Source organism: Gymnogyps californianus, chromosome 1, assembly GCF_018139145.2.
Source record: "Gymnogyps californianus isolate 813 chromosome 1, ASM1813914v2, whole genome shotgun sequence".
Lineage (NCBI taxonomy): Eukaryota > Metazoa > Chordata > Aves > Accipitriformes > Cathartidae > Gymnogyps > Gymnogyps californianus.
The window spans coordinates 176,569,707-176,713,885 of record NC_059471.1 but is presented as its reverse complement, the minus strand read 5'-3'; the positions used below and the strand labels follow the sequence as shown (position 1 = coordinate 176,713,885).

The 144,179-nt window shown below is 43.4% G+C and overlaps 2 protein-coding genes across 5 annotated transcripts; both read right to left on the bottom strand.

Annotated features, from left to right (window-relative positions):
• Positions 1-65,692: 65,692 nt before the first annotated feature.
• Positions 65,693-70,159, bottom strand: PHLDA1 (pleckstrin homology like domain family A member 1). Its single transcript, XM_050914042.1, has 2 exons — positions 69,565-70,159; positions 65,693-69,372 (listed from the first exon to the last, which is right to left on the bottom strand). Exon 1 carries the CDS (start codon positions 70,035-70,037, stop codon positions 69,570-69,572), a length of 468 nt encoding a protein of 155 aa, XP_050769999.1. The 5' UTR covers positions 70,038-70,159; the 3' UTR covers positions 65,693-69,372; positions 69,565-69,569.
• Positions 70,160-78,119: 7,960 nt separating this feature from the next.
• On the bottom strand, positions 78,120-110,181 carry NAP1L1 (nucleosome assembly protein 1 like 1). 4 transcript variants are annotated; one of them, XM_050915811.1, is made up of 15 exons: positions 110,139-110,181; positions 95,924-95,958; positions 95,125-95,213; positions 92,412-92,514; positions 89,030-89,171; positions 88,484-88,564; positions 88,127-88,255; positions 87,554-87,625; positions 86,751-86,890; positions 84,826-84,971; positions 84,720-84,739; positions 82,759-82,881; positions 81,698-81,730; positions 81,226-81,276; positions 78,120-78,844 (listed from the first exon to the last, which is right to left on the bottom strand). In XM_050915811.1, the coding sequence occupies exons 2-15, from the start codon at positions 95,938-95,940 to the stop codon at positions 78,812-78,814; spliced, it is 1,179 nt and encodes a 392-aa protein (XP_050771768.1). In that variant the 5' UTR covers positions 95,941-95,958; positions 110,139-110,181; the 3' UTR covers positions 78,120-78,811. The 4 variants fall into 4 exon arrangements, with proteins under 4 accessions (XP_050771768.1, XP_050771749.1, XP_050771778.1 ...); XM_050915792.1 differs by having other exon boundaries at positions 78,120-78,847; positions 110,139-110,180; XM_050915821.1 differs by having other exon boundaries at positions 78,120-78,847; positions 81,226-81,273; positions 110,139-110,180.
• Positions 110,182-144,179: the final 33,998 nt, after the last annotated feature.

The following is a 144,179-nucleotide window of genomic DNA, read 5'->3' as shown; positions in this document are numbered from 1 at the left end:
TGCTGATGTTACAGCATCAAATCAGTTTCTGCTATCTTTCTTTCACTTCCTTTCGCTCGTGTCGCCAGAGCCTGATTTTGCTCTGATTTACACTCAGAAATTATTGCTCATAAATGATTTGCAATAGTGGAAAAGACAGAAAAGGATTGTAGTAGCAGGGCAAGGAAGCAAAACAAATGGAAAAGCCCAAACCCACCCTGTGCTGACTGGTCAGCTTTAATACACGGAGGAGGTTTGCAAGGGCTGTGACCCATGGGCAGCTACAGCTGCCGGGCTCCCGGTGCCGGCTGTCTGTGCGAGCCCCGGCACGGCCGCCCGAGCTGCTCGCCCGGCACCTGCCCGACTGCCACGGCTTAGAGAGCGGCACTTCGCAGTCAGTAATACCTCAGCAGCTCGCGGGCAGCTCAAGTCCAGCTGTCCATACGCCAGGAGCAGGGCAGACAGCTGAGCCGGCGGCGCTGTCAGCCCCCCGAGCTCCTGTGTCATGGCCCATACCCCTGCGGTGGGTTACCCAGAGCAGCCTCTGGCTTGGCTCCTCCTGCCAGCAGGGCAGGGTAGCAAGCCAAAGGTCCCAGTTTGCCATGGAAATCAGTAGTAGAGGGAGGGCAGGATCATAACCGGAAGCTTCTCTGTACATAGGTGTCTACTACAGGCAGAAATAAAACCTGCTGTAAATTGATCCCCAGCAACATTGTCTTGAGCAGCAATGGCCATGCGCCGTACTGGAGGAGACCCAGGCACATATGTCATGCATATGTCAAAATAAACCCGTGCTCAAGGGTCAACAGGATGAGAAAACTCATTAGCAAGAGAGAAGATGCTGGCATTTATAATAATATTTGCTACAAGGCTTACATTAACATATGTTCAAGAACAGCATCAGTGACCTGTTTTACCATCATCATATTTTAAAGAGAAGACTTCTTTTCCCCCAGTGTGCTTCTGCAATGTACAAGCATATTGGAGCTCGCAGCAATCTGCAGATTTAACTGAAAATGGTCTGGATGCGGCAGGTCCTGCGTGCACCCAGGTCCATGGGCAAAGGGGGTGAGGGGACAGGGAGGGACAGCCAGCCAACGAGGGGGACAGCACCCATCTGTGTGTCCAGCTGTGCCGAGGGGTGCTCAGTGGGACACCTCGCAGCTTTCTGTCCTTCCGCTCTTAACGGGATGAGAAGAGCCCTGAAGGTGAGATTTCAGCTGCACAGCAATTTGAATTCAAGTTAGGCCAAATACAAGACATCTGCAGCTTTCACCCTGAAGGCATCTATGGTCCAAAAAGACCTTGTGCTGGCTTTCAGCACAGGGTGAACTTCAACCCTTTAGGAAAGAAAAACTTTCAATAGAGGTAAACACACTCTTACTGGCGTTAAGCTTCCAAGAGTTAGACTCACAAATATGCCTCATTTTCTCATTTTTTTCTGACTGAACCCACAAAGTCCAACACTTACTTTGGAGGAAGGAGAGCTGTGCATTGCTCTTTCACCACCCACCCCAGCACTAACGATGCCATGCTGCCCATAACGTCGCAGTACTGCTCATGCCCACTCAGCAGGGCTACTGCTGCCATATTATATATTAAATCATGTGTTTAACATTTATAGGTCATTTTGTCCTCATCTGCATTATAATTTTGTTGCGCATCATAAATGCAAAATGAGTTTCATTTCTTCTCCCTACGCCTTTGGTTTATTGCATTTACATAAAGCTGTCGAACATTTATGAGGATTTTTATAACTTTATTAAATGAATTTCTTCAACCACCAAGGAGATGACATTTCCGCAGTAATACTGTTATTTCCCAAACCCTATTTTCTGGTATCTTTGGCCTCACTGAAGTGGCACATTTTTCATTAAACTTAGCAGTACATAAAGTCATTAAGGTGACAGTAGTGTGCCATTATAGCTGTTGTAGCAATGCTGGTAGTGACTTCACCCTTGGGTCATCTGAAGCAATTATTAAGTAAGGTGTCAAGAGATATTGAATGACTTAGAAAACTTAGAATTGCCTTGCTGTAAGTACCTCTTCTACGCAGACAGCACAGAAAGCTGACCTTCGTAGCTCAACTCATCTGGAAAAAGAGAGTGAGCTATTGAACACTGCAACCAACACAGCCAAAAATATTAAGGCATCCTTTCCTTCCTCTCTAGTATTCTTCGTAAACGAAATATTTTTTCACTCCCAGCAACATGTTTTCATTCTGATTTTCATCTGCTTTAGTGATTAAACTTGCCTGCTAACCCTGAGGGCTGTGCTGATCTTCCTGCGTGTCACAACCTGTCATCAGAATCACAGTCGCTCTCGTCCGGCGTGGTAAAACTGGATGCAGAAGCAACAAATAACCTTAAGAAGTGGGAAGCAGCCTGCTAACAATATAAAGCCCGCCTATTTCCTTCCCTGTACAGCATTTCAAACTTATTGGGTGATTGAAAACCTTCTAAAGAGATATGAGTCTTATCCCTGAACCAGTGAGCTGTGGATCTGGGGTTTTTTCAGACAAAGGTCCAAAACCACTTTGCAAGTGAGGGAGAAATAATTTTAAATTCACTTCCCAAAGTCTCTGAACAAGCCTGGAGCAATACAGAGCTACTGATGTCTCTTAATACTGTCTGAACTGGCCACATAAATTACAGGCCAAACTTTCTAGCAATGTGCCTCAAGGCGAACGTTTCACCTTGGCTTAACAGGATGCTAATTTTTATCATACTGGGAAAATAACATTTTGCAGCCACTTTGTACAAGTGGCCCAAGCATAACTAACACATGGCAACCCAGCATCATCAACACTGTAAAATTTACATAACATAAGCCTGTAGTTTTGGTTACAATGACCTTTTAAAAATTGTTACAGTCAACATAACTTAGGATTTTCAGGGTCCAGTCTTAAAATTTACAAGGGTTCATTACAGAGATTTTTTTATAGTGGCATTCCTGAATCATTTGTTATTTCTTACATTTTGGGATTGCTGATGAACTCCATTTTTGGATATCACTTATATGCTAAGAAGTCCCGAGCACTTCACTGTGACAAGTGCAAAATGCAGCTGAGACTGTAAACTTTGCAGGGCAGGAATTGTGCGTGCTGTACAATAAGTAAATGAGTTTAGGCAGGATCTTCTAATTCGTCACTTTAGGTAGGGCTGATGGCAGGCTTCTGTATCCTATTATACAGACTTAAAATAAAAAAACCCAAATCCTTACCAGTCTGTAACAGTAAGGGTAGAAATCTTTTACTCTGGAAGAGAAGGGGGTGGTACTACCTCCAGCTGAAATTCAGTGGAAAATTGCAGCCAAATGGTTCAGCCATTTCCAAAGAGCAGCATTAGGATGGGCACGTTCTCCTCTTGCCTGCTTGTGTTAGCATTTCCAGAAATGGTTTGTTTGAACAGCTGCAGCATCTCCCTGCTGTGCCGCAGGGACTCAAAATATGACTGGTGATAGAGGGGGGAGGCGATAGCCTTGGTTTTTCGGGGCAAAAGCTGTGAAAAAGCATTCAAGTTTGGCAGGTGATTTAAGTGTGTGTGTGAGTGGGGGAACAGGAAAAATATGCTTTGCTGATGTTCAGCACTATTACACCTGTGCCAGCTCAATCACCCAATCACCTCTCCACCCACTCTGAACTAAATGGGGCAATGGCCTGTATTACATCTGTGGGCCACTCCTGACTTTGCTGCGGCCAGGCTAGAGTAGCTGCACGTAGGCATGCACTCAGATTTGGGAGAGGAAGGGCTACTGAGGGAAACAGCCATCTGAGTGCAAAGCGTCCGGAGAAAGAAAGAAAAAAACCCATGTTCTGCCTATTGGCTTGCATCTGCTTGGCCAGAGAGAAGAAAGGCGCGGGAAGGAGGCACCTTGCCAGGTGATCCAGTGTTGGCAGCAGTAAAACATCCACAGTTACCTGCCACGACTGGCAGCGCGATGAAACAGTATGTGTCCCGTGAAGATGTGCATCCAGCCAAGGAGGTGCATCCATCCACGGAAACCTGCTCCAGAGCTCCTGTGAAGGTGGGGCACGTTGAGTCATGCCAGAAGAGTCAAATACAACCTCCCCCATGTCCATTCTCTCAGGAGAAGAGTGCTGAGAGCCTTATGGACAGCTGATGTCACCTTCTGCGCCGTGCAGGTGTCACCTCCCATGTAAGTCAACAGCACTGGTTGCACCTTTGCCTCTTTCCCCCATCACTTGGTGCTGCCTTTGAGGTGCAGGAAGCCACGTGCTGCTGCCACAGGGAGCCGCAATGCCACGGTTTTGTGACCGTGGTGAGTCATGGATCTGCAGTGCTGCTTTGCACAAACAAAGACTTGGGTTTCATGTTTATGGCTTTTAACAGTGACCAGACACAGCAGTCACGGCTCGAGAATGGCTGTCCTCGAAGGGTCCGGTGATGTACCTTCTGTGACTAACGTAAGAGCTGGCTCTTCCTGGAAGAAAAAACAAGGAGACTGGAAGGGGCTGTGTGTCCCACAAGACAAAACAGATTTCCCCAAGTATCTCTTCTGCTCTCCTCCAATCTCAGAAGTGCCAAAGTGCCAGGGGTCTCTCTAGATGGCTTCATGTACAGGATTAGGCTGCAGTGGCGTGGATGTCTAGAGAGGTGGGCTTCTCCAGGGGTGCTGCCAGGTCGTGGGGGCAAATGTGGTACCTGATGGTGATACAGTTAACGTGGGGAAGACCTGGACTGTTCCAGAGGGCCACCAAAGAAGCAGGCACACAACTGTGCTTAGGATGCTTAGGGTACAAGTGAGCCAGTACATTTCACTTAAACTGGTTTTCTTTTTAACCGTAATTTTACAGCCAGCAAAAATTTCACTCAAAGCATTGGAGAACATTCAAAACTTGTGAAGATGGGAGTTGTTAACATAGTTGTCACTACAGATGTAAAATAGATCTTTCAGTTCCGTGCTTAAAAAAAATGGTGGTTCCCTTTCTCTGCTGTGAGCCGTCTTCTCCATTGCTTCTTCCCCTTCCATTGAAGCTCTTGCCCTCGCTGCCTCACAGCGTGACTATGCTGTTCTTCAGGCTATTTTATCCCATACATGCACAGCTATATGTGTGCACATCTTTATATGCTGTATATGCACCTATATATAGCACACAGCTATATGCGTGCATATCTATAGATAGAGGAGGCAAAGACACAGACTTTTGTCTTCTACAGAGCTGGCAATGTTTATGGTGATTCCTGTGCTGCCTATCTGTTTGGACATCTTATATGTCCTTCGCGTAAGCTGGGTTGCCATCATAACTGCTCCCTTCAGCTGGCTCAAGCACTGGACATGTTGCTAGCACTTGTAGTTTTTAATCAGAAGCTTCACATTTTTTTATGACTTTCCTGCAGCCTCAGCTCTGGAGACCAGGGTTTACAGGAGAAACTTTGCTTTCTCCCTTTTCCCTTTCCCTTTCCCTTCCTTCTTTCCTTCTCTAAAGTAAGCTTGAAGCCTTTTGGCTACAAAAACATGGACTATACAAAAGTATCCACCAAATTCATCATTTTTCAATGCTTCAGATGAACAAAAATAGAAGTGTGTTATTCTATTGGCAGTTCTCTGTTTAGAGAACCTTGTTTACTATCTACCAATTACTTGGTAACTTCTTCTGCATTCTTCATTAGCGATAATAAAAGGCCCATTACTCTGCCTGTTCAGCTAGGCTGGTTTAACTCATTTCTTTGGGCCATTACTTTTACTAGTAACAACTTGTCTGGCTTTGTATATTTTTTAATTCAAGCTTTTTATTTGGTATATCATTATTAGTGTGGTCAGAAATGAGTAGTTTTTAAAGGTGTTAATTAATCTGAGAGCCTCTGTCACTGTTTACTTCACCTCAATCTTTTGCCTTGCATATTTCCTGCCTTTACCAATTTTCTGTGCACATTTTAAGTGGAAGTACATAGCCTCTTCCATGGGCATCAGGCCTTTTTTATTTTTTTAATAATGTGTCCATTCTTTCAGAGAGCAGTCACATATAAGAGCAAGACTTATTCCAATTGATAGAGTGTAATGTCTCCTATTGCTGAAATCAGTCCAGCTAATTTATTGCTTCTTGTTTACAGTCTGAAAGAGAACAAGATCTTTTCTCATCAATCTTCCCAGCAGTCTCTAAAATGCAGTATTTATTGCTCTTAAATTTCTGGTTAAATAATATTCGGTCATCTCTGAAGCAATTTCAAATGGAGAATGTTCCTGAGGACAGTTAAGAGTCAGCAATGCCTTTTCATTGTATGGGATGACATAAATGACAAATGACGAGTGAAGACACCATTAAGCTTTATAATTTCTTTAGATGAGTTTGCCTGGCACCTGTTTAAATTGAACACCGGCATTTGCCAAGTGAATACCAATTCTCCCCACAAGCCTTCATATGGATTTTACAGGGAGAAGAGTATTTTGATTGCACAATTAAAAAACTCCAGAAGAAAAAGCGAGTTAGTATTATGCATAAACTGTGAGCAGTCATTGCATGAAACCAGCCTTAAATGCTCTGCAAATACACAATCAGAGTAACCGAGGCAGCGTAAAAGCAGCTCCGGGGGATTTCAGTGTACCCTGGACACGACCTGCGGGTCTTGGTGCACCACACAGTGAACAGCAAGATATTTCAGGTCAAAGCCACACTGACCTCATCTGTTCACAAACAAGCTGGCTCCCCTCTCAGATTAAGAGGTCTTTAATGACAGCACTCTAATTACCTCTAGCTCGTTAGTGTGCAGCAGAAGTGCTAGTTCGGTTACCGGACAGATGTCCTTTCCCAGGTCCAGCTGTGCCAGTGGAAGAGGTTGCCTTTCCCAGCCTGGCCCAGATGGTCACTGCTGCCCTCTTGCCCAAGGTCCACCATTCCATCAGTGTTACCAGTGCAAGGGCTCCCAACCCAATTCAATCAAAACAAGACGGGCTCAGAGAAACCAGCAGTTTAAACTGTCCACTTGAAGAATATTTGAAATTAGCCAGAGAAGCAAGAAAATATAACTTCACATATACTTTACAGCTGTAAACCTGCCCACGATTTTTGGCACTCCAGGCTTCATACGAGGCCACAAACAGCCACACAGCCAAATTGGACTTCCACCCAAAGGTCAAGGTCATCTGACAGATTGCTATTACAATTGAATTGGGTCTGATGTCTCAAATATTTATGCTAATTTTAGACACCCCTCACATTGCTCAGATGGGCACGTACTTTTAGAGAACTCCCTGATTCAACAGCCCATCTCACTTAAGTTTCAGTGTCCTCAATGGCAGTATGGTTACAGGGATGTACACGTGAGCATAATTTGGCCTCCAAAATCCTTATTGGTAAGAACACGTGAGAAAAGGAGAAAAAGAGCAAAACCAGAGGCTGAATTTTCAGAGCGGACTTCAAAGAAAAACTTGACTCTTCCAACTCCATCATGAGTTAGCAGAATATTATAGATAAAATCCACACACGCTGCCCCACGCTGTCCCTTGTGATCAATGCAATTAGTTAAAATATTTTCTAAAGATGTGCAGCTGGATAAGTGAATACGGGTTGCCTGTGCAGAGCATATAACAACACAAATCTCACATGCCTGCCATGTACACAACTCCCACCCTCGGCAGAAGCTCCTTGCCCGAAGGACAGTGGGCTTAAAGATGTGACATAAAACCCTCAAATCTAGTGGTACCTGTCACACCTGTGATCAGTGCCATCCTTAGGAGTCCTGTTGGATCTTGGTCTTCATGCTTACTTAAAATATACAAGTGACTTGCTTCTGTAATGAAAGCCGATTGAAGGGGGTCAATTTGTTTAAAGTATTTTCTATTTTCAAAAGTCCTAGAAGGTGAAATGTGTGTCACTGCTAGGACAACCCTTTCCCTACTCATTTACCCATATGTGGCTTTGTTCAAACTGCATTTACATGCAAAGGGATCTCCTTGAAGACATTTCTGGTCTCTGTTGCTCCAGTGAAGCCAGCAAATTTCTCCCTGCTGGATTTCCCTGCTGCAAACGTGTTCCAGATCTGTCTCTCAGGAGCCAAGATTCAACAAAAATGAGTTGCCAGATACATGAAAATTTTACATGTGTAGCAAGAAGAGTAATGGAATGAGGGTAACAGTTTATTTGTAGAAGTAGAAGCAAGCAGTCTAAATAAATGAAGCAACTGATAATTGTTTAGACATTCGGAGGTTTTGTAAACATTTCATTAAATTGATGGGATCTAATGCATCCTTCCAACTTTTTACGACATAAAAATTTATGTGGATAGGCCATTTAGCACATCTCTCTTCAGCATTTTGTTTCCAGGCTAGTTATGGCACTGAGACATCTAGTTCTCAATTAGCCAACAGGTCCATGACCTCTGTAAACATCAGTTTTGAAATTCCTAACCAGGGAATTCAGACCATCTCACAGCTATGCCTGAACAATTTACATGTTTGTAAAACTTCTGCTGCGTAGAACTGTAATAATTTATTGTTCTTGAGTGGAGAGCCTAACCTAGAGGAAACCTATAAGGATCACAAGTCATTGTCAAATATTTTTTATTTTTCTAAGGAAAAAAATGAACCTCAACATTGTAAGCTAGTACCTACTTAGAAATAGGAGTGTCTAGATCCAAAGCAAACCAAAGCTAAGGGTTGGAGACCCACTGCCTTCAACTGTGTTTGCATTAAAGTGCCTGGTAATCCCAAACACAACATCTATCATCACCGTCATTCAGGGGAAGATCAGATCAAATGAAGTCAGACCATCTACAGCAATGCAAAGCCCACATAAACTCAGACATTCCCCTTCCATCTCCACTTTTCTCTGATGACAACTTTTGGGGTGATTTCTTAAGACCTCTGCCCGCAATGTTGGCAAAAGTTAGACTATGTTGGTGGCACTGAACAGCCAGCAGAAAACAGCAAATAATTCTCTTTAGCAAAGAAAATTGATCCTGAGTAGAGCTGTTTGGTTTATCCAGCAAACCTGGAAAAAAGAGAAAAATGCATCCTCTAATCATCTGGCTGGAGTTGCTAGCACAAGCTCAGGTGATCAAGGCCAGTAAAGTGAGTTTCTGTGAAAATAAAGCCAATCCTTAGAAAAGGATCTGTATGTTCTTCTGCCTCTGCCTTGGTTACGTTCACGTCCTGTGTCCTTGTTGTTTGTGCTTGCTCCAGAAATGCACACAATTCAGAAGTGAAGCAAGTGCTGACTGGGTATGTCCCAATATCTGTATAGTGCTGGATGGTTCTTTGTTTCCCTTACGTTTGGTTTTCAGCTGGGGAACAAATTCCTTTGCTCTAAATTCAGGGAAAGGAGCTAGATGAGCAAGACCTCACTATCCTCTTCATATTCAACCCACGGTTCAAACTTTGATTTCTTTATTTTGTTCCTTTTTTTTTTTTTTCTGGTTGGTTTATTAGAAAACCATGGAAGAGATCAAGAATCCCTTATAAAGACCATAGTTTCTGTTAAAATGTGAAGTCACTGGAAGATAAAAAGATGTTTTATTTTCACATTTTTAAGATAGTGCAAACAGTAAGTTGGATTGTGGAAAAAAATCATGAAACAAACCTGAAAGGGTACCTTTTCCCTCACCTGTTCAATTTAATTGCCTTGTTTTTAAGTTAGTGAACTCAGAGCAATATTTTTCCAGAAAGACCAGTCTGCCAATACTAATCAGTTCACATCCCAGAAGGTTCCTCTTTTGGTCACATGACAAAAAAAATGACATCATTATGATAAAGCTTCCCTGTAAGTCAAGAATGTTTAAAAGTGCACTGACTGCATACTGCTATAGAGTGTAACAAAAGCAGGCATAGAGGTGACACATGCATTACTACCAAATGCTGAAGACAAGGCGGAAAAGGTGGCAGGGCATGTTTGTTGTGCTTTTCTGGAGAGGTAAAATGAAGATAACACAGGATAAAAGAGGATTCTCAGACTATAAGAGTCATACTTCTGTTAAGCAACACTATCAAATGTCTAATTATTGAAATATGTGAGGAACAAAGTGCAGTATCAAAACGGCCATTACCAGCCTGCTGTATCAGCAGACTCGTAAATCTAAAAACAAGCAAGGAAACTGTTCTGAGAAGCTGAGGTCAATATCAGAGCTCCATCATTTGTTTAAAGATGCACCTACAAAGTAGTATGAGGAAATTACTAACACTAACTTGATCCATTCACTAATAAGAGACAGCAGTATTGAAAGGAAGTGAGGATTGCACAGGGGACGGGGGAGTTTTATCATTTCCCAGTATGGGCTATACCTTAATGTCATATAATGTGGTGGTAGCAGCTCATCCTTGCACTAGATAAGGGTTATACCTGCCTCTCTACTGCCCAGCCAGAAAACCATATTCTAAATGCATGCTAAAATAACCATTTCCAGCCTCTTTATGGCCAGGGCCAACAAATTCCCAGCAGTTACACAATATGTGCAAAGCCTCCAAAGCAATATTTCTGTAGCAATATTTCTGTAGCCCTGTTAGCTCTGTAGTACACACAGCACAAAACACAGGAGATTAGACTTTTAACACACAATTTCTAATAGCTGACAAATAATAATCTTTGGCTTTCAAAGCTTTGGCAGGGAGCCATTCAAGAATTATAGGCTGAGCTGCGAAAGAAAAATGTGTTTTGAAATCCCATCTTTATTAGTTAAGCTATCATTATTACTATTCAATTATAGTACAAATGTGCAGCTTTCATAATGCAAAATACCATTTCAAAGTCTTTCGACAGGATTAGATGCAATGTGCCTCTCTCTATTCAGGCCCAGTTCTTTAAGATACCAACATAGCCCCAAATCCCCCTGAAACCTACTGACAAGGCAAAATGGAGGGGATGAGACATCTAAGAACAGCACAAAGGATCAGACTTCCTTCTAATTGACAGCGGCAATAATTAATAATATTCAAAAATGTCATCTCTGCTGGGTTGTTGCTTGGAGAAAGACAAGCCAACAGGACAGACTCACCCTTTTACAGGAATAAGAAAGAACAACAGTTAGAAAAGAGTAATCCCTGATCAAAAATGCTGAGGAGGAGAAGAGGTGGGATGAGAAATGAGGAGCCCTCTGTTTCAGTAATACTGCCTTGTTGATCTTCCCTCCCTCCACCATGTGGTTTCTATTTTCTTGTATTAATCCGTGCTTCCCCTCCCAACATTTTTTCATGTGGTTGCCAGTTTGAGGTCAACGAGTACTAAGAATGGACTGAAAAGAATTTCCAGGATGTTTTTTAAGACTATTAATAACTTTAGCAGCTATTCAAGCAAACAGCGCTCCATGTTCATCGTACTCCAGGGCGTAAGCTCATCACTTGAGGAGGCTGATTCAGAGTTTCCTCACATTACAGATTGTACAGACAGTCTGGTACAGTATGGGGCTTTGGAGACAAGATGTCACTTCCAGTGGGACACTGAAAAAGAAGGAGCCAATACTGTACCCATCAACGGGAACGTTTTTCAAAGGCAATAAAATTCCAGAGACAGGTCTCACAGGGGATTTTTAAGTGTTGCCACTTACTTACAGTACTGCACTTTCTAATTTCAAGGCACCCCACTGCACGGCAGGCATCCTCAAAGCCCTAAGATGTGAGGTATTCCTCAAAAACATGCAGCAAGACTGAAGTACCTATAAGTGAGATCTGCAGAAGACAGCCAAGCCGGGCAGGCTGCCAGAGGCTACGGGGAGAGATGGCACTTCTCAAAATAGGTGATTAAGCTCCGTCCGTGCTGTGCGGTGAAAGCCCTGAGCAGCATCTCTCACCACAGTGATGCGGGGAGACTCAGCTGGGACTTGAAGGAGAAAGGCAGCGTCAAGCCCACGATGCAGTGAATCATTCAAAGTAAAAGAGATCTGATCAGCAATGTTCAGGACAACGCACCTCAAAATTACACCGAAGCCTTGTGTAGGCAGGCTGCCAACAGGATGATGACCTGTGCTTCAAACAGGGCTGAATACCTCAGCTTCACATGTCCCAGTACACTGCTTTAACCGATAAAATGGGCAAAGTGGGAAGACACAGCCAGTCTCATTCCTAGCTGTCTTCTGTGTGAGGCCTGACTGGGCAGATATGCTCCGAGAATGCCTTTAAAAAAAAAAAAATTAGAAAAAAATCAGGCCTGGAACATGAGAGAGGCCATGGAGGAGATGATCTGAGAACCCCATGGAGGCCCGGGCATGAGGCAGCCTGAAGACGCCAGGTGTGGCTGCTCACACATGAACAGATGTCTCCGTTCATGTGTAATCCCCTCTGCTTCCAAGGGGATTAAACATCTGACCTTGAAATGCCTAAAAACAGGGCCCAAAGACTATTTTAAAGCTGATTTTTATAAATCAGAAGACGATGTTTATAAAAGAAGAGACTAAAACTTGCACAGGAGGAAAAGAAGCACTATGCCAAATTTCAGAGTGATGTACGAGGGCATAAATCACATGTCAGAAGGGGAATATCAGGGAGTTAAGTGGTGAATTCAAACCCAGAAGAGTATGTGCTTGATAAAATGCGCTATCTTGGTCTCCTCCTACAGACAGCAGCTTTTTGGCATCCAAGGCTTTCCAGCATCCTAAGAAATGATGCAAATTATTTAATTTTTTTCCCAAAGGCTTTGCCTCGTGTTTTGCTTATTGATTTTGTATTTCAGAGAGTAAATGAAAAAAAGCAAAGGAATACTTAGAAGGGATATTCATTTTCTATCTTGCCTCCCCCCAAAATGACACAGGTTAGCAGAATAAAGATTACAGACATTTATGGATTTATTTTTGAGTTGCAAAGTTAGTTCTGATTTTTAGATAAGCACCAACATACCCGATCTGAGTTTCAGAAGTTTCCAACGCTCATTCACAAAGGTAACCGGTGACCCAAACCTTCAGCTGATGTGGCTAGAGCTGAATGGTGGTGAAGTGTGGGTCCCGCAGAGAGAAGAACAATGCTTCAACAAATTATGTGTCTAAAGATACAGCTGAATAGTTCCTCCTCTATAGGAACTGCAGCCCTTTCTCTTTTCCAGTTTTCCTGCCAGCTGTGGCTCTGAAGAAGCATTTCAGGCCTGTATACATTACACCAATGTGCCCCAGCTAAGAGCCTGACCCAAGCAAAGAGAAAACAATGGAGCAATTTGTCTGGTTGATGGCTGTAGAAGAGAAGATGGCCATACCACAACATACTGCAATGCCATGGGGAAGCTGCTTACTCTTTTTGTATTGAGCATTACAGCTAAGTTTACTGCCCATTTCCTCAACAACTCACAATTGCCGGATACTGTTAATCTCAAGAGTAATTTCCGAGTTAAATGAGTGCTAAACACATACAATAAACAAACCTGGTTCACTCCTTTACCCGCTCCCTCTCCAGCATCAGAACTGCCTGTGCTCATTGACCTTCCAGGGCAGAGCGCACGGGGAGCAGCAGCGGCTGAGGGACCATGGCCTGGCAGGGGCACAGAGCACGCACGTCCTAGCAGAACAAGAAGAGCTACGGTGCTGAAGCTGGGCTGTGCATTTCGGTTGCCGGGCTTTCCTCCAGGCTTATTTGTTACCTTGGGCAAGTTATTTAACCTGTGTCCCAGGGGCCCAACCTAAAAGCAAAGTGGTGGTAAACCTTCTCAGCAACTGTGTTTCTCCTGGCTTTTCTAAATGTCCCTCAGGCCAGGGACTTTTTCTCACTAGACCTTGTTCTAGCCATGATCCAAATGGGGAGCCGAACGCCTCTGTGGCTCTTCTCTACCGTACTGGGCAGCACGCTCCCACACAGAGGAGTGCCCATTCCCCTCTCCTGGTTAACTCCCCCTTATTTCCCTCTGCACCTATGCAATGGCTGCTCCAATGCGTTTGCCTTTCAGCTGGTCTGACAGTCCCAATGTTATTTACTCGTGTCATTGGAAATCTAATGGCATTTTTTCTAGTGCACAGACAAGTTTTCATTAACTGTGGTTAAATTCCAGCTAACGCCATTACACGATCCCTACCTTCACTGGCAATTGCAGGGGAGTTAACATTGCATTTTCACTTCCTGCCTTTAAAAAGGAGACAACTGTATTGTTTCAAATTGCTCTGTGCATAGCACATTCCCTTCATAGTTTTGCAAAACCCGGGAAAGCTTGTGAGATATGTTAAAGGTCAACAGAAATATATTCCCCATGGGATATCCCTAGAACAGTGTCTCCATTGAAATGTTTGTGGTGAAGCTTTGGGCTCTGGTGTGTACGTGAGTGTGCGTGTTCAGAGGAAGGCTGGCAAAAGCCATCATGTTTTGAGAGGAGGAAAGGGACAAAGCGGCACTGGTGCTCTTGAAAGTGAATCTGGAATAGGTAGAGAGGAAGAGATTTTGTGTACTCTGAGCTAAAACAGTAAGGGGAGGCTTGGGAGACACTGCACACGAAGTTTGCTCACCTCTAAAAAGCCAAACATTATTGCAGAGCTGGATGTAGCTGTAAGCCTGGACACAGGCATGGTATGCTGTTCTGATAGCTGTAGAGAGACAACAGCCTCTATACCTACCCCTTAGCACAAAGGGGCTACACCTCTACACCTACCCCTCAGCAGCATCACACTCCCCTTGGAGGCACCCCCTGCCCCGTGCCTCTTTCCAGGCTGGATCTCTCCAAAAGCTCAGCCCCCGCAGCCTCCGCTTGCCTTCAGGAGGCAGAGTAGTGATGAAGGCCCTTCTTTGGGAGTCCTGGGGAGAAGAAAGGCCGAAGTGCGGAGTCCTCCTCCAGCAGCCCTTTACACAGCCCGTCCCTCCCCACACGAGCCCAAATCACACTCAGTATACAGGGAGCATGGGGTACAATCCCCCATCCTCCCTCCAGTAAATCCACTCCTGGTTATCACAGATGAATTTTGTGGGAGGTCATAAAGAGTGGAACAAACTTTGGTCAAGGGCATCACATTTTCAGATCAAAAGCATGCACTTGTATCCTGAGCAGATTAGATTAGGATTCAATTGGACGTGGCTCTGCAGTTCAGGATGCCTTTTCCTGTTGATTTTTTTCCCAACAGTTTCCAGGGCAGAAGTTGGATACATGCGGTAGATGGTGGGCTTCCTGAAGGCACGCTATAGTCTTTCCCATATAGACGATGGAGTCAAGATGCCTAACATCAGAGCCAGAATGGTGCTTCATTTCTGTCATCTATGATGGCTAATCACTTCTGACGCTCGTGGACTCAGCTAGGTACCATTCACTGAGCTGTTCTGATTTACAGCTGCAGTTCATTTTATTTTAGGCAGGTGATTGCTCATTCTGTTTCACTGACTTCCCATTCCCAGATTTTGGAAGACCACAATGGCTTTTTATGCTAATTGGACTCTGCTTCCTCAGATTCTCACACAAACATTTAGCACAAAGCACAGACTGCTCTTTCCTCAGCCATCTGGCAGAGAAGCTGAAACCAACAATTTTCCAAGTCAAAAATCAGACATCTGAAAATAATGTTAATGTATTCTAACCCCTTTATGTATACTGAACAAGTCAACAGGCAAGTCGGAATATGGAGAACGGGCTGTAGGAAGGACACACCGTTCATCTTGTCCTTCAGCATCCCCAAACAATCAGACTAAGGCTGCAAGGTTAGGAACTCAAATCCACCCTCCCCTAGAAAGGCAATACTGCCTGCAGCTCAGCATCTGGTACACCAAAGATCAGGCGAGGGAACTGGGTTTTATTTTAATGGATTTATACTGACAAGCAGAAATGAACACGTATACTTAAATATACACATGCATACGCACACTTCTATGCCTGGGATGTGGATCGTTGTTTGCTGTCACCACATGACATTCTACTTGCCTTCGTAACAAAGTCTTTCTAGCTAAAATCATTTGTAAGTCCCATAGTCTACACCTTTATCAGCCAGGGCTGGAGAGCCTGTCTTGCTAGTGTAACAGACTCCAGTTTCCTGGAAGACAGAGGGCTTAGATAAAGCTGGCAGGAAGGAGAATGATAAGACAAATTACTGACTTGTGAAATGATTGCTTCTTCCGTGTGACACAGCTAACAGAGGAAACAGAGAACCTGATTTCAGCTTCCTGGAGCCCCCAGCCATCCCAATGCACAGCGACAACGGGAGGAGGAAGCCACCGCTGTGTTTAAACGCCAGTGATGCTGCAAGAGGTAAACAAAACTGCACTCTGCATTCAAGGCACACGACTCAAAAGGATGTATACAATATGCACGCGATAAGCCTGCACTGTATACATATTTGTGCTTTTCATATTTACCTGCATAGCGCAATATAGTCCCCATATAGTCCACGGATGTCAACTGTGTGTCCATCAGGAATTCTGCTTTTGCAGGACTTTTCCAAAGAGGAATAGCCATATAAAACAGTTAATGGGACAATCACAGTAATATTGAATGATGAGGATTAAGAAACTGCCCAGAAGCAAGAGAATTAAAATTTGGCAGAATCTTTTTCATCCCAGACCAGTCGCTAAATGAAAGACCATCTTCACACAGAGGATTACTGGAGTGGAAGAATGTGTAAAATCCATCTGATCATCTCTCCAGCAAAGAGATTTTTTTTCTTTTTTAAATTTAAACAAACACTTTTCAAAAAAGTTTTCCTAGCTCAGCTTTTCTAAAACATCTACTGCAAGATCGGTGCTTGATACTGTCATTCACAATATGAGGCACTTTTACCCATGCATCCCACTTGCCAGCAAAAAAAACTTATGCAGAGCAGCAAGTAGTTTACGGCAGGAAGAAACCCAGTTTATTCCACAATACCTATATGTTTATCCCACAGTTTCTGTATGTGGCCATCCAAAAGGCTCATGAACAAACAATTGCAGACAGTAGCTTCTGCATTTCCAACTTCCATTCCCCGTGCTCTGTGAATGTGGCAAACCAACACCACAGCATGCTGGCAGGAGTACGCAATCTCCCAAGTAAATCCGAAGGGTTAAATTCCCACTGAAGATGGTGGGCGTTTCAGTGTGCTGGGGACCTACTGGTACCTCTCCATTATCATTGTACCCCTTCTTCAGTAACAATAAGACAACTATTGAAAGGAAACAACACCCTCTTTGTCAACATGACTTTGCTGTTAGAACGGTTTTCATAGCTTAAAAAACGCTGGGCAAAATTGATCTCAGAGGAGGATATCATCCCTGTCCAGCCGGCGAGGATAGATTACCATCAGCTTTCAAAAGCAGCAGTGTATCTTTTCCAGCCCTGTGAGCCAAGCAGATGGATGCCTGGATGGACAGTGTAGGGGTAGCCATAGTAACCATCATCCCGTGAAGCTCCTGCTCACATCTCTCTTTCTATCACAGCTGGGGAGAAAAGCCAACAGCTCGCTGCCGGGGTGCAGATATCCGGTCAGACCTTCGCCTCTCAGGTCCAGCTGGGGTTTCCATTCCTCTTCAGCAATTTTCTAATCTCACCTTGCTTATCTACGCTTTATGGATCGTGAGTAAAATTCAGTCCCGGGGAAGATCCCACGAGCGAGCGGCTTCCCAGCTGCTGCAGCCCATGTCATGGGTGGATCCGCGCTGGTGGCTTTCTCCCCCCGCCAGAGGAAGACCCTCAGCCTCCCCGAAGCCAGGCCAACACCTCCATCTCTCTTGAACTCACCTAGAGTACTGCATGGCATGTGAAGAGAGATCAGGGTTGACCCAGTTCCCAGCCTGCGTGCAGCCCATCAGCCAGCAGCCATCGAGAAGCACAGGGCTACGAGCAGCTTTGTGCTGTACCCGTCCCCATGGGAGGTGGCTGGAGGGCGCTCCCATGCAGACACCACCCTGGCTTTTCAGAGGGGATAACGGCCCAGGGTGCTGCAGCCTGAAAGGCAGCTGCTGGGCTTGGGTGCGGGAGAAGGCTGCTCTGCCAATGACTGATGGTGTTATCCACCCTCATCTTTCACTTAAGGTTTTGGCATTGTTTCCATCAAGGGCAAAAGTCTCAAAGCAAAGTTTAGTGGCACCTGAGGCAACTCATCTAACTAGCCTGGATGCACTCAGAAAGATATTTTAGATTTTAAAACGTGCCTGTTGAAAAGCAAATATAATCACTTGTATTAAGATGGGCGACCAAAGCCTGCACCTGTTTCAGAACCACAGAATAGTTGAGGCTGGAACTGGCCTCTGGAGACCGTCTAGTCCCATCCCCTCATCACTGTCCTTTTATGTAGCCTGTACTTCATCAATTTTTCTGTGAGGATATTATGGGAGACAGTGATGAAAGCCTTGCTAATGTCAAGATAAACAACATACTGCTCTCTGCTCATGCACCGAACCAGTGAATTCACTGTAGAAGGCTACTGGGATGGTCAGGCATGATCTTCTCTTCATAAATCCATGCTCAATACTCCCAGTCACCTTCTTGTCCTCCATACATTTGGAAATGATTCCCAGAACGTTTTGTTCCATCACCTTCCCAGGGATCAAGGTGAGGCTGACTGGCCTGTAATTCCCCGCATCTTCCTTCTTGCCCTTCTTGAAGAAGGCAGGACATGTACTTTCTTCCAGTCCTCAGTAACTTCACCCAATTGCTGTGACCCTTCAATGATGATTGAGAGTGGCCTTATAATGACATTGAGAGCTTTCTCAGCACTCATGGCTTCATCTGTCGGGTCCCATAGGCTTCTGTGTGTCCAGTTGGTTTAAATGTTTTCTAACCTGATCCTCCTCCACCAAGGGTAAATCTTTCTTGCTCTAGACTTTTCCCCTGGTTTCAGGGACCTGGAATTCCTAAAGTCAAACCATATCTGTGAAGACCAAGTGAGTGAATGCATGAAGACCTGTGAGTGTCTGCAGCCTCATACTGCAAACTTGCTTGAATCGACATGTGTTTGCTTTGTTTGAAGAAACTCTGAAAACTAGACCTAAGTCACAATCATATTAAGCGACTGCCAGCTACTCCTGGTGACCCGATCTACCTTCAGGAGCTTAATTTGCACAGCAGTCACCTGGAGTCAGTCAGTATTGCTCTCTGCAACTCCACCCTTCAAACAGTTCTTGGACCTCAGCCAAAACACAATTAAAACGTTTCCAATTCAGTTTTGTGAACTGCGAGAACTTGTTAATTTTAAAGCTCAATGACAATGAGTAGATTAGGTTAAACAGCCTGTTTTGAACAGCCTAATCCAAGTGTTCCCAGCACACAACTTCAAATACCCTTGACTTTATTAGCATGCACTGCAAGAGCAGCCATAAATTACTGAATGTATTATTATGGTAGTCACCTCCTTCCTTCTCACCCTTGTGAAGATCTGGAACTGGCTAAAATGTGCCAGGCTTATGAGTGGGAAGAGAGCAGGTAAAGGGAGTTGGAAGCCACCCATCATCACCTCGCAGAGCAGCAGGCGCCCCATCCAAGGGGAAGGGCAGGGGCTGCACAGCCCCGCTCACCCGTCAATGCCGCGGTCGCATGCAGCCCTCCTGCTGCCGGCATGTGCACCCTGGTGCTTGCTGTCCCCCACAGACTTACAATTAGATAAACAGCGAAATGTTTAGATTTATTTGTATATTTACTCTGCAAGGCACACATCTGAAATCAAGTCTCCTCACATTAGTGGAATGGCTTTTTTTTTTTTTCCCCCTAATTCTTTGTTTCTCTTCTCCCCCCTTCACCTGAGTCTTGCAAAATTACATTTGTGAAGCACAGAGGTATTAAGCAAGGAGCACTGCGAAAAGAAAAGCTTACAAAGAAATGAGTAATTCTGTATTCATAGCAGGGCTTGAATAATGTCCCTAGAACCACATGCTGCGAAAGGAGGAGAAAACCAAATATTGAACAGCTGCTCATTAGAAAAGCACTGGCCATCCTGAGCCCTGAAAGACACAGGAGTCCTGTGGGGGGAAAACACTGCATGACCATGTAATTAAAGGCTCTATCAGAGTGTCCCAGGGGGCTGCAGCAAGGCTACCCAAGCTTTGCAAACCTGGCACTCTTCAAACGCAACTGCTTGTCATTTTCTGGGGTCAAAACCCAGAAATCCAGCCCCCCCGGCCACAAATTGTGCTGTGCGTGGTTCCAGGGACACCTTCCAGGGGGGAGTCGAGAGCTCAAATGAAGGGACCTCTGCCACTTGAGCTGAGAGGAGAGCTGGCAGCAGCGTGTTTGACATCCTCTTGCTCGTATGCAGAGCCGGGGTGAGACACTTTGTGCTGGCACATAATCTGGGTTCCTCCAGCGTTTGCCAGCAGTAAAAGGACCCTGAAGTGCCAGACACTGGTGTGGCTCCCTGGGTATGTTGGTGAGGCCAGTGATGAGTCTCCGTGTGCCTTACCTGCATGAGTATACAATTCTGCCAGGATGTTTTAACACAGGCTAAATAATACATTCCTCTCTGGCTCCATTCTTGAAAACAGTGGAACTACTTTGGCAGCAATTTAAAAATGAAAAATCGGCTTCAGACAGATGCTGAACATGAAAAATTTCATGTCTGATGGGTATATCTGGCACAGCCATCAGCAGTTTACAACAGAGGTTCGTAATAGAAGCATTGAGCAAATACATTACCAGCCCTGCCCTAAAATACTAATGTTCAGATTGAGAAGCCATGATTTTACCGTTGTTTTTGTGGAATACAGGTGCTTAGAGGGCATGACTGATCTCCAGATGTGTTGGAGAAGGAAGAGCAATTGCTGTTGGATTGTAATCATTCCCACAGCTTTCTGCAGAGAAACACCAGAAAAGAAGGCATTTTTGTAATCTACTGAGATATAAGAATACCACAAACATGGACCAGCAGAACTGACTTTCCGACCCTGTAGTTATCCTGCAACAATTTTGACTCAGGTTAACAGAAAATTAGCTTTAAAAGCTAATGAAGCCAAAATGCAAAAGGATCCACTGGAAAATTGCCAGGAATTTAAAAACCCATGAAGCTTCTGCTGTTATTTTCCGTGTTTAGTTTTACTCCTTGAAGCTCTGCGCTGCACTTTTCAGGCTATACAAACCATTGACACCTCTGTCATACCTAATCCTGTCTTCTGTGGCTTCAGCGGTAGCTTTTAGCCTACGGCCCGAGCTGGGGAAGGTGCAAAGCCACCTTTCAGCAGGGGTGAGTAAGAGGAAAACCATTCTTTGGAAATTTCCCCTTTCCAACATGTGAGATTTATTTCCTGCTTCCCCAGGCCCCCCGAAGAGGCACCCCCATGGCCCCTGATGGCTCCAGGGGAGTCAATTCTTGCCATAGTGCTGCATTCATCTTGCCTCCGGACATTTCCAGTCCGCTCCTGCCTGTCTCAGCTTGGTTATCCATTCTGAGCCAAAGCCTTGTCTACTGCGGCTCTCCTCTGAGTCACCCTCGCAGCTCTGGCGCCTTTTGTTGAAGGCAACAAATTTCATGCAGAAATTTCTGGGGTTTTTTTTCTTCCTTTTGCCTTCTCCCTTCCCCTTTGTTTCATTTATCAGCGTGAGTTATGAACTTGCAGAGATGTTCTGCACCTACGGATTTCCTATGTGACTAGCTTTAATGTAAGGGAGTAAATACTACAGGTTTGTCTATTAGTATGAATAAGTAGAAGTGTCTATATATGTCTCTATACACCAGTATAATCCTGTGTGTATATACAGAGAGAGAGAGCAATATAAGCACACATAATTGCAAGTATGTAAATATAATGGAACAGCGTGAATCTAGTGGAAAATTTCTTTTTTAAAAAATATTAAGCTTCTAGATTTCACTAATGCATCGAGCATCTGGAAAAACAGCCAAAATGCTCATTTTAATACCAAAGTAAAAAACCACAGACTTCCTGTTTGGTTCAAATAGCTGTGCAAAACAGAGCTTCCCCAAGATAAGGTTATTTGCTTTTGGAAACAAAAGCCTGTGTTTGCCTTGAACACGAGTGCCGACGCTGCCTCCTGGGCAGCTGATGCCGCAGCCCCGGCGGAAGCAGATGGCAGCCGGCGCTCCCTGGCACAGCTTTGATCTGCACCGACTGGTCCCTCTGAAATCGCTCTGCACCGGAGGCCTTCGCTTCTGTGTGGAGTGAGGATATTCTCAGATCCCACTGGAGACCAGGGTGCATTCACAACCCCACCCACACCCCCTGAGAGCCAGGCGTCTGTCTTCACCGGCATGCAGGGGGATACATTAGCAGACCGAAGCGGTGGGGGGATGCGCTGCCAGGGTGAGAGCCTTCCAGAGAGACAAGTTATTTCAGAGGCACCTTGCAAATACTGGGTGCTGCCACACATTTATCTTCTGCATCAAAGCATGGTTTACCTTAGCCGTGCAAGATACAGGTGGGATCCAGCCCCAGTACAGCTAGCTAACTAATGCAACACAAACCATGCTAAAGAGACAGTGCATATCTCAGGAACAGACTCCAGTGAGCCAGAGTGCCCACTAGTTTGCATCAGTTCAGCTCTAGGAGTCACCAGGCTGCTGTATTCACACTAGGTGAGAATCAGATGCAATAATTAGCGGTAAACCTCCAATGTACCATGAAAAAGAAAAAAATTATCTGAGTCCAGGTCTTGAATAAATTACTTCTCAGTATATATACCTGTGGGAAATAAATATGCTTTGGAGTTTTTTCTAGAGTCCTCAAGAAAGTGAGTGAATATCCATGTTACGGTACAAAAATCCACCACCACCACCACAAGTCCCATTATTACCAAACTCTAAACTTTCGGGACCCAAAATTCAATCCCTTTTGAAAGTGCAAGAGAACTTGAGCTGCCCACTGCCTCAGAGGAACTGATGCCTGGATTTTTCTTCGCCTTAAAAGAGATGCATAAGGAATACACCAAGAAAAGGAATATACAAAGATATTTCTCCTTCAAACTACACGCTACGCTCAGAATTGCAGGTGGTGCTGGCCTCATTTTGTTGTTATTGCTGCTTTGCACCACCAAGGCAGCTGGATGCGGAGTTAGGTTGGGGTATTAATTACCCTTTAAATAAAAAGCACACGCACATTTGACTGGAACATCTTGCTCCAATCTCATGTTTGGGTCCCTTTGAGGTGTAAGCTGGCTTCCAGGGAGTTGCATCTACTCATATCAGGGCTCCATTTTGCCCTTTAGAGAATGAGAATGTGCAATTATGAACTGTGAGTACTGAGAGGATGGAGACATTGCCAGCCTTCTGCCCCAGGAAGGGGCGAGGAAGGAAAATCCAGCCAAGTAGCAGTTGCTGACATGCCGTCCCCTCAACCCCTGTACGTATACTGATTCCTTGTGAGCACAAGTAAGGTAATATTTAAGAGACTATTACCATCTCACCTCCACCTTACCATGCTTGCACTCCCCTCATACACTGGATAAAATGGCAAGTCCAGGGTGGGGAAGACTCTATGGCCACCCATGTCACCATCTTCACGTCTTCTTGGGAGAAAGAGAGGTTTTCTGAGAATTGCAGCTGTATTTCACTGTTTGTAACTTAAATACAATAACCTCCCTCAATTTCCCCTTTCCTGCCATCACAAAAAAAAAAAAAAAAAAGCACCATTTTCAACCCAGCTGCAAATACGAATGCAGCCTATTTGTATCACCTGTTTCTCAGGTGAGAAAGCAAATTCAGGTTATATCTGCCTGATCCCAGCCTTGCTGAAGTTGATTGCAGTGCTTGCTAGCCCAAAGCCTGGCCCTGTTGCACTCCCCAGCATAATTCCCACTGACTTCAAACGGGTCCCAGGTCTGGCGCAGTGACTCCCGCGAGCTTGGCACTAGGCTTTAAATCCCTGTACAAAGTCACTTGAGAAGCTGTCGGCAGTCAGAAATGAGTCATTAGTATGCTGCCAACACAGTATTCAGTGACAAAACCCAGCTGCCACTGTAGTCAAGAATGCAGTTTCTTTAGCAATACTGTAAGTCTTATTAGCATAGAAATCAAGTGTATGTATGTAATTGAATTTCTTTGTCGCATCCTAGTATGAGATTTTCCATCAATCCTGATTGTTACTAAATTTGAACTAACAGCCCATATTTGCACTTAAGCAACATCTGAAAGAGGACTACACAAAGAAAGACTTTCCTAAGTCAACACATCCTAGAAAACAGCAGCTGCGCAAAGGCAGAGGCAAGCAATATTTCATTTTCCTCCCCATAGCACCCTATCTTTTGGCAGCTCTGCTTTAAAACTGGGTTCCGCTGGCAGTCTCACACTTTCTCTCTGAAGAAGAGAGCTGCGACGCAGCCCGTGCGAGAGCAGGGGCTGTCCCCAGCAGGAGAGTCTGTCTGTCAGGATGTTGCAGTGCCGGTTACTGTTGATTAGGATGTGAGGTAATACCATAGGTACAGTTCATTTTGGGCCACTGATTAAACTCAACTCCTGGAAAAGAAAGAAGTAATAAAGCCAAGAGGGGAATACCAGAAATGTTTAGGAGCATCATTTCAGAATTAACTTCACTGACATAGGAATGACTGTTCAGAAGCAAAATGAGTCTCAGAAACAGAGATACAGGGGTTGTCTCTGTGGGTTTGGGATGTGCTGGCAGTGGGTGAGGACTGACTAACCTAGCCTGGACTGAGAAGGCAGCCACGATCGCTGTGGCTGCCTTTTCAGATGTAATTTCTCCAGGGACTATATTAATCCAGATGAACCACATAGCCATATTTTCCTATATTTTCCAAGCATAACTGTAGTCAAAACCACAGACACCTGACGGGGTGGAAAAAGATGGTGAGCAAGGAAATTAAATGTCCCCTCCCTGTACAGATGGTCATTGCAGACCTTGATTGGGTTGTGTTGCTAACGACTGTGCTGTGAATACGTCCCTCCAGCTTTGCTACTAAAACAATGCTTCACCAAGGTCACTGTCCAAGCAATCTACAAAGCCGTCAGCCTTTACCCACGAAGTCAAGGAACAAAGTCTCGTAACCCCCAGGCAGCCTAGCACCAGAGAGGGGCAGGAGCCAGGGTACAAGACGGATCCAAGGATCCAAGGTAGAGTCACTCTGCAAAATTTCACAGTTCAATCTATCACAAGATCCTGACATGAACCAGTTTCCCCCCAGATGGCCACAGAGTTTCAGGAAACATGGCTGTTACTCCTACAGCTCTCAGGACTTTTGCAAAGCAGGATTTTGCTTCTAGATTTTTTTTTTTATAGTGATAGCTGCAACTAAATAGAGGCAATGGGGGCAGAATAACTGCTAATGTTGGATGCTCTGTAAGTGGCAGATCATAGTCAGATTTTTCCCAGTACATCGCAATGCCATGTAATGCCGTTATTATGAAACAGATATCATCATCCACTGCTGGGAGTGGGCAGACACTGAGTTCACTTCAGGGTCCAAAAGTTCACACTGAATGTTTTCTTCCTCAAGCAATAAGACCTAAGATCAGGACTCTTCTGAATCAGTCAGAAGGAAGGAGTGAGCTCCTTCCTCCCCTGCCACAATGCAACAGTACAACAGAAACCAAGAAACATCCAGGAGCAGCTAATTCCCACCATGAGCCATGGCGCCTAGCCTCAGCTTCCACTGTGCAACTCTGGGATGAGGGCAGGCTGGACTTTCCCTTTGGGGAATCACGGGGAAGTGAGGGAGTGGGTAGGCTGTGTGTGGGTAGCATTAGCTTTTCACTGGAGTTTCCGTCCATGCTGCTGATTAACTGCACCACCTTGGTCAAGTCGTGAAACTGTGTCTCCCTTTGGACGGCTATAAAACTGACTTTTGTTCCAGGCTTGATTTATCATTATTTCATTTTTCACTTCTCCTGGGCCTTTCTTTTGCTACCTTGATTTCAGTTATTGTGAGCTCAGTCCGTTTTCAATTTTGCACAAAATCTCATGTGTATAAGGTAATAAGTTAGGAAAATGTAAGGATTTCAGAGAAAGGAAACCCTGCTCTGTTGGTTACTGGAGGGCACTATCAGCCAGGGCTGGGAGACCTCCTGTACCACCCAGTGGCTTCCTTTGCCTTCCTGGCTCAACAACACCAAGCAGCTACCAGCCTACCCTCTGCAAAGTAGGGTGAATCAAGCAATGCTTTTTGGAGGCATGAACTAACTTCAGTTAGCATTTGTAGAGTGCTCTACAACTACTCTGCAACAAGGCCTTACCAGGCGTTTCTGCAGGAGCGTCATCCTAGCTCTGTCCCTGAGTTTTTGGCAGTAAGTAAGTGATATAAACTGGGGTACCTCTGATGTCAGTATTGCATTTGTCAGATCCTGTTGCAGATACTAATTGTCCCCAAAGACATGTGAGTGCATTTGCTCCAGCAAAACACTTAGCATTAGCTGATATCACTGCCAGCCTGTCTCTCTTGGGGACTTTTTTCTTTTTTGGCTAGTTTGCTAATTTAGTAAATATTTAGAAATCCATGTTCTTATAAAACTGCAACACTGGATACCATTCCCTTTTGTTCAAAATTGTTTATAGAAATAGGCACAGTTATATTATGATTCCTAGTTAATAGTCACTGGGTTAAAGGCAAGAGTTCCTAAGTGAAAAGGGGGCGGGGGGAAAAGCGGGAATTTGTTACAGCAAAGTTCAACAGTGCCTTGAAGCCCTCGTAGCTCAAGCTCTGACAGAAAACCTGTTTCTAAACAGAAAACGGAAAGAGCTCAAAAACAAGGCAGTGAAAATGAATGCCCAAGACAGAATATCAAATGCTAACCTTCAAAAGGCGACAGATAGATGGGAAGAGGTTGCCTCTAGCACATGGCACAGAAAGCCAGGTCGTACACGGAAAACATCTGCAGGGGCACATCTCCCAGGGAGAGGATGCCTTGTGCCCAGAGAAGTCCTTCTGCTGAGCCCAGGCCTCCGGGCTGCCTACCCACCGCTGCTCCTTCTGCTGCACCCCCAGCATGTGCTTGTGCCCTCCGGTCTTTCCCCTACCCGCAAGGGGCCAATGCCTCTGCCCGAAGTGTTTGTATCCGAGGGAGTCAGCAAACCGCAAGAGCAGTCACCCAGCGGGGAGGAGGTCTCCAAACCAGAACAAATACGGCTGTTGACACCAGACAGCCCGGTTGTGAAGTCCAGGCTTTTTTAGGAGGAAACTCCCAGTTCCCACAAATCTTTAGCAGGCCTGAAGATTAAAGAGAGGCCAGAATACAACCCAAAATGTCAGCAAGGAACCGTGGTGCCCTCGAGGAAACAAAAGGCTCCTTTTGACAACAGGCATGCTGGACTTTTAGCTTCCGACTACCTAGCCCAGGGAATTCCTGGTGGCCGCAGTTGCATGGCTTTTTCTCCTCTCTCCCAGGAAGGCTTCCCAATCCCTGCTGCTGTGGCCATGCTGTGAGTAGCACCCATGGTAGATGGTTAAAAATTGGTTCAGCTGTGTCCATAGGAGTTGCAGACATCTCTAGCTGCTTGGTGAATGATCCTGGAGCCGCTACACTTTCACCAGCGGCAGCTTGCACCACCTTTCTTTCTTTATTAAAGAAATACATTGCTATTTAGCCAACCTCTGGAGCTAGCTGAAGCAAAAGGGGTAGGGGATGATACAGAAACAGCCCTACTTGGCAGGATCCAGTTAGGAAGGTCTGCCCAGTGCAGACATAATGTGGTGGGACAGCGCGAATTTGTGCTGCCTTAGACAGCAGACGGGTTTGCATGCTCCAGCACGGAGAGGCAGCTCCAATTATTCAGCCAGCCCGCAGGCAGGCAGTTCCACCCTCAAGTGTCCAGGCAGAGGTCAGTAACTGTACACCCTGAAATTACTTTAATTATGGGACAATCACTTTCCAGTGTATTGAATAACCACCTATTTTAGACGGGACCAGCCCCAGGGACTCAGCTCCACTTTAAAAGGAAAGCTAATCAGCGTGGTTTACAAAGCACACACATGGCTTCTTTGAGCCAGCTTATCAAGATGGTTCTTTATGGGAACATAATTTACCTTTTCACAATGCGGGTCAAAGCATGAGGCTCTCAATGGAGAGACTTCCTCCCGGATGACGGGCTGGGGAGGCAATATTCTTGCTGACTTTGATAAGGAGGCAAAGCAGAGAGTTAGGAATTCACATTACAGTGTATTAAGTCCCCCTTTCACCTGCCACTGCAACCAGCCAGGGCAGAACAAAGAGCCGGTTTCAAAGGGCTGGAGGCACAGGGCTGGAGGCACAGCGCTTCTGCGCAGTGTAACACCGCATCCTCAACACGAGTGCTCCCAGGGAACCCCCAGTACAAATCCACTGCAGCTCTCTGAAGGAGTAAGAAATAATTATCCTCTCTTCTGTCAAGAGACATGAGACAATCCATGAGATCTGGCTCTCTGCGGATGCATTTGTGGATGCTGAAGTTAGTCCTGAACACTACTGAGGAGGCTGCTCTTCTCTTATGGTGCAAAAATCTCCAAATATGAAAGGCGCTCTCCTGGCTAACAACATCCCCTCGTATGCTTCTGCCCCTTAACATTTCCCATCTGGTTTCAAATCTTTGCATTCCTTCTCTCTTGAAAAATATAGTTTAGTAGGATTCAAACTCTTCCACCCCGGCAGGCTAGGTGTCTCCTTTGCAGGGGGCTGGAGGGGACAGAGAAAGGGTGCTCTGGGAGGCACTACATGTCTTCAGCTCCTCTGACATGTGAAAATAAAGCCTGACAGACCCCTGGCACACGACACCAGACTCCTGACCCCACACTCTATATCTGAAGGAAGCACCAGGTATCCTGTGATCAACAGTGTAATTTATGTGAGCCCTGGTACACCATCTCAATGCGCACTACCATGTGTGCATCAAAATAACATGGAGAGTTGAAATGCATTAGGACAGCGTCTGTACCTGAATCTGCTGATTCAACTCTCAAAGCTGCATTAAGCAGCTGTACTCTTCAAGCCCTGCAGATGTCTATTTTAATCATCTGTCTTAAAATATCAGCTGGTTTTATTCTGCCCTATTCTGAAGCTTACCATCCCTCACAGAGGCTGAGTTGTTTTCTCTAAGCACTGCCATCCAATCAAAATTGCAAACAGGCAGGAAAGAGAGAAAATAAGAACAAGTTACTTTCGTTCGTACTTATTCCCACACATCTTGCACAGCTTGCAGCTGAAACACCTTGGGAGGGTGTAGCTGCAGAACCTGAGCCTGCCATCCGGATGAGGCCAGCGGGACACTTTTATTGGAGATCTGAAACATGGCCAACTGAGGTATGATCCTCATCAAAAGCAGAGATCCAAGTTGGCAGAGATGTCCCTTCTCCAAGCCTTCCTCCATCTCTTCTGACTTGCTGGCTAAGAAACATGCCACTGTACAGCAGAGAAGCTGTTCCTTTCCATGCTAAAACATCCTGCCACAAAACAAGCTCACGGGTTCTTCCTAAGCCACACTCACAGCACCAGCTCACCGATTTCTCCACTGCCCTTTTAGTTCATTTTTTAGCAAAAACTGACAAATTTTTTTTTTCAATCACATTGTTCCTCTCTTGAAGGCTCTTCTCCCTCTCTCTGCTGTGTCGCCCCATGCTCTGACCTTCCAAGATGTGCTGTGCTCATGCAGTCTAAGTATTTTAGCTATCCCCAACATACCTGCAATTTGTGCAGACACAGAGCCTAAGATCACCTGTGATCTTGCTAATGATGGTAATTACGGTCATTAAGGACGTGTTATAGAGTTCACTGTTAACAGGAGCTTCCATAGATGCTTGCAGCCAAAACAGCCAGGGCCAGCTCTCCATACACAACTCTTCATGACTCCCAAAGAAGTATGAGTGTGAAGCGTGAGATCTCGCGGCCCTGCCCTGCACTCTCAACCAGGGAGCTTTGCTCATCCACAGCCCGTGTCTGTTACTCATCTTTACGAAGCCAAGGCCTTTAGCAGGTCCCCTTCTCATGGCTATGATAAGAAGGCAACACCCAGCAGAGAAAATTGCAGAAAAATATTTTTAACTTTTTGCTTGTTCTTGGACCTCCCCCACAGCCTAGCTAAACTAATTAAGCTAAAATATTTAAGAAGTACTTCACACTTGCATTGCAGAGCTTTTCTGCTTTGAACAAACGGGAGAACATTGCAGCGGTATGACTTGCATTTTGCCTCGCAAGATAACTGCTGGCAGTCCCTGGTTTCCAGGAACCTGGCACGTCTGGCTCAGACACGCAGCAGCACGCTCACTTTGCCTCCAGTGACTCATTCAACAAATCCTCAAGGGAAAATTACTACTACTGGAACAGCACTGACAGCCTCCTAGGCACTGTTACGATCAGCTGCATAGAGAGGAGCTGGTGAGTATGAAGAGGTCAGAATGGTGCCTGGGAGGGTGGGCCAGAGCCCAGCAGCTGGAGGTGGGAGAGGTGCGAATGGCCCGTGGGCTGGTGGCCCGTACTAACAACCACGAGGAGAAGCTGCTCTTCGGCCTCTGCCGTGACCCGGTTTCACACTGGCTCTGGCCAGAGCCAGTGCCTATCTTTCATATTGCAAGAGTGGGCGGCGCGGCTCCAACCCTCGTGCCACGGTCTGCCCGAGGGAGGCAGTTGGTCTTGCTCCCCAGGGCGGCGACCGCAGGTCGAGGCCAGGTGAATCATCTGCTCGACTCACAGCGATCCTCCTTACTACGCTTACGCCCTTCAGGCTGGGGGTTTAGGCTCTTCCTCTGGTCAGCCAGGCCTTCCAGATGGCAAGCCAGCCCTTTGCAAGACACTTGTGTTTAGATAGATGGGAGGAGGCTTGCCCTCCAGAGCCAGCAGCCTCTCCTCGCAGCAAAACATCTCGAGTGAGTTATGGTTTCTCATGTGGTGGCATGCAAAATTGTCAGGCTCTTGGCACGTGAGTGACTGTCCGTATATCTTAGAGAGACACTCACAAACAGATTCTGAGGGGTTCTGTGCTAATAAAGCTCTGCTTTTCCTGCTGTTAGTTCAGAAATCTTTATTTTAGCTGTTGTTTTCAGTTTTCAAAGCCTGCTTTGTCAGTGAAAACCCGTGTCCTCCTAACTGTGGCATGGAAAACACTGCTGACAATTATTCCACAGTTACAACACATCATGTTAGGTGGTCCTATCTCAATGCGGTAGACAGCTGATGGGTGGGGAGGGGAAACTGATATAGCCTAACCATGAGCTCTCGCTGCCTGCCTGGGAAATAAAGGACACCAAAATATAACTGCGTGGGAAGGACTTCCAAGAAGAATTTGTCCCAAACCATTTCTGGAAACAGATGATAACATTATTTACCCAAATACAGGAAGCTTGAGATTGCAATGAATGACGAAAGGCAAGAACTAAGGGTGAGAGGGAGAAATATGTCCTTCCCCCTCCCCCTTCCCACAAGATAGAAGGAAAAACCCCACCAGCAAACCCCCAGTTATTAGGCTGTACACTCACGAGCTGATACATCCCTCTGTGTTTGTGCATGTGCATCTCACACCCACACACTCCTGGCCTGGCCCCCTTTGGATCCTAATGCTGGGGGCTCTTTCCAAAGCCAGGCACGGTATCCCATGGAGAAGAGTCCAGCTGTTGGGATCCTTCCCAGAAATCAAACACTGCAGCATTCAAGCCTTTCTGGCCTTTCAGTAGTTAATCTGGGGATACCCAGAAACCCGAGAGCAACTCAACCCCCTCCAATGAGAAGGGATGGGAAGCGATGGGGTGTGCTTCAAAGCCTTCATATTTATTTATTTATTTGTGTTCATGTTTATGTAAATTTTGCATAAATCTGGATTGAACTTTGGGAGCCTGAGCTCTCAAATACAGAAGCCAGCTGCTAGAAATCACGAGGAATGTACATTCCCACCAGCAGTGTAAATCCAAAATATAAAAAGGCAAACAGCCCAGCTAGCCGAAGGAGGGGCTGAGGGGGGATTAGCTCTCACAGAATGGCATCTTATCTTCTTGTGTATTTATTTATTTTTTTAATGTTGCTGCCTGCTCTGTAGTAAAAAAAAAGACGCTGGTTATTTTGGAATCCACAGCGATGCGAAGCGTCTCTCAGCATCTGCTCACAGCGGTTCCCAGCCATGGCCTCTGCTGTGCTCAAACCAAGTGAAAGCAGCACAGACCCAAGGTGTTTTATTACGGTGACAGCCTGACTGATCTGGATTCAGCAGCATTTTATTTATCTCGGCTGTGCCAATCAGCCCAGCCACTGTGAATCTGCTGGAAGACCAAGGGGTTCCTCCTCATCACTTGCCATAGCTCAATGTCCCCAAGGCCAGCTCGGCTCTTCTGGGGCTTAGGAAAGCTGCAGATCGCAGTCACTCTGGTCTTGGCTTCATGGCACACTGACAGCATTCCCAGTCTGGCTGCAGGATGCCAAGCATCAAGTCAACACAAACTCACCATTTTCATTTGTCTGTCCTCAAAACAATTCAGCTTGTTAACTTTGTTTGAAAGAGCTTGATGTTAGCTCAGGTATCAGCTGTAGTGCCCTCTGCCAGCATCAAGCCTCATCCTCAGCATATGCTCCATATCGTGTGTTTTGTAAAATTTAACAGGAATGCTGGCACACGCAGATGCACACATCTGAGCTGAACATGCTCGTACGACGGGGCACTCCAGTGAGCAGCTGCAGTACCGGTGACCTCTGAGGCTTAGGCTGCCACTCGTTGACTTTAGGGTAAGTTAGATCTGTCCCTTAGGCACAGAGACGTATATAGGATCTCTGCAGAAGACATTAAAGTACCTGCTACAGCGATCAGCCCTCCCTTCCCAGCTATTACTTTATAAAAGGGGGAGAAGTTAACCTTCTGAGCCTTTATTTAAGCCCTAAATAAATTATCGGCTTTTCAACAGTGTTCTTTTAGTGAGATCTGTGAACATTATAGTTATTATTATAATAAAGATTATAATAAAGGTTTTGGCAATCTGCTTTGACACCTAAACGTGGAATTGGGATTATAATGCAAAAATCTCAGCTCAAGTTGAAAAAACAGTTAATGCATCCTTAGGGCAAGCATATACCTAGCCTTACACCCTAAATGAGCTATGCAGTAAGTGCAAATACATGGATTAGCAGATCCCCATTTTCTACAGGTAGGCATTTCTATACACACACAAAAATGCATTGGCAGAAAGGAATAAGCAAGGGTGAAGCTGGCAATTCAGAGGTTAATTGCTATCATTAAGAAAAAAATCCCACTTCAGGCACATCAGCTTTAAAGCTAGTTGGAAGTGGCCCTCTAAGAGCTGGAAGCAGCGGACAGCCCTAAATAGAAGCTCTTCAGTCTATGATATAATAAGTGTGATGTGATACAAAGTCTGTGATAAAATTTCACTGTAAAAGCACCTTACAAAACAAGAGAAGGGGCAAATCAGTTCAATGAACTCTGAGAGCCCCTAAACCCAACGGGATCTCTCACTGATGCCTAAGGTATTTTCTCCGCTGGCCTGGCACAGGTCTGGAGCTGTGACCAGTAAGCTGGCCTGATTTACACCAGGACTCCAGTCAGCAGTAACAGGCGAGCCCTGGTCCTTGCAACATCAGGACCCTGACTTCGCCACTACAGAAAACTCCCTGAAGCACGTACAAACCCTCTGCAGCTTGAGGGCTGATGCCATCCACCTGCCTAACCCAGTTTTCCCTCCTCCTCTCTTCCAGGCAGGAGCTGAAAGGGAATGATGCTCCCCCAAAGCTCCCCTGGTGGCTCTTTCACCCTTTCAGCATTCAACACCCAGTCCTCAGGCTGGTCTTTGCTAGCTCTTGTTAGGTGAATAGCTGTGACTGTGCAGAGGTAGGGATAGCGCTTGTTGGTGGATACCCCTTGGGGACAAAGTTAAGACTTCAGCTGGGCACACGCAGTTTCCTCCTGGTGACTCTGATGCATTTCAATGTCAGACATCACATATTAGTGTTTAGGTGACGGCTTTTTTTACAGTAACAATGCCTGTGTTGCAATGATACCCCTCCAGAGCCCACTGGTGACTGAATGCTGGTAATTTGTCACGGTTTAACCCCAGCCAGCAACTAAGCACCATGCAGCCGCTCGCTCACTCCTCCCCGTCTCCCAGTGGGATGGGGAGGACAATCGGGGAAAAAAAGTAAAACTTGTGGGTTGAGATAAGAACAATTTAATAACTGAAGTAAAATAAAATATAATACTAATACTAATAATAATAGAATATAATAATAATAATAGTAATGAAAAGGAACAAAAAAAAAAAAGAAGAAATAAAACGCAAGAAAAAAAACAGTGATGCACAACGCAATTGCTCACCACCCGCTGACCAATGCCCAAGCAGTGATCTGCCCCTCCTGGCCAACTCCCCCCAGTTCATATACTGGGCATGACGTCATACGGTCTGGAATATTCCTTTGGCCAGTTTGGGTCAGCTGTCCTGGCTGTGTCCCCTCCCAACTTCTGGTGCCCCTCCAGCCTTCTTGCTGGCTGGGCACGAGAAGCTGAAAAATCCTTGACTTAGTGTAAATACTACTTAGCAACAACTAAAAACATCAGTGTGTTATCAACATTATTCTCACACTAAATCCAAAACATAACACTATACCAGCTACTAGGAAGAAAATTAACTCTATCCCAGCCAAAACCAGGACATAATTAAAAAGATTCAGACCATCCTTAAGCAGACTATCTACACCTTTATTTTACCATGCCTTTTCCCAGTGAATCTGCCTTGATGACACTTTCCTTAAGTGCTCCTGCGACACCTGCCACTGCAGAGAATCACTAAGGAATGAATTACAGCCATGATTAACTTTCAGCTAAACAGAAAAGAAAATGCTTGAACTAAAACCCATCACCTGTTTTGATACAAATGGAAAACATTGGCTTTTTTCAGTAAGGCAAAGCTCCAAACACTGCAGCACTCTAAATTCATGCAGATGTTATTTAATCACAGCTATCTGCTATTACTTTTTCCTCAGCTAAACAACAGTGCAGTTAGCAGAAGTCATGTGAAAGGGGCTGACGTTAGATAGAGAATGTCGTTAATGTTATGGTTCTAAAGAAAAGTGAGATTTCTTTTATATTCGTTCATGGCTGCGGCTGATAATTGCTTCCTGTCTTACACCTACACAAAAATCCATGAATATAATTACAGCAGCGCAGTGCAGGGTTCAATCAGAAGGGAGTATTGATTTGTGTATAAATCAAAATCCATCTTCCTCCGGTTGTATTTACATGAAAAAAAAAATAGAACTTTTCTGAAAAAGCTGCATAATCAAGAAAGGGTAGTGTATTGCAGAAAACCTCACTCATAGATTATATAGCCAGAAGGAAATAATATGATCATCTAAATTTGTCTACATATGCAAGCCACAGGATTTCCCAAATTAGTTAAGCTTTGATCTACAATGTATTTTGGGGGGAAAAAAATATGCACTTATTCTGGTAGATTTTTAAGTGCATCTTTTAATTTATATGCACATGAATTATTACCATGTTCTCCTGTACTGTGACTGACTATCAGCAGAGCCTGTTGCCTGGAAGAGAAACAGATGTGTCTGTTCTTGGGGTGCACAGCCAGGTAACTATCACTCAGCAGCAAAGATGGGATGCCAATTAGCACTGGGGTTGCGAACAGGGGTGGGGAGGAGCAGCTGTAGCCTTTTAGCTCCCTCACGTGCTTCCCCTGGTAAATCCTCTTCAAGACTGGGAGGGGGATCATGAACTTTGCAGTAGAGACAATGTCTGAATGAGGGGGTGTTTCCTTTCTTGGTAGGTAGTATTCTGTGGGGAATCCTGTCTGTAGGGCTATGAAATCAAAGGTGAGAAAGCAGAGGAAAGTCTGAATTTGGCATCGTGGAGCCAGATCCACAGAAAGGTGCATCCTTTGCATGGGCTGGGATCCAGCTAGGGAGAGTCCGTGTCCAACACCTGGTACCTGCAGAAAAACAGCAGACTGGCTTTTTGCACCTGAAGATACCAAAGGACACAAACCTATTTTCAGCTAGATCTGCCCTGCCGAGAGCTCCCTCCTACACATCAGTCTTTATTAAAGGTTGATCTGTTCTGCGCTCTCTTCATGAGTAAATGGCATCCTCCACTGTAAATGCTAACCTTGCCCCAGAGAAAAGGGTAGCATGCTCCTCCTTCCCCATCACCCAGGCTTCATAAAGATAACTTGCTTGCCTATGTAATTCTCTGCAGTTTGAAGGGAGCCTTTAGGACGGAAAGACTGAACGGAGACATTTCTATAGCTTCCTTGTTATTTGAGCTGCCAGCACGGGGTTCAGGAAGGATACAGAACTGCAAGGTCTCATCTCTGCACAGGGGTTGCACTAGGTGGTAATGGAGAACTAGGAAGTGGCAGAGGCACATACTGCTATGAAAGCATTTACACAGCTCAGATTTTGTAAGGGAAAAGGAAGAGGGTGCGTAAGTAAAAGATCATTTGAACCCAGCAGAGCTGCCACTTCTTCAGGAGGTACAATAACATCCATAAAAACCTTCCTTTTCACTCTCTTGAGCTACACCAGCACAAAATGAGACCACATCGGTACCTCTGCTAAACATCCATCACCGAGTACTCAGCTCAAATTAACTGTTTTGGGAACACTTGCAGTGTCCTGACTTTGCCTGGGGCTACTAGCAATTAAAGCTCATTTTTGTCAGCTGAGAAGGAATCGATCAGAACTGCTGACTGCATTAGTATTATTCATCACCCCCTGAAGATTTCTTTCTAGTGAGCCACCTAAATAATTAATATTAAAATTGATTTTGTGAAGCGTTCTCAGATTTTGTAATAAATGTGTACTAACAGTCTATTTACGAGGCCACAGTGCAGAAGGATTAAAACCTGATCAATTATGGCATGCCTTCATTTTTGAATAGGAGCCTGTTTGAAGAAACACAATCTATGCAGAGTATAATTACATGTATTAAGTTACACCACAATCTGTTCTGCCACTGACTGACTAGTGTTTGTTAGATTAAAAACACTGCTAGGAAATGGCTAACTAATTAATCAAACTGGCTCATCTCCAACAGCTTTCATTTGATCAATTGTGCCTCAGATCTATTTTTATAGAAGCAGTCATCCGAACAGAAAAAGTTACTGCAATGGAAAGACCAGAGCAGCGCTTTAAGAAATCACAGTAAAGAGTGTATATATTTTTTTTCATGGCTCTAACTAATACAAGTCAGAAATTAAAAAAATATGTGTAAATATCTTATTTCCAAGTATCAAGGAAAGATGATGGATGAGGAGGACTGACAAAGCACATCTTATACAGGAGTATATACACCAGCTATCCTGTTTGCCAAGTGCCATCCTCTATAGATAAAAAATCAGCATGAAATACTTTAAGTCTTCTTAAGACTTAGGAAGCTGCATTGTATTAAGCACTTGTGTCACTGAGCTTGGAGAAGATATACAAAGCTGTCCTTGTACCTGAGGAATAGCTACAGCAAGGTAATTAAGGACTTAAAGCTATGGAAAAGCCTTTTGGGATTTTCCATGAAGTTTCATTGTTAGTGAGACTCCTGCCAGACTCTCAAAGACCTTAATGTTGTATTCCTGTGCCTAGCAAGGAAATGCCCAGCTCTATAGAGGCAGTCCACAGACTAAGGTTAAGAGCAAATGCTCACACATAACCTAGGAGAAGAGTTTAATACCTCAAAATGGGATCCTAAGCAGACACTGTGTAGCTACCCGAGAAGATGCTAAAAGACAAGGGACGGCTCCTGCTGCTTTCTTAGATGTAGCACCCCATGAGCTGCTGAGCCACAGCGACAACCCCCTTCTGAGGATGAACATGTTGTCCCATGGGGCATGGAGGGCTGTGTCTCCATTTTCTCTGTAAACAGAGAGCACATTAGCAATCTTGTTGAACCCAGGATGATCTAAAGGATGTTAGAAAGACAAAGGGGAGGATAACTTAATAAAATTAACCATTTTTCAGCAATGTTTCTAACAGAGTTTCTATGACATATCTTGTCTGTTAATAAAAGACTATCTAATGAAATTAAATGTATGATCTAACAGCTAATAAAAAATGCTGCCTCAGAAAGCAACGTCAAAAGATGTGGTAACCCCTAGCTTTTGGCCTTGGAGCTAGAACACTCGTAGAGAGACCCTGGGAAAAACACTCTCTCCCATCCCTTCCTGTGAAGCAAGAGCGCTGGGCAGACAGGGCTGGGAAAGTGATGAGGCAAGGCAGAAACGAAGCAAGAAAATAACTTGATTATGTAAAGTGAAAACCACTGTGTATAGACCATAAAGAAGACAGTCCCCTTGTGAAGACAGTCACAGATACGTAAGTCCTTTTATGAACATATGACTTTTCTCCTACTGAATCCAAGAGGATTTAGACAGTGAGCCTACCAAGGTGCTTTGGAAACTCACTTAATAGCATACGTGCATATTGACTTGTCTACCAGCTTGAGAAATTGGACCCTGACTGTTCACAGCATGACAGCCTAAGTTGCAAGAAGGTGACGCTGTCTTCTGCGTACAGAATTAGTTAATCTCCATCTGCTGATGTGTGTACAATTCTAGTCATCTCCTGAAAAAAGATTAAAAGCCAGGCAGATAATTAAAACACAAAATGTTTTAAAACACAAAATGTCTCACTCAGGCTAGCAGCTGAAATAATTTTTGCTGTTATATCTTCTTCGTCTTCTCTTTCCCAAACATTTGGTGAATTTGCTTTCTGACAGGGATGTTCACTAGACATTCATGTTTTACGAAATTCTTAAAGAATATTTATAAAAGGCAGATCTCAGATATGTCACCACCACCAATGTTTGCATTATGCAGCCTACACCTTGCCAGTCAGGAGTCAACTGCATGTGATGCATACTTGCTGATGAAGTAGAACACAGCTGAGAAGTCCAGGGATAAAGAGAAACATCAACAATTTAAATGGGCACAGTAAGTTTTACGGAAAGACCAATATATTCCACAATTTGAAGATGTCCATTTGACTAGGCAACGTCATAAGCCTAATCAGCAAGCAGGATCTTTAATGAATACATAAGTGGAGAAGTACCTAGGATGAACGTCGATAAAGCCAGCTCAGGACAGTACAGGCTAGACTCCCCAGCAAGACCATGGCCCAACAATGGGCAGCTCTTCACCCCGTCCCCTCCAGGGACCAACATCAGCTGCTGTTACACAAGGACATGAGAAGCCTCAGTGGCTCCAACACAGGATCATACTAGTACGGCTGGGCAGGTCATGGGTCAGAGCTGGCTCGGGTCCAACTGGCTAGGGACTTGCCACTGCTGGCACACATCCATGCAGGCACTCCATTGAGGACCTTGCAATTTTAGGCACCTCTAAGATCAATTAGCATTTTAGCAAGGGCTTTGAAGATTGCATTTCTCAGCTGATGATCCTACAGTGGTACTGAGGTGGTTCCTGTTCGTTTATCTGCCTAAACCCCAATTATTTGAGATAATGTTCCTCGCAAAATTACAAGGAGTGAGCTTTATTCTTTGTGCACTTAACACATGGTTAAATTTTGCCCCTTCCAAACTCCACAGTCCTTAAAGGCCTTGGAATTTGAATCATCATACCAACTAATTAGTTAATATCTGTGGCCCAATTTGAAGTAATTATGGTAGTTTCATCTTCATTTACTTGAATTAAAGTTTATCCTAAGTACAGGCTACATAAAACGTGGGAGACTTCCAAAGATTAACTGGGTTACAAATGATCCCTGCATAATTACTTTTTGTTCAAATGCTTACTGAGTTACACATGTATGCCCCATAATAAATTCAATAATTTCAGAAATTTCATCTCCGTGGTAAAAGTGTCCTGACATAAGGACAGTTCATGTTCCCCAAATGCATCCATTTGTTCACAGAAGAGATCTCCGGTTACAGCCTCCCTCCGAGACCCTCCTCCAGCACAGGACAGTTAAAACCTCTCCTTTTCCTAATGAGAAGGTTTTGTGACAAGGAAATCTGGAAAAAAAGGAAAAGCTCTTATATTCATTATGGTTTTTGCCTGCAAAATCTAACAGTGGAAGTCACTGCATAGTAACTGTTGTCTGAGCATCAAGAAATAGAAATAGTGTTCTTTTGTCCCTCTTTTTTACAGGGCTACTTTCCCACATGAGATATTGGTGTATGCTGTTACATGTGTCTGTACAGACAACTGTTCACAGTGTCCACAGGAAACTTGGTACGTGATGAGGACATCAGGGTGAATGAGACAAGACACCTATTAACACTACAATCCCGCTCATCCCAAAATATGAACCTAGGCTTGACTCCAGTTGCGTCGATGGCCAAGTCCCTTTACCTCTCTCTGCCTCTGCATTTCTGTCACTCTGGGTCTCACAACATCACTAAGGTCCAGCCTTCTCCTACAGGCATCATCAGGACTCTTTCCCCATGAGAGTAGGACAAAGCTCTTTATTGATACACTCGTTCGGCATCTGACTACCCTGTGATGAACCACCTGAAGTACAATGGCATGGAGGGTTACTGTACAGATCTGGGGGATCTTGGTTCAGAGGAATCCTCATTCCTTCACCCTCCTTTATGTCTCTTCCTCACCCATGGGCATGGGGATCTGAGTCCCCATGGGCACAGTGCCACACGGAGAGATTCAAAACGGAGATGGAGGCAGGCCAGGGAACCAGCTCTCACAAGCTCCTGGCAATACTGGTGTAATCTGCAGGAAGGTTAACGGACCTGTGAAAGGAGGGTGGGAATCAGAAAGCTCCTTGCCTACAAGACAGGCAACCCGGAGGCGTTGTGGGAGTGGGGATAACATGCAGGAGGGAATGCGGTGAAAGGATACGGATGGGTTTTGTGAAACTGTGCTCATACCTGCTGTTATCCAATACCTGTGAGGCTGTGGGGATGCTCTGCTAGTTAACCGCCACCACTACACACTCTGTGTTTTAAATGTCCTTAAACTGTTAGCTGTGTCTACTGAATGTTGCCTGAGGGTAGCTCTCTGGTTTCCCTTGTAACACCAATCTGATATCAAGACAAGGAAAAAAAATAAACCAAACCTTACAATTACACAGGTAACAGATCCTCCAGCTTGTTGTTCAAGTGGGAAAACTAGATAAGAGATGTGTTGGCCAGCCCAGGCGGATGCTCCAGGCTGGACCGGGTTTTCCTCTCGGTGCTGTGGGGTAGGGCTTGTGCCCGGCAGCAGCAGCGTGTCCTCCGCAGGAGAGGGGCATGTCCTGGCCTCCTGACCCATGAGGGGGTGAGCCTCCAGGGCAGCCAGGTTTCGGCATTCAAACATGTGCAGAGGAGCACAAAGAAGCCCTTCATGCTGCTGCAATTGCAACATTAGATTTCAGTTTTATTCCCAAACACGAGCCGAGCTCTCAGTCATAGACAGGCTTTTTAATCAGCCCTGGCAAAGATGAAAAGCCTGAGAAAGAGAGGCAGTGTCTGTGCAAGAAGGACTCATTTACATTAAATAATTATCCTGAAGGAGAGAAACAGCAAGGGAGTGATTTTTTAATTATAAAGAAATAATTGCAGTCTGGAGGAGTATATAGAGTCCTAGCTTTGTTCCCTGTAAGTTACCTATTTGCAGTAAAACCCAAACAGTGGGTTTGAGAGGTAAGAAATATCTGTTTGTTATTATTTTCAAAACAGAGTATCATATGAGAAGGAAGACAGGGAAATACTTCTGCACTCCCAAAAGGCTGCTGCTTCTATAATGTCTCCTCTGCACAGCAGGACATAAAATCAGTATCGCAAACATAAATGCTAAAAATACAAGAGCTGACATACAAACACATTCTGTAATAGGTTAGGAATGACTCTGTCGATGAGAGTGTGTGTGTGTGAGAGAGAGAGATACAGCGTTGTTGTACAAGCGTATCTGTTTGCTGCACAGCCTGCTTGTGCAACCTGGTACATGCTTTCACTTCTTTGATATTGCTTATTTAGTAGAAAATAGAAAGGATTTTACTCCAGCATTTCCCCATAAAAATTACTTTTGAGCTGAGATGAAGAATAATAGTATCAAGTCCCCAAATTAGGAACTTTTTTTTAAATTCCGAGGAATTTATGATAGGGGCTGCAATCTGTGCTGTGCTTTTGGGATTAATTCCCTGGACGGAGCTGAAGTCCTGAGCCTCCTGGCACCTAGAACAAGAGCACAGTTTTTGGGAACGTGAGCACTCCACTGCAGGCTCTATTGCTTCCACTGAAGCACTGAAAGTGCCAAAACCTGGGAAATCCCACACATTCCTGCTGCAGAATCAGGGCAGTGCTCAGCAACTCACAACCGGTCCTCAATACAGGGCGGCGAACACACTTCAGCTTTACACGGGTAGCTCATCGGCTGACCAGTCTGGGAGATGACCAGCAGTACACATAGTATCAAAGTGAAGACAGGCGGTAGGGGAGAGGGAGCTCCTGTGCTCCCTGCTGACCTGAGAAGTCCCTCTGCAGCGCATCCCCGAGCATGGCACGTGCCTAAGGGCCACCAACGGGGACCTAGGGCAGAGCAGCCAGCAGCACCCCGGGGTGCCCTGCTCCCCCATGCCTGGCTCCTGTCCCTGGGCTGTAAAAGTTACAAGTGTGCCATATTTCTGCTCTGAGTTGGTCTACCTCCAGCTTTCATCCACTGCATCTTACTGTGCCTTCTCTTCCTTGATTAAAGACCTGCTTGGTAATCACCTCCACCAATGCTGGCAGCTTAAAATTTTTGAAAAATATTATTTCACTTTGAAAAAAGAGAGTGGTAGGGATAAGAGAATCCAGAAGATAGAGGCTAGAGAGAAAAGAAATGGCAGTGGTCACTGGCATTGGGACACAGCAGGGAAGGGGTCCCAGACTTAGGAAAAGGGGCAAAGAAACAAGGCTGGATTTCCACCTGAGAGCATGCGCCAGCCGCTGCTTTGCACCTCAGCTTTGCCCTGTCACCAAAACCAAGTGATGGCATGGTTTATCAATTCATGTAAGCCTGACAATTTTTACACTGGTAAAAATTCTGAAATACTGGTTTCTCCCTGTAAGCGAAAGCAGACTGCAAGCTGGCAGATAGATATCATCTCCCTGTAATGATCAAAATGGCTGCTGCCGAGTCACAGCAAATGAAATCAGTACGTAGCTTTTGTATTGCATACATTAGCAGAAAAATATGTAGACACATCTATACAAATATATTGCCTTACAGAATAAAATGAACTACATTAATTCTTTCATAAGCCCATTCTGATTTTTTCTTGTTTTCTTAAATTCCCAGTAAACCTCCTTTTCAGGCCCTGCAAGCTACTGCGTTGGAAGACTTAAAGGCTTACAATAGCAGATATACAAATTGGACTGTAGCATCCATCTATACAAATATCACTGGAATGTGACCACCAGGAACACTGATTTACATTTACAGCTCTAGAAATAGGATTTAGTGTCATGGACTGTGTCAAGTACCCAGGACAGCATAGCAAAAGTTAATGCGCATAATGCATTAAGCTAATGGGATTCAGTCAAGGGTGAATATGTCTCTTTGGGCTAAAAAAGCACCAAGTCTGCCCACGTTTTCTGAATACTCTGCAGCCTGCCGAGTGCTTCTGCTATAGGCATGAATATAAAAGAAGAGCAGGAGAGGAAAAGAAGCAGGCTGTATCTGAGAGAACAGGAGTGAAAAGATGTCAGGGAACACTAAAAATGACCAATTCTTTTCAGCTGGGAAGAACAAAAGAACAAGTTTCCTGCATATGCCTATTTTGAACCAAACCTGGCCTTGAGAGGCTGACACCTCTGCCTCAGAAGAATATGGTCAGAATGGCATTGTTTAAGGTAAAGTGGATTTAAAACAACAAACTTATTGTTTATAAACAAGGGTGAAAAAAATACTTCCCTAAACTTTTTTATACAGATAACTCCCTCCAACTTCCATCTCACCATGGAAGTTAGTAGGGTGTGTATGTTCAAAGAAAAGACTGAAAATGAAATCTGAAGAGTAAAGATAAATACCATTGATTTGATCATTTATATTTCAACCTGAATTCATAGTATTTCCACCGACTAATATAAACAGAAAGTATTCCCCCCGACTTAGCCAGGACTTCCAACAGGCTATTCCTTGGCTTTGTCCCCTTCCTATAAGGAAAGGAAGGGGGAATTTACTTAAAGACAGCAGATGAGGCAGGTTCCCAAAGACACAGACCAGTCCAGAGTACAGCTGAGAGTTTCTCCTGCGAACTCTCTGCTTCCAAGGACTGAATTGGCACTCATCCTCAAACATGCGCACGTAATTTCTCAGGTCAGCTCTTAAGACTACAGTTTTTCAGCTGTTTCAGATGCTAATATAGAATTACGTCTCCTGTGTGGTTTGGCCAACAACTTTTTTTATGGTAATGCATTTTATTGCAAGACTTCAGCATTTTCTATCATTCTCAAAGAATTTGAATTTGAAAAGCTGAGGAAATTCTTCTTTGTAAGGTGTGAGATAAAATATGGGTAAAACTTCCAGCAGAGTATGTTCATATAAGTATTAGTAGGCCCCTGTATATGTCTGTGTTTGTATGTGGGGGTCTAAGCTCACTGTGTCTTCTGATCCAACTCCTTGCATTCACATTCTTCCTTCTGGATATCTGCTGTTTGCCTTGTCCACATCCCACCAGCCCACTCAGGTCTGCCTCTGCTTTCTCCTCTTTGGCTGGCAGTCTGATCTCAGGCACTTGTAACTCCCCTGTACCATCGTAACAGCAATGCTGGAGCCTTTCAGGAAAGGTTTTGTCACGTGGTGCCATCACAAAGACACGTAGGATACACGGGGCTGGAGGGGCCACATTTGCACCTCTGCTACGAGATGGCTTGAGTTTTCTCTAGAGGCGTTCCCTGAAGGTTGTGGGCTTTTCTTCTTTGAATATGGGCTTTCATCAACACACTTTGGAAGCAGGGGAAGTTTAAATGTATACATGGATGAACATAACAATGGTGATGCCCTAAATATATCAAAGTAGCTGATGTTACAAAATGCTGATATGCCTTGAGTCTTTCTAGCCTGACTGCATAATATGGATGGGCTTGTTTCTTCCACCCTTCCTTTAGCACTGTATTCCTCCAGCTTTCTCAGGACTTACAGTGTTATCTGAGGAGTGAACAAGTGGCTCAGACGCTCACATACGCATGTGTGCAGGTAAATACATGCACAATAATAAGCAAAATTAAAAGTTGAGGCATTTGGAAGTGCTGCCACCCCACTCCCTCTGTGCAGAAAGCCTTCGGGACGGTGCTGAGGCAGGAGCCCCCTTCCCACTCACCATTGGCTGCGCACACACAGAGAGGAAGAGTGAACATAAAGAGATTCTCTCACAGACCATGTCAAATACTCTGATATTCTTGGACATACCAGATTCACTTTTAAATGAGGCTCACAATTACTTAACGCAATGGAAACCATACAGTATTTCCCAATGGATAGAGATGTTTAGTTGGTTGATAGTGTTTTCCTGATAGCAAAAAGGGCAGAATAAATTCAGATATGATCATAACTGTAAGCTAAACAGTAACTGGTCATCAGGCTGCACCACAGATGTAATTATGTGCTTAAATATTGGTCTAAAATGGCAGAAAACTGGTTGTCTCCAGAAGATGCATCACAAATAATCAGTGACCTCTTCAAGAACTCAGGAGAAAGCTTAAAAAATTATAGATCCAGCTTTGCAATCTAGCAGCTAAATTCTAGCCACATTTTAAGGGAAAATGGAGAGATCAGGACAGAGACAAGCTATGAAATATTCAGAATACTTGGAGGGTTGGAGCAATAAACCTTCCTTGTCAGCAAAAGATATTAAATCATAAAGGCCCACATTATGCTGCACTGAGTTGTGTCCTGGAAGTAGATCCACAGAAATAAATAAAATGGAAGTAACAAGATTATTCAAAGGCTTCATTATTGTTCACCAGAAGGATGTCAAAATCTGGTCTCAAAAAAACTATGTTCTGTCCTTCCCCTTATTCATCTTATGATATTATTTGCAAAGCTATGATCAGTCACACGAGCCAGTTTTTAATTAAAACCCAAGTATTGTGCTAATATGAATACTGGTCGTGACCTGAATGGCACCAATATCTGAAATAAGAGAAGAAATGAACTGTGGAGAGTTAGATCATTCTCCGAATAAAACCTGGACAGAAATGTTAAACGCCCGTGAAGGCTGGGTGCAGGAAAGAGTGCACAGGCGTGTTGGCAGGGCAGACTAAGCTCTTCCCACTGGACACGGGTGAGCGGCTCTATGTTCAGAGGCTGGCTACCTACTGGCTTCATTCAATCCCTATTGAGTCCCTGAATTGAGTTCAATCCCTATTACGGGTGGTCGTGCCCAAATAAAACCCAGCTGAAAGACAGCACATAGCAGAAGATCTTTCCTAGAAACAAGTAATGTACTATTTTAGTGGATTATTGTTGAGACTAAAGCCTGATGTACAAGGAAATGAGCGTGAGATAACGTTTTCAAAATAGACTGTGACACTTTTGCTGCATCGGGTCCATGGTATTCTGATGAGTAATGTCCGTCCTTATCAATGCGCCGTGTGATTCATGCCCAGGAGCCGCACAGCCGTTAAGGGGGTCCAAATGCCAGCCAACGCCGCCGCACCCGCCCCGTTACGCGGAGCAGACGTCGTTAACGGATGTAAACCTAAATTTGCTCCCTCGAGAACAAAGAAAAATTGTTTGCCTTTTTTTCACACCTCTCCCTGAACGAGGCGCCCTTGGGCAAGAGGGTTTCCAGGTGCAAACATCTTCCTGGGGTGCTGCCAGCCCAGCCACGGGGCCAGAGAGGCACTGGTGGCCCTTCACGGCTCCCCCGGCACCGGACCTGTGTCCCCCCTCCACGGGGCTGTATCCTCACAGTACAGCTATTGCTGGCACCAGCACAGAATCCAGGAGGGCATTTCTGTGCTAAATTAAAATCCTCTTACTCTGGAGGCATGTCAGCTCTTCCACATTGCCAGGATGGCCAAGCACACGGTATGAATTGCTGCAGGGAAAGAAGTCAGAGACAAGAGGCATATGGAGAAGGGGAGCACAACGGCAAGGGTGAAAGCCATATCCAATAGGATTTTGTTGTCCTTGTCCTGATAAGCTGCCTGAAGGGTCTGGCACTAAACCCAGCTGGCCTTGTGTGAAATGTGTCTTCACGGAAGGCAGAGTGATGCTGAAATATTCATAGCAGCCCACATCCCATGCCATGAGTGGAAAGAAAATAATTCAAGGCACGAAAAAAATCACCACCTCTTCTGCTTAGAAAGACATGACACGTTTTCAGTGCCATGGTATACATGTTCTTATAGTCAATGTTTACAGTAGCAATAGAAATGTTTTTGTCACACAAAAATAATAGTTTACATCAAAAAAGTTATTTTTTTCATATTAATTTCTCTGGATATTCATTCTTATTCATTTCTCTGGATAGATTATACATGTCAGGGAAAACCTCAAAATCATATAATGTTTTTCCTCAAAAAAATATGTTTTTTCTTCACTCAGTCCTAGCCTTTTCTTCCCCCATTTCCCCCTCATTCCTCTACCCTCATAATAAAAAATGTAATGTGGAAAATAAGGAAAATCAGATTATGTATCTAAATAGATGGAGAACTCCTCGGATCCTTTCACAGCCCAGCCAGGATTTTGGAGTAGAGTGAAGGGGGAGGGAAGCAGCTCAGTCCAGGTTACCTGTGTCGCATTATGCTCAGGAATTACTTTTTCTTACTTGAAAGAAGTTACTAGGTAAAAGGAATTTCAGGGTATACCGACAGTCTTTCCAATCAGATACTCCCCTTCATGAATCATTTCCTCTGAAGTTAAAGAGATGAGGTACACAATCGTATCATTGCACACGCTTGTATAAAAGGTACAAAAGGCCTTTTCTTTTGAAGTTAATAGCAGGAGAATGAAATAATCTCTTCTTTTTTGCAAGAGAATAGTTTCATTGTTCTGCCCACATACTTTATTTGTTGAACTGACATCTGTAATAGTGAAATGGAAGAGGAACGGGAAGCGGATGAGAGAAATAAGTGAATTAAAATATTTGGGATAAGCTTTTGGAGAACACTATACTACTATGTTTGAATAAACTTGACATGATCTAAGCAATAGCACAAATAATCAAACACTGAAGAAAAAAGTCCACTCTGATCTGGTTGCAAACGTTGACCTCTCTCATACATTACCCTTCCTACAGTGTTATTCTAATTTGCTTGTAAGGCTCTTCCCTGAAGGCCCAATTCCCCTTTGTGCGTAGACAAAATTTCCACTGCAGGCTCAGAGAGTTGGTTTTTACTATAACGTGTTTGTTTCCGACAGCAGCTCACTGTGCTGGGTTAACTCTTTCAACTTAAATTTGGTTCCTCAGTTTGAGATGCCCCGTGGGGTTCACACCATACTGCTGTGGACGGCGCCAAAAATATCTACTCCTCAGCAGGGCCAGGCAACCTCGTCCTTATCTCCAACCCAGAGTCCAGGAAAGGTGGCAGCCCCATGGCCTTGCAAGGTATAAACCAACATGTGGGTGAAGCCTTTACGTCCCGCTTCTGCCAGAGAGGCAACACATGCCCAACACCAGCATCCCCAGGCCACCATTGCCGGGGGGTGAGGTCCTGCCACCGCGAGCACTCTCGTCAGGGGGCTAACTCATGCAGAATGGGGCTGTCTGGAGGGCCAGCAGACGTCTGGCTTGGTGGCTCTGCTCCTGCCACCAGGCACTGGCATTTGTGGTGGAGAGAAGGAGAAGGAGGAGGAGGCTGAACTGCAATGGAAAAAAAATACCCCAAGTTTTGCAAAGTTCTGCTGATGAAGGCAACAGTCCTTGCTTTCCTTCCTTGTGCCAAGGATCCGGCTGAACCAACAAGACTGAGGACCTTGCATAACAAGTTAGAAGAATTTGGCTCTGTGCAAGGAAGCCCCCCAAATTTTGCCAGTACTCCTCAGCAACGTCCCTGCTTGTTAAATATTCTCTGGGCATAATGCGAGGGATAGGTTAATTAGCACGTACATTTTTATGTGGACCAGCTGTCTACTCTGTCTGTTGTCAGATATGCAAAGTCCTCTGGGAACCCCTATGAGAAAACACACTTTGTCTTCTAGGAACAGAATGATTTTCTTTTGATATCCACTTCAACTGTAACTCATTTAGCCTATAAATCTTGACAACAGATTCTGGCCACTGATGTATTGTTTTCTTATGCTAAGCCTTTTTTTTCTCTCCTTCCTCCTCGGATACCTTATACTCTGTGTTTAAATGTGAGACACAGCTGTCTCTGCCAGCAGGAGTTCACATTATAAAAATCACCAAGATTTACGCAACAGGTGTTCTACCAGCCCACTGCGCTAACATTTTCTCCATGCAATGAAACAATATACTGGGCTGGGATAAAACACAAATCAAATTAAAAGAAGAAGAAAACATTTGCTGGCTGGAGATTAGACTTGGCGCAACTTCAGCTTAAGAGCTGAGGAGTCTTTATTTTTCTCTTACAGGAAACCTAAATAGCTTCCATAGAAGTGGATGGGTGAAGTTGGTCAGGCAGAATATACATAAAGGAGTGACAACCCTGGGACAAGGCTTAGTAGAAGGAGGATAATAGGGAAGAATCTTCTTCTAAAATATATGCATATCAGTTCTCCCAATGCCACTTCATTGAATAGTCCAGGGACACTTACAAAGCAACAGAAATAAGGCCACAGACTAATGCGTTTCAACCTCTTGCAACTTTCAGTCCTCTAAGATTTTTCCAGTCCATGATGTGCAGAGCCCTGGGTAGAGATTTTTAAGCCTACTGGCTTTTGTTTTTTCTTGTAGTCCCTTTTTGAAGATCTTTCAGTTACCCACAGACTACAAGTTTAAAACCATTGCTCCGGCCAAACAAGCCTCATCACTGATGAGAGCTCCTCGCATCCCCCAAAAGCTGAAAACAGCTACTAATATTTTAAAAATATATGCTGTGTGTATACAGTATACGCATATATACAGAGTCTATATATAATGTAGAATGTTATTATATTTATACATGTGATACTTAATATTATAGCAAAAATGCCCCTGCTGCCAGGCAGTTGCAGAGAGAGGAACACTTTAAGTGTTTTATTCAGTGCAGTAAAGAAGCATTCAAAATTGCGTACAGTATGTATGTAAGAGACACACTGACACTTGGTACTCAAGCTTTCGACTGGATCAGATTAACGGTCCCTCAGGAGGCAGGGTTACGAGCTCAGGAAATGCTTAGCACTTATCTGCATGCTTTCTTCTGACAATGTGTTGGGAGGCAGAAAGTGGGGACAGCACGAAAAACAGCCATTTCATGGGGGAAATGCACATTACAGAAAATGGCACCTGAATTCTGGGAGCAGGGTCCTGCTCTTCACACTTAAAAGAAGGCTGGGTTTGAAGGCTCAAAACCCTTTGCAAAGAGGATTTCCACCCTGGGCCTGTCTCCCGATCTCCAGCCTCTCCCCACAGCCAATGCCAAGTGCTTGAATTGCCTTAATTCACACTCAGGAGTGGGACCATGCTCCCCAGAGAGCTGTGTGGTTTTAAAGACAGGTGGAGTGTTTCACCCTGCCTTCTCCAAAAAGATTTATGACAAGTGATTTCAAGCAAAGAAAGAAGAAAAGCTGAAAAGGAAAGCTGAGAAAAATGTCATTGTTGGCTTACACACAAGATGCTTGATCCAAAGACTGATCATACAGAAACGACGAGCCAGTGCTGACCATGACCATACATATGTGTGTCCTTAACGCTATTAATATTTAAAGTACAAAGTCTTGAACATTGTATCCAAATCAGAGGATTCACTATCAAGCTATGTAAAGAAAAACATGCCAAATGGCTGTGACTAGGGAAAAAAGTTAAAATGTGGAAGGATTTTTGAAGCACAGTCACTTCATGATACTGATTTGTGGGTACCCAGCAGAAAATCGGAGCGTTGTTAAGAAACCGGGCATGGTCCAACCTGGAAGAGCATTGTGCAACTTCAAAATCATCTTATATCCCTTTCTCAACTATTGCTGATCGGCTCAGTAAGATAAACCCGCTGCCTTTCAGTAGGCACAAGGGAAGCAAAATCTCCAAGGGTTACCGTGCACCTGAACAACAGTATCAATAAGCTCCTGAGGGAAATAAGAAGAAGTGTCTCCAGGCAAATGTTGACTGTGAGGGTTTAAAACTCTGCTGAAACATGTGTTTCACATTCAAGCTTTTCCTGTGAATTACAGTTAGCTGCTCTGAGCGTACTGAAGATATATGAGAAAGTCTTAAAGTCCTAAACTGAATGGAGGGATTATATTCGTTAATACTGTGCCACAGAGTTCTAAATCCCTGAGGATGAACAGTATGTTCCCGCATATGTGAAAATCGCCGTTGCGATTTGGGGTGCCTCTTTGCTAATCGCGATGCAGCCCTCAGCACTAAAAGCATCCAGCACAGGACGTTACATTATTAAGACAACCTTTATCTTTCTGCGGTGATCGGAGGTGGCTATGGATTGCTTTCAGAGGAAACGATCTGGCCTTCAGATGTGTGAAATGCTGAGACTTCATGCTGCCGGTTATTTTAAAAACAAGGAAGTGTCAGTCACCGTCAGCAGGGCGGCAGCGAGACCCGCTCAGCTGGGGCAGCCGCTCTTGCGTCGCCCGCGGCGCTCGCAGGAGGACACAGGTGGGTAGTTCATTTTGTGCTTTCTGTTCTTAAGTAAAGCCTCCTCTCCCTGCTACGTGGTCAGCCTCTCTGGCCGCAACCACAGGCAGGATCGCACCACACACTGCACATCGGCCAGCCGGAGCCTGCCAGCAGCCAAGCTCCCGCTGTGGCCACGCTGCGTCGGCAAGCACCGTCCCCGTGCAGGGAGATGCTGCAGAAGATGCCCAGCAAAGCCCTGCTGCAGTGGGAAGGCCGTAACGCACAAGCATAACGCTTTCCTGGGCAGTCCCCAGCATCGCCGGCTGCCGAGGCAGGTGGGATCCCCAGGCAGGCTCAGCCGGCAGCATCCCATCAGTAGCAGTGCAGACCCTCCCCTGCTGGGGTCTTCCCCCTGGCCGGCAGCCCTCAGGGTCGCTGTAAATGGCGCCGCTTTGGCCAAAGATAAGTCATTGCTACAGGGTGTAACCCAGCACAATTTCTCAAGGGCAGCCAGGGGCGTATTTTGCCGGCAGCAGAGCATGGTTCGGCCTGTCACTACCTCTGCTGTGGAGAGAGGGCTGCCGGTTTGCCCCGTGCTCGCCGCAGCAAGCACAGCATGCTTGGAAGCAGCCTTGGCAGGAGGTCTGAGCCTCCCAGCCCTCTCGTGCCTCGGAGCGAGCCCCAGGAGCAAGCCCTCCCCTTGCCTGCCTTTTCTGCCTGCTGAAAGTGAACGCACCATATGTTATCCCCTTGTAGCTCATCTCCCTTTTAATTAGATTTCCTGTCTTACGCTGACAATTACCGCTGTAGGGCCATGGCCTCGTGGCGGCGGCATGAAAGGCTGAGCAGAAAGCCCTGTGCGGCTCCAGGATGACGCTCAGATGGATGCCCTGTCAGGGAAACAGCAGGGAATATTATTTGGAAGCGGCTCACCCAGGAACCGCTGTCAGCTGACATGCTCCCCTTCTACTTTTAGCCCCTCAAACCTCTGCCCTCCATCTCAGCAAGCGGGGAGATATGACTCCAGCTTCTGTGGGAGCACTCCCACGCCGGGGTGGGGATGGGATGGGCATGCTTCCCTCGCAGATGTCCGACAGCCAAGAGGGACCAGGCATCCGCAGCACGGGCAGTGCCGGAGCCAGCCAGGCTCTGCTCTGCCAAACGTGACCGGATCCCGCCGAGCACCCAAGAAAGCCCAGCCCAGCTCTCTCCACCCGTCCCAGTGCTGCCAGCCGCATGTGTGCCGGGACAAAGGGGCATGCTGGAAACCTTGGAGGGGTCCGGTGAAGAAGGAGCCTGACTCACCACAGCAGCTCCTAATGGTCCTAACGGCAGCAACAGAGAGCACAGGGGAAACAGGGCAGCGAAAACAAATAGCTCTACTCTGGAGGAAGTTTTGAACATTTTAGAGCTTGCAGCTGGGCAGTTCTTCTGGAAAACATTTTAATACAGGGAATTAAATGTTTTCCATGAAAGCCTGCACTAAAACTGGATCTCTTGAGTGAGACGATGCATCCTTTGGGTGGTAATTTGCTGATGCTATTTCAAAAGTGTTGAGGTGGATCACGTACAACCTCTCTCAGCATCTCAGTCCTTTTAGTTTTCATGCTCTGCACTGTGGGGATGGGCTTACTCCATGTTTTTGCAGCTCATAACACAGCGGTACCATATTGGCTCCGTGATGTTAATACATAGACAAAACCCTGCGGCAGCATCACTTCTGCACTAACATGGAAATGTCGTTCCAAGGGGTAATCAGTCCAGCCTCAACTACTCTGTTGTGTCAGGTTACTCCCCTTTGGAAAATCTTTCCCCTTCCATAACTAACTGGCATTTCAAACACAAACCCGTCTTCCTAACAGAGGAAGGTGTGCTAGGCTTCCCTCCATCTTTTCGCTATGCAATACTTGATTTGCCATCCAGGTAGTCACATATGTGACTCCTTGCAATACTTCCCGGAGAAGCAGAGTTTCTCACATACATGGTATACGATACCTACAGAACCTACAATTTTAAGTAAACAGAGATATTTGTGACCAGGGATGTGAAATGATGATGGTAAGTTGGCTGCCACGTCCAAGGACCTGAAGGTATTTTGCTTGGAGATCGTTGCCTCTCCGGCCTGCTCTTCCATGACTCACTCCGCAAACCAACTTCATTGCCACAGCCAGGAGGAAATGATTCACAAATACTGACCTTTCCCCTTGCCACCCCTGCAAAATGAGGTCTGTGTATAAGCACTCACAGAGCTGGAGCCATGGGAATTACAACTAGATAAACCATTCACTGACAACAACATCACGCAACTGCTTCCCTGCCTGTGCTAACGGTGGAGACGTTTGCTGTGAGCCAGGCACACTCACAGAAGAACAGATTTGGAGCAAAACAGAACAATTAGGCAAGGAGAAGGTGAGTCAGAACAGGGGAGGCCGAGAGGGAAGGGTCAGAGCTGGATGAAATCCCTTGGTCTCCTCTTTGCAGATACTATGAAGTCAATGTCTTGTAGAAAAATAGACACACTTAGAGTTAATAAAACCAATATCCTTCATGCCACACTCAGTCTGTGGGATTCACAGTGGCAGATCAGCAGTCATTAAAGAATAATATTGCTTTGTTATTATTTGCAACATCCTCAGGACATAGGATGCCCAGTCCTGGGTGACCAGCCTGCCATCGATGTGCTGCACAGACACAAGGTGACAAGGGGTTGTGACCCAAAGTGCTCTCAGCCTGCACTCCTGTCTCCAGGGGTGGGCGCAGCAGATGGGAGGCAAACGCGAGGGGGAAGGACAGATTCCTCTTCGTCTCCCTTGTGAAACACCCTCACGACCTAGGAGGTCCTTACTGCTTCCAGGCAGACCTCTCATCAAAACTTCCCAGTTTAAACATCCAAGAATTTATTTCAGTCCAAATACAAAGACAACCAAAATGAACCAGGCTTTCCATTTCTTTATCAAACCCTGTTGGGCTTGACCCCTGCCCAGCAGAGTGGTATTCCCAGGGCTTGCAGCATGCCTCATACAGCTATAACCAGAAATGGCTGATTAAACTGGCAGGAATGTCACCAGGACCTGGCAAACAAGACTTGCTCCCTAGTTTTAAGTCCGTACTTCTATGAGGAGCTGCCACAGAGGAAGACAGTAATGGCAAACCGTTCACTCTCCTTTAGTGAGAGTTGCCTCTAACGACTAGGTGTCTAGGCACAAGTCGCTCTTCACGTACCAGATATAACGGACCTTCCACCTTTGGACACGGTGATTGCGGATGAAGGGTATAACAGCCAATGTGTGCTCACACGAAAGCATCAGTCTTTAGAGGTGGGAATTTTCTTCAAGCCGAAACGTTAGGGCTGGACTGAGCTCCGGCACATAGCTGTGGCTAGCCCGCAGGCCGGGGTTTTGGGGCAGCAGCCCCCCGCACAGCATCGTCCTGGCACGCCCCGAGGCAGCCAGCTCCCTGACCGACCAGCCCCGCAGCCGCCGGCGTGGGGACGGGGACTTGCGGCGAGGGCAGGGTGTGTAGGAGCATGGGGAAACCTCACCCCTTGCGAAGGCGGATTAAGCGCCTGCTCCCAGCACCCCATGATGAATCTGGACTGTCACTTGTTTCCCCCAGCATTGGCAATGTCTTTGCAAAGGAGGAGGCGGCTGTGAAATCACCCTAAGTGTGGGGTGCATGGGGTGCTGGCTGCCCAGGTGCAGGCAGCTGCCTGGCAGAGCACCCCCAGGGCAGCTGTGTGGGGGTACGGTGCAGCCTCCTCCATGGCCCTGCTCCCCGGGAAGCAGCTGCCCCACACAGCTCTCCTCGCAGGCTGCGTGGGACAGCATGTCAGGGCTTGCAGGCAGCCTCAGGGAGAGACAGCATAAACACAACCCTGGTAGCAGGGGCTGGCTTAGAGGCAGAGTGAGCAACAGAGGAGAAGACAGCTCGGTAATTATTTGTACTGCTCAGAGAAAAGACTTATTAGGCAGCTGTTGGCAAGCAGGCAGAGACACCAAGATGAGCCAGGCTTCGCAGTTTAAGAGCAGCTCTGGGGAACCAGCGACCGAGAGCAGCGTTTCACCACTTGGTGCCATACGGCACCCGGCTCTGCCAGCACGACAGAGGTTTACCTTCCCCTCCGCTGCCCTCGGGAAGCATGTTCCCAACTGCTGGCAGAGCAGCACCATTGACACCTGCCAGGTGAGGGAGGCCGGCAGGGCTGGAGCTGGGGTACCAGCAGCCTGGGAAGCTCAGGCTGGGACAAACGGGCCCCTTCGGGCACAGCGCTTGGGGCAGCCATGAGTGCCTTCCCCCGAGGGCCTCACGAGGGCAACCCTGGGCTTCGCACCTGCACGCATGCTGCTGCGCGGGTGCGTGACAGCTTTGCAACACGAAAGCAAACAGGCTGGAGCAGGGATGAAGCTACGCCGCAGCCAGGAGGCTGGGGAGCTGATTCTCACCCTCGGGACAAATTTTGAGCAGGTGTGGGCACATCAGGATTTGCACAGGTTTCACTTGAGGAGGAGCAGCCCGGGTCTGTTGTTGCAGACTGCCCGTTCCCTTCGGTACGTGCCCCCTCCTAGGATGCTATCTAATACTGCCACGCTTGTGTCCTGGTTTTGGCTGGGATAGAGTTAATTTTCTTCCTAGTAACTGGCACCGTGTGTTTTGGATTTAGGGTGAGAATAATGTTGATAACACTCTGATGTTTTAGTTGTTGCTAAGTAGCGCTTATCTTAAGCCAAGGACTTTTCAGTTTCCCATGCTCTGCCAGCAAGCAGGTGTGCAAGAAGCTGGGAGGGAGCAGAGCCGGGGCAGCTGACCCGAACTAGCCAAAGGGGTATTCCATACCATAGAACATCATGCCCAGTATATAAACTGGGGGGAGTTGGCCAGGAGGGGCAGATTGCTGCTCAGGCATCAGTCAGCGGGTGTTGAGCAATTGCATTGTGCATCACTTGTCTTTTCTTGGGTTTTCTTTCTCTCTTTTTTGTTACATTCCTTTTCATTACTATTATTATTATATTTTTTTTATTATTATTATTGTTAGTATTATATTTTATTTTACTTTAGTTATTAAACTGCTCTTTTCTCGACCCACGAGTTTTACTTTTTTCCCCGATCTTCTTCCCCATCCCACTGGGAGGGGGAGGGGGGAGCGGCTGCGTGGTGCTTAGTTGCCGGCTGGGGTTAAACCACGACGGCTTGTTTTTCTCACATTTCTATTATCAGTATCATGAGAAACAACTCATAAAACTCTGTCATCTCTCGATTGTTGTTGAGAAGAGGCCAATAGCTATTGCTCCTGTAGAGGAATGTAAGTAACGAGAAAGATGGCAGAATTTAATCATTAATGAGCAACAACTATTTTGTTACTACTGACCTATTTTGAATTCCCAAAGACAATCAGGAAAGTGGAACTGTGTTGAAATGGCTGCTACAGACCCGGGCCCAGGCCAGATGTCCCTTCAAGTGTACACAAGTGGGGACTATGTGTCACACAAGCTCTTTCTTCAACATCTAAACAAGCACTGGAGCGTCTTCTGGGACCTGCAAGACTCAATTGTCAGAAATCACCCTATCAGAGGGTGAAGACCTGAATATCTGACGCTTTTCCTTTTTGATGCCTCCCTTTCCTTTTGCCAATAACCGAGCAGCTAAAACAAATTATGACAAATGCAACTGAATTATTTTTAAATGACTTTTTCATATTGGCAATTGAATAGGATCCCAAACTTCCTATTTTGATCCCAGACTTTATAAAGGGACAAATCCTTCACTGAAGTCAATGAAATTTTGTCATAGATTTCAGCACTGCCATAATTTCACCTGTAGAGCTTTGCTCTTTATTTTCCTGAATGTCCCATTCAATCTAGCTGTTCCTTCCAAATTTTTGGAAAGATTTAATCCATGCTATTACCGCAGCGAAAGCGGCTGCACCAGAAGCCCCAGGAGCGTGTTCGCTCCAGGTGGAAGGGGTCTCCGCAAGGTTGGGTGGCGTTCAGCCAAGGAAAGCCAGGTCTGGTCTTTGCTAAAGCTTCTACCAGCATGTTTTGAAGTCTATTAGAAAGACTGCCTCTGATATGGGCACGGTGTCTGATTATGAGGCTGGGGAGGGGCAGGGAGAGGCCCTGGTGTCCCGTATCCCTAAGACCTTTACGTGGAGCTGCTGCTTTTGAGCTCACCATGCTTCTTAAGCCATTTCACCAATGTGTCGCGCCCACTGAAGGACCGAGGCTCTCCATATGCCACTGGGTAACGCTCAGGCTGAAGGGCAAATGTTAAGGTATGGCATGCCCTTCCCTCTGGGGCAGCCTGCATGATTAGGAGATCATATTGCCAAGGAGGCCACGCAGTTAATCAGAGGAAGGAGTGCGAATTATGCAGCCTCCTCCACTGCTCGCTTTCCATCGACATGCGTAACGACCACCAGCAGCAAATCCATCCTCCGCAGAAAAGCCTTGCAGGGTGCCAGGGGACCACAGAGGAGGAATCTGAGCTATTTCTTGATGTCTCCATCAGAGACTCGCCTCCTTTGTGGGCTCTGGTACCCGCCAGGGAGACCTCAGTGCCCCACCACTCCTATGACCCACCCTGGGGGTGCACACATTTCCACTTCTGTGCACGCCTCCATGCACACAGACCTACAGGCTTTAACTTCACAAGCTGAGCAGACCCCAGAGCTTTACAGTCCTCAAATATGAAAAATTCTGGTAACAAACACTCCCCACGTCCTGAGCTGCAAGAAGATGTAGGAGTATGACAGCTTCTCGAGGGTGGGCAGTTATTGAACATCTCTGGCTGCTCAATAGACTAATTTTTCATCATTCCTGGCACTTCACATGCACACGTCTGTGAAAATGAAGAATTTGAACACCCTGCATAGGTGGCGTGCAGACCTGGGGGCTGGAGATCTCTTTGAAGCTGCTGACAAACTTAAGAGCAAGGTTTCTTGGAGGAGAGAGGGGAAGTATACAAAAATTGAGCTTTCCTCTTCAAAAAGCTATTAAAGGATATGAAGGGAGAACAGCAACAGGGTTCATAAAAACAAGGGTTTTTATGGGCTGGGAGCGGGCAGCAATTAAAATAGCTGACTGCAGTTCTGAGCTATTTAGCCCACTGACACTGTAGCATCTATAGCAACACTGTTAAATACACCAACAGCAGTAAACTACAGATACAGCTTTCTAGTGTCATGTAGTCAACATCTGGGAGATGAAAACAGCTGTATCGTGGTGCCTTTGTCCACAGGAACAGGGGTGTGACTCATGAGGGCCCCTAAATCTGGGCTAACCCTGCCAGCTCCAGAGAAAGCCATGCTATTGGGAGTTAGGTACCTGCATAAGAATCACAGTGAACCAAGGTCCTGGCCCTCTGACACGCATTTCTCCATGAACTGGGAATTCTTTAGGTTATAATAGCATTTTTCTTTTCCGAATGGTACATACAAAACCTTGCCACCCTGAGCCTGCGGGTCAGGGAGCTACTGGATTTTACAGCGGTTGTGTAAAGTCAAGGTTAAAGAAAGGCCACAAGGCACAGGATTGAAAGACCTGACAAGCGTATCACATAAATAAACTGTGCTTTTAGTGCACCTTAACTCTTGCCTGCAGCAGAAAGACAGCAATGACGGTGGCAAAGGCAAACCAGATTTTACCTTAATCAATCACATGTGGGAAGCAGTGTTAGCAGCTGTGAGAGGAGAAGCACAATCCCATCTCCTTAATGTCTGCAAATGCTTTTCAATGACTGCAGCAAAGGTGCGGTAATAAAAAAAGACAACCCTGAAGGACATCGGTGCAGGATTGCCATTGTAGGGCTTTGCCTACCAAATACCCCTGGGCCAGTTCGGGGCAGGCTGTGACAGCTGATTTAAGAGCAAGCCCCAGCTATGCCAGAGTTTCATTTTACAAGGGCAAACCTAGTAGATGATGGCTGCGTACAGACTGAGCAGAGGACATACCTGTGGCTGCTCAAGGGCTACCGTATCTTTACAAGGCACTAGCCTCATCGGCGAGGCACACAAAATGGATGGTGGAACAGCTGCTGGCATCGTGGCTTGCAAACCTCTCCCACTAAATGTTGTGTGCTAAACTCAGAGATGAGGAAGGGAAAAGAGGGCTCGAGAAAGACTAAGCATATCCAGAGCTCAGCAAAACTAAATTACTTCTCCCAAATTCAGCTTGATTTAAGGTTTCGACTTCATTTTGAGTGAATGCTTTGAAAAAAATCCTTAAGTGAACACTCTGAAAATTAACCATTAAATCCACTCAGATTCAGTTAAATTAAAATGTTAAGAAATCAAAGCCAGCAAAATGATCTTTGTAGCCATGCCAGCTTTGCAGATATATATAATCTTTCCTTTTATGCAAGCTTTGCATTGTGTTAGAGTCCTGCCATTGCCCAGAACAACAATTAAATACTACATTAAGGCTACCTGCGTAAGCACTTACCCTTGCTCACTGAGCTTCAGCAGCAAAAGAGATTGCTGCAGACTTTCAGCTAACAGGAAAACGACCAAATTGTTTAGAATTACCTTTGGGAAAAGAAAATACCTTTTGGTAGGTGGCTCTGTGACTGAAACACGCAGAATTAGGGAAAATCTAGGAAGGAAAAAAGACCCCAAACCTGCAAATGAAGGTGCCAAGCATGGGTGCTACACTCCCAGATCTGGGATGGCTAGCAGCCTGCCCACAGGGCAAAGGGACCTCTGTTCTCGAGATATGTTTATGTCGCATGTTCAGCTCAGGGCACCTTCCCCCCAGCCTCAGTTCAAGACAGGTCAGCAGAACTGTTTCTGAGGTTATAAGAGGCAGAACTGCAGGGTTGAAGGCGTTTTGGAGACCCCTGTTAAGCTTTCTGGAGACGCCTTTGTTCAGCTCCTCGTCCTTGGTGTTAGCACTCGCACAACTGCGGCGAGGAATGGCAGCGCTGGTGAAGCCACCAGCAAGGCAGCGGCACGGCACATCCCCGGAGGGCTACTGAGCACCTTGGAGATCATTTACAACAAAGCCCGTTCCTCTTTCACGTGCACAGAGGCCTTTGGAGCAGGGGTGGCCCAGGAAGGCTTCTCCGATCAGACGTAACCAGCACCGGCAGGACGGAGGCGAGCCCCGAGCTGCCCCGGCTGCCTGCCCTGAGTCACCCCGGAGGCACCTCCTGCCCGGCGGAGCCCCTCCTCGGCCTCCCTCCCAGATGACTAAGGACGGATGGGGAGGATGGCAGGGAGCTGAACGCCCCATGGCTGCAGTTTCACAACGCGAGACGTCTGTGGGCCATGACTGCGAGCTTCTTAAGCCCTCAGGAAAACAGAGAGGAACAATTTCCAAATTGTTTGGGAGTGATTGTAGCAGCTTCCCTGGGGCGGCAGCTAAGTGCTCCTTTGCAGCTGCTGCTCCCAACTCTCTCTGGGCTAATTCTTAAACACAGGAGTGGGCCCACAAATTAGCTGCAGAAATGATCTCAGTTTCATCCCAGACATATCCACCCAGTGAGCCGTCATCCTCCCTTTTATGCAAGCTACTGTCTTTTCTCTAACAACGAGAACGGGGGGAAAAATGGCTTAAAAATGGTTTATTTTTGATAATGATCATCATTTTATAATGTCTTACTGCCCTCTCAGCCAACAGATACCCCTCTCTCTCCGCACTCAACCACTTGGCTCGTGCCTGCAGACTCATAGCAGTCACTTTGGGCTCTGCAGCTTCATAGGCCTGACTGCACCTCTGCTCAGAAGGAGGTCGGCCGACCATCCCTCTCCATCTTCCTCGGCTCTGGAAGGACAGTCGGTCTATTTTAGAGCCCACCTTCCCCGAAACAGCAGCCTTTTCCCAGGCCGGCTGGGTGCCCTGGTGAGGAATGCCAGCAATCTGCCGTCCGGGAGTGGAGCTGTCAGCGTTACTTCCCTACTGCTGAGCCCTCAGTCATCACTTGCATGAAGGATAAGCATGCAGCCCGCTGCCTTGTGACAAGAGCTGTGACTTTGTTTAGGAGCCAGGCACTAGGAACGAGTACCAGGGAAACGTGGCTTAGTGGAACAGGAAATATTAACAATCCATGATAAAAATGAAAAAAGCGGCCAGTACACGTCTAACTCAGCTGGAGGCACAACTCTATGACTGGCTAAGAGTAGTGACAGCCCCCAAAAAAGTCAGTAAAGAAATAGCTTTTCCACTTCAAGGCTGACTTTTAAAAGAACAGAGTAATTTTTCTCGTGTTCATCTGTGTACAAGAAAAGCCCCTCAGCAAGGTCATCTGCATATTGCAGTAACTGCTGGCACGGGAAAGGGCATGGAGGAGTTTTCAGCACCACAGACGGTTTAAGGGGCTGTTGCGAAATCTGACAAAGATAGACTCACACAGCTCCATCACCCTCCGGCAGCGGGTTAGGATACGCCAGTTGTCTAATGAGCTACTACAGCTTTGTGCATCAGTCAATTTTTTTTTTTACTGGTGGAAAAAACACGGGATTGGGATAAGTGTTTCTGGCTAAAAGGATTTCTCTCAAAACTCCTTATTTCTGAGTGAAATGGCCAAGTGATAGTGGAATGGTAGAGAGAAGAATATTATTCTCCTTTTTTTTTTTTCTTACCCCTTCACGTGTTTTAGTTAAGGCAGTTAGCAGGCTGGAAAAGCCGCATTAACACCGGATTCATATCTATACAGTCCTTTCAAGTTGTTATGGGGCTGATAATCTCTCTTTGTCCTTGTAATCCACAGTAAATAGAGGAGCTTAATATCTCCGGAAATGGGTAACAACTTTGCTTCTAGTACACTGTTTGCACAACGCCTAGTGCTGGGAATAACCAGAAGCTGATTTAACAATCTGAAGTCATCCAAAGACTCTGCTAAATCCCATGAGAAACCTAAGTGTTTTGTCTTGCTCTTATCTCCACCGAGCAAGTAGCTGCACCATAATGATTTTTTAAGGCTGAAACTTTCTTGGGTCTCCATCCAAGGACCTGTGGCACCGGCGGGGGGCTTGGACACTGCATTTGCAGTTGGCTTTAAGGAAGGTCCCTACCAAGCACAGAAAATGATGTAGCCTCTGCTGTGAGAGGCTGTGTTTCTCACACAGGGACAGGGACCTTGCCTACGGATGGAACGCTGCTCTCTGTCTCCCAAGGCACGACCTTGGGCAGGCGGCACGGGCTCTCCGGTCCCGAGTTTCCTCTTCTCCAAAACAGAGATATGATATACAAGTGGGCTGAGAGCCTCGCAGAGAGGTGCTATTGCCGGTACAGGGAGTTATCGTCCCCAGGCCCAGGTCCAAAGCACACAGCAACATGAAGGAGAGCCATTCCCTCAAAGGACCCTGGCTCTGTCACCCAAGCCAAGAACAGGTTGGATTTATTCTCCGAGGGAGCTGCAGGCTCGCTGCTGTTACTACACACCGTACTTTTACCTTTGTAAATGGCAGTAGGTGCAAAAGATCCCGAAGGCTGAGCGACAAAACCCAACAAAAGTTACAGTTAATGAAATAATCTCCTCCTAAACAGTATATGACCCAATTCTCCTGCCAGTTATAATCAAAACCATATGTACCAGTCATAAATATCAGAAATATTTACAAAACACTGACAAGATCTTAAAAACAAAAGCAGTGATTTCCTCATTTCGCTGGAAGCCTTTCAAAATGAGGGGGAGATTGTCTCATTTAAAATACTCTGCTGACCACAGAGCACTGTAGGCTTCATTGTAATGGTTAGTCATTCTATATGTATTTACTGGTTCCGTTAATCTACTATGGCTGGTTACAAACCATTGCAAGACAAAGATTATGAAGTAGGGACAATAAAAATTTTGTTTATGCAAAATCCACCGTTGTCACAGTATGATTTTACACAAAAGGTAAATCAAACCCCCATCCAGACAACCATTTCCCCCGCACTGGCAGCTGGCATCGCTAGAGACATGTAGCAGAATGACTTGGAAGGGCTGTAAAATTGGCCAGTTTAAAGTGTCTGTGATGAGTCTATACTGGGGTAAATATCTCTCCTTTGATGTTTTTCTAAAAAGCTAAACAAAACAAAAAAATCCCAAGCACTTAAGCACAGAAGCCTCACCTCTGGCTTTCCCTACAAGTCTCCTAAGGAAAACTTATAGGTGCTGCAATCACACCAGGCTGTTGATGCAGAGCAAGAGCTTCACGTGGGTGCCAGCTAGCAATACAACCTCATTTCCCAGCACCTCACCCAGGAGCTGACGCCCCTTTCCTTATAAATTCAGTGTGTAGCACTAGGCCAAGACCCCACAAGTAACTAACTGAGCCCCATCGTGAGGTCCCAAGCAGCTCCCAGGTCCTTCGGGTGTCAGGACACCTTGAGGGTTGTTCAGCTCTTAGCAGGACCAAAGTCACCGTCTTTTGCTCTGCCCATCTTCAGCACGGAAGGCACGAAGCAACGCTGTGAGCAGCGTGTAACAGCTGTGCGATGTTTCCAGGGTCCTTACCTCACACATCAAAAATCCCCCAGTGGAAAGACAGAGAAAACCATTATCAAACACACCCATAATACTGTTTATAATGTTATAAATCGAAATAAGCTTTTTTTAAAAGACTTAAGTTGACAGTCTTCACAACAGTTGATTTAAAAAAAAAAAAAAAAAAAGAAAAAAAAGGGTAGGTGAGGGAAGTCATTTAGGCACTTCCTAGGAAGGACCGAGATGTTCCTGCTTAGAAACAGGCAGTCAAAGTAGTAAAGGCTTTGGTTTAGTTCTGATTTGGGTTCAGTTACAAAGAAAATTGTTCCATTTCAGCTGTGCTATGAATTCAATGAAATTGCAAGAAACTGTTCTGGTCTAGATCTCGTTTCAGAGGGGAAAGAAGACATTTAGATTGGTCTTCTTTCATATTTTATTTTGCTCGGAAAACATAGGCATTATTTCATCTCCTTATTCCTCTCCCCCTCATTTCATTGGAAAAATGAAAGACCAGAATGTCAGTGTTATCCTAATCACACACCATCACTACTGGCACAGATTATGGGCAAAGGTCTTGCTTCTGGGATTTTGTTCTTGGGTTTTAACAGAAGAAGAGAAGCAGCCACAATTTTTGCAAAAGGTCAAAATCTGTCTTAGTCTGGAAAAATTCCTGTTGATTTAAATGGATCTTGAATCAGGCCCAGATTTTATCTCTGTACCTCGCATTGATCCCAGAGTTTCAGCATTCTTCCTATCCTACTTCAGATCAGAGAAAATAGGGTTTTCTCAAAAGTTAAGACAATATTCCCCACTAGGAAAATAATAGCCCAGTTTCTAGGACCATTTCATGTGTGCCATGAATATGTGAGCAGCCTTATTTTATATCCTCTCAGTCAAAACTTAAAGCAGAGAGACATGTTTTCGATGCACCTTTATGAAGGTATCTCCATTGATGCAGGAGCAGAAACAATGACAAATTATTAAATTGTTGTTCTACTATATTTATGCCCTTACAGAGATACTTATTTATCACTGTTATTAAAAGCTCATAAGGGACATCCCTAAAAGCTGTAAGCAATGGTGGGCCCTTGAACAGACAATAAATCCACAGATGCTTAATTGGCTTTTCAAAGCTTAATTGGCTTTTCAAAGTTGCCGAGCACCAGCGCTTGTGACAGGTCAGTTCTTTAAGCCTTCATTTGTGTATCAAATATTAAGTTCAAATGCCTACATTTTGGATGTTTACTGTTGAAAAGAGAACTTGGACTTATTACAGCAATAACCTTCTTATGGAAGAGGTTACTGACATCTCTCCAGCGAAGGCAAACGGCACCAGTTAAGTCTAGGTCAATGCACACTGTGCCACTAAAGTTAATACACTTTCGGAAGATGCTTAAAAATGAGGACCTGCTGCAATACAAATACACCTCAGGGGAGTTCAAGGCATCCAAATAGCTGCAGTTCTGCAGAGACCCCAAAGCAGCAGAAGTCATCGCACATTTTTCTTGTCATATCTCGTTTCTTTTCCCACGAAGCTAGAAGAGAACGGGTCAGAGGATATGCCGAATGGTGGAAGTGTTCTTTCTGGACTACTTTCAGGTTACTTGAAATTCAATCACAGTGCTTCAGATACATAAAAAAGACCAACAAGGCACATTTAACACTGCATTTTAGATTCCTAATGTCGCACAGAGCGAGGCATTCATGGATAAAGATTACAAGCCTGAAGTCTGTGTCCCAAAGATCTGTTGTATGTGGACTGTGACGCCAAGCAGCGTATTACTGAAATTCGTAGGACCTGGTGTGGGTGCTCAAACATCACACACAGCAAGCAGCAAAACTGAGGACTCTGAGCCTCGTAATTGTGCTATGTATAAAGATTAATTGGAGCATCTAAGTGGGTCTTTCCTTCAGAAGGCATCTACACAGGTTCAAAGCGTTCCTCTTAGGCCCTTAGATAGAGCTTAAGACATTGGAAAAGCTTAGATCAGGTTTTAATCATAACAGATAGCCCACCAAACAACCATTCCTCCAACATATCGAGAGCTCTTTCAATAGATACCTCTTTATTTGAAATGGAATGCATCTTGAAAAATATGAAAAATAAATCACATCTCTCAGAAATCATTTATGAGTCATATTTACACACAATTTTTTTTTGATGACACTGATATTTCTGCTCACAATAGGATATGCTAGAAAACATTTGGTACATCACTGCAGCTATAATTCAGAAGCTGGCATTTGCATATCATGAACCTTAAAAAAGAGGAATTACTTCAGGATGTCACAGAGACAACATCCACTTGATCTTCCTTTTCCCCCAATTTCTAAGTTTTCTTGGCCACCACAGCTTGAATTTTCTTGCTGAATCTGCCCCTTAATCACTTTTTTTTTTTAATTAAGACATTTAATTTTGACCTCTTTCTGAACTGACTGTCCACACTTTTGCTACCTATACCAAGCATTTGCCTGTGTGTGTTTTACCGGCATTTTTGTTTATTCTCTAATGAATTTACCTCAGCTACGTGCCGTTGGCTTTTTTTTTTTTGTAAGGGGAAGGACACCCTGATTTCTTTACTTGCAAAGCTCCAATAAGATAGAGCATGATCTGCTGGACCTACTTTCATAGCCCTTGCTTACAAGGCAGTGACAGACAGTATTTAACCAAGTAGCTCCAATGAAGACTATGCAGTAGTAGAGGAGCAAGCCAAAAAGAGCCCAGAACTACCTCATTTATAACATCAAACAATTTCTTGGTCTAAAATTACTATCAGTCAAAAAAAAAACCAACCCCATGGAATTTAGAGCGTGAGAAAGTTGTCGGATTGTCCACATCAGACAATTCAGCCTTATTTATACTGACATGGCATGAGCAACACGGTCCAACTGTCCCCAGGGGACCCCAGCCAATTTGTTCCCATTCAGTTCCCAGGAGACAGTCCGGAGGCGCAAGGGGGAGGTTTGATCCTTACAGCCACCCCACCAACTCAGGCTGCAGGCACAGGAACAGCTCAAGGTGGATTCTGTGACATGACCATCTCCCACACTAAGAATTTGGCTGACACCAACGTTTTAAAGAAGGTAACACAGCAGGCAATGACAACCGGCGAAAGTCTGTTGGTGAACTACATCAATCCAAATGGTTTTTGAGAGCATCCTTCAGACCAACTTAAAACAAGAAACATAAGGTGAAAGTGGGACGTTGACCTTGAACTGGTGAAAAAGAGCAGCAAATTCAAAATGAAAGCTGTTTTCTCAAACCTTAATGTCAATTATATCACTGAAATTGTCATCTTTTGTTTTAAAAGTACTTCCAGAAGAGCAGTAAAATTTCAGCTTTAGACTAGATCCATAGACTTTTGTGGCATTCGGGGGCTTGCATCCACTGAGGACAGGAATATCTGCCTCTCCTAGAGAAATACGTGTGTGTCTGATCACATAGGAATTAGTTTTCATCAATTACGTTTATCCTTCAGTAGGCTAAAACGTATTTTAGTAGGTGAGATATCAGCGATACGTCTGTATAACTGAAAAGGTGGATTAGTTACTCAGTAAACTGTAATTAATGACTCTAAAGAGAGGAGCCAAATTACAAATTACAGTCTATTTTGTGAGTCTTTGACTAGCTCATTAGAGAATCCCCTTGCAGCTCTAACATCCAAGCATTAGCGGAATGATAATGGCAGATGTACAGAGATGTGGAAATTGGCTATTATGATTGCCAAGACAGCGAATCTAATCCTAGAAGATGCAGGGCACCTTCGATTTCAATTAGTCTCAAAGTAAGAACTTTGTTAGGACAGCTGTAATCTACCACCCTAAGCTCGTCACGCAACCTTGTCAAGGGCCAGATCGGAAAGAAGCACTCGGGAGTAACCACAGAGCATCGCCAAGGTCTGGGCTTTAATTCTGCACCACGACGTGTTTTGCACGTCTAGGTATGTGACCCCGACACCTGGGGGCAAGGAGCAAAAGCGGAGGGCTAAAAGAGATCTCGACTTATTCCTTACAGGACTGAGCTTAAGCTTAGGGTGCAGAGGAAGGGATCGTCATCTGCAGCAGCCAGTTCTGAGATCTTCCTTTGAGCGTCACTTCAGTCTTTTGCTTGAAACACTTAACAGAAACAGCTTGAACCAAGAATGTGGGACTTTTACAGTCAACCTACACAAACAGAAAAGTCCTGGATGTGCGACTTTAAAAGATTTTGTTTACATTCATGTAACTTGTAAAGGGGCCAAAAGCCATTTTCCTCACCAGGCTAGTTAAAATAAATAGCTCCGCGGCTGCAACTTTTTACCTTGAACCAGAGATAACGGGCCACGCTGCTCCGTCCCGCTTACAACCTCCCCACTCAATTTAAACCAGAGAACCCGGGCTGTAGTGGCACGCAACGTGAAATCGCCCATGGCCTGAAGGGCCCTGTCCTAGAAAGCACACCGGCCTGCGCCTGGCTCCCTCCTCTGCACCGGGGCGAACAGCTCCAACCCGCTCTCGCCAGCATCGACAGCCAAACTCCCACTGACTTTTAAGAGGCAGAGGAAGACACACCAGCTGTGCAATTAGCCCTTTGTTTTCCAACTTCATGGCTTCGTCAACGTTTTTAGAGGCGAGATCGCACGCCTCTCTCAACATCTGACAGTGCTAAACACCAAAATTAATCTAGTTTATCTCAGCTAGAGAGCAACTTTCAGCTTATGAAAACTGTGACCAAAATAATCCGTTTGCACACTGAGATGTACGTAAAATGGATTTTAAACTAGGCGCTACTTTAATGCAAGACATTTAAAAACCGCCATGAAAATTCAGCACAGGTCGAGAGCCCAGATCGCTTACAAACTGACCGTGCAGAAGGAGCCCTGAACTCGGACACTAAGAAACGTTCATAAATGCTTCTCAGCTCCAGCCCTCCAGCCTAGGAGCAAGCACATCAAAGGGGTAACTGGAATCCAGCTGGGATTCCTGTATCACAAAAGAAGTTGGTCAGGTTCCCTTCCGCCCATACATTAAACAGATGGGTTTTAATCTCAGAATGACAAATCGACGTTACTTTTTCCAATAACCAAGCATGAATAAGTTTTATCATCTTCCACCACGCACGGTATTTTCAAAGAAAGTAATTTCAAATCCAGACTATAATTGTTATTCTCATTAGAGAGAATAGTTTCGATATGCAGTATGGGTTTCAGCCAAATTCCAAACCACACATCACATTTTCCATGTTAGTGTAATACAGCGTATTTCGGGTAAAAATGAAAAACTCTTTTGTCAAATTGCACACGGCCAAACTACCCAGAACTTTTTAGTTCCTTTAGGAAGCTAATGTACATATTGTTTTTTTCCTTTGCTTTTTTGATATGGCCTACATTCAGAAATGTCTTGCAAGTAAGTCTTTAAAAAACAAAACAAAGAAACAAACAACCCTAATAAATAAAATAAAATACATTAAAATAAAGTTACAGTACATCATGTCTCCTAGAAGTCCCATCACACCAAAGGATCCTTTCCAAGGTTCATAAATAATAGATTTGAAATGCTTCTCGGCACCGAGGGCGGCAAAGCAGCAGCAGCAGCAGCAGCTAGCTGGGGTTCAGGTTGTTGAGCCGCTTCTCTCCAGTCTACCTGCATCTCTGGCATGTGCCCAGTTTTTGACGGAGCGAAGTACGTCCGCGACGAACGCGCTCGGTCCCGCTTCCCCGAAGCGCTTCGTTAACTCAACCTGCAAGAAGACAGCACAGCACAAAGGGCAGCCGGTGAGCGGAAGAAGCGGCGCCCGGAGCAGGTTCTCCCCGCCGGGAGCCGCGCTGCGGGACCGGCTCCAGCCCGGGGCAGCCGCGGGGCCGGCGCCGGGCAGGGGAGCGCGGCTCGGCGGCCCCGGGGCCGGGCGGGGAGCGGGTCCCGGGGGCCCTACCTGCGCTAGGCGGAGTTGGATGCGCTGCGGAGGCGCGGGCCGTGGGGCTGCGCCAGGTGCTGCTGCTTCTGGCGGGTGGAGCGGACGGCGAGGATGGCCTGGCGGTTCTTGTACTGCACCATCTGCAGCGTGATCGCCGCGTTCCAGCCCTGCTCCTGCGCGCACCGAAAGTCGATCTCCTTCCCCTCGGCCATCACCACCGTGAAGTACACGTACTTGCCCTTCCGCTCCACGCAGTCCACCGTCTTCATGTTGGAGAAGTGCAGCTCCTTGATCTTGGCCGCCGGCTCGGCCGGCAGCGGCGGCGGCGGCGGCGGCTGCTGCTGCGGCGGCGGCGGCTGCTGCTTGGGGGGGATGAGGAGCAGCCCCTCCTCGGTGAGGATGCAGCGCTTCTTCTTCCAGAGCTGCAGGAGCCCGTCGCTCCTCTTCTCCAGCACGCCCTCCTTCACCGCCTTGCAGCCGCTCTCCAGCATCCTTCTCGCATGGGCCGGCGGGGCCGGGAGCCTCCGCCCGCAGGGGCTGGGGTCTGGGGGCAGCCGGCACCAGCCGATGACTCGCCGCCCCGCGCCGGCTCCGAGGCGGAGGGCCGGGAGCGCCCCGGCCCGCAGGAAGCGGAGCGGCTGCCGCCCGTGCCGCGGCGTGGCGGGCGGCGGGCGCGCTGCCGGTGCGGGCGGCTGTGGCGGCGAGCTTTTCCCTCCCCTCGGCTTTTGAAGGCGCCTTCCTTTCCCACCCCGGAGTGACACCCAGCGGAAAAGGCGGCTCCTCCCGCCGGCAGCGGGGAAGCCCAGCGCCGCCGACGGCGCGGACGCGGAGCGGAGCGCCTGCCCCGCCCGGCCCGGCCCGCCCCGCCGCCGCCCGCGGAGCTGGGGGCTGCGCTCCCCGGCGGCAGCTCGCCCGGCCCCGCCGCCCCCTCCGCTCAGCAGCGGGCAGCACCGCCGGCCTCCGGCAGCCCGTCCCTCCCTCCTCCTCAAGCGCGATGGCAAAGACGGACCGCGAAGGCGCGGCGGGAAGGGCTTCCCCGCCGCATTTGCTCATGCAGGGATTGATGTAACGATTCAAACGCTCGATAAGCGCTCGTTTGCTTTCACCGGGGTGTTCCAGCAGTATTTGTTTGGAACGAATTCCCTTCCTCGGCCTTCCCCCGTGGGGAACAGCAGCAAAGGGCCCCCTTCTGTGTGTTTTCCACTCAAGTCCAATAAAACCAGTGCCAGTTTTCAGCAACACCCTGATACTTAAACGATCATCGCCCCATTAAACAAAGGAGAGAGCCGGACACACAACCTAGGACGCAACAGCTTTATCCCTATGCTTTTGCATTGCTCTCAACTGTGCTAAGGAGAAGCAGCTTCTACTGTACATATAAAATACATCTTTTGATGTATTTGATGATCTCTCTGCAGCAGTTTGAGTAATGTCTAAAGAAAGCAAGTCTCCATATCACTTCCCAAAGGAAACACTAGAACCTCAGTACTTGGACATTTTAAAAGTAGACTAGGAAAAAAAAAAACCCAAACAAAACCAAACCAGCAAAGAGCTAGGACCATTTTTCTTGTTACTCTGCCTTGTTGCCACACATTTGCTTATTGTTTGGATTCTCCGCTGAGGTTAGCTTTTCTACTCAAATGAATTCAAAAGTGACCTAACGTTAATATTAAACTATTTAAGTCCTTTGATGTATTAGATGTAAATCAAAAGCCCACATAACCGAATTTGGCTGACAATGCCAATGTAAACTGAATGCTGGACGTTTCATACTATGTTTGAGAGCACTGGCTTTTTGAACAATGTATTTAACATGGCCATAAAAAAAACCCCCTCCTCACAGTAATCTTGGCAGCGAGGAAACAGGTCATGCTGTAGCATAGGTCTGTGGGAGGACATTAGAAAAAAAAAAAATCAATATTAGTGATAGCTTTAATGGAGTTTATCTCTGATAACATTTTAAAAAGGATTTCCTCTTATAATCTTTTCCTCTTGAAGTTCAAAGTTAATTTTGATAAGTTGTTGAGAGGTAAATAATTAAGGTAATAACAGCAATTAAAATCATTTAGCTGTTTTAACTTTCCTGAGGTAACTGGAAGACACTCAGATCAGTAATAAAGGCAACTTGCTAGCCACAACCTGAACAAAAAAAGGAGACTAATATCTTAAACATCCATTTCTCTAGAGAATAGTCCCTTCTCCTTAGAGCTTAATATATACACTGTAAGATACAGTTCATTCTCCCAACCATCTTATGCCTATTGTAACAGAGGCACATGCTAATTTTCAAAAGATCTGAACACCATTCCCGATTGTCTCAATCTGCAGTTCATTGCCATTTGAACCTAAATTCCCCAGCGCAAATACTTGCATCTTCAGCTGCTGGTGCACATACAAGGAGCCTCACACACGGCTTGAGAATCTCCTGCCTTTTCACCTGATGTGCTTTGCATCTACTTCTTCACTCCTGATTAAATGTGTCACATGAGCAGAGACTTAATTTTGAAGTTGTCAAACTAAAACATAAACTGGTTAAAATGTCTATATCAAACAACTTAAAACACTGAGTTTATGTAAGGCATGGGACATTGATCTAAACCTACAGAAGACTAATTTCTAATAATTCACCTGTTCAGTTTTTGGTTGCTGCTCCACTGCTGTGGATAAGTATGAACAGCCATTTGCTTCCAAGGAAATGCACTAACCAGTAGTATGGAAACTTGCATTAGACTTAGGAGTCCCACATGTTATTCTGTAACAAGCATTCAAGAACGTTTTTTTCCCCCAGAACACTGCGCTGTAACACTTCAGGACATTAAACACATAATCTATATCTATATATTTTAATGTCAGCTTTTTCGCTTGTTCTCAGTGGTAACGGTAATTTGTAATTCATCAAAGGAAAAAAGTGAGACTAGTGTGGAAGGCCAAAGATTTTCACCAAATATACAGGAGAAAGGGACTAAATGCATTCTACTTTGGCCTTCCATGTCATAAAGTTCTCCAAAGTGTTGGACGTCAGATTTTTAACCCAACTCTAAACACTGATGGACATACTCTGCTAATGTATAGACTCACAACAACAACTGTTTATTCCCGGTGAAAGTCACCTAAGCATGTGATCAGAAGTAAACATGCAAAACATCCATTTAAACTTGTACTCTGTAAGCCAACAAATATTAACAGCCATTTAAAATACACTACATTTGACCAAAAACACCAGATCAGTCAAAAGCGAGGAAACTACGGTAAGATGAAATACTGACAGTTTCATGGTAAAAGAACAAGATAACCCAATTTAATTGTGCAGAATTTGCCAGTAAAGGACAACAAACTTCATTTTCCTAGATGGAAGTCAAAACTGAACTTCCGGAAATGTTTCTTACATTAGTATTTTGGAAAACCACATTCAACACAGTTAAGCACACAACATCGTCCCACTGAGATTTTACTTTGCTTTTCTTTAAATATATATTTAAACCACTGCAATTATATTAAATGTTCCATGTCCGCTACCTTTATTGAAGTTTCACTAAATACTACGCAGGTTCTGCATCTGTTCCTCCTGAAATATCTGATGTGCAGATGCCTCCTACTGTCAAACCTGAAATACTACAACCTGAAAAAAACCACTGAATCTGATCCTTGAAAAGTCTCTACATCTAAGATGCATTTATTATTGAATTTTTCCTTTCCCATGTTCAGAGTTGATACTGGTAACAGAAATGTTTGGTTGTTAAATACACTGGTGCCCTATATCACAAGGTCCCTAACTTAGACTCAAGTAGTTGAAATTTTGTATGTATAACCTTAATTAAAGAGTAATTACGGTAAGAGTAAAGTGTTCTTTTTAAACCCTGAGGCAAGTTAAACATTGTTTTGGGAAGCCACTGTGAAAGACTAAAAAGCACATAATTTTACTAGTTTTCTCCCGGGTAATGAATCTGCAGACAGCAGCTTGACACCAACTATCAGCTATTAGTTTCAAAGGGATGCTAAGCCTACCCTGAGTGACAACCCTTAAACATCATCATTTCTTCCATTACTGAGAAGTGACGAAAACAGAAAAAGGGTTAAGAGGGAAACCTAGAGGAAATATGAGCTGGTCATTGCTAGACAGAAGGAAAATGAGAAAAAAAAAAGTAGTTAAGGGTTGAGAAATACATGACAAATAGATGTGTTGCAATATGCGATTAAAGCAATTAGACAATAAGTGGTTACTTCTTAAAGTATTTTCTTGACCTTTACCATCTCCCAGGAATTTCACTGGAACTTGCTGCTAACCGAACACTGAAGCACTGAACCTGTGATCCAGGAGGCAGACTTTTCCTTTCATGAACTCCATCTCACAGAAACCTGTATATACCCCCCAGTAAACCAGGCATAAACAGATGAAATATTTACCATAACTATCAATCACATTGCCGCGGGGCCTTCGCATGCCCTATAACCCATAGCAGTACCAAACGAAGAAACTGTGTGCAATGCACAGACTATTGGCATCGCAGCTGCTCCAGCCTGGCTTTTCCAAAGTCCTTTGCACTTCAGAGAGAGCCATCTTCCAAAAATATTAAAAAGCACTTAAGCGCACATTGTAGAGCAAAGCCAGCCTGTAAGAGGGTTTAAAAGTTTCTCAGATTTGACCAGAGTAAAACATGCTGCAAGTTCAGAACATACTGACTGCTTCTCATCAACTGCAGGGCAAACATAAGTTTGGGTGGATACTCGCAACACTTGAGCATATAGAAGCAAATCTCACAACAACTAAGTTCAGGAGCTAAGCCCCCTCTGCAGCTGCAGAGACAACTCTTCTTGTCAACTCAGCACACTTTAGCTCTATACCTGTGAAAACAACAAGAGCCCTTCTGCCACACCCCCACACTCCTCGTGCACCCACTTCTGGTATACACCAAGCAAACCCAAATGTGGAATACCTTATCTTTTGCTTGGTATGCTGTCTTGTCTGCTTTACTTGCTCTAATTTTCCTACAAAAGCTGAGATACAGGCCACATGTGGAAGACTACTAGGTCTGAGCAGAGGTCTAACAGGAGGATTTAAAGAGTGATGAGACAAATCCTGTCCAACATGCCACGTGGACAAACTTCCAGCTCCTCTTGATAGTGTACAGAAGTAAGACTTACTATTTCCAGCAGATGGATTTATGTTCACTTTAGGTAAGCATTAGCAATTAAAAGTCATTACTTCAACACCCTCTTGAAAACTTGCAGGGAACCAGTGCATCTCAAACAGAACTAAGCAGTTAGAAATGAAACCCAGTGTGGTAGCAGCGACTTCTCTGGCCCATACAATAAAGTCTCGGATTGGAGGAGGCTACATCTACAGAATGAAGGAGGAAGCGCTGTAGAGCTGAGTCTAGCTACTCCAACAGCAGTGCGGCTCTAGCCCCAACCTAGCAGGCCATCAAGGCCATTACATACAGAAATGACTTCACTATCAGACTGTCCCCTTTGTACCGAGGAGTTTAGCATTTTACTTCCTTAAGCCACTGAGTATGTCAGCACAATCCTCCTCCCCAACACAAGGAATCTGAGAAGCAACTGCCGCACAGACACCTTTGTAAATAGGAAATGTCTGGCAGACATACACAGATGTATGATCAGCTTAAGTTCCCTATCAATTTCTGAATCAGGTCTACAACAATGGGCCTTAAAACACAGGGAAAGTTTAAGTACCAGCTTGAAGACAAAGATGAACACATTCAATTCCTGCAGTTTTCTATGTTCTGCTGTGTTTTTTCATTTAACAAATAAAAACATGTCAAACTTAGAATATCTGCTACACAGCTTGGGAAACATCAGTTTCAAGAATCCAACTAAGAATCTGAGCTTACGAAGCTAGTTAGCTGTAAAAGACATTGGTAAGAAGTGTTGCTCTGCCTAGTGTTTAAATAACCCAAGGTAACATTTCTAACTGCACCTAACATCACCCTTCTCCAGAAAGTAAAACTTAAGAATGCTAAGCTTAAATCTCATCTACCACCTTATTTTAGGATACTGTATTAATTTTATTTTTTTACCATTAACAAAGTTATACCAGACAGGAAAACTCTTTAGTCCTAGTGTAATCTAATCTACATTTGCTGAAAGTGTAGAATTACCGAGAAACATCCCTCTCCAAGCATAAGCTCTGAGTGCCCTTCCCTCTCATCCAAAGTCTCAGTTAATTCTCCTGCCTCTTTCCTCACCAACCTCCATTTTCCCCCAAGATAATTCTCCCTTCAATACAGCAACCAAAACTGGACAGAAGACATCATTTACACAAATCTTATATTTTGGTGCAGTACTGCAACAACTGACCAAGAAATCCTATTTCAGTAACACATTTTCCTAGCCTGAAGTTGTTAACAACAAGGTAACTTATCTTCCTCAAATACTAAATGAACAGTTTTCTCTACAGCTGCTATAAATCCATGAGAAGTGAAACAAATGAGTTAAAATACTCCAACCAATGTTGAAAGTTTAATGTTCCTGCTACATACTGCCTTTCAGAATTGCTAAACAAGAGTGTCGTTGATCACAAAACTACGTTAAGCACCAAAACAGTTTGTATTTAACTGATGCCATAAGAACTGGCATCTCAATTTGTATGATTATATCCTTCCTTTTGCTACAGTCTGGAGAGCACAAGAACTGCTGATTTAGAACTAGCAAGTCAATCTAGAGAGAAGCTTACCAAAAATCTGTCGACAGAGATGGATTCATGGCTCTGGATCTTGCAGGCTGCAGGTGAGCTTTGACATCTACCAACTCCTCTTTTCAAATACTGTATCCCATTGTATGATATGCAGATATTAATGAGAAAGCAATCGAAACAAGCCAAATTTCTTAAGAACAGGGACTTCTGAAATTCATCAGACAACTTTTAATGGTGCTTTCTCTTTTTAAGATACAGTTGCCAGGTGCTGTTAGTAAAAATGGGCTAGATCTAAGTAAGGACTTCAGATACTTTTCACATCCAAAAGTATGAACCCCAAAGCCCCATATTAATGACTGCTCAAGCTCATAACATACCTTCAAGTTTGCTCTCCGCATGGCCTGAAGATCAAGTTTAAACTCAGTGTTGGGAGACATTCAGAGAAGAGACCAAGTGACACCCAAACACCTGGCAGGGTCAGTGCCTCCAAGGATAAGCATAGGATTTATGTCATCACAAGAACACAACCACATCTACTTTAACACACAGCTACTGGAGAATGTGATGTTAACCTTTCATTGCTGTATTTTTCTAGGTTATGATCTATGGGTTACCTAGAAAACACCAAAGAGCACAGCTTCAACAATACTGTTTTATATACAGCTATAGATAACAAGAGCTCCTTCTCCCAAATCCATGAATACCTGGAGAGGAGATAGATGAAGCCTGACAGGGATCCTGAAATTAAGCAGTGTGGTATTTAAGCCTTCAAGGAATAAAAAATAAATTTAAAAAATCAGTTTAGTCAGAGCACACTAGACCTTTTTCCTCACAGGGGTGCTGGGTATTCAGAAGGGCACTTGGGATAAGCTTCATTCTGTATTACTTACCTACCCTCCAAGCAAGAGACATGCTAGAAAAACTCTTCCAACAGCCCCATCCTCATATGGCTGTTGCCTCCTGCTTGCCCTGCTCTTTTCAAACTTTTAAACCTTTATGGCTAACTCAGTGTATCAGTGGCGGGGGGGGGGGAGAGTAGCTACTGCAGAAATAGATCCATGGCTAGGCTGGACATTTCTTTCCAACCCTATGAGGACCTTCCTGTCCCTCAAAAAGTTATCTGGGTACTTGCTTAAAAGATCAGAACTTCTACAGTTATGTGAAGGACAAGACTGCACAGAGTACAGTAGCATCTTACTGACTGGGAAAACTCAAATGGAAGACATCAGTTCATAGTCTCTTCAAGCTGAGTGCATGCAAATCCACATCTTAAGAGCACTTCCACTGCCAGGCTAGAGGCAAGGTTAGTATGAGAAAGATCTTCTAGCCCATACGTTTCAACTGACAATGAACATCCAATATGGAAAAACCAGAACATGCAAACATAAGTGTAGTGAACAGAACATTAGGTGAGGAGAGAGGAATTCCTTGGGGTTTGTTTCCTCCTCTGTAGATGCTTGATACAATGAGTACAAACTAGAATACAGCTAAGTGTTCTAGCACTCCCTTAGGCTGCAGGGCAGATTTTGTTTGCGACAACCGAGCTCTGTCTACACAGACTGGAAATCCAAGGCACCTATTTTGGCTCCAGATTTCATACTAATAACCAATGCCTTAGTCAGGCATAGCAATACCGAAGTCCTTTATCAGATCTAGCCCCAACTTCTAAAAACTCATCTTCTCAAAATGGCAGTGTTGACCAATCACTGAAACACCTAGCTCAGATTCACAAATATCACACTGCAAATGGAAAGTATGGATCAAACTTTCCAGCTATTGTGTTTGTTTTTTAAAATGCTATATAATTTACTTTTCAGTAATTCTCAACTTTTGTTTCTAGTAAAAAGTGAACTGCAGCATGAAAGATATGCCTTACCAGTTTACACATGCAGATACACACATCATAATAAAACAAGACTAGCTTCTGAAAATACTAGGTTTTATTCACACCCCAGTGGTAAACAATAACCTTAATATGATGACTAGGTTTCTTCTGTAGATCACTATGTCACATAAAATACAAAACCCATAGCATAAACAAGCTGACAGTTATGAATGTTTAATGTGGTCTCGTTGGAAATTAAACAAGTTATACTAGTCTTCTCAAGTAGTCAAATTCAAAATGCATCATCATCTCCTAGTTAGTACAAGTCACTGCCATTTCTATAACAAAGTAATGAAGGCACAGCTAGTGCAAGCAGACTTAAACCCGTTCAGACTACTGGGCTGAAAAATACTTTGGTTGGTTCTTCAGGAGAGAGTTTTCTCTAAACAAATATTGGTCTCAGTTAACAGTTCTGATAATCTTCACAGCTGCAGTCTAATAGCTACATGACAAAGACTTCACAAGAACCAAACTATGTAGCAATGAATTAACATTCATGCTTTAGGGGATTTACTGCATTCTACATATTGGCAGAAAATTATACTGTTAAAATGCTAGGTAGATTGAACCTACATTTTAAACTGGTTCTTATGTGTTTGATTTCTTTTTTTAACAAATTGGTTACTTAATTCTACCAAGATACAAAACATAAGGCTGTAAGTAACTAATAGTTGTGTTTAGGCTATTACAGTGCAGGTAATCCTCAAGGCCACATACACACTGCTTCACTGCTGCTTGCATTCTGCTGGGTTTTGATCCTTCTGTTGAGAAAAAAAAGGAATTATCAGTTTACAGATATCAGTGTTTTAAAAGAACTATTAATATTGCTAAGCATACTTCCTCAAGTTCCAGTATTCAAGTTCTTTGTTCATCTTTTCCCTTAAAGTAATTGCCTAGTATTAGTCATACTGCTGTCTTTGGACATGGCAACATCCACAATGCATTTATTTTGGCTTTGTTAGTGCATAGGTATGATCCAGAACAAAAATCAGTTCAGAACTAAGTGTGGTGGGATACTCTAAAAGACACTAAAATAGGAAAAAGGAGGAGGAGAATTATGCATAGTAACAAACAACCCGGCTCAGAAGCATCATCCAGGCCTTCTACACAGTTTGAGGTAAAAGAAACTGCCTATGGTCAGTAACAAGGGCACAGCCTTACTCCAGAAGCCACTGTAGAGCAACGCAATGAAACACCAAATCATGGTACATTCTTAACGCTCTGGAAACATCTTTTGCTATAAATTGCAGTTAGAAAATTCTAATGTGGAAAATTTCTCCTGTTACATTGAAACAGACAGCCAACAATATCTCACAGTAATACATGAATTTAAGGAAAAGGCTTTTTGGGGGCAGAGTTCAGTTGCAAGTTTTACTCCACTACCTTGGTCTGGACAGCTATTCTAGGACCACAGTGCTTTAATAAATTCAGCTGGCTTTCAGCCTGTGATCAGCTTACAACTATTTATTCTTATGTCAATAGACTATAGTACCACCACTGTCTCTAGCCCTTTGGTAGTTCTCTCTGAAACTGAGCATACAGTCTTGCCCCTTCTCACTTCTGTTTAACCTAGTGTCCTGGTTTTGGCTGGCATAGAGTTAATTTTCTTCTTAGTAGCTGGTATAGTGCTGTGTTTTGGATTTAGTGTGAGAATAATGTTGATAACACACTGATGGTTTTAGTTGTTGCTAAGTAGTGTTTACACTAAGTCAAGGATTTTTCAGCTTCTCATGCCCAGCCAGCAAGAAGGCTGGAGGGGCACAAGAAGCTGGGAGGGGACACAGCCAGGACAGCTGACCCAAACTGGTCACAGGGACATTCCATACCATATGACATCATGCCCAGTATATGAACTGGGGGGAGTTGGCCGGGAGGGGCAGATTGCTGCTCAGGAACTGACTGGGCATTGGTTGGTGAGTGGTGAGCAATTGCATTGCACATCACTTGTTTTGTATATTCTTTTAGTTTTATTATTTTCAATTTATTATTATTATTTTTCTTCCTTTCTGTCCTATTAAACTGTCTTTATCTCAACCCATGAGTTTTACTATTTTTCAATTTTCTCCCTCATCCCACTGGGTGGGAGGAGTGAGCGAGCGGCTGTGTGGTGCTTAGTTGCCGGCTGGGGTTAAACCACGACACCTAGAAAAGCAATCTGAAATGTTGGAAGTAAGAAGCCCATCTTGCAGCTGTTCATTTTGATTCCAAAACGTTCTTCAATAGGAAGCAATGTGACTACACTATAGCAGATGAAACATCACCAACAGGCTGTACATTTTGATTAACAGTTCTATACCCTACATCTTCCTAGGTACAATGCTAAGATTATGTAATTCTTTCAATAGTACTTTGACCGTAGCTCAAACCATTCCTACTGAAAAATACGCTGCCTCCTCATTTGAAATTGCCAGCACATTTTGCAGCAGACATTTTTAGTTCACACAGACTTCATTTTCATGACTGCAACTTTCACCTACCACCATCAGATGCTTTCGGTGGCCAAACATGCCTTTCCTTCAGCTAGGAAAAAGCTATGAATTGAGTGGCTCTCAATCACTTTTCCAGCAAACTGAGCCTGACTAGTGATTTGCCTTCCCCATGGAATAAAGCTGCCGGTTGCTTTTGGCTGTTCACATTTTAGTACTTGGCTGTAGATGCATTCCTGAACCTTGACTTCTGCTACTTCAAGCAATAAAAGGCTTGCTATTATCTACCCTGAAAAAGCCTCAGTTTGTACTCTGCTGGGCAAATCTGTGCCAGAGTCAGCTTGTGAAAAGTTCCCCAAAACTGAACCTGGATTACGCAGTTCTCTGCATGTCCTTACAACCATTATAGAATATTTTCATCATTAGCAGCAACTTGCTGCAAGGTAAGCTTACAGAAAACCAAGTCTGACTAATTTCAGTGCTCAAAGCCAGAAGTTACTTTTACCAAATGACTGTTGGAGAAGGAAGTTTAAAAAAGTTGCTCTAGCAATATTAGTCTGTCAGAACTGGGACTGAAATAGCCTCAGCCAAAACATACTCACCATAGGAACTACTGATTAAATACTTAAACTAAAAATCAAGATTTAACCTACATAAAATTTTAAGTGTGTGTATGCACACACAAACTTCAAATATTCTTTTTAATTCCTTACTTTTGGGTCATAATCAGGATCATTTTCTTCATCTGCTTCTTCTTCCCCCTCCTGCAAAAAAACACTTGTTTATATTTCTCTAGTTTATCCACATTGGGCTTCCTGAGCCATTTTCAAGAAAATTAAGATTAAATTATACTCTTAAATACATTGATTACCACTTTAAGTTATGCATATTGTATTAGTTTACCCTCCACAAAGTACATCATCTTTTGACATCAGTGGTAACTTAATTTGTAAGGTACCTTAGGGTTGTCTTCGTTTGGTTTGGTTTTTTGGTTGGTTTTTTTGGTTTTTGTTTTTTTTTTTTTAAATATTCACCCTAGGTCCACAAAACGATGCGTTTTATCTCACATTCAAAAGTAATACTTAAACTTAGTGTCCAGAGCATTTAAAAACTAAAGGAACTCTTATTCCAGATAACAAACTACAAAAGGGAAACTATTTAAATCAAGGCCATCTGTCAACTTACCTCATCATCTGCCTCTTCACCCTCTTCATCATACTAGGAGAAAAAATAAATGGTTTTGATAGTGTCATAGATGCAGCCATTTATGGCTCAAGTAGAGCCAGATAACTCAAGCAGATGACAGACCACATTGTATTGTGCTCTAAGAGAACTTCCTATATCTGACAGATTTAAAAATGCTTTATGCATCAGCATGAGCAATGTTCAATCTCTTAAGCTATGCTCTGGCAGAGAGAAGTGTCTACATAAGTTCCTTACGTGCAACACTGGAAGAGCTTATTAGACTACAGTAACACTTCTGGCCAGTAGGGTGTCTCAAAGCCTAAGGCAATCTGCACAGTCAGTCCCTTCCCTCTTCCACCTCCCCCAGCCAAGGCTTTGGACTAAGGGCTACCATTTTACATTCTAAAAATTAATTTTAAGGCAGGACTTATCTAAGCTATCTTAGCTGTCAAACCATCCTTGTTTGTGCAGAGGGAGGGGGGAGAGAAAATATTTTACCCATATAAAGTTCTGGGGTTTTGTGGTTTGTTTTTCAAGCTTAGCTCCTTTAAAGCACTTGATTCAAGCTTTTGCAGAGCTTGCTTTGAATATTTTGGCATGCTCTGAATGTGCTTATCTATCATTTTCTAATAAGAGTGCTCTCCTGAAAGGATCAAGTTTGAATCTCAAGGAACTTGGTAACCCAGTATCACTGTAAGCACAAAGAACAGGCTGAGCACCCAGACAGACAAATTTGTTCTCTGGCAGCTCATTATAGTTCTACCAAAGTACTAGGTATGCCACCCTAGGAATGCCTTATACACAAAATTCTACTCAGAACTCAGACATCCTCTAATGTTCAGCTTCTACCACTACTTTTTGCCACAAAACTCTGAAGTCAGTACTTCAAAGACGAATTACTTTCATGATGCTCTTTACTGAACACTCTAGTAAGCTCAGCTGAAACTAACGTTGATACATCCCATTCTAAGAATACCAACATCGTAAGTCAGAAATTACCCAAAGTCTTTAAGCAGCATTATTTCAATGTTTTTAGTGTTTTGAAGGAACATTATACTTACATCATCATCATCATCTTCAATAGCTTCTCCTGTGAAGTACAATACTGATCGGGGGACTATACGTTCACGCAAGAAATGACCTATTTCAAAGTCTGCAGCAAGGATTGCCTCAGCATCATCGTCCTGCATAAAACAACATTATTTCCTAAACCATAAGCTGATAACTACTTTTGACACAAAAACACAAGTTGCACAGACTTTGATTTGGCCAGATTTATACAAATCCCATGTGCTGACTTTTTTGGTTCGGGACTTGCTTTATAGAATCGAAATTGTGGAGCCAAGTTTTATACTTTAAACAGCCTACCTACATTATGCAGCGGGGGGTTGCTTCTTCAGTAAGCTTAATTATAAAAAGTTCAGGAGTTTAAGTTTTATTCTTCCCCCACCCCCAACTTGCTTTTGTTCTAAGTAGAAAAATTGTTTAATACCTCCCCCATAGACTTTCAGTTCGTATGCACAATACCCTTAAGAACTAAACACTAGCTAGGTGAGCCTATCTAATTAAAGATTTTACAAGCTACTTCTGATTCCGACAGTGCATCTTCTCCATCATTCCCACCAAGCAAGCCATTGTGAAGCACCTGAACACCTAAAAATGCTCTCCTATCCAATCTCAGGTTTTCACTCCTTTTATGTACACACCAAGTATTCTGCTGTCTCCCATCTGAGAAGTTCTTCAATTCAAAAGGCTTCTTTTTTTTAACGTTATCAGCATACAGCTTTTGGTGTCCATGCCTGCTGGAGTTTTAACAGCATGCTTCTGGAGGCTTTAATCAGTTCTCACTCAAGCTGCATAATGTATTCAGCACTGTTAAGTGTTTTTGGCAGTTTTTCTCCTTACAAAAACATGGCTTATTGTCACAGAGTTTTCTACTAGTGAGCACACGGAAGAGTGGGCTCTTGCAGTTTTCTATTCTTGTTTTATTACTTTCTCCAAGAGTTAATAGCTTGGGAAATTTTTAACAGCATAAAATACAAACCAGATATATGCAGCCATTAGAGAAGATCATCCAAACAATGCCTGAAGGGAGAAACTTAAACACTACTGTCCTGGTTTCAGCCGGGATAGAGCTAATTTTTTTTCTTAGTAGCTAGTATAGTGTTATGTTTTGGATTTAGTAGAAAAATAATGTTGATAATACACTGATGTTTTTAGTTGTTGCTAAGTAGTGTTTACACTAAGTCAAGGATTTTTCAGCTTCTCATGCCCAGCCAGCAAGAAGGCTGGAGGGGCACAAGAAGCTGGGAGGGGACACAGCCAGGACAGCTGACCCAAACTGGCCAAAGGAATATTCCATACCATATGACATCATGCCCAGTATATGAACTGGGGGGAGTTGGCCAGGAGGGGCAGATCGCTGCTCAGGAACTGACTGGGCATCGGTCAGCAAGTGGTGAGCAATTGCATTGTGCATCACTTGTTTTGTATATTCTAATTCTTTTAGTATTATTACTGTCATTTATTATCATTATTATTATTTTCTTCCTTTCTGTCCTATTAAACCGTCTTTATCTCAACCCACAAGTTCTACTTTTTTTTTTTCCTGATTCTCTCCCCCATCCCACCGGGTGGGGGGAGTGAGCGAGTGGCTGTGTGGTGCTTAGATGCCGGCTGGAATTAAAATACGACAACCACCCATTAGACCAAAGGGTAATAACAAAAATCACTGCCTTTGTACAACTGTTAACAATTCACAAGGTAGCTTTCAGGAGGGATAAGCTGTTAAAGTTTACTAAACTGAACACTACCATCCAACTCAACAAATACTCCTTCTAATAAAGAAAACTCAAATACATACTATTCATTACAAGTATTCTCAGTTAAATACAGAAACAGTTAAAGCTGAAGCTGTTTAACAAATTCCCGAACAATTTCAACAAACACTTTGTATATAAAGGCATGAATTCTTCTACTGGTGTTTCCCCTCCACCTCAATATTTCAAATAAGCCAACTTACCAGGTCTCCACTTTCAGGAACTGTACAAAAAAAAAAAAGAAGAAACAAGTGAGTGAAGTACATACTACATTCAAAGTTAATGCAGAAAACCTAATGTTCAGTTTACCTTCAGGAGGACTAAAGAAGTTGAAGAAAGAGTCATTGGAAACAGTTTTCGTCACTGTTCTAACTGTTCCACGACCCTTATGTTTCTGCTTCTTCTTAATAGTTTTCAAAGTAACATTCTTTCCTTTTTTCCAGTCTATTTGGCAACTGAAGAGGAAAGAAAAAGAAAAAAAAACAGCTGCAGCTTAATACCATTCCACTTGCTACAGGTACCTACTGAGACTATCACAACTGCAAGAGATAGAGTGAATATAAAATATTAAGGTAGTATTTATTCAGTGCTATCTTTTCATTAGTTCATATGTTGAGAACAAGAGTAAAGGTTCATTTTAGGATTAAAGTGTTTTCATCCAGAAGTTTCTCCTTCCCACTCAAACTCTGAAATGCTAATTTTCATTAGCTACCAAATTCTACCTAGTTTCCTATCAAAGCATAGCATCACACCATTTTTAGAGCTACCTATCCATTATAAAGTAATGTCATACTTGGTCATGTTAGTAATATGCCAAGATTTACCACACTTATCATTGTAATCAATAAGTCCTTAAAATAACACATCAAGCAGGTGTGTAGTTTTGGGGGTTTTTAGTTGTTTGTGGGGTTTTTGCCTTCTTTTGTTTGTTTTGGGTTTTTGTTTGGTTGGGTTTTGTTGTTTTTTTTTTTTTTTAACTATCCTGCTTACAGAGCAAAATCATTCCCACAGGCTTGTCTCACACTCTCAAAGAATTCTGGGGACATGTAAATGAAGAAGTCACATCAATAAGACCGTTCGCATTTGCAGAAGTTTCTGATTAGATTCCTTTAAAGACTCAAAGGAAGGGGGTGAGTTGTTTTGGGATAAGAAGAGGCTGTCTTAGTTAAAACACAAAACAAGGACTAGGAATAAATCATTTTCACAGAAGCAGAGTATCATCTTACAGTGACCTCTGCCAGGATTTATGCTTTTCAAAAACAGTCCAAACCAAGGAAGACAAAACAGTTTGATCAAAGCTAACTCAAGCACTTAAGACTAAATCTTACAGGACATTTGCAGAAATACGTTACGTAAAGTGACTGGGAAATGAAGTGGTAAATAAAAGTCAGTATCAGTAACTGCAGATTAATATATGGGTAAAACCAACCCTGACTATGCCATGATAGGCTCTAAATTAGTTATTATCACTCAGAAGAGCAGCCAGAATGTCAGACACATTAACACGAACAGGCCATGATGCATAGAGCCCTGATATACCCGTAAGGCTAATTATGTACAACTCAGGTTTCTCTCGTCCTTCTGTTCGTAAGAAAAGGGACATGTACAGAATAAAGAGATTGTTTAGTGTGAGGAATAACAGCTAATTTAGAACAAAAGACATCACTGAGAAAGGAGTGTGACAGCTCTTTAAAATCATGAGGAAGCTGGAGTTAACAGATGACTGCTCTCCATTTCTCAAATAGATCAACTGAAAGACGGAGGCAAACATTCAACACTTATAAAACAAACTGGACAACTGCAATATAGAAAGTACAACTGGAACAGACTTCCCAAAATGCTGCATGTCAGAAATACAAAAAGATTAAAAGTAGTAATCAAACAAATTTTGAAAAAAAGCTGTCAAGGCCTACAAAGAGATAACACCATCCACCTTCCAATTCAGCTTTAGTGATTGCAGAACCGTATTTCTAGATAAATACTGATGAGATTTTTTATTTATATGCATATATATTATATACACTTATAAATTACATAATATAAAGTATATAGTTTTATATATTGTATTAAAGTTACTGAAAAACACTAAAAAAATCAAGTTGAACCCAGCTGTTTACAAGTTATTAGGTAGCAGTATCTTTTCCAGCACCTTCCCAAGATGCTGTAAGTCTACAGCTGGATAATGCTAAGGAAGAAACTGTTACATTGCCTGGAAGTTATTTATTAGCACTTACCCTGTACAACCCATGATTTCTGGTCCATCAAAGGAGAAGGGATCAGAATCATCTGGCTCTGACCTCATTCTATACGTCTTTGTCAATACTTCATTTGTGAAGTAGTCATTTGGTTCAAAATGAAATTCTAATGTGAAACTCTTAAAAAGAATAGCAGAGCAACACCTTTAGCAATTTAGCAACCCATACCTTAACTTCTAAATACCTAAAATCCAAAACCAAAAATACACATGCAACTGAATATATCCACCTCCACCAATATGGAAATGGTGCACATACGTAACTTATTCTAGAATTTGCTACCCAAGTTGTACAATATATCTTCAAATGTTTTCCTTTACCACGTTGATCTTGTGCTTATTAGTTAATATGCTGCTTGCAGTAATGACACAAGATCTCCTAGTGTACAGCTTTCCTGGTGCTAACGTCTAGAGAGAACTTCTAAATTTAAAATATTAAAACTTAGCAAGCTATCTGATTTCTGGCAAGGAAATTATATCCAATTATAACAGTTATACAAAAAGTACCTGAAGCTATCAAAATTTAAACGTGAAACTTAGTCATCAGATATTAAGGCCAAGTCATTAATTCATCAGAATTTGAAGGCTAAATTAAGTATAAATTCATTCATATGGTACTGCAAGACTAGTACTAGTCCTTGTGCTGTTTTTCAGAAGGCAAGAAGCAGCTGCATATTTCTCATGATTGCCATAAGACAACTGGCTATCACAGACCATGCTGCTAATATACAAATAAGTCTTAAGATAACACAAAAGTAATCTTGTTCAATAGGTTAAACTAACCATAGGCTGTCCAACTTCTGAAAATTTCACTTTTATATCTTTTAAGTGTTTCAGGATAGGTTCATCATGTTCCTGTAAAGAAAATACAGTTTATTCCATTTGCATAACATTAAATTGTACACAGATTTAAGATTCTGCAGAGATTAAAACTCATTCTAAATATGGCTTTTTTCATAGGACAAGAACCTTGTTACAGCACAAACGTTTTCATGAACGTGACCAGCAGATGGCAACAATGGCTGTACAGTTTCCACTGCAGTACACAACCTAAACCAGTGCAAACACCAAGTACAGTTTTTAGCAATATCTAATGCACATCTCATACACACACTTCTATAAGCACAGAAAGTGTACTAGTAAGGTAAAATAAGTTCAGCAAATAACACAGTAAGAAGGTATTTCAGAGTGCTCTGTGCTCTCAGTTGAATAAAGTATGAAAGACGACATCCCCGTACTTGTTCCATTTTTGCTCTCCAACAGACACATCAAGTAACATACTGTTACTACTCCTTTCCTAAAGACACTTGGATTAAGTACTAACGCAACTTTAAACAAGCCTGGACCACCACCTACCTGAACCATATCACTGAGCAAGTCCACGTTCTTGAATACTGTCAGCCAAAACTCAGGAATTCCTTTAGGGTCTTCTTTTTCTTCATCTTTTTTTTCCTCTTCAAGCTTGGCTTTCTCTTTTATTTCCTCCTTGATAGAATAAAAATGTTAGTTTTTCTTAATTTTAAAAGTTTGCACACAAGGTTCATTAACAGTACAGTTTCATGTGCATGCTTTAAGCAATCATTAAGAATTATCATTACTATAAGCAAGTAATCATTATGCACCCAATTTTTTTTTTTAAACTGTAGTTACTGTATTGAATCTTGTTTCATGCTAAAGCTTGAGATATTGATGAGAACCAATTAAGATACTCACTGAAATCTCTTCTTCGACATCTGCTTTCCATTCACATTCTTCCTCTGTAGGTTCATAAATTGCATTGATGATTTCACTTCGCTGGAAGATTAAACCAAGAATATTTTCACATTTCCTAGCCATTGCAACCAGCAGTGCCCTAACCAAAAAATTCCTAATCCTAAAGTTACACAGTTAGTCATACATTAACTATTTATTAAAACTTTTTCTTCTGGCTCTAGAAGACAACTCAGCAGTTACGAGCTTTTCAACACACTAAAACATAAGCACCAAAGTTCCAGAAAGGTTACCATATCATCTGGCATCTGCTCAATTAACAAGATGAGGCCCGGTATATCGAAGTGATTTTGGTAACCATGGAACAGACTGAACCTTTCTCCCCCTTAGTCTTAGTTGATATTCACATGGATGGTAAAATTGTATCAATTGAATTGAATGGGCACATAGGAGATCAAAGTAGTTCAGAACACGCATAAGCTTTCAGTTTATATTCCCCTGTGTTTTAGCTAAAGCTTTTAAGTATAAATCAGATTAGCATTAAAATACCTTGTCAAATAAGGGCTGATAGAGCGCAGCATACTTTCTTTCCAGCTCATGAACTTCCTCGTAGAACTTTGCTTCTATCTGTGCACACTGAACTTGAAGGTTCTTGAGAGCATTCACACGTCTTTTAACAACTTTAGGCAAGCTGAAAAATTCAGTGACAGAACTGTTACTAACACTGCATTCTAAGCACCTCTGACCCCTCCTTAACCAGTCCCCCTGCAAGTTAACCAACTTGCACAGAAACAGATTTTACACTCTATTTTAAGCTTTAGAAAGCTGTACAAATCAAAACTATGACCCACTGCACCATGCGTATTGAAACTGTTAGCACAGGCTCTTAAACTGAGGCTTAACCTCAGTTAGAACCAGAGTATTCCAAACACCTGGGTCAATCATGAGACAAACTTGTGCAATAAAACTTCATACTAAAAACAAGTTTTACATTATCAATGAGCAGCATAGTAAATTCATACAACTGAGCAGAATTAAGAAAGGTCTTATCACTAGTTGGCTTGGTTTTATTAAAGAAAGTTCAAGACAATCAAGTTATTCTTAGCTAAGGAAGTTAATCTTCAAAATTCACATTTTTGTTTCACTGAGCAAAGCAGCTGGTACTACTGTCTTCTAACATATTAAGTGTCACTCCCAAAGTAAGCCAGAACTGTTTTGCTAAATGAGCCACTATTATACATGTGTAAAAGGAAAGCAATTAATGCAATCCTCATAAATACTTGTCAGCTACATCTCTTTAATACCAGTTTCACTTTAGTAAGCTATGCAAACACAGACTTACTGTTAGGACAGAAAGTTACCTACATCAAGGCTACTGGTGAGATTCATGGGGTAGATTGCTGACAGCCTCCATTGCCTGTGAGGTGGGCCAAATCCCAGCATATGGCTACAGAAGATTACTATGTTAACTTCCTATACTTACTTTATTTAAGCAGTTGTGCCACGCTATTTAGAACACAGTAGTAAACAACTGCTTTTAATTTTTAGGACCAGCTTCAGGTTAGAGGAAGTAACCAAGAACGTATTAGTTTAGTTAAACACTGAAGGTTCATATTAATTACTAAAGCTATCTTACCTCTATTAGGTAGGACAAGCACATGTTCCAACATCCTTGTTCACTTTAAAATGCAGAACCCTTCTCCCTGACAGCTTTACGCTCAACATGAATATACTATTTCTGGTTACTAAGATAATATGCATATCACCATTAAATCAAGATTTCCCTTAACCTTCCAATTTGGGCAAAAGTACATCTGCTACAAAAACTACCAAAACCACTTAAATTTAGTCATGTACGCTCATAAAGGGTTGATGACATTCTTGTTACGCTGACACGTTTCCAGAAAGTAGTCAAGTTAATCATTTGCTGTAATTTTATCTTCAAGTACAATATCAGAAATAACAGCAACTTAAGTAGCAAGTTCAGTTAGTTCAAGAAAAAAGTGTTAAGGAAGAAAATTAACATGACCACACAGATAAGTCATACAACAATCGCCCACTTAATGCCACATGCATATATCTAGACTAAGAGTACTGGTCCTAGCAATTGCATATAAAGTACTATGAAATTTCTAAGAGGCAGCGCCATACATGCAGCATGTCCAACTCCGGTATGTCAGAGTAAAGATTTTAACCCCTTTATTAGAGAATCTAGAATCTCTTGCATGTGTCAAAGCTACACTTCATTACAGTCCATGCCAATTAGTTCAAATTTCACAATTTTTACATCCACTACCTTTATAAACTCTTTACTTGTAGAAAAAGACAGACAATTTCATGAAAGAGACAGCTCTTACAAAGTAAATCCAAAATGGAGAAGCAGACCAAGAAATCTGAACTGGACTGCACAAGTACAACAGTGGCAAGTAAAACCTGTTGCTCTGAATACAAGCCACTAGCAAATGTTATGATCACACAAGAATACAACCTCCTGCGAGCAGTTGAGGGAAATCCTACTCTATGAAAGTAAGTTTCATTAAAATTATTGTGGCCAGGCACAGGTGAAGAGGTAAGTTATTGGATAGCTGCCAAGCAATTAGCAGATTCTAAGCCTGAGCAGACAGATGTTTTCCTGGAACCTGTTTAGTTTCCTACCAGCTTATCCACCTATTTCCTTAACAGCCCACATAACAGGCTTTTAGGATCCCAGATTCCTGCTGACTTCTGTGCCACCTCAGTGCCTAGGCTCTGTAGATAAATAAGCTCAAAATAATACTGGGGAAGACATGTAAGAGGCACCTGTAAAGCATGGTTAAGTCAGCATACATACGTTGAGAAAGCACAGACTCAAGTTACACACATTTTCCAGTTATTTTTGTATTGCAAGTTAGGTAAGCGTTTGGTACAATGGCAAAGTTGCACTGCTTTTGTGATAGAGAATGCGCTACTGTACTTGGAATTGATGAAGAAATAGTACAGTATCTTAGAGAGCAGCTGACTAGAAGAGTGACATGTAAATCAATGTTACCACTTTTGTTCACTTCTTAGATCAAGGACCTGAAAGATTAGTAGAGGCTAATTAACATCTGTTGAAAAACAGAGGAAAAACATTGGGTATAGAAAGCCTGTAGTGCACAGTATCTAGAAGAGAAAGAACCTGGGTACTCTTTTACTCCATGCGCTTTCTTGGGCCAGTATTTATTAGGGAAGTACATTAGTTAAATGGGCTTTTCTCCCATGCTATCATTTATAACAGGAAAGTGGTACGAGTAGGAGTAGCAGCAGCAGCAATGCCTGTTACTCAGTAGCTGCCCCAGTTCAAGTCAATAGCAATGTAGGACCCTATCACAGCAAGACAGTTGTATGCTTTACATTTCCTGTGGATGTGGTAAAATGTTCGTACGCAATCAGAAATTACTTAAGACAGCCAGAAAATTCTATCTGTTAATGCAGATGAAGAAAATTTTAGCAAGAGATTGTTGCAAGTTTCCATACATAAGGAGACCACATGAAGTACTGATACAACATTCCTAATTTTATTAGCTACTGGTTACACTCTAACCAAAAAACTACTATATTAGAGACACTAGGTCTCCAAGTATTTGTCCATACTTAAGATAACTGATGTTTCATGATTAAGGCAAAGCTACAAAAGACATTCCAAGTAGCAGGAAAGTATCTTTTAAAAAAGTGTGCCATATTGTAACTGCAGGGGACAGGGTCAGCCACTGTAAGTATTTTAGCATTCTTTTCTACGTAAAAGCCCAAATAAAAACTCATCAATTCTGAGATGCACTGCAGACAGACTATATTAGTTCTCCTGCTATCCAGGCAGCACAGTTGTTTATGACTATTAATGCTACAGACAATACTGTTCAGAAAGCAAAAGAACCATTTATACCGCTCTGCCGATACTGAACAAATACTGTACCTTTCTATGTATCCTGTAGATGTTCCTACCAGACCATCAAGTCTTTCCTGAAGGGCTGCAAGAATCTGAGGATTTTGCATCATCTGCACAGTCAACTGCCGAGCTAAATTAAAGAAGAAAATTACATAAGTGCAAGGTGCATTTTTTGGACTAATCTTGAAAAAAGTTACTTAAATACTACAAAAAAGCAGTACGTTTACTACATATACACTTGTAAAAAGAAACATAGACAAAGTACTATTTCAAATAGCTCTCCATTTTGGAAGCATGGACCAAATCCATCCTACTCTGAACATGGAAACAGCACGTGGATTAAAACAGCCACTACTCAGCAAGCTGAGCTTTTTTGTTAAAAGGGAAGGCTTTATATGATGCTCCTAAAAGCATCATTTTTGCCTTGACTGCTTTTATTTTGAATTCATTAAGGAAAGGCAAGGCAGAAGAATTTGTATTTTTACTTTAAGAAGGGAATAAAAACTGGAATTGGGATTTTCGTTCCATTTTGGGAAAGTGGAAAGAAACAAGATAGTTTCAGACTTGGATTTAAAACTGCTTTAGAAATCTATGTTTACCTAATTTTTCCTGCAAAAGAATAAATTATTCATTAGAATAGACTGACATGTTATTGACTACAGAATATCAGTACTAGGTCCTTGAAGTCTACATCATCTTTAGAAAGCACTTTGTCCAAATGGGAAACCTGTTTCAAACTACAAGGTAGAAGTACATTTAAAAACCATACAATTTGCTAGCCTAAGTGTTCTCATTATCCATATTAACATCAACACTTTTACTTCTGCTAAAAATCTGTGCCTCAACCTGCGGAAATGAGTTTCACAACTTCATATTTTTTAATAAGAATTTATGATCAGTTTTTATCATGCTGTTTTGCCTTCTTCCCCCTATCCTCAACATCTACAGATAGGCAAACAAGTACTTTGCATTCCTTATAAGATACTAGGTTTATATAGCATTCTCCTGACACCTTCAAATTAGAGTGAAGCTTTTGAATCCTTCTTGATACACAAGGCTTTTGGAAATAGCATACCATTTTCCATTCCTATGCCCTTCACTACAGTAACCACATGTGAACATTCTCTTCCACTTTTATGTCCTAGCACTGAAATTACATGCTGAAAAGTTATGTTTCAAGCGACATCCAAAAAAGGAGTCTTGTTTCTCCATAATGATTGCAATCAGTTTATATTTTAGCAGTAGAAGCTGTAATTACTTCTTAAAGGTACTACCTCACATTAGTCAACACTACTCCTCTTGTGAAGGTATCTAGTTTTCTCTAGTCTTACTATTCATTAGTCTTTCCTATACACTTGAAAACCAATTGTGCCATATGAGTATGTTGCCAGTTATTCTTTAATACCAAATCAGTATACATATCATACACATGGTATGCCAATGCCAACAGCCACATCCCCTCAAACTGAAATCCGACCACATACTGTTTTGCAAGTTCTTGGATCCATGAACACTATTTCTTCAAAGAGCTTTTTCCTAAAAGCATGAGTGCTTTACTTATTGTCCACAGAAGGACCTTTGACATATTTAAAAATTGAATTATCTAGATTTAAAAAAAAAAAAAAAGCAAATCAGTAAAACCTAAGGAAAAATTGTGCATGAAAAAATACTAGAAAACTAGACAAGCGAGAATTACAGATGCAAAAGAACTGCTTAACACTATGTCAAGTTCCCCTACTACTGAAACATGTTTCTGATTTATAAAATCAAATTTCTCTCCAAGATTCCTATACTATAATTTCCACTCAGATGCTCATCTACAATAGCTGGGATTAATCACTAAGAATACACATTATTCATCTCTACAATCCTTTGGGACACCTGAATAGTTACCATTTAATTATTGTAAGCTGCTCTTCAGCCGACCAGTGTATTCCCCAGAATTTTGCAATCCAGTTGAAAACACTTTTTTCAATAGACATAGCAAAGCCTCTAACATCATCTTGAGCAAAATTATCCTACTTTTCTTTAGTGTTATTATTCTGTTCAAGCAATCACATAATGTGGCACTATCAGCAGTCCAAATAATTTTATTGCAGAGATTATTAGTTATTTCTCTTTTGGCTGCTTGCTCTTCAGATTCTATCTGTGCCCCCAGATCTTTAACTACAAAGCATGAGTAAGACTGTTCAGCACAGACAAAACAAGTGTTCTGATACATGTTCAGGTTTTTTTGTTGAGGGGAAAAAAAAGAAGGATTTATTGATTTTAAGAGTGGTAACACTAAGCATGATTTTTGTTCTGTTCACAATCAAACAACTCAGCATCAAAATTACTAAGCAACTGATAAAAAAAAATAAGATACACACACATATATATGCACCTGATTTTCTCTACCCAAAGCTTCACATTTTAAAAGCTTTTAACTGTTGTTAGTTTTGAAAGAATCTAATCACATACCCACAATAATTCTTTCTTTTCCAATTATACATCCTTACAGGTGGCCAGTGCTGCCCAAACTGGTACTAACCATGACTAAAATGAGTGACTGCAGACTACTAATAAAAATCACACAACTGGAAAAAAAAAAAAAAAAGTCCTTTGTTCAGAATTTAAATACAGTTGTGCATCAGTAGTTATGTTTTACCATTTCCTATTATTTTAAGCAGTAAAATCCTTTTAACACATTAGTTAGGAAGCATGTATGCAGCTGCTTCGAAACTCTTGTTTTCAACGTTACCTTTGCTGTTGGCATCTTCACCAGTTTCTTCTTCTTCTACTTCTTCAACATCTTCCATATCCTGTTGATCAAGTTCAGACTGTTCTTTGCTATTAGGAATATTCAACAGCATGATCAAGTTAGTTTTATAAAATACTATAATGAGCTTAAAGAGCTCAAATTAGAGATCATGTGGGTAGAAGCAAGCTGTTGCATCAGTTTTCATCTATGACAAACTAGAAGTCTTAATAGCCAAACAAAGCCAAATTTGTCTTCATAGATTCAAGTTTCACATGACAATCTCAGAACAGTTTGAAGAACTAGCAGCTTTCCAGAATTTTGAAGATTCCTTTTTACAAAAGAATTCCTTCAGCTCTTGTTCATATCAACAAGTCAAAGCCTCCTTCTGCTCTACACATCCTCTTTGTTAAGATGTGCAGGCCTTGACAACTGAGGGTATGTCCACCTAAACTATACTTTGAATGCCACAAAACATGAGCATTCGAAGTATAGAAAAAACTACACACAGTGAAACAATAGTAATGGGCAGCACTATCTGTTTTTCTGCTTGAGAATTCCAACTAACATAGCAAGTTGACTGGTGCCTTGTCCCAGTTTTAGATTTACTTACAATTAAGATCCCAAACCCATTTGGCATGAGCAACTCAAGCTTTTCTCCCACATGCTATAAACCTCACGTCTTGCCACAGTGCCAAGATCACTACCTAGACCCTGCCTATCAAGTATCTGGAGATCACAACCATCTGCAGTACAGCATAGGACACAGTCAGAACCTCAGTAACCTACAGATTTTACTTACTTGTCTATGTCTGCCATTCTCCTAGATTTCAAACCCTAGAGGAAAAAACCAAAAATATAAGAACAGCAGCGTTAGACTTCACTTACAAGGTCTACAGGCAAGTGCTGTAATACTAAAAAGGAAAGAAACACAACCATGTCAGCTTTAAGAAACAGGATAAATAGGTGCCGTAGTCTGAAGAGTGGTATATCTCCCATGCACTTTTTGACCGCTCACTCTAAAGCGTACAGAAATACTGAAAAACTTTGTTCTGTTTAGAACCAACAGATCTACTCACATAAATTTAAGTACTAGCAAAATGCCATGTTGCATTTTGTATCATAGGACTATACTAATATCACAGATTGAAAGCTAGTCCTGTCTAAATATAAAAATTGAAATATAACCTGAGAAAAACTGAAGCAAAAAGGGTGCTAGAACCCTTTTGGTAACTCTTTACTCATTTCCAGCATGTAATTGCAGACAGAGGACACTTATAGCCAAATCAATTTCTTTTAATACTAAAGACTCCTTTTTGTAGATATACTTTTAATCCCACCTTTACAAAACCAATCCAAGTAGTTCCTCAGAATACCCAGAGAATTGCAACATTAAAAAAAATTTATGCCAGCTGTCAAGCTATTTAATATGACTAATTTCCATGTCCTGAATGATCAGAATTTTCTTAAGTATCTCAGTATCATCATAAACACATTCCAGACGCAGCAACTAGAAACGTGACACATTGAGACTATTGTAAATCTTGCATACCATGAAGCACCTATGTTCTCAATCGTATTAGAAGATGAATAACGTTTTCCACCAGCAAAACAGTACTTAGGAGTCTAGTCTCCAAGAAGATGTTTCAGGTAGCTTGAAGTCAGAGATAATACTACGCACAAGAAAACACTGTCCCATTACTGCCATCTTAGATCCAATGGTTCAGGAGACACCAAGTGCCAAGAATAATCCACTGGCCCAGGAAGCATGGAAACTACTGCTTTAGAGTCCCCATTTTAGCTGCTGTCCAGTAAGCTAAACAAACTCAAGTTCCCTTCAGGAAGTTCAACTCCTTATAATGCATTCCAATGAAAATTTTAGTCAAAGTGTTGGAGGTGTGTATTCCAGAAAAAATGAAAATTGCATTTGATCTGTCCAAAGTGTGTAACACAAGTGCACAATTCCCAGTAAGATCAGGACATTAACAGTCAATATGAAGAGACATGTTAGAATCTAAACTTCAGAATTTAACATCTACATTCTATGTAGATATAATCAAAATATATTTTTCTGGTGTTATAACTACTTCCCAACAATTACATGGGAAGGAAGTATCTGATGTCTTCATTTAGGACCACAACTTTACAGTGCCAATAATGTATTTAGGAGACTGCACATAATCAAAAAGCTTCAATTCCCTAGTATGCAGAAAAACTAGAGAACTAACTACTTGTCAATCTATTTCAGAAAAATAATACAGTATTTGCTATCAAATAGAACAGCAGCACTACTGTAAACCAAAGGACATCTAACAATTCAGTAAGAAATCAAGGAGTTCCAGTAGCGTTTTTGACTCATTTTAAGTTTCTCGTAATTGAGATCACGTTTGCCTGTCTTGTGCATTCAGGTTTACACATGGATGTAAGCTGCCTATATAACAATTCCAAAGAGTCTCCTTTGGATACCATTCTCAAAAGATAGCATGGACTGAAGACCCATAGAAACTGAAAACATATTACAATTACAACTCACATTTACATGTCGCCTTATTTCTTGAGCAACGTAACAATTAGCATTATTTCCGATTTGCAAAAGATTTTACCCATGCAAATTATATAACTTTCCTTACATATTTCCTCTTAACTTGTTCTTCATGCAGGACCTTTTCAAGGAGACTGGTAGTATCACTGTGCAAAAGAACACGAGATGCACAGTTCACCTGCCTTTCATGCATTTTTATGCAAATGTGACAGACTGATCACATTCACAAACTATTATTGCTCCTTCCAGAGATTAATATTTCCTCTCTCCATCCTCCCCATCAAATACAGTTTCACTTTCCATAAAACCGGAGGCAGTTCTTTCAACAAAGGCGTGACCAGTGACAACAAACCCCATGGTCTCACCAAGCCAGTGGGCTGGATGAAACAGCAGCTGAAACACCTTAGGTACAGGTTTGCTGAAAAGAGACCTACTTCTACCATTCATTTAAACATTTTTTTCTAAACGAGGCCATAAGATTGGCTATGACCAAGTCATGCCTAAAAACTTTAAGAAGTATCCATCCCATCTCCAACACTGGCCATTAGCAGATGCCTAGAAAAAAAGGCAATGACATGGCAAGAACTTCCCCAGAAACTCTTCTAGCTTTCAATCACATTCAGAAAACACACACTGGCTCAGGAAGCGCAAGTATTTGACAACATCGTAATAAATTTTTATTTCATAAACTAGTCCTCATCTTCCCTGAAACCATGCAGGTAAGCTGATGTTATCACTCAAGTACCAAAGCACTAAAATCCTGTTTCTGAGTTTGAACATTCAGCTCAGAGATAATAAGTCAGATTTTTCTACACAGAGCAACAGCGCGGCAGAGGAAGTTTCACCAGCAGTCTCTGTGTTCTTGAATTCCTCAGTGTGGCCTTGTTTTCACCATTCTGAACAACTACCTGTCATCAGCAACCTTCATCCTTTCACTGTTCGCCCCTCTTTCCAAGATCACTTATGACCATGCTGAAGACATTCATCTCATTACAGCACCCTGTGAAGTCCAGCATCTGCCTCTCCTCATTGCAAGCGGCAGTTACTCACTCTCTGCTTCCTGGCTTTTAAACAATCCATGCAAGCACTCTATGTTTTCCAACTATGGCCCAGTTTACTCAAAGACTTTGAATAACATTCTTCAAAGATTTTTTGGAAATTAAAATAGACTGTATCAAGCAGCTGTCAACTTCAGAGCCTCCCTCCAGTGTGTTCCTATCCGCCTCAATCCATTTTTCCTATTCTCCTTGCATCAGTCTTTTTCACATCTCATCCTTTAATCTTCCCTCCACTTTTTACACAACTCAGTATCAGAACATTTGCAGTTGGAAGAGTTCTTCTGCAAACTGAGGAGATACTACTGTTTGTCATGACACTGTCATCTGCCAGCGCTAGACAACAGTTCTTATATGAGGAGGCTACAAGGCACTATGCCAACAGAACTATGTTGGCAGACATTTAAACTAATCTGTGCAACCCACTAGCATGGATATATAGTTGCATCACATTTAGTTTATTGTCATTTACTTAAACAACCATAAGGTTCTCTGCAAACACAGTTCTACTGGTAAAAAAACCTGTCGAGGCAGAAAAGCACTGAGAAAATGCATTCCTTAAGAGCTAACAGCCTTCACTATTTTTGCACAATGCCGAATACAAGGTCCCAGTCTAGTATCCAGAGCTTTGGATACAATATGTACCACAATCAGCAATACTAAAATACGTCACTGCAGTATTTATTTTGCAATATCTCCCCAAAACTAAATCTTTGGATACAGTACTCGTATCACTCAGCTTTCCACAAGAAAGACACAGCTGTGCTTCCCAGTTTGTTCATCGGTGCATTTAGGATTGTGAACAGCAGCTGCACCTTGGCATATGAGCAGCAAGAAGCATTCACTGGTATCACTCCTTGAAGTAGTCCCTGGGGGATACCAGTTCACCAGTTGTCAGTGCAGGATTATAACAAACCTGGCTACAGCTGGTGTGTTACTTCAGGCCTCAGTGTCTAGGTGATTGCTTTGGGCTGAGATACTACTTAGAATCTAGGCCTCCTGACTGCAAGAAAAGGCTTATGAGTACCAATAAAGGGTAGCCTCCTCCCCTGTTCAAAAGCCAGCAGGCAAATAACCTCCTTATTTGTAAAACATGTTATTTCCTTGTCACTTAAACAGCTGCAGCCAGTAGCACCACATTGTGGTCAAATACAGAGATGCCCAGAGGCTTCACTTACAACATTTTGCTGCTCACTGTAAAAATATGCAGAGGAAAAGAAATAGTTATCTTATCTTTGCAGGGCTTTACAGAGAACGCATAGGAAGTTCATGCTACAAAAAGGAAGCAAAAGCACAGAAAAGCAAGCTACAGTGAAAGTTTTCTAGAGGCTAAAGTTTAAAACCTCTTTCATACAGGTAAGCTTAAGCTTGATCACAAGCCTGCCTGCCATCACAAGAAACATGTTCTTTTTCAAAACGGAAAGGTTAGGAGACTGTTAATCCAGCTCAAGCTTAGCCACAGTTCTGAGTGCATCCTGCAGAATCACTAAAAATTAGCAGAACTCCCTTAAAAACCTCAATCTTACCAAAACAGTATGAAAATTTGCTATTTTCATGATGTTTAAAGGACACTTCATCTCTTTAATCTGTCATGGTTTTTAAGAAATGTCTTTGATACATGCAGAAACTAATGATATTGTCATGTGTTCATCCTCGTTACTCATTAGTAAGCTTTCAGTTTTCAGGGGTTATTGTTTCTTCACTAAGCAATTTTGCTCAAGTGAAGACAGAAACACAAACTGCAAATATTCAGCCCTTCCCAGTCTTTCCTTTTTTCCCCCCAGTCTGCCTTTATCCACACAGATACCAGTCCGAGTTTGCACGGCAGCACCAGGCACATTACAGCTAGGACACAAACGCTCTGGTGAGAAGCCTTTCCTTTTTGAAGGTCAGCTTTAAGTGGCCCAAGTAAGCATGCCAGTATTAGATTACCCTGACATCCGCTCAGCCTCAGGAAGACAGGTCATGGCGAGGTGAATTAGGAGTCAGCTGAGGAGGCAAGACATTCCTGAGACACAGTTCCTCCAGCAAAACAACAGCTTTTTTGCACAAGCCCTAAGGCTGGCAGGCTGCCAACAGATCTCAGCTGTTCAGCATCTCTGTGGATACCATACCACACACAGTACCCATTCCCTCCCTTTCAGGAAACACCATTTCCCCTTCTCTAGAGGGATTGCTCACACAATTAGCTTGCAATAGTAAGTAGAAGAAATTTCTCAGGCAGTTCAAGGGACACAAATGGGCTTTTTGAGGATATTGGACCCAAACTACAGTCAAGCCTTGTTTACTCACAACTTTAAAAGCAGTCTACCCTTTTGCCCAAACTAATTTCCTCAGTAGTCAATAATTCAGAGCACTGCAAATAAGTCAGCCTGTCCACAGAATCGCGTATCAGCCTCTGTCTCTGGCAAGCCTTGGACAACTGAAAGCAAGACATTAACAGAAAACGTCTAAAATAGATGAGCCCTATGTGGGATTAAGAATCTGCAACATAAGATAATAAATTAAGCAGACTAAGTCAGATATCAGTGAAGAAAAGAGGTCCAGCTGGAGGACAGCTAGTTGTATAAAAAAATATCAGGATTAAGTCCTGTAAGCTATTTGCAGTGCGTGCAGAAACCAAAGGTGCCAGACAAATGACATCATACCAGCCAAGTTCAACTCTCACTACAGACTGGGAAACTCGAGAGCAATATATTCACCAAAAGTTATTTCAAACTGATGTTCTCGCCTAGCATTCCAGGAGGGCAACTTGCAACATTTTTCTTTACATAATCAGCATCAAAAAAGAAAACAAAAATCAAAATAGTAATGTAGAGATCCATCAAAAGACACTCTTTGACTGTAGATGTTCAAAATAATTGTTTGGGGTAGTTTGCTCAAAACCACTAAGAGAGGTTTGTAGCTTTAAAGAGCTCAGATGCTCTGCATAGTGCAATTTCATTCACATCAACGTCAGAACTGGGTGAACTATTTAAAAAGTGCGCAGTACATGGTATAGAGTTACACACTTCACATTTTTTGGTACTAAGACCTAAAAAAGCATATCAATCATTTCACGACTGTTAGTAGAAGCTATGATACCAACCACCAGGTAGGAAAATTGTTACATGAGAAAGGATCACACAGTTCAGTAGTAACTAGGAGTGCATTCAGCTCCTCTTCAAAAGGAAGCAACTGAATAATGTATCAGATTAAAAAATGCCATTTCAAAAGGGAATCAAGCAGAAGACCAAGTGTTTCCTTTTTACTTGTGTGATCAAATTAATGAAACGTCTATTATCATTAGCATGGAAATTGGTCATGAAACAAGGGGATACTGCGCCTATCATTAACATGGCAGATAAGCAACATGTTACAAACAGATTATATCATCCTTATTATGGAAAAATATGCCTTCTTAGGAAAGCTGAAGGTCAAAAAAAAAAATCAATCTCAACTGAGTGAGCAGGGTAGTCCTGTGCTAGAACATCAAGATACCACATCTATCTGATGAAAGACATTATCAGCCACTGAACTCTCCAGAGACAATTTCCTTTTGTTAGTGCCTCAAAGTTCTTCTGTTAACAAAAGATTTCTGTTAACACAGGAGAGAAAAAAATTGACAAAATTAATTTACATTTTCAAATCTAGAGTAGATAATTAAGATTGTCTGCCGAAATACAAGCACAGAAAACAAGAGTACGAGATAATAAACAAGATAGTACTAATATAAAGACTATCAAGATCTGATAAAGATATGAAGGAGCTAAAGGTCAATGGAAGCAAGGAATCCAGGTTCCTCAATAGAGTAACAAGAAGGTGCCTCTGGACCCTTCCAGTAACTCAAACCCCCCTGTTCTGTTGCAATTTATTGTACAAGCACCAACTCATCCACTACATCCAAAAGACATGCACAGTCAACAGCAGAAATGCTAACTGGCATGGCGATATATGGGAATCTAGCAGAAGCCTGAGTAAGGTCTTCTGGACCAAGCAGAGAAGGATAAGAAATTCAGATGAGTAGTGGTGTTTCACAAAACATACTCAGAACTTTTAGCTATGTGCAAGTGCTAAATTGACCAAGATGGGAAGCACTCGCATCACTACAAGGGAGATATGCACCCTTCATAAAGGGAACACCAAGTTTCTCTGCTGAACAATCTTCCAGTCAGCTAAAGCCAATATAACTGGCAAATGCTGCTGGAAAAGCTTATCATAGTTCTTCCTTAGCTATGCATACCCCCTTCCTTTCATTAGCAATGTCTGAAAGGCTGTAAAGTTAAAAAAAAGTGCTAGGTATTTCTTTGTACAGAGCTAGACCTGCAGTTGCACGAGTAACAGCAGGGTCAAGAGACAGAAGCCACCACAGGCAAGTACCTTTTATAACAAATCAAGAATAGGGTTAGGCAAGTTTGAAGTTACTGTGAAACTGTATGCTACATCATCTTACCTCATGATAACATGGCAAAATTCAGAATCTGGCTGTAGAGAATAAAAACACTAAATCATGATAACACTGAACCAAGTAACACAACACAATTAATTGAAACTGTCTGTTCTCTCCCCTTCAAGAGGTATTTTTTGCTTTTCCTAATAACTCCCAAAGTAAAGGCACCAACTTCAACCATTTGCCAATGCAACTATTTCACTAGTGCTTGCAGACCTCTGCACAATACATGTTATGGCACGAAACCACAGATTTTCCACATTTCAGCTTTAAAGTGCTCTACAACTTGCATGAGAACGCCAGTTACATGATGGGAAAAACTCAAATTCTTCAAAACAAAAGAGTGATCATATATATAACTAACTCAGTTACTAGGAACTGCAGGGTTTGCTTTCATTCAAGTGGTAACACTTTTTAGACCTTTCCCCTTAACTAATTTTTAAATCAGGAAATGAAGATTCAGTCAACAAATACTGAACTCCTTTATTTTTATAGCATTTTCATTGAATTTTAGGTAGTGCCTGTTTACTCTTGCAGCAAAAAAGAGTCTCCATAAGGAGAAGGAAATGGACTACAGAATTACAGTTTAAAATCAGGACTGAATTATATCTGCATGTTTGTCTCTGCTACTGATCTGAGCTCCCTGATCATGTTCTAAAAATAGGGTAATTAACACACAATGTGGCCTTTGTTCTGGATGCCAAGATTCTGTAGCAGAAAACCTACCAATTTCTAAATAGAACAATCTTTCATTATTAGAAAAGTAATACAGAAGTTTAAATTCAAATATGAAAAATGTAAACAAGGGTGGTTTGTTTTTTTTTTAACCAAACTAATCAGTATAGCTTGTTGCAGTTCCTCCTTTCCATCACTGATAATGGGAAAACAGCAGCCATCCTGAAGGGCTGAAATCAAAATCTTCATATATAAAAAGATATTTAAAACTTCCTAAGAGAGTATTTCTCTAAACAGCTCATGTTGGTACGAGTATTCTGTTTGTTAAAAAGTGTCAAAGTAATAAAAAAATTGTGTTTTAACAAAGTACTTCATCTAGCAGGGTGCATTTTAACAGTTTAAAAGATCAACTTGTGCATGCCACCACATCAAACAAAGGAAAGGAGAGTGTCAGTTGACTACTAAGATTGCCACATAATCAAACACAACCATATTGGCAGTTATGCTGCTATCTGTAAGACTCACACACTGCAGCATTAAAGTTTTTATCCAATTTGACTTAAAAAAGCATCTAAACATCCTTATCAGAAAAGAAAGTTAAAAAACACACTGAAAAATGTAGACAGGTTTCAAAGGCGTGGTTTTTGCTGGAACATGTGATGATTGCAATATTGTAAATTCATTCACTCCCCAAGAAGCCACTGAAATTCCTAAAATATATTTAGCAACTTTTTTGTTAGCTTCAGTTCAAATATTTTTTCCGTGGAAACAAAGCCATTACTAAACTGCAAACCTTAAAACATCCAGTTTTCAACTAACAAGCTAGCATTCACTAGAAAAGAACACAACAACAATCTCACTTTGACACTTTTTGGAGGCTGTTAGGGGTGAGATGCTACAACTGGTAGTAAGACCCAACAACGGAAGCATACACATGGTTATGGTTTCAGTAAGTCACTTTCAAATGAATATAGGTGCAGAGTTTAAAAAGCATTTGTAAACATACTACACCTGTAGAGAAGAACTTGAGCCTTATTTACAAAGCGATCTTCATAAACATTTTCTTGTGAATTTCACTCAATGATGCTTTTGGCACCAGTAGAAGTACCTGATATCTCCGTAACAGTGAAGAAGGTGATAAAAGAATCAAGAAGCCACGTCATGAAGATCTCACCAGTTCAAAAGTAGCAAGTACATTTCTGATGATGCTACCTTGCACACGCAAGGAACAGAATAAAGCCATATACCAGCTCATACTTAACCATCCAAAGTCAAGATGAGTAATTTCCAAAACCGGAATATCACAGAATTAAGAACTGCTTAAAAGGGTGATCCAAGTGAGGCAAAATAAATAGTACTAAAATCTGAAGTAACACATACTAAAAGAAGCAATTCAAACTAATTTAGAATTCAAAAGGTCAAAAAATTGCTGTGCAAAGACACAGATATAATTGCATGCAGCCCACTGAAGACATCTACTCAACATGCAAAAGTAGTCAATATCTGAAATGAATGCACGATGACTAAAGCACACAATGCCAAATGTAATCATTATACACTTCAGTAATGTATCCTTAATAAAAATACTGTATTCACTGCTGAACATTGTGGAAGAGAGGAAATAGATCAGTTCAGGGCCTAGCAACATGAATACCTGAGGAACAGAAGCAGTTTAAATCTGAGATGAAGAGTATTTGAGAGGTGAACAATGAGAAGTGATACAAAAATACCTACATTAAAAGGAAGTTCAAAAAGAACTGATTAAAAATTGGTTTGGATGTAAACAATTAATTGTTTTATTTCTTGTCCCCTCCTGTGTCCCCCCCAACTTGACCTTTCAATGCTTGAGCCAGGTTTTTAACTAGAGCCAGAACTAAAAGGAAACTTTCTCTCACAGGCAAGTCATCCCACACGAAACGTGAAAGAACTGCCCCTCCTTCCTTTGGAACACCACATATTAAACAACATCTAGATAAAGTAGTGGACTGAACTGATCTTACTGCAGATGGTCAGAAAAGATAGCAAGCATTTATGATTCTAACCTGGGTCTTAGAAGCCTGGGTTTTGTTCCATTCCAGATTTCAGGCACATGCTTAGTCAAATCTCTTAACCAGAATTTCCAACATTTAAAAACGAGAATAATTCTAGTATCTCTCAGGTTTTGGTTAAGGGTTTCTTTGTTGTTTGGTTGTGATTAGGGTGGTGGTGGTATTTTTTTTTTTAAAGAATAAATGTCAAATCAGCAACTGAATGCTTCACAGCTACAGGTACATCCAGAAACTGAAGTTTTCGTATCTAAAAAGGTGCTTTCCCCTTTTGATCATAAAAAGCTACTAAGGGTAAACTAGTATTTTGTTCTAAAGTCTACAAAGACCGGGTGAAACAGCTGATGTGCAACTGCCTACTCATTACCGCAAGTTAAGCTTTAAACTGAGACATCACCACTGTAAACTATGTCAGTGCAGATGTACATTTAAGCACATATTCAAGCCCCAAATGTATCTGTATTTTCCAACACTAAAATCTAACCAGCTTTCCATCTAGGAAAGATCTCCAGTCTAACCTTTGACAGTAGTTACGATGCAGATTATGTTTTGGTAATATGTAAATTCGTTTAAAAGATTAATCTTTAGGGAGAACACAAATTACTTAATCTTAAATTATTTATCATTTAAAACTAAATATAGTTAAGTAAATTAGTAAAGTCTTATTTTCTTTTTCTGAATGCAACTGAAGTTTTAGTCTGCAACATATGTAGTTTTCCTGAAAACTTAAGGTCAAACTTATCATTAAATACATGGGGCCATATTCGTAATTAAGATTTTTCCCTTTGCATTAACTTTGTTGAGTGTAGGAAGTCCTCAGAAACCTCATGCATTGTTTCTAAATAGCTTAATTTTTCAGGAGGTCATCAAATGAATCCCCAGGCAACTTCTGTGATGCCTTCCAGGCATGTCCAGTTTTCCAGACAAATATATTATGACACCAGACCTACTCTCCAGATTAACAACATTAGGTGATGAGGAACTGCACTAACCTCTGAGCTGAGTGAGGATCAGCTAGATTGAATTAACTTTAATTATAATCACTTTTGAGCTCAAAGTAATTTACAAATGAAAACTGACCTATAAGCATTAAACCCATCATCACAACCGTTCTTCAGATTAAATACTGCTTGTACAATGCAGTTCTGCTCTATTATTTACTAGCTGCTTTCCTAATGAGAAGTTAGATGGAATGCAGTCGCCCAGACCAGAAGGTAACTCAGAAGACTCCTCAGCTCTAGTAAAATACAACCAGCATTAAAAAGTGTTGTTTCTATCTGCAAAGTACTGTCTTCTGTATAAGTGCTTACTAGTACCACGCAAATACCAAAGCACTATCAGTTCATGGAAAAACCCAGAGCTGAAGTTCTATTGAATGTATATACAAATGCAGAAAAACGAACAGGCATTTAAAGAACACCTGCATCTCCAATTTCTGCAATCTGTCCAATTCCTGAAGTTTCCCAAAGAAATAAGAATCAGACTTTTAGTTTGAGATGCAGCATGTTTGCAGCTGTGTCACAAGAACCTGAAGATGAATTGGGTTTACAACCATATTAACAAAAAAGTGTAGATACCATAGACATGTTCATTACACCCACTGGTCTACTGGAACAAACTGGCTTTGCACCAAAGGATTCAATCAAAAATTCAAGATAGAAGATGCTTGCCTCATTTCCCCTGAGATCTTTCACTACTGAAATTCAAATCCTCAAGCCATTTTATTCCCCGAAGGAATACAATCTCTGCCACCATGAGTTAAGTTCTCCGTGTTACAATGACTTCAACTTTTAGGAGCCAAGTGAATAAACAGATTTATACCAATACAACTAACAGTACAGTAGGCCAAAGCTTCCTTGAAGATCTGGAGTTCTGTTTTAAAGAACACTGTCTCAGCCTGGAAGACTCGGGTCTCACCCAGGGTTGTGAAAACTCTTAACAAAGCTTCATAACACACATACCCACAATGCCTTGCTTTCAGTTTCACTTGTGCACACACATTCATTGTCAGTTATGCAAGAAGCTAAGAAAAAAAAACCAGACCACTCATTTCCAGGGTGTTCATTAAGCAGATCACCACAACAAGTCCCCTGCCTGCTCCCAGGAATAGTTTTTGAGTGAGGTAGGGGCTAGATGAAGCACAAGGATGACAAGAGTATTACTGTTCTGTACACACACAGCGCTACGGCAGATCCAGTGCTTTTGGCACTTCCTGTAACACTGGGCTGGCTGCACAGACTTCTGCGCACTTCCAGCGGTCCCAACACTCACTTCCTAGTCCTGTGAATGTCAGAGAGACCACGGGCTCTGAAAAACCCCATATCTACCACCTGTGCACGAGACCCTCGTTCTACAATCCTCCGTCCTCAGAAACCAGAACACACGATACGCAAGACCTGTCACAAAATACAGAAGAAGCGGAGGGAAGGGAGATTGCTAATATATACCACTCTCACAGGAGTAAGTGGGCCACACACACAGAAGTTCAGGTATCAATGGCCTCTTCTAAGCACTTATATCAACGTTTCAGGTACCTGAAGCCCAAGTGGCCTAAACTTTTGCCTGGTACAGAGGCACCCAAGTCACTCGAATTTCAATGTATGTAGATTTCAAGTTCTATTTTGCCCTAAGAATTAAGATAACTTTCAGATTTACAAGAGACTGGAAGCCATTCAGCTTGCTTCAATCCAAGTACAGTGCTTTTCTCATTCTTTAAAGAGCGTACCATTGTAAGATGGGCATAGCAGGAAGGCTACTAACAAGCTACAACATTTTTGTCAGAAACTACCTACAGCTGTACACAGCCTTAGGCCTTAGATCTTCTCTCAAATTTTATTCCATGACTGAAATGAAAATAATCAGGCACTATCTCCTGCCTGATTAATGTAACATCCACCAGCAGACGTTAAAATCCGAGCAGAGGAACGTGTTTGTCATACCTTGCACACCCAGTGCTCACTTCTCTTACCTTCCTCAAAGGAGTGAGAGCATGAAATATAAGTGTATCTCCACAGGGCTTCAAACACAAAAGGACATGCACAAAACTGCAATATGCTTGGAGATAAACTGTGGAAGATGCTGACGTATTATTACTATACCACAGTCACTTGAAAAAAGGTTTGTGTTTTCCTCTGCAAGCAAATGGGGAAGGTTTTGTATTAAATATTGAAAGCCTCACAAGCATTGGCAGTGTAAGTCCCCTAAACATCCAATATGGGGCAGATGGGATATGTTTTATATGTAGATAGATCTATATGAATGCTAAACACAAGCCAATACTTTCAGTTGTAGTTACTAGATCTTTCAGGTAGTTTCTTAGCCTTCCTTGGCGACAGACATCATGCACCCTCTTGTACCTGCCTCTGTGGACAACGGACACATCTGCAATCAGGCAGAAAGCAAAGGCCTGATTTTGAGTGAGAGCAGCTCGCAGGCATCCAGAGAAGCGACACGTCGAACTCCAGAAAACCGAAAAACGCTCTTTCCTGAGGCAGGAAGCAAGAGTTGTCCGTCCCCTGGCTGAATCTCTGGGTCCCCCTGCCAGCAGCGAGCAGCACAGCACACCCTCGCCGCGGCTGCCCGCACGAGAGCGAGAACAAGGCGCGGGAGCCAGCACAAGGCCACAGCGCGCTGCCATCCGCCGCCGGCCCCCCCTCCCGCTGCCCACCCCTCCGCCATGTGCGCATCCACCGCCCTCCCCGCCCCCCGCTCGCCCCAGCCCGCCCCGCACCCAGCCCCCTCCCGCGTCCCTCACCGCGGCCGGACGGAGACACACACGCGCACACACACACACACGCCCGCTCCTCCCCGTGCGGCTTTCCGGCCTCGCCGCCCTTCGCCTCCCCGGCGGCGCCGCTGGCCCCGCTCCGTCCCCACGTGTTGCCGGGCAGACCCGCCTCCCCCCACCAGCGCCGGCCCGAGCCGCGGGGCTCGGCCTAGCCCGGCCCGGCGTCTCCGCGGGGGGCGGCGGAGAGACGCGCGGGAGGGGGGAGGGGGCGGCGGGCAGCGCTCCCCGCCGAGGGGCCAGGCGAACAGCGGCGCTGCCGCCGCCGCCACCCCGCGGGCCGCGAGGGAGAGGCTCGGGGCGGCGCGGGCACCGCCGGCCCCCCGCGCCCCGGCGGCCGAGGGGCCCCGCTAGGCCAGGCCGGTACCCGCGGCCTCCCCGCGCGGGAGCGGGGGCCAAGCGCCCCCTGCTCGCTACCCGCCCCCCCGGTTCCCCCCCCCAGCGCCGGGGGCGGCGGCGGCCCGCGGCGCGGCGCCCCGCCCGGTACCTGCGCGGGCCGGGGCTGGCGGTGACTCAGGAGCGAGGAGGAGGCGCCGCGCGGCTGGCGGTAAAAAGACCCGAGCTCCCGCCGCTCGCGCTCATATAGAATTAACGTCACCACGTAACCCCCCCCTCCCCCTCCCCCGCGCGCCCCGGGTCTCCTGGCAACGCGCGCGCGCGCGCCCGCGCCCGCGCGCTGGCCGACCGCCTCGGGCACGCGCCGGCCGTTGGCCGAGGCCGTTGGGGCCTGCCCGGCGGGCGCCCTTCCCCCGCTGCCCGCTGCCGCCGCGCCGGGAGGGACGGGACGGGACGGGACGGGCAGGCGGGTGGGGAGGCGCAGAGGGAAGGCCCGGGCGTGCCGTCCCCCGGGACGTGTGTCCTCTCACGTACCTCGGGCTGGTTCCTCGTCCCCGCCGCGGGGCCGCGGGGAAAGGCGTGCTGGTGCCCCGCGCCTGGATGGCACCCTGCCAGCAAACCCCCCCCAGGCTCCGGGGCCGCCCGGCCTGGGCTGAACTGTGGCACCCAGAGCTGTTTCCCCGCTTGATGGGCCACAGCACGGCAGAGAAAGCACCTCCTCCCTGGCAGCAGGGTGGCGAGGACGGACCTGCCAGGGCGTCGGGACGTAACGCTAGCCCGACCACTTTAGTGCTGCTTTAAACCTGAACTGGGAGGCTTTCTGAAGGCACCTGAGCAAAAACAGAAGTTACTCAAACAGGCTGCCCTCAAACCCTATTCACACAGGCTACAGGTACCACAAAACCACAGTCAGCACTAGCTTACCTTAGAAGACCAGGCTGAAAACCATGGTGGTTCAAACGCTGTTTCATCAGAGTTTCGATCATTCCTGCCTTGGCCAGGACGGACAGCCAGAGGCAGCAACAGCTTCAACCCTCCCATTTTAACTTGCCGTACTTGCCTGCCAGAGACCTAAGCAGCCTGGTTTCCTACAAACGCCTCTCATGCCTGACTGCAAGCTCCAAGTGAAGCCTTTCCTAAAACTGATTCCTTTCTAGGGTTTCTCTCCCATGCACGTGGTCTTGAGTAATAGCATGGAGCACACTCGGAGAAGACATCCGTGATCTACACTAAACTTACAGAAATGTAAATGTCTTTGAGACTTTTGGCTCCTCTTGGCTGGAATGAGGCAATGATTTCAAACATAATTATAGGCAGACAGGATGGACAGACACATGGTGTGATGGCGTAAGAGCTGTTTGCTGAGGATACATCACCATATATTTAATGTGTGTTCTTTACATTTTACTAAATTCTTGCATCTACTTGTCTAAAGCAATCTGCAGTCTAACTGTCGCTATTTAAATAATGGAAATGACAACAGAAAGCAAAAGAAGAAGAAAAAGTGGTGGATCTGCCTAGTATCTGCAACGCAATCTATGTTAAGAACAAGCAAAAGATAACCGATCCTATTCTTCACTGTACGGCGCCACACCAGTTTTGTTCCAGCGTACGGCAGAAAAATCTCAGCCCCCAAACGCAGATGTCATTGTGGTAAAGAAATACCATCTGCAATACAGAAGTTTATGGAGAGAACGTGAGGATGCCCTGTGCCCCAGAACACTGAATTTTGGCAGGTGGGCTTTTTTGTAACATGCAATGTAAAATAGCTAGAGACCGCAAAAGTGTAAGGAGGCAAAAGAAAGATCCAGGCAAAAGGTTGCACAGCATAGTGCAAGTGATAAGAATTAGGGAGAAACAGGGATGGAGATGTTACATGATTCTAAAATGAAAGTACCTGTAGCCCCCTTGCAACCCTCAGATTTTAAAATTGTACTAGATGCTAATTTTTTATTTATCCGAGGTATCCGGTGCTTGGGAATACGAAGAGAGCAGAGGTGTACAGAAGGCATTTGATAAAAATGAGCAATCAACTGGTATTTATTGCAACACCAAATATATGCTATTGCAGGTGTTCCCTTTATTCAATCAGCTAATGATCTGTAAACAAGTGATTCACAAGGCGGCGGCGGCTAGCCTTGCTTATCTTTCTGAGACCTGCCGCCTCGTGACATGCAGAACCCTGAGGTGAGACCCAGTGACCCCTATAGAGCAGTGATGTACAGAAGAAATGAGATGTGCAGAAGCCAGCAGTGTGGAGTGGAGAGTAAGCTAGTCAACAGCAGGGGCCAAGGTGTGGGGACAGGTCTAAGCAGGTCTAAGCTGGAAACGTACCTCTAGACTGGAAGGAAATGCCTTTCATCCCAAATTCACAGATGTCTTTTAAGGGTTTTGCATTAGTCAGGTAAGTCAACCCCTTCTCATGAGATAAATAAAACCAAAGTCCTTATACTAGGGCTCTCTAGCAGTTTTTGAAGAACAACAGTTATGGAAACATTTTTCAATAAGAAGCAGTTTCTGTGAACAACTAAGTAGGAAGGCACAAGGGAGAGGACATACGGACACCACTCCTGCTTCCACACGGCCCCTGCCATCACACGTGTATGGAAAGAAGAAAAGACAAGCCTATTTCTTATGATACCTGAATTGTATGCACATGCAAGATCTCTAGTTTGGGTTGTTCTACTGTCAAAACAGTTCAGCTTATCCTGACATTTGTGCAGTCGTGACAATGAGACTAAAGAAACTTTGAAGTTAGACTTGAGTTGAAACTAAACCTGTACTTGAGTTTTAATGGCCCATATATTTTTCTTTGCTTTGAATTTTCATCTTCCTGTGTGTTTCCCATGCTTTAGAGCATGCTCTGCAACTTTTAGTTTCTATCTGGCTGGATAGTTGGGAGTACTGCCCTGGTATTGCACAGAAAGTCAAACTAACACCATTTTTTGAATAATGGGAATCAAATCACCTGAGAACGCATTAGATACTGGCACAGGTATATTTTCCTCATGAACAAGTGTTATTTTTCAAAATATTACATCATGAAGCTTTTTTAAAAGCCTTAAAACGTGTGTGTGTGAGAAACGTGCAGGTGTGGTCACTGAATGTGCAGAGACACAGCATTTTCTCCAACCTGGAAGAGCTTTGGTAAGAGACACTAGGAGGACTGTCCTATGGCATAGAAGCTGGGGCAAGTCTCCCGGGGACAGTGACTTGAGGTCTAATCACTGATCCAAATCGGAGGAAGAAGAGTTTGAACCGGGTCCCTTGCATGCCAGTTGAGCGTCTTACTCATGGAGCTATTAAATATCAGGGAATCTGACCTCTCCCTTGAGTGCATAGGCCTTATCAGCTGTGCTCACTTTTGAGTCCTTCCCCCCACAGCTTGCATCACTGACTTGCGTGTTGGCTGTAGAGGGAGGCTCGGGCAGGGGCTACCTCCAGGCAGAGGCCATGAGGACACTCAGGGACGGAGCACAGGCCTAGGTTTGTACGTGGAGGGGCCTGAAGAAGGTCAAGCACTGAAGCTGTTGCAGAAGGCTAAGCCAGTATTTCTGTAACAGCCTGTTGCAACAAATGAGTTTGGCGCTCACATCCAGGCTCAATCTTCCTAAGCACAGCATGCATCCTGCGTGCCTGAGCTGCATTCAAGCTACAGCTAAACTAAAGCGAGAGTGCTTTAGCTTAGGAAAATGTGTTGGTCATGGAGCTTGGTATGCTTACTTCGGATCAAGAACTCCTCTGTGGCAAGTGATTCATTGAACATTTAAGCTGCTTTCAGTCCCTTTTGTACTAACAAAAAAGTGCAAAAGCTCCTTAGTATGGACCTGGATCTGATTACATGAACACCTAAATACCCCTTCAGAGTACTAGGCATGCTTGGCACCTACCAAAGGCTCAGTTTTACAGGACTCAGGACCTGCTCAGCACTGCAAACCTGCAATGTATGAAAAGCTATGACCACGCGTTCTCTTCTGATCATAGCTGGTTTCAGATCAGCTTACCCCTGACTGTTTTCCAAAGTACTGATTGCCCAAGGTTACCCTCTCCTGAAATCTGTGGGCAGTGCTCCTCGTGTAAGCACTGAGTTACAACGAGGAATGATATGAGTGCTGCTTGTCTGCTTCTGTCTGTGGTAGCTGGCTGAGTTACAATCACCATGGAAGTTATCATCAGCCACCGAAAATGAGAACACCCTCACTGAACTATTTACAGAGTAAAAACCCCAAGGTTCCCCAAGTGCCACAAAGAGATGCTGTTTTCCTCGGTACGGTTTCAAACCGCGATCAAATCTTGCGCGGAAGTACTAGGTTTACCAGTAGACAATGAAAATGGTGAATCCAGAGTATTCCTTTTAAAAGACTGAATTGCTTTCTTGTGGCAAAAAGCAATTCTTTCAACTCTTACTGAATGATTATTCCAAATTAATTACATGGCTAGCCAATGAAGGATACAGCGCAGAGCTGTTGTTACTTCTTCCACATATTGTTTACTTTTTGAGGAACTACTTGTTTTCTAAAGGAAAGTACATCATCCCAGAAAGCAAGTCATAGTTTATAAACAGTGTCACAGACAGCATAGAAAGTTCTGCTGAACTATCACATGGCAAATCATGCAAATCCCCGTGTAGAGCTGAATGGACACCTCTCACAGACTTCTGTTTTGCAGTTGCTTCTGCTTTTGTGAAATGAGAGCAAATTTTCCCTCAGGGAACACATTTGCAGACAGGGATAGCAGCAAACTAAAGAAATACAGTGCGTGTAACCTTTGAGATACTGTAATGACAGACAAAGAAAAATGACATAGTTTGGAAAAAGTGGAATGCTGGAATGTGATTATACACTTTTTGACATAATAAACCTTCAACATCTTTCATTTCTCAATATTTTTAACTCTCCAGGGACTAAATCATGACTCTTGTCTTACATTATAGGGATTGCTCATAGATACAGAAGGTATAAACCAAAAGTAACAGAAAAAAAACCCAAAACCCAACCTAGGGGAGAGATGAAGAAAATAGGGATACAGTTTGGAGTGATAAACTGCAGAAAAAAGTAAATGATACAGGTGTATTGAAATCAGTGAAGAAATGGATGTACAAATACTTTAGAGGTAGTACAGAAGTTAAAATCTCAAGTACGGTGCACTTGGTGTTTTTTAGGGTTATTGCTGGGGGCTAGAATTCACTGCAGGGTTTTTTTTTAAATATTGCACTTACTGAGAAATAATTCTATCGGAAAAAAAGCAACTGTGCTAACTGAAGTATCACTGTTGAATAGACTTTTTAAAGAAGCTGTATGTGGAAACTGATAAATTATTAAATTATTACATTAGAACAAATCTTTTTATAATGCATATAAATTAGTTAAGTCGTACAAAAAAAAGACATTAAATAGAAGAACCGGTATCTCTGGTAGTGCCTGCGGTTGGTCCTAATGTATCTAACTCTAACACAACAGTAAGACTATATACAGAGAGGTCCTTGTTTCTAGTATTATTGGTCACTTCACATAATAAAATAAAATGCCGTGAAATTTGATAGTTATAGTCAAGAGTTTTGCTGTGGTCTCATAAGGATATAAGTAATATATTGCCTAAAGGCTGCCCAACCTTCTCATAGTTACCTTATACATGATAGGAGGAAGCTCACTCCCCTAAACTACTCTGGTTCTTTGACCTTCACAGGTTTAACAGTTTGGAGTTTGGTTTGATTTGGTTTGGTTTTTTCACTGTAACAGGGTGTACTAGCCACTGCCAGAATCCTGTTGCTGGTAAAAATGCCCACAGTAGCACCCCTGGCAGGGACAGGATATATATTCAGCCCCAGAACTGGGCAGGAAATGGTTCTGAGCCATATGAAAAAATGGCATCCCAAACAGGGAGGAAGAGACAATAACCCGTTCTCATGGACTGTAATCCCTCCCTCCTCTTTTCCCACCAAAAATCACAGATGGAGCAAATCCAAACATTCAATTTAGATCATCTTCAATTGTTTTGTTTTATTTGTACCATTTTACTATGTCTTTATCAGCATTAATTCCAATTTTTGCAATTAAAAATCATAATAAAGATCAAATCTTGCATTTTATTATTAAAAAATGTCAAAATGAAACCCTGACAATTTTAGAACTTTTTGTCCCATACACTTCTTGAGTTGAAACATTTGCTAAGACTAACCCTTTTGGATGAGCAGTTTAATTTTCAATGAATTGACAATTACTGATTTAATCTCTGATCTTGCCCTTTAAAAAAAAGTTCTCAGCAGCTCTAGTCAGAGTATGACCTGGCACAGGAAAGCTAGTTCCTTCCTCCCTTGCAGCCTGATTTCTCAGAAGATGGTGAACCTTCAATAAGCACAGACACGGGTACAGACTACTTGCTTTGCTCACTACATGTTTCTAAAACTTTGTTTTTTTCAGCAACATGGACAATACTTTTGCCCGAAGGCAGGTGCCTTGGCATCACATAGCAGTGCAGAATATGGGTGGAAAGAATTGCAGTTACCCAACTTCAGTCAGCAAAAAAATTAAGCTTTTATACAACATAGTGTCTCAAAATCATAGTTCAAAACACCGCACTTCAAGTGGATGGCATTCAAAGGCTGATCAGCTGCATAGCAAAAGCTGTCTGAAGAATGTCAACATAGGGATATGAACGAGCTCTATTAAGTAAAATTGTAAGAAAAGGTGCATATTTAAAACTTTTTTGTAACGATCATTTCCTCTCTTTACTCCTGTACTGCTTCCTCTGTAGCTTTGGCTTGGGGCCAGGGCTGAGAGGAGGAAGAAGGAAAGGGAAGGATATTCAGCTGAAGATCTTTGAGTCTGGGTCAACGGCTGCAGTATCTCGTGTTATCCTTGCATGTTCCCAGATAAAGTTTCTCAGGACAGTCTGTCAGGGACTGACACCTGTTCTGGCACAGAGGGCGTCTGGAAGAGTTTGTACTGATGGGATTCTAAGAAAGATGCTCAAATTCTGTTTACCGCAATAACCAAAGCAAACTTTTGATCAGAAGATCGTGCTGGATATTAATATTGCTGCAAGGCCCCCATCTGCCAACCTGAACTGCTGTCTAGGGAGGTTTGCTGCTTGCTGCGTGCTTAGATCTGGGACATTGTGGAGACACTGATGTGGCTTGTCCAGTCCTCAGCCTGTTAACCCTTGCTTCTCTTCCAGGTGGACACCAATGCTGCTACCACGGGACACCTGGAGTGTATTGAGCATGACTACATGACTCTGGGCGAAGGCATGGGGGCCCAAATGGTTTTGTCCTTGATCCTGCCGGTGAGGGGGAAGGGCTTGACAAGGAGTGAATGGATCCTGTGGGTCAAAAACTGGTTGTGCAGCTGGTGTCAATGACAGGGATTTGTTTTTTATGACCATGGGTCCTTTGCGAGGATCAAAGGCTGTTGGGGAGGAGATGGAATCCCACCTGACTAGTCAGGACAAAAACATCTTTGCCAACAGGCTGGCCAACCTGGTAAAGAGAGTTTGAAACTGGGAATGATGGGGGAGGGAAATGACAAGCCACAGTCAAGTGAGGAAGCGGTGGACCGGGTTGGCAGGCAAAAGATGTAGGGTGGACAAGAGAGACCTTGAAACCAGCAGTACAGGACTGAAGGGGACCTCAAGCATATACACTCAAATAAGGAAGTGCCAAGAGGACAACATTATGAGGGAAGCTCTCACACGTTTCCTGGGAAATCAGCACAACCGTGTGCCTCTCTGAAATGCCTGTACACTACAGCATGCAGCACGGGGAGCAAACAGGAGGAATTTGAGCTCCATGTGCTGTTGCTACAATCTCATTGGGGTCGCAGAGACATAGTGGGATAGCTCACATGGCTGGAGTGCTGCCACGGAGGGATCCAGGTGCATTGGATGCCCTTCGAGGAGAGGGAGGAGAGGGAATTGCCCTTTACGTGAGAGCAGCAGAAATGTGTGGGGCCCTCCCTAGAGATGGATCATAAGGGAGTGGGGAGTTTACCAGTTAGGATTTGAGGGCAGACCAACAAGGGCAACATTGTGGGTGTTTGCTGTAGACCGCCTGATTAGGAAGAAGCAGATGAGGTACCTTCTTCAAACAACTGGAAGAAACCTCATGTTCACAGGCCCTGGTCCTCACAGGGGACTTCAGCCACCCTGATATCTGCTGGAAGGATAGCACAGCAAGGCACAAGCAGTCCAGGAGGTTTCTGGAGTGCATTGATGATTACTTCCTGGCACAGAGGATCAAGGAGCCAATGATGGGAGGCACTCTGCTGGACCTCATACTTACAAACAAGGAAGAACTGGTCAGGGGCATGAAGCAACCTTTGGGAGCAACCTTGGCTGCAGTGACTGTAAAATGGTGGAGTTTAGGATACTGAGGGGATAGAGCAAGGCAAAATCGGGTTCACAACCCTGAACTGCAGGGCAGCAGACTTTGGCCTGCTCAGGGACCTACTTAGAGGAATCACATGGGAGACAGACCTGCAGAGAAGAGGGGTCCAGGTGAGTTTCCTAATTTTTCAAGGACCACCTCCTCCAAGCTCAAGAGCAGTCCATCCTGATTTGCAGGAAGTCAAGCAAAGGTGGCAGGAGGTCTGCATGGATGGACAAGGAGCTCCTAACAAAACTCTGACATATAAAGGAAGCATAACAAGAGGTGGGAGTAGGGACAGGTGACCTGTGAGAAATATAGAGACACTGTCCAAGCATGCAGGAATAGCATTAGAAAAGCCAAAGCCTACCAGGATTTGAATCTGTTAAGGGACATGAAGGGCCACCAGAAGGGCTTCTACAAGTATGTCAGCAAGAAGGGCCCAGTGCTGAATGGGACCAGGAAACAGTAACAAATGACACAGAAATGGCCAAGATACTCAATGCCTTCCTCACCTCAATTTTCACAGATAAGATTTGCCTTCAGGAATTCCAGGTCCCTGAAAATAGAGGGAAAGTTTGGAGCAAGGAAGACTTATCCTCAGTGGAGGAGGATCAGGTTAGGGAACATTTAAAGCAACTGGACACACAGAAGTCCATGGGACCAGATGGGATGCAGCCATGAGTGCTGAGGGTGCAGCTAATGTCATTGCGAGGCCACTCTCAATTGTCTTTGAAGGGTCTTGGCAATCAGGGGAGGTTACTGAGGACTGGAAGAAAGCAAATGTCACTCATCTTCAGGAAGGGCAAGAAGGAAGATGCAGGGAACTATAGACTGGTCAGCCTCACCTTGATCCCCAGGAAGGTGATGGAGCAAATCCTCCTAGGAACCATTTAGAAATACATGCAAGACAAGAAGGTGATTGGAAGTAGTCAGCATGGATTTACAAAGGGGAGATTGTGCCTCACCCTCCCAGTAGCTTTCTATGATGAAATGACTGGCTTGGAGGATGAAGGGACAGCAGTGGATGTTTATTTTTACTTATGTTGAAAGCACACTTTCAACACTGTCTCCCATAACATCCTCATAGACAAACTGATGACTAAATAATGGGCAGCCAGGTGGAGTGAAAACCGCCTGTATGGCTGGGCCCAGAGGGTTGTGATTGGCAGCACAAAGTCCAGCTGGAGGCCAGTCACTGGTGGTGTACCCCAGGGGTCAACACTGGGGCTGATACTGTTTAATATCTTCATTAATGACCTGGATGGTACGACAGCATGCACCCTCAGCAAGTTTGCAAAACTTGATACAAAACTGGGAGGACTGGCTGGTATACCAGATGGTTGCACTGCCTTGAGAGGTTGGATAAATGGGCTGATAGGAACCTCATGAAATTCAACAAAGGGAAATTTAAGATCCTGCCTCTGAGGAGGAACGACTCCAGGCACCAGGACAAGCTGGGGAACGATAGGCTGGAAAGCAGCTTTGCAGAAAAGGACCTGGGGATCCCTGTAAACACCAAGTGGAACGTGAGCCAGCAACGTTCCCTTGCCACAAAGAAGGCCAACAGCCTCCTGGGTTGCATTAGGTCGAGGGAGATGATCCTTCTCCTCTGCTCCGCCCTGGTGAGATGTAGCTGGAGTGCTGGGTCCAGTCCTAGGCTCCCCAGTAAGAGATGTGGACATACATATCGGGTCTGGAAAAGAGCCATGAAGCTGATCAAGGGACTGGGGCATCTCTCATACGAGGAGAGGCTGAGAGGTGGGACTGTTCAGTCTTGAGAATAGAAGGCTCAGGGTGATTTTATCGATGTTTATGAACACCTGCTCGGGGGTAGTAAAGACAGAGCCAGACTCTTTTCAGCGGTGCCCAGTGAAAAGACAAAGGGCAATGGGCACAAATTGAAATATGGGAAATTCCATTTAGACATATGAAAAAACTTCTTCGCTCTGAGAGTGATCAAACACTGGCACAGGTTGTCAGTTTGAATCCTTGGAGATATTCAAACCCCAACTGGATATGGCCCTCAGCAACCTGCTCTAGCTGTTCCTGCTTTGAGCAGAGGTTTGGACTGGATGATCGCCAGAGGTGCCTTCCAGCCTCAACTATTCTGTGATTCTGTGATATTTACGTAAAAGCCTTGTTGACATTTGATGTTCAAGGATGTGAGATTGAGAAGCTGTGAAAAAAAACTCAGCTAAATTTTTCATAATGAAAAATGCAATGTAATACTATTAATTTAAAACCACCGGAACAGTAGCACAGCATGTCTAACGTACATAACACTCACATGTCTTTCTGATTAATTCTGAAATGTTCATGTAGAAGGCAAATCGAAATTGTTCTCCATGATTTGCATGACAGATTTGCATGGGGAAAGAAAGCCTTCATACTTGGGGAACTGAAAGTTGGCTATATTCTCTGCTGTTTATTAGGTCTCTCTCTATAAAGCCATGCTGGTCCTGGTTATAAATATAGCATTTTAGTGTTCTGCAGAAGAGCAGACTGCTTCTGCATCATTTAGTCTTATAATCTCTATGCATTTCAAATCATATCTGTAGCCTAATTTAGGCAGTTTTCTTATGAAACGTAACAGTATTTAAAAGCTGAGGGTACTGATAAAACTGCTTTGGAGTTTTTGCCTGTCATTTTGTTTTGTTGCTTTATTTTGATGCTTTTACTTTTCATCTTTCTCTGTCTCCCACTGCAACAAGCAGACCTGCCATTCTTAAGAACTCTGTGGTATTGCTACATTAGCTGAAAAAGGATGAAGGGCAGAAACTAGGCAGAAAAATAAAGGGAAGTTGCAGAGGAGGGGAGAAGAGCAAAGGAGAGGAACTTTGGTGAGAGCTGTGGGATTTGCTACGTGAAGTAACCAAAGCCTTTAAAATAATGAGTGGAATTAATTCCACCTAACTTCAGATGTTCTCAGCTTCAGTATCTCAACTTTCCTGCGTTGCCTTAATAGTGAAGAAAGAAGCTCTTGTACAGTGTAATTCACCTGGGCTGTTTTAATTGTCTGCTTGAAGGTGGGATGACTTGTGCCCTAGAAATGCCTCTTTCTGTCTATTGACAATACAAGGCCTAGAGGATGAGCTCAAATCTAAGTGTGTCCATTTACTGAATCAACCTAAATTCTCTAGCACTATTTTGAGCACCTACAGTGAAGAAAAGGAAGCCGAACAGCAGAAGTAATCTGGGCAGCTCGTACCTGCCACAGCTGGTGGTGCCCCAGAGCACCTGAAACATGAATCGCCCAGTATATTTATTTTGCATATTTAGTGCTGGTTTTCCTTTCTGTTTTCCACAGTGGTGTCTGGGTCTGAAATGCGGAGAGTATACGTAGGGTCTGGTTGTTTGGCTTGGGTTTGGGGCTGTAAGGGTGACATCTCCTCCCGAGGTCACCTGGCTGCCCTCAGTGGCCGCCTGGGTCCCTTCTTCCTCAGATGCTCTGGAATTACTTGCTGGGACTTGATGGTGGCTGCAAAATTCCCAGTGTGGGCAGATGTGCAAATCTTATCAGATGTATTGCTCCTTTCCATTAGTGCAGCTCTGCTGTTTTGGGGCAGATGTGGTCCTTGTCCTCAGGATACCTTTTCTCATGAATTTGCTGTGCCAGGAAGCCACAATTCCGGCAAATGCCGGAAGGACAAAAAAGATGGTCAAGATTCCTGAAAGGTCTAGATGATAGCCTAGAGCTGCTAACACGAGTATGTGTCCCTTGGGTGAACAATTCTGCAGTGAGCTAGAAATACCTGGTTATAAAGCAGCATTTAAGCATGAAGGATTCATCCAAACAAGACGCCGTACAGGTGAAGAGGTAATCTGATCCAACAGTGAAGCTACGCAGAGAGAAAAGACAGAAAGCAGACTTGTTAAGCCAAATGTGCATGTGTTACATAAACAACTTCTTGAAAAACATCACTTTGGAATAGCTTTTTTCCAGCTCCAGAGGAATAATTAATAGTGGATAAAATATCAAGGAACTCAGAAGTGGTGAAAAGTGGCTTTGTGCAAAATCCCTGGAGGGATTCTGAAAAAAACTTTCCCCTTCTGTCAAAGGCCCAAGTACCGATTCTCTGATTACTTCTTAATAGCTGATCAGCCAGTCATGAATTCACTGCTAATGCACAATGAAAAATAATATGATTTCAACATAAATAATTTATAAGTACCAGCCATCACTGGCAATACAGATGTAGTTAAAAATTATTCCTACCTTCAATTTCGGAAGGGACAGGCATAATGAAATTCGTTCTGTAAAAGTGAGATTTCCTATGTAAATTCAGGATTATATAAATAAATTTTATGACAAGTCTTCAGTAAATTCCAGAATTCATAAAGTTCTACAGAAGTTTTGTCTGTTTATGAAGTAAATTGTACCTCGGAGCTCTTGTGATTTCTCTACCTAAAGAGTGTTACATTTAGGCTAAGATATTATCTTTAAATTATCTGTAGCTCTCCCAAGTAGTGGCATTTCATATATCAATATATTAGGTACTATAAAATACTAATATAAACATTTACTACTATAAACTACTACATTTTATCATGCGATCTAACAGTAAAGCTTTTTTTTTTTTACATTGTTCCCTATTAGATATTCAGACATGAATATCTGCATTAGAATATCATGGTATTTAGAATACCTTATATGTTACAGAACAGTTTATAACATTAAAGTGGAGTTATTTGTATTAGAGGGATAGTGATGCAATGATTAAGTCCTTTGTAAATGGGATATAAATTCATAGGCGAGCGCTGCTCCAAATATTTATGAATGTCTAGCATGCTCAAAGGTCTAGGGTTTTTTAAATGATAAAATATGAGTTGATGAAAAACTGCTTTGCAAATATATGCTCTTGACATTCAATGAACTGGAGGAATCCTGCTTCATTAAATTGAGTCTGCTATTGCGTAATCCAAAAATATCTAAATCTACAGCTATTCTTCCCAAATCCCACGAGGCAGACGGCGGTACCCAGCCACCTGGATGCTTTTCAGTCTCGTAGGATCTCATTAGATGCTGAGTATACCCGCCACACTTCTGTTCCTTCTGCCCACGTTCCTGCTCCTAAATAACCAGTCTGACCCCAGCCCTGCTGGCTCCTTGTCCAGGTCCAAAATGAGCAATATTGACGTGTTGCCCCTCCGAACTCAGCCTCTGGCTGTGGTCTTGCCTTGCTCTTCGGTCTGGTGTGTCACTGGCTGCATGGTGTTCGTGGCCTGAAGCCAGCTCAAGTCTCGCTCCCGCGTGGATTCCCTTGGTGCTGTACCACAGCTCAGTGCAGTCTCCGTACCTGGCTCCAAACACAGTTTTAGCCTTCAGTCCCTGTAATCAATAACTGTGACTGATAATTGTTATTTAAGGTCAGACTACCTCACTAGCGTTACCCACATTTGTTTTCATATTCCTACCAATGAACTAAAAACCTCTGCTAGGTGGTGGCTGGGAAGGCAGGTACAATAAAGTGCATCTGCAGGGACCTGAGAGTTCTGTAAGGAAAGATGTAAAGTTTTACAAATCGTTAAAACAATAACTATTTTCTGTTTGAACTTTAGTGCCTTAATAAAAGGCACCTTAGACATAACTAAGATGGGAGACCAGCTTCTCAGGAAATAAAAATGTGTGTGGCCTCCTCAATTTTAATTCACTGGCTGCAGCTAATTAACTGTTTGCATTGTCTATGTGTATAAATATGTTCTTTACTCTCAGTAGCTTGCTTACTTATCACTGTGTATCTTTTCTTTCTTTTTTTTCTTTCAGAGTGTTCTGAAAACAATTTTGAAGCAGAGGCAGTGATAGGTGATTGTGGGCCTCATCTTCTGTGTGTGTTACTCAGCAAGAAAAATAATGAAGCTGGCTCGTAGACTAAAATGTCATTCACTTGTTGCTTTGGGCTTGGAGGGATACTGTCAAGACTGGCTGAAGTGTTGGGATAGGTGTCTGTACACTCCAGGGAATCTGTGGAAAAAGCAGATATTGAAAGTCCTGCATAGCCATTGGAAAAGGATTAAAAATCCTCCAGAATTAAGGCTTTTCCGTGGGTTTGGGAGCTCAGGGTTGCACTCTCCCACTTAGGCAATGTGCTCCCACTGACACAGGTACACACATGTGGCACAGGTGTAAGAGAACAATAATTTTTAAAGGGAGCTTTACATTTGTTTCATCAGAGGTCAGGGCAAGCACCAGGCAGAGCATGCATCAGCAAAAAGGACAGAGTTACACACCTTTGCTCTGGTCCTTAGAAGCACTCCTGCATAGATCCTGAACTGAACAGCTCAGCATCTTTCAGTGATACCTAGAATTGCTCCCTGCTTTGATTTTTCATCCTGTTAGTGTCCAGCTTCTCCGTCAGTGGCACATCTGTATGCAGCCTTTGTTTAATGGGATTATTGCCCTGGAACAGTATAATTGAAGTTCTTTTCTTCTTTAGTATGAGCATGTGTATTGTATCTGCCTCGTCTGCATTAGTCATGTTTGTTGCGAGTATACGACCATTAAATGGGTCACTTGGAGCAGGAATGCACTGCACCTTACTAAGTGATGGCATGCCATCAGCCACACATTTATGGTCCTTCCCAGTTCTCTCCCACATATTGGCTGTTTTGATGCATTTGCTTTCATGGGTAGGAGATAGCACATAGTACTCTGCTCCAATGTTCCTGTCTACCAAGAGACATTATGTATTATTCTGTACTATTTCTTACCTTGACAAATTGGTTTCTTCCTGTTTGAAATAGAAATTTCTGCTTGCAGCCCTGTGAACTGCAGCTTGACACTGCTTCTCCTTCTGTTCCCTCCTCCTTTCCACAGGAGCCTGGTGTGCTTCAGAAGTTCCTCAGGTAGACAGGTGGCTACTAATGGCCACTGTGTAATTTTAGGGGAAAATTTTAGGTTTGCAGGCTGTGTATCCCTTTCTTAACTTCATGATTACGGCATGCTTTTAGAACAGTTTTCAGGGCTCTAGACCTTGCATTTCATCTGTGCTTTGCATTCAGAATAATCCCTGTCAAGCACAGGTGGCATTTTTCAGGTGCCATAAATGAAATGTACAGTGGTGAAAAATAAACAAGGCAAACTCTAATTTAAGATATCTCTAGTAAAGCCCCAAAGACATTTTGGGTAGGAAGTATGTAATGTTGGAAGGGTTTTCCAAAGGGAAATGATGAGGCAGCTGGGAAAATGAGACTACCTACTTGTTCTTGCTCCTGCTTTGCCCTATCGTTCCTTATCCTGCACTTAACCAACACCAGACCACTCTCAGTGCAGGTTTTTTCTGTTCCCCGCAGAGTCAATCTGAGAGGTAGGGGCTCCCCTATGCAGCACAGTCATTTCATTAAGACAGCATCCAGCCCAGAGCCCTCAGCAGAGGAAGACCATAAAGAGCATCAGCCTGAGCATCTAGCAAGGATTTCCTGGATTACAGGCTCAAGCTGACTTTACGTCAAAGATGAAGATAACAGATGAACATAGAGAGTAAGATTTTAATCTGTTCATGGTGGATCTTACTAGAGGCCGTGCAAGCATTGTAAAAGGCCTAACCAGGTGGGATTGCTCAGCCTGAAGGAAGAAGAAAGCCATGTACGGGATATGTGTAGTCACGCCTTCTTGATGACCTGCATATTTCATGGATAAAGTAATGTACAGAATAAAGACGGTCTCAGGTCCCTATGTTAATGAACTTCAGAGAACTTCAAAGGAGAAGCACAGGTTGCAGGAAAACTGGGGAAACTCAGGCAGGATTTTAATGGCCAGGCACCTACTTGCAGTCATAGTATCATCAAACATAATTCTATTTATTAAAGGATGGTCAGGTCTTACAAGCAGAAATACTCAATTTTTTGCTCAGCACATGGTGTAAAAAGGAGCAAAAAGAGGCAAAAATATTATGGGTAAGAAATTTCTGACTCTGCTGACTTCATCAATGCGCTCATTAGCACCTTTTCAATTATTAATTGCTCTGGCTGCTGCAGTTATTACTGATCCGTATTAATCCCCCCAGGAACATGAGATGACAACACCAAGTCATGATGACCTTGTCTTTCCATACGCTACAGCTGGTCAGGAATTTTCCAATGAAACAGCTGTTCACTGGAAAGTGTGAATTGTCAAAAATCTTTGCTTTTATTGGAGATATGTATATTTCATTGATTTCTGTTGGGAAAGTCTTTTTGGATCTGACATGGCCTTCCTATAGCTAACATTCATGAGGAGGGTTTTCCCTGAGGATATTAGGTAAATAGGTCCTCTTTCTTCCTGGTAATTCATACAAAGTGAAGGAGAGGAGACTGAGGAACACCTAGCACAGACTGCATTCTAGGCTGACCCAGCTTCAAGACCTATTTTGTCTACCCTGGCCTCATGCAATGGGGCCTTCTATGTTGAAAGATCCCATCTTCATGAGAATTTAAAAATTCATGGGATAAGAAAGACATTTCTTGTTCTTCTGCAATGGGAGCTAAAAAAGAGTAGCAGATAAAGACAATAACCCCAAACCTTAACAAAACGATAGGGAAGTGGTATCAGCTTTTGTCATGTTTTTCTCATGAGTGTTTCAGACATTTTGTAAGAGTCACAGCTGGATGAGAAGGAAACTTCAGAGATTAACCTTCAGACACTATCAGTTCAACCAAATACTGAATTAAGTCTATTGTATTCTGAAAGCAACAGATTCTTCTTTTCAAGATACTTTAAAATATATCTTTGCCATCTAGTTCAACATCTTCCCAAAGTCCCACCAAGCTCTAGTAAACCTAGGAACAATACGTAGTTCTCCGGTGTGCATTGAAATGCTTTATAGTATTTTAACATAGTTAAAGAATTTTTGCCTTTCCTTTTCTTTTTCCATACTCCTGCCTAAGTCAGTGCTCTTTCTGCATATTCACCAGGGCAATGGTTCTGTGCAACAAAGAATTATAAGTATGTGATTATTGGTTATATTGACATGTACAAATTTATCCAGTTGGGAAAGTCTGCTGGAAGGTAATGTACCCTCTAAACCAACAGATCCAAGAAGATACTAACTCAGGCTTTGTTATCATCAAAGTTTTTACTCATCTTTGCATGTGAGATGAGCAGTGGTCTTTGGTAGGTTCCAGAGGAGCTAAAGAGTTGTTCTTTCTGGTGTGAGAAGCAAGGATCAGGAACAGCAACTAAATGGCCAGTGTGTGAGTTACAAGGCCAAAGTGGAATGAGGCAAGAAAGTGCTAGAAAAGGAAGGTGAATGGGATAGTAGATTCATGAAAGAGGAAAAAAATAGAAGAAAAGTCAGAATAGAAAATTAGTGAAAATAAAAAGAGAAAACTGAAATCTAGTTTTCTAGACTGAAAGATGTCAGACATCATCATCATTTTTATTAATTATCATTATTATTACTACTATTATTATTACCATTACTATTACTACTATTGCTATTGTTTCTTTTTCCTTAGCAATAATAGTACTAACAAAAATGTGAGGAGCTAGGACAAAAATCCCATAAAAACTTGGAAAAGGGTCTAAAGGAGGGACAGAAGTCTGTTTAACAGTTATCCATTTTGGTTGTTGGGTAAGATGTCTTCCATTTTCTATTCAAAGATTAGAGGAAAATTAATATTTGTGCAGTGGCTTGGAGGCAGGTGTTATCTGAATGAAGCAGAACTAGAGCTGATCAAATAAATGTGAGACTTTTTCAAAAAATAATTATCTGCTTTTTATACCTCCCCCAAAATTAATAGATTCTACAGATACCAAATAAAGAGGAGGAAGGGGACACTCTTGCTGACTAAACCTCTCCATGCAATTATAACCCCTCTAAAAGAGCCCTACGGTTTATAGTTTTGGTGGGCCAGTCAACCTGAATTACAACCAGTCGAAACATTGTCATAAGCTAAAGAACATATCCTGTCTCTAGTAGCTTAAAATCAGGCTGCTTAGAGATTACAAATGGCTACTGATCAGAGGCCCTAAAAAACTCATCAGTAATCTGCTGATGAGCAAAGGTAAACTAGGTCCAATATTGCTAGGATAGAAACACGTTGTATATGAAGTTCCTTGAGCCACTAGGCTTTGATGCAGCAGGTACTTTCAGAGAGGGGAGCCACTCAAGGTGTTCATTTTTCCTGATGCAGGAGGGATCCTCAAGGTCGAAATGTTTTATTTGCATTCCCAACTCAGCAGCAGAGACGCTCAGTGGGGGATGCTCACATGCCAAAACTCTCCCTCTGCTCCCCAGAGTAACATGGCTCTTTGGGAAAGGGTGTTCGTGGCCTGAAAAATCTCTCAACCCAAAGCCACAGAGATGTTTGAAGGTCAGTCTGGAGTGGATCCCCTCCCAGGCACATCAGGGAGACAGTGAAAGGATTGAGCTCAAGGCAAAAACGTAACTTGCTTTTTGGTTTTTTGGAGCAGGAGAAGATGAGTTGCCCTCATTTGAATTTAGATACTATTCAGACTGTGGTTTTAATTTAATTTGATTTAAGCAGGGTTTAGAAAGTCAAGCTCCTAAATCCCTTAAATAACTCAGATTTGAATTAAATAGCTGATGACAGGAACAAGGGTGGTGGGAAGGAAACACGATACCTACTTCTGCTCAGAGGAGCATCCTTTCATGGGAAGGATTAGGGAGTCAGAATCCCTCTAAGAATATTGTTGAACTCATGGCAGCTTAGGAGAGCTAAAAAAAATAAGAATAAGGATTTGCAATAGAACTATGTAAGAAAAGAATCTGGAGCAGCTGAAATAAAATGGGTGCTTAGTCCTTAAAGTCAGAATATCGTCACACTGAGCAGGTCCTTCCTTTTAACTCTCACAGGACGCTGCTTTTGCTATTCACTCATGTTTCTTCAATTCTCTTTTATTCCCAGTCAATGCAATTGCATAAAGCTTTATTGCATGATTGGCCACATCTGAACATTAAGTACAGGGAAATTTCCTGGACTTCCAGGTTTTGTTTGTGTTGCTTTTTCTACAGCTGCATATCCACATGGGAAAGCACTTCCAGTGCTGGGATCCACATTGCAAGTGGCCTGTACAAATGATCCTTCCTTACAAGAGAAAACTTTAGCAAGGTGAGTTGGCTTAGTAATAACTTTCTGGAGAAGCAACAAATAACCCTAAGCAATAAAGATTTTTGCCTTTAATTCCTTTCACCCTCATAGTTTCTAATATATTGGAAGGAAGGAAGGAAGGAAGGAAGGAAGGAAGGAAGGAAGGAAGGAAGGAAGGAAGGAAGGAAGGAAAAGGAAGGAAGGAAAAAGAAGGAAGGGAGAAAGAGAGAGAGGAAGGGAGGAAGGAAGCAAGGAAGGAAGGGAGGAAAAGTGTGTTTTTCCCTGATTGATCTGAGTTTCAGATCACACTGAACTTTTCACAGAGATGGTGTGCAGGTAGAATGGATTTTTAGCTGTCAAGCAACTTGTCTGGGTAAGATTTTTCCTCCTTAGTGCCATTTAGCACCACTATTTTCAGGTGAGAGATGCTAAGGAGAGAAGAAATGGGCTATCTGAAAATATGCTATGCCATTCCTTAGATGGAATATTCATGTGAATTATTTTAAATCTTCATTTGCAGGATCTCAGAAGTTAGGGAAAAAATCCACACACTTAGCTTCTTCTCTGAAGGAAATTGTAATTACGAGCTCACGATTTTTGTCTGCCTGCCTACCAGTCTGTCTCTTGCCTGTGCCGTTCCTCCCACTCTACGTTGTAAGCCGCTGGTGGTTTTTAGCGAAGTCGAGGGAGAAGTGGAGAACAGGAAAGTAACACATTTCCTGCCAGCTCTGTAAACCAGACACATGGGCACGTAAGCAAGACCACAGAAAGGACCACCCCTTTCTTATCAGGTAACAAAACACTCCAGGTAGAAGAGAGAGCTTATCAGCAGCCCAGTTTTGAGATAGCCTTCAGTGAGCGCTCGCAGTCACAATGAGTATACAGGAAACCAAGGTCCCTGAGCTCAGCGCTCAACAGCACTTGTTTATAGATCCTCCTTCAATTGCCTTATCACAAGAAAAAAGGTAATGCACAGTGCTGATACTGTAACTCTGTGCTACTGATGACAGTGACAGGTATCAGTATTTTGTTCTGAATTCCTGCTCTGTCTCATACTCTTTTGTTTTTGTCCCTTCCTCTTCTCTCTGTTCAATGGCAGACACATGTTCACAAACGCAGACACTCCACAAAGGTTTTGGCAGAGTTTAGTCATGGGGTCCTAAAGCTGAGCGTAACAGCCAGAGCTTTTGCAGAGAGAAAGACTGGGCAGATATTTCAGCAATGGGCTGGGACTCAACAGGTTGAGATTTAATTCTGCATGCTCTGCATCTTCTGTGCTTTTGTTCCTTCTCTCTGTAACGGGAATAATGAAGTTTCCTTTCTTCCACCTTTTCTTCATGTAGACTGTAATGGCTGAGGTTTCTCGGTAGGCCTAGCAAAGGTCTGATCCTGTGTGAACATTGGGAAAAACCGTCTCTGGCAGAGGGAAGTAGGAAGGTGAATTGCTTCATCTCAGCCAAGGACTCCAAAGCAGATGCAAGCCTGGTTCTGCAGTCCTTATCCAGACAAGGCTCAGACTCAGTGGCAGCACCAGCAGAATGAGGGCAGCCAGGTAAGCGCCCATCTCCTTTCACCATGTGCAGGCATCATATGCCTCTTCTTGTGCTAGTATACTATCACACATTGCATGCTGTTGCTATAAATTATTGATTATTTTAAGCAAGAAAACTGTATCTTGCCTTTTTGCTTCATTTCATTCATTCAATGACCAAGGTCAGATGGTGCATGAAAATTCCTTAATTCCAACTTTGAGCAGGCAGTCCTTGCAGCAACTGTAGAGATCATTCTGTCCCTGTTCCCTTTTAGATTGTTGTTTCTATATCCACTCTTGAAGAGGAGAAAAAATGTTTGCAATACCTTGATCTGTTTATTTATAACTTGCCAGACCTTTGACTGGAAGCATCCAAGCACAAGAAAAAAAAACCCAACAAACTTATATGGAATGCTATATTTTAATTAAATGGATTTATATTATCCTAGAATTTCTTTGCTAGTTTATTTTCTCTCCTGATAAAAAAAAAAGATAAATTATTCCATAAGTAACAATATACTTGTCTCTCATAGTTGAAATTACTCTTGAATGGAAATTCTTACTAAAAAGGATTTAATTTTAGCATTTTGATGGGAAGCAAAGATACCAGTTTTGCATTTAGCTCTCCTCCTCACCACTCCAATTTACATTTTCAGGAGAATTTAGAGCTCAGAAAAGGTGCCAGACTGACAGCACTGGAAACTCAGAGTCTCCATTTACCTGCAGGCTGCTGCATTTTGCACCACTGCTGTATGTCAACTTGATAGGAAAGCTCACGGGTTAGCGGGTACCTCATGCTTTCAAACTTTATTTTCTTGGTCTATCAACACTTGCAACAACAGCAAGTCACTGGGCTTGAAACTGTTCCCGCAGGCAGTAGGGAAGAAGAATATCTTCCTGCAGGGGAGTTGCTGCGTAATCTGACATTTCTGTAGTGCATCTCAAATTAAAGTTCCCCTTGCAAAATCTCTGCCCAGCAGTCCCAAAGAGGCATAGTGGGGAGAAGGGCAAGAAAGTGATAATCCATCCTGAAGCTCCACCCTGAGACTGAATTTTGCTACCTGAGATGTGACAATGGCTTTCCAAAGTGAGAAGGCATTCAGAGCCATTCATTTTCACCATGTCTTGGCATTATATATAATGTATGCTTCTCAGCAGGACAAATTAATCTGTGCCAAGTTCCATGTTGCAGTGGGTAGACTGCTTCCTGCGTGCTTGGTCAGCAGTAGTTCACTAAACCCCTCTGCTCTGCCCCGGAGCCTGTGGGGCTGACACCTGATGTCATTACAGAGCAGCTATGAAAATGATGGAATTTTGTTTTCTCCCCAGCCATTTGGTTTTCAGAAGAAACTGTCAAAACCAATGCTGTTGTTTCTTATTCTGCATGTGTACAGGAATTGAGTCTGGGGCTTCTATAGGTGAGCATGAAAAAAATGAAATGCTCAGTCTGCAACTTGTAGAGGAGCACACCGAGGGGCACAGGAATATCAGCCTGCACATATTTGGCTGGAATATTTGATGCTGTTCCAACATTTCTGCAATGAAAGAGCCAGTTCAGGTTTTAGAAATAGTCCATCTTTTTTTATTGTTTCTTTTTAACGTAACATACTGTATATGGAATCTATGTTGCGGCTTACTGTAATCCTTGCTGCGCTAAAGATGCATCTTGCTCTGTTACACATCTGCAGTTTATGATGTGAAAAACAATGACACAGATGGCAGGATGTCGCCAGTGTAACCCACGTGATGTGTCTCGGACCCTTGTTCCGATAGCAAATTTCTGATATAAATCTATGGCAGTGAGTGCAAACAAATTCAAGACAGACAAGATGATAAACACCATGGTTCAGCAGCTCATCAAATTATTTTCAGATATTCTGTGAAGGTTTTTTTAGGGCAATTTTGTCCAATTTCCCAAACTGTTTCACTGAAGAACAGATTGCAGGGTTTGGAGGGGGTCTTTTTTTTGGTGGGATGGCTTTTCAGATGGCTAAAATGAGGTGATATGAATCACCTTCGTGTTTGTCTTGCCTAACTGTTTAATCCAACTTCTAAAAGCGGGATGAACTTCAAAGGTTGGCTGGCCAGAACACTAGAACATAAATTGTCAGGAACAATCCTTCAGAAGATGGTCTAAAAGATTCCTCCACTACTAATGAATTTCCGTGAAAATCAAATGTAAACTGCCATTAAGAGCAAGTAATGGTCACAATGCTGTCTTTAACTACTACTATCTCCTTTTGATATTTTGGGGCTGTGCCTTTGGATGCTACAGACAAAAATGCAATATGCAAAAATGAAGATAAAAGCAGGAATAGAAGATTGCAGCCTGGTTTGGTCAATATGATGAAAATGCTCACTTTAGCTGAGTATTTAAATGTCTATTTTTCAGAAATTACTTCTATCCCATAGGAGAAAAATGCATTTTGACGTTTCAGGAACAGGCAAGAATATTGCCATTTTAGGCAGCAGCATAGCAGGCACAGAAAGCCTTAGAGGCAAGGTCTTTTTAACAACTAATATAACCTGGCAAGGAAGCAAATATGAAAGGCAAAGTGTGATAATCTGGGCTGCTCAGAAATGAGTACAACTTAGGAACTAAAAGCCTTTTTATCAAAATATTTGTACGTGGAACCAGTTACCCATGGACCTGAATTCTGAAAATCTGTTTTTCCCTGCTATTATCATCTTCTGGCAAGCAAACTCTTATGGTTCTCACACTGCTGACTGGTCTGTTCAGTGCTGCAGCCCTCATCTTACACAGAGGAAGATGCTGAGCCCATTCAGTCCAGTGAATCTGCAGATAATTCCGGTGTTATCAACAGAATTACCCTGTATTTCCCTCGGGGGAGGGGGGGGGGAATATAATTTGTCCTTCTGGATAAACAGGTGTTTTATCTTTGACTCATTCCATGCATAGATGAGTCAGCCAAGTGTCACAGCACTCTGTCAGGTCCCTCGTCTTTCTTTCCAAGAGCTGGACCTCACTTGCAAAATAAGAGCTGGCCCTGACCTGCAAAATCGGGATCCAAATCCATATATCCTCACTTTTTTGGTACCCCCTCCCCAACCACCAGCCTCATGCAGCACTGTCTTGGCCCCCTTTTTTCTGCGCTGTTTTGAAGTGCCCAGTTCTAATGCAGCTCCATCGTACAAAGCACACCAAGCTCATTATTTATTTCTTTGTGTCATTATAAGGTTAAGATGTAGACCTCCTATAGCAAGCAAACTAAGTTTTAGTTCATGTTGTGCTCTTTCTTCCCAGAATTTGCTCTTCCCTCTTTGTCTCTGTGCCTGACAGAGTACAAAAACAAGAGATACACAGGTCTTCCTACAAATGTCTCAGAGGGCATTGCAGCAGCTCGGGTGGTAAACACAGCCTCTATCTTCATATTGACAAAATAAAATAGGCCAACACTCTCTCAGAAGCTGCATAATCTGTGAAAGCTGCTGGCTCTGGGTAGCAGACGCTTGTGATTATCCTGGATACAAAGAAAACAGGACCAAGGAGGGCAGGCCAGAAGTAGCGAGGAGCCATAGGAACCAGGTATGCAAACACCACACTCAAGATGGCAATACTCGGCTAATGCAGATGCATGACTGACCAGTCAAAGCACCTGGTGGGGAAGTTTGTAACACCAGCCTCATTTTTACCAACAGGAAAAAAACTCAGAGAGGTACAGTAACAGGCCCAGGGCTACCCAGTAAGGTATTGGTAGTGCTGGAGAAAGCACTGGTCTCTGCATCCCCTTCTCTTGCTCTCTTCGGTTCTTTTGTAGCACTCTGTGCGACAGAGCCCTTCTGTCCTAGCAGCACAGACTGCAGGACAAAAAGGAGCTTTCCCCTTTGCAGGGTCCGTGTGCTGCAGGACAAGAAGGAGCCGTGCCCTTTGCAGGGTCTGTGTGCTCTGCTGAGGACAGGGTGAGAGCTTCCCCTGGCTGCATTTTATGCCTCATTTTTACAAGCACATTCTGAAAAAAACTAGTGCTTTGCCTGCTAAAGTGCTTTTCCTTTGAACCTGACCCAGATCTTTCCAAACTGTCTCGGCTACAGAGCTAAGTGGAATGTAGCAAAAGCCCGCCAGCTCGCCCTGGCACACAGAGTGCAGCTCCCGCTGCACGACTGAAGTGGAAGCTCAGAGGTAACGGAGGTGGGCTGTGTGCTGTATGCAGTCTACAGAAGTACTGGCAGGCAGGGATGGGCATCCGTCTTGTTCCACTGCTGGCAGTGTGTTCCTGTATATTTACAGTGGCAGACTGTGAAAGACATCTTCAAAAAAATGCTGCACTCTTTAATATATAAACTTGCATTTACATATTACTTTGATGTGGGATTGCACTGTGTACGGTGTCCTCACTAAAATCCAGTGATACACTCTGGGTCAAGGATTTGCTGCAGGATACTGGTTGAAGACCAAAGGTCATCTTCGTTCTCCAGTGCATTGTCAGAATATGATTTCGGAAACACAAGAAACACCATAAAATAGGTGGGTTGGAAGCTGCCAGTGACCTTACCCAAGGACTGACCTCCCCAGCATCATGTGAGGCAAGGATCCAGTACTGAAAGATGTATTTCAAAGAGACAGCTGGCTGAAATCCTAGCCCGGTTGAAGTACATGGGAGTTCTGATCAGCAGATTTCCACTTGGTTTGTGTAATAGCGAAGCTGAGGTGGAGCTAACATTTCGATTTCAAACATTGTAGCCAAACATTGAGCAAAGTCTAATAATAAAAGTAGGACCTTGAGGACAGCAGAATAAAGTTCTGTGTCTAGTTGTACTCCAGACTGGTTGGATAACCTTGACAAAAACTTGGCATCGAGACTTTCCAAGGCTGCACCGGAGAGAGAGAAATGCAGAAATGGAGCTTGGAGGAGGCAGCTGCTTGAGGAGGGAGACAGAGGCATGGCGTTAGTGTGAGACTAGGCGATGGATGGTGGAGAGAGGGCTTTCAGGAAAAGAGAATCAAGCACACAACTGTTTGCGGAGCTTAGCTAGAAAATGGCAGGTAAGGACAGATAGGTGGGAGGAGGGGAGGCATGTTTTTCTCCCCCAACCTAGCAAAATCAGTGCCCACTTCTAGCTGCAAAGCCCTGCTGAATATGCAGAGCCCCACCCAGGCTGGTAACAAATATGTGGGCATATGGATAGGATTATCCTATTATTATTTTGCAGCATTCCCAGAAGTAAGATCAAAGCTCCACTGCAGATAGAAGGTCATTTTCCTTCTTGAATAAGCAGAGTGACTTTTTTTTTTTCTCAATTACAAAGAACTGTTCAGTAGAAATCATTCCCATGTAAATGTCTACAGGGTAAGGCTGGAAGTGCTGAAGTGAAACCCTAAATTTTTAGAAAACCGTAGTAAAATCATATTTCTCATCTGGTCACAAGAGGGTGAAGGGAAAGGAATAGCACAGGTCTGTCCTAACTGAGCACTGGAGAATCAAGAGATGCTTGTTGAAATAGCTTTTCCTAGTGGTTATTTTGCTCTCAGAAAGGGGGTGAAAAGCCAAAGAAAAATATTAAAAAAGGCTGAATAGAAATGTAGCTATTTCCATTTCACTAACCGTGATGAATTTTGAAAAGATGTTTCATCTTCCGAGCAGGACTAAATTACAGGCAGGATGACAGATGGGTTTTGGGCTGAGTACAAGGCTGCAAATCATTTAAATGGCTTTGCTAACATCAGACTGCAGGGATGCTACCAGTTTAGGAATTTAGAAACGTCACCATTCAAACACCATTTATTGATTAGTTTGCATAAAAACATAGTTTGATAAAATGCCTTTTCTCCATAGATGAACTGTGTGTGATTTCCTCATCAATGCTGAAAAGTGCTTAAGCAAGTAAAATTATCCAAACCTCACTCTAGTGATGCGGCTGCTCTGCTTCTCTTTCTGCGGTCACTCCGGCTGTCCTTACTGCTTAGCCAGCTCTCTGACCTGATCTCCTGGTTCCCTGCCATGCCGGTGTCTTCTTTTCCACCCGGGGAGACAACACTGTGCTGGGCCATGCAATGAACACATGGGCCCATCTTAACACATCAGATCTAATGTGTAACACGTTAAGTTCATGAGAGAGGCCACAGCACAAGGAAGGAGCCTTCTTGCCGAGCTGCTTTGAGTGTGGAGCTCCGCTATCTGCAGCTGATCACAGATCCCACAGGCAGCTGGGTCTGGCGTGTGAGGCTGTGGGTTGGGAGATGAAACCCAAGGACACCACATACTTCTGCTTGCACAGGACTGTGAGTCAAGAGACAATTATGGGCGGCCAAGACTGGAGAGCTTGGTCTTCCCCACCCCAGTCTTAGTCCTATTTTTGGAAAGGGGCTGTGCTGAAGAAGTCCTGTTGTCATGCTGTCCTATCACTCTCAGCAGCAGCATGTTTCTGCCCCTTTTCCTGCTGGCTTTTTCTTTCTCATAACAAGGCCTGGAAATTATCTTGTCTTGCTATTTATTCTAGTGCTCCCACTGCTGTAATACCTGGTTTTCACAAAGACCTACCAAGGTAGCATTTCTGGGAGGTCAGAAACGTCGTGTTGCCAGTGGAGCAAGGCAAGACAAGAGACGTGTCCGTGGCATGCAGCAGAGTGTGGCCCAGAAAGCGCTGAGCTCAGGTTGACCCTGCTCCAGAACTGGGAACTTCTCAGCCGTGCCCAGCACGATGCTGAGCAGGCTGCAGGCAACTTGCTGGCACAGTCACCTCCCCGGGAGGTTCCCAGACGTGAGACTGCACGTGGTGACATGGCAGCCCAGCCTGGCAGTAGCCTGCTACATCTGTGCCTTGCTCCACTGCTTGCAGTGGACATGCCCAATAATGCCCCAAACCTCTGTGGTCCAGTCCAAGTAATGCTGCAGGAAACCAGCCAGACTGTCTTCTGTGGGTTTCCATCCCTCTGAAATATAAGAAACAATCTGAATTTCTTCTCTGTACCAAGAGGACATGGTGAAATTCCCCCAGAGAACATGGAGGGGAGGAAGGTCCCTGCATCCCATCTCTGAAAGTATGGATAGGAAGAGACCTGGTGTTCCTCCCTGCCACCCGTAACAGGGAGACTTCCATGCACAGGCAAAGGGACTTGAAGGGGTGCAGGAGGCTGTCTCTCTAGGGGCTGAAAGTACAGCCCCTAGTTATATTTGAATAAACAAGTACCTTTCTCATGTTTATCAAAAGCCTGCAGTAATTTGCTTTGTCATCCATCAGTCAGTTGTTACATTCATAGTAGAAACAGTAATATAGGATGGTGATACACACCATGTATCTATCTGAGATAATATTGTAATCATATTAGATGGAGATTGATCAGTGGGCCCCAGATCTCCAACTCTGTCATCATTCACCTTCAGGGTTTTTTTCAAATGCTGGCAATTCCAGAGGAGTTCATGAGGACAAATAATGAAATTGCATGAGCATAGAAATGCTCTGGTTTTGAAGCATCGGTTTAAGAAACACAGCTGGGTGATGAAAGTGCTATTTTAGGAAATCAGTTCAGCACCATTTTCAGGTTCATAGATATTCCAGATGAAAAAGACCTATTAGGTCATTTGTCCATCCTTCCTGCCAAGAACGGATTATGGGAGCCATTGATATCTGAATTTGTGTCAGTCTTTCCAGGTGCCCTCTTTGCAGCAGTGTTAAATACATTGGCTGCAGATTGTTCCTTACTTGCAGCTTCTGAATCACACACACCACTGCTAACAGTGCTTAGGGGGGAAGCAGGGAGCAGCCGGGTGCAGCTTTCCAAAGGACAGGGCAAATCTGTGAGCAATAATTTTCGTTCCTCCTAATCAGGCTCATATATTCACAGAAGAGAATGAGAAAAGAGAATGGCCCGATGCATGACAACTTCATGCTTCATTACGTTCCTAGTGCCTGCAAGACAAATCAGTTTTCCTGATGTTGGGACCGGATACGTTAGGCTTAATTCTTGATTTTGTTAGTCAAGATAAATATCTGGAACTTTTAATTCCATCCCTGCAATTTGATGAGGAAGCAACTATCTTGCCTTTACATGCTTAAATATCATTGCCTCCTGGGGATTGGCAGAGCCTGTTTGATGTTTCTTAAATTTGGTCCTTAAATTGCTTTTAGGAAGTACACAGGTACAGCTCAAATTGCAAAACCGAGCATTTGCTTTGTAATGCAAATACTTAAGTTAGAAGAGACAGAAGCAAGAACCTACTTGTGATCTCCTTTATACCCTTATGCATCGGGAGTGACTCATCTGAGAGTGCAAGGGTTAACATGGTGTGCTGGTTTTGGCTGGGATACAGTTAATTTTCTTCATAGTAGCTAGTATGAGGCTGTGTTTTGGATTTGTGCTGGAAACAGCGTTGATAATACAGAGATGTTTTCGTTATTGCTGAGCAGTGCTTACACAGAGTCAAGGCCTTTGCTGCTCCTCACCCCACCCCACCAGCCAGGAGGCTGGGGGTGCACAAGAAGTTGGGAGGGGACACAGCTGGGACAGCTGACCCCAACTGACCAAAGGGATATCCCATACCCTATGACATCATACTCAGCATATAAAGCTGGGGGAAGAAGAAGGAAGGGGGGGACGTTCGGAGTGATGGCATTTGTCTTCCCAAGTAACCATTATGTGTGATGGAGCCCTGCTGTCCTGGAGATGGCTGAACACCTGCCTGCCGATGGGAAGTGGTGAATGAATTCCTTGTTTTGCCTTGCTTGTGTGTGCAGCTTTTGCTTTACCTATTGAACTGTCTTTATCTCAACCCATGAGTTTTCTCACTTTTACTCTTCTGATTCTCTCCCCCATCCCACCAGGGGGGGGTGAGCGAGCAGCTGTGTGGGGCTTAGTTGCTGGCTGGGGTTAAACCACGACACATAGCACAGAGCTGTTGGGAGGGAGAAGTGGGCCCCAGTAGCATACATTTGTTCTCTTTCCTTGCTGAGTCTCATTTTCTTATGCCAATTTTTCTTGCTAGCAGCTAATTTCTCTTCTGGATTTCTCTAATGTTTCCCTAGTGCAAGAAACTACTGACTCCTGACAGAGGTCACAGGGGAACTCATTAAGAGTACAGCCTCCCGTCACCTCCACGGAGGAACCAAAACTCACGTAATGCTGGTGGGCGGGAAAGTTTTACAAAATATCTTAATGTGACGCTGCTGTTAGTTAAACACCATGGGCAGAATACATCAACTAGAAAACTGCGAGCCCATCTCTCCTTGCTGGACCTATAGGATGATGGATGTGTATTTGTTCCCAGTGCTCTCAGCGCTTCCCACCTCCCGTGCTAATTCAGCATTTCTGCAGGGCTGCCTTTGCTGCTGTGAGCAGCTGATGGCGAGCGCTGACAGTGCCCGGCACCGCAGGGTAGGTGTGGCATTGCAGGGGATGCCCCGGACAGAAATCCAACAGTACGCGACTGATATTGGCAATTAATACACTTGGACAAAGAAGCAATTGCAGCAAAACCAGAGAGATCGATGTTGTTATCTTGCCCAGCAGCAGCTCCAAATGGGCTAGGGGAGGACAAGAAGCTGACCGATAACTTGGATTTTTTTCAAAGAATAAAATCCCTTTTCTTTAATGAAATATTCCTTTAAATTGGTGTTTGATTTTTTCAGCCAACTGAACAAACACAATAGCAGATGGAGTCCCTCTTTCTTCTCCCAGCATGTTCACAGCTGGAATGTGCAAAGCCTTAATCTCCATTTATAAGAATATTAGTAAATATATTTACATTCAGTGTTGCCATGGAGTCTGAATGGTAAATAATGATGATCTCAATATATTGAGATGGTTGGCAAGGTATTAGTAATCTGGGCTACAATACTTTTCTGTCATACTGCAATACAGGAAGATTTCTTTAGGAAAATACCTGTTTGTTACATTAATATATACAACAAAATATAGAATTTTACCAGTATAATCCTGCTACATAATCCTGAGTTCCTTTATATGGACTTCGTTTTTAAAAAGAACAATCCATAAAATGATCCTTTTAGTGTGAAAAGGCATAATTTGCTAGTGACTATCTAAGGACTAGAATACTTTTAAGCTACAGTTTGCGAAAAAGAATCCAACAACTTCAGTATCCTTTTTATTATGTCTGATTTAAAGAAAACATCTGTTCTGGGGTCAGCCCTTCAGTAACGACCTCAGTATGTGAGGGTGCCAATTAAATTTGGTGTTGATACAAACTTGTGAGGTTTTGTTGGTCCAGGGGGAGATGGCGGGGTGGTAATCGGATGACCCGGAGGACTGAAGTAGCGGGAATCAAATGGCATCCAGCAGCGCAAGGTGGAGGACCAGCTACCAGGGGACTAATAAGAGGATAAACTCAGAGCTCATCAGCTGGAAACTGCAGAGGAGGAGGAACACTTGGGTACAGCAGCAAAACTTAGGGTGACTGTGTGCTGGCAGTGTGATGTCTCCAAATGGTCCCAGGGGAGGTATTTCCAGGGGCAGGGAAATAGGAGACAGTGGCTATCTTAAGGTACCATAATAGTTTGATGCTATGAATTATTAATATCGTAAATACTACAGATTATCAATACATCAAGACTGAACATAAAATGGAGTAGCAGAGCAAACCTCCCACCTGCCTTTGGGGTGGAGTTTGGCCAATTTCTGGCACAGCTACCTGCTACTGCAGTGGATTGGATCTGAAGAGCCAGCTCGTTCCTGGCTGGGATCTGCCCCACCTGCCTTCAAGGACAACCCCTACCTCATCCAGACCCCCACATCAGAGCCCGCCACCCAGGCTTGCTCTAGACTTGAAAAGGAGCAGGTATTTTAGGAGCTGCGATATGTCTGGTCTGTTTTAGACAGCTACTCTGGGATAAGACGTGTCATGTCCTGGAAGTGCCTACTTCACTCCGTCGCTGGACGTCTACGTCTGCTCCGATGACTCCCACCCTGCCTGCAGTCAGTAGGCTCAGCCGTGTAAATGCAGCCCAGCTGACTACGGGAAAGTTTTGCTAGACAAACACATTCCTCTCCATATATTACTATTGACATTCAATATACACAAGTATTTTAAAAATTTTATTTACTTTTCAGGGAGGTATTATTTAATTGGTTATATTTTTGTTCAGAATCCCTTAATAGGTTTGAGGGGCAAATTTACATTTGGATTTTTGAACTGCAAATAACAATTGAAATACTTATTTAAGTATTTTTTGCTGGGAGCTGTTTGGGAACTGAGTTTCTTTCAAAAAAAAAGTAGCAAGGTTTTTAATTATTGTGGCAGTTTGTACACTTGTTTTTAGAAAACTGGGATTTTTCAAAAAAGATAATTAAGGGATTTGTAGCCCTGCTCCAGATTAAGTAAGCTGGCTCTGAGTGTTTGTGAAAATCCCAGCTGCAGAGTTTGGATCTCATTTTGACTGACACATTCTTCATTTCAGTATGGCAACAACTGAGAAAAAGCAAGATTTTTACGTCGGTTGTCTTGGTTTTACACCAGTTACAGGAAATTCAGTTGCTGTTTCATTCATGTCTCATAAGCGATTAAAGGCTTGATTTGCAAAGCGGGTGTGATGCCTGTGTACGTTCCTGGAGTGACGTTACCTGTTCGTGCATTGAGATTCATGTTCCCAAATTCCCCAGAACAAGCACATTTGGGAACATCGAGCCTGTATATTGAGGACCAGGGCCTGAAGATTTACCAGTGCTTCCAAGAGAAAGCCACAGGCAGTTTTCCTTGGAAAACACGAGAAAAGAGTGCGTGTGACAGGTTTCTCATTTCTGACTGTGATTGTGCCCCTTCCTTCACCATCGCTGAAATGCCAGCTCTGTCCCTAGCAGACAGCCATTATTTATTATATCTGAGCCTTGCCATTATTTTGAGGTTTCAACATTAATTTTGTTGGACTGCGTTATGTTGCTTGAGGTGCTTCGAGGTGGTTCAGGCGTACACGGCAATCTCCGGGCAGTGCAGGCCTGCCCTCCCGTTCTTCCTCATCTGAGGAGGCAAAGCTTCAGTCCTGTATTCACACAGGCAGTCCCCACTCACTGAAGAAGTCTCGCTGACGTAAATGGCGGCACCAGCATGAGTACAGATTTGTATAACCAGACCAATCACTCTGGAAAATTTTGCCATCAAAAGAAAGACGGCTCTCTAGATTTCTGCTTTTCATATTCATGAAAGATGGCAGAACTGCAGGAGAATGAAAGTAAACACCATGCATAATTTAGCACATATTCACTGCGGAAATATTTTTAAGATTACCTGCAGAAGTCCCAGAAAAATGTGAATAATTGATGTCGTGTGGTGTGGAAAACAACAGAGCCTTCATGCAGTTTGCTATGCTGCCTGCCTGCCTGATGGTACTGCTGATGGTACTGCTCTGATGCAGCTGCACCAGTCACTGGTAGAGATTTTATTCTTACAGTACAGTGGTGATGGTGTTTCCAGTGCCACGCTCAGGCTCACGAGCTCACCTGCAGCCCCGTTTCCACTGGCAGGCAGTACATCTGCTTTCTCCCTGTCCTGAGAGCCCAGCCATGTGTTTAGGAGAGTCGGATTTAGGCTGGGTTTCCCTGGAGTCTGCCTCGGTGTTATTTCCAGCCAGTTGTTGCTTGCTGTGGCACAGAGTAAATGTCACGAAATGCAACGTTTTGATGGGTTGGGATTTGGGGTGAAGGATGGATGGAAAAGAGTGGAAGTCCTGTTGGGATGCTATGTCTACCCACATACACCTGCTTTGAAATAAAAAGGAAAAATACAGAAGGCAGAGTATATGACACCAGGTATTAGCAAGGAGCAGAAGATTGGCAATACTGGTTGGGCCGGCCTTCCCTCAAGAGCAGTATCCTCTATCTAAAAGCAGCCTAGACCAGCTGCTTCCAAGAAAGGACAAGAAACCTGGACGCTGCTATTACTGGATAGTTTCCTCCGGGTAGAACATCTTTTGTATCTGTATTAAATGAAGGGGATGTTATGCCCTAAGAAATGAGTGTTTACACTCATCTCAAAAGCCGTGTCTTTTAATCCTTAGCAAATAATCACTTCCAGCAACATGAATAGAAATAGAAAGTTTTTCTTAAACAGATGCAAGGATTTCTGCATTCCAGTCTGGGTACATGGTTTGATGCTCTTCCAGTTTCAAGTTGGCGAAAATAAAGACCCATAGTGAAATAAAGGCAACGAAAAGCAAGCAAAACTAGGCCAAAACAAAGCCAAAAATCTTCAAAAATTTAATTTCAGAGACCAAAGAGGAAAGGCACTGGTATGTGTTGCAGAGTGCAGGAGAGAGGCCATCATCGTTCCAGGCTGGATTAATGCAAAGCCGCGGAGCCCTGG

Bases quoted from the DNA above. Each gene is read 5' to 3' on its own strand.
- PHLDA1 (XM_050914042.1), bottom strand. From the start codon at position 70,037: ATGCTGGAGAGCGGCTGCAAGGCGGTGAAGGAGGGCGTGCTGGAGAAG.
- NAP1L1 (XM_050915792.1), bottom strand. The intron at 92,515-95,124 runs GTAACGTTGAAA...TCTTTAATTTAG, and splicing joins TGAAGATGCCAACAGCAAAG to CTCGGCAGTTGACTGTGCAG. The intron at 86,891-87,553 runs GTTAGTTTAACC...ATTCTTTTTAAG, and splicing joins CAGAAGTTGGACAGCCTATG to AGTTTCACATTAGAATTTCA.